At 46.1% G+C, this 144,179-nt stretch overlaps 4 protein-coding genes across 6 annotated transcripts; 3 read left to right on the forward strand and 1 right to left on the reverse strand.

The window, feature by feature from the left end:
• The first annotated feature begins 2,339 nt into the window (after positions 1–2,339).
• LOC142572398 (putative chitinase 10) lies at positions 2,340–66,506 on the forward strand. Its single transcript, XM_075681486.1, has 17 exons — positions 2,340–2,447; positions 5,960–6,067; positions 8,237–8,527; positions 9,204–9,457; positions 33,352–33,452; positions 38,467–38,584; positions 48,142–48,336; positions 49,417–49,539; positions 50,858–51,013; positions 52,254–52,488; positions 57,495–57,754; positions 58,415–58,515; positions 60,459–60,576; positions 60,865–61,059; positions 63,099–63,221; positions 64,401–64,565; positions 66,359–66,506. The coding sequence occupies exons 2-17, from the start codon at positions 5,965–5,967 to the stop codon at positions 66,362–66,364; spliced, it is 2,544 nt and encodes an 847-aa protein (XP_075537601.1). The 5' UTR covers positions 2,340–2,447; positions 5,960–5,964; the 3' UTR covers positions 66,365–66,506.
• Positions 26,465–29,924, forward strand: LOC142572396 (uncharacterized). Its single transcript, XM_075681485.1, has one exon. The coding sequence runs from the start codon at positions 26,483–26,485 to the stop codon at positions 27,626–27,628; it is 1,146 nt and encodes a 381-aa protein (XP_075537600.1). The 5' UTR covers positions 26,465–26,482; the 3' UTR covers positions 27,629–29,924.
• A 2,916-nt stretch (positions 66,507–69,422) lies between the features above and the next one.
• Positions 69,423–100,071, forward strand: LOC142570910 (endochitinase-like). The gene is made up of 9 exons (XM_075679209.1): positions 69,423–69,663; positions 79,234–79,448; positions 82,534–82,818; positions 83,198–83,451; positions 88,880–88,983; positions 95,149–95,266; positions 96,287–96,481; positions 98,615–98,737; positions 99,738–100,071. Exons 2-9 carry the CDS (start codon positions 79,238–79,240, stop codon positions 99,882–99,884), a joined length of 1,437 nt encoding a protein of 478 aa, XP_075535324.1. The 5' UTR covers positions 69,423–69,663; positions 79,234–79,237; the 3' UTR covers positions 99,885–100,071.
• Positions 100,072–110,520: 10,449 nt separating this feature from the next.
• On the reverse strand, positions 110,521–142,481 carry LOC142572401 (ornithine decarboxylase-like). Of its 3 annotated transcripts, none has more exons than XM_075681492.1 (12): positions 142,281–142,481; positions 141,331–141,409; positions 140,819–140,982; positions 138,969–139,058; positions 138,151–138,250; positions 132,523–132,599; positions 130,213–130,379; positions 128,643–128,777; positions 128,139–128,304; positions 127,320–127,473; positions 117,763–117,866; positions 110,521–110,979 (listed from the first exon to the last, which is right to left on the reverse strand). In XM_075681492.1, exons 3-12 carry the CDS (start codon positions 140,930–140,932, stop codon positions 110,608–110,610), a joined length of 1,479 nt encoding a protein of 492 aa, XP_075537607.1. In that variant the 5' UTR covers positions 140,933–140,982; positions 141,331–141,409; positions 142,281–142,481; the 3' UTR covers positions 110,521–110,607. The 3 variants fall into 3 exon arrangements, with proteins under 3 accessions (XP_075537607.1, XP_075537606.1, XP_075537608.1); XM_075681491.1 differs by having other exon boundaries at positions 141,331–141,434; XM_075681493.1 differs by lacking the exon at positions 141,331–141,409.
• Positions 142,482–144,179: the final 1,698 nt, after the last annotated feature.

Raw genomic sequence — 144,179 nt, forward strand, 5'->3', positions numbered from 1 at the left:
TTGGATAGCACTGGTGTGCTGTATCGCAAGTAACCTAGGAAGAGCGTCCTGTATAGTTGAAGCATAGATGCCACGGATGTGCCCCACGTTTTACCGGCAAGAAACCTTAATATATGGGAGATAGAAGTAAGCCTCTTCTTCAAGTATGTTATGTGGGAGCTCCATGAAAGGTCTCTGTCTATAATAACGCCTAGGAATCGGTGAGTTTTTGCGTAGGAAATTGGTTGGTGGTCAATAGAAATGGGGTACCAGGTCATGGGCTTGTGGGTAAAGGCGACTAAGGCGCACTTCTCGGTCGAAATGCTGAGGCCTTGCGCACGCAGGTACGATGATGTTAGGGTCACTGCTTTTTGGAGTCGTGCACGCACCTGGAGACGTGTAACTGCCGAGGCCGATATGCATATGTCGTCAGCATATATGGAAAGGTTTACTGTATGTGGTAGAACGTCGGCAAGGCCAAGGATTGCAAGGTTGAACAAAGTGGGGCTAAGAACCCCGCCCTGAGGGACGCCACGGTTAGTGTAATGGTCAGCAGTTCGGCCATCTGCACTGTGCACAAAGAAGGATCTTTTGAATAGATAGCTCCGAATCCACCGAAACATGCGTCCACCAATTCCATTATTTTCCAGGGCATCAAGGATGGCTTCATGCGTTACATTATCATAGGCGCTTTTCACGTCGAGGAATAGTGCAACCGATATACGCTTGTGGTGTTTTTCTTGTTGTACAGACGTGACTAGGTCGATGACGTTGTCAATAGAGGAACGGCCTCTTCTAAAACCAGCCATGGCATCGGGGTATACGTTGTGGCGCTCAAGATACCACTCTAGGCGGGTGAGAATCATTCTTTCCATGACCTTCCCAACACAGCTGGACAGCGCAATGGGTCGGTAGTATGCTAGGTCAAGTGGCGACTTTCCAGGCTTCAGGAGTGGTATCAAGCGGCTGGACTTCCACCGCTCAGGAATGACCAGGCGAGTCCAGTGCCCACGAGGTAGTTTTCCACGCATTGGGTGGCCTGCTGTAGACGTTGCTCGATCACTCCGTCGCTGCCCATTGTCGTCCAGATCGTAATATCATCCGCGTATAGCGTGTGATGCAGTCCTTCGATTTGAAGCAATCGGTCGGGTAACGCCAGCAGGACGAGGTTGAAGATCATCATCCCTGCGGTGTGCCCGAGCTCCCTATGTTCATTTGATCTGACTCTAGTTGTCCCACTCGCAATGCGAGCGGTTCTTCACGTGATGAAGTCTCGGACGTAGTTGTACGTTCGCAGTCCGAGATTTAGCTTGTCTATTTGTCGCAATATGGCATCATGGCGAACGTTATCGAAGTCGCTCTTCAAGTCCAGCCCGAGGATGGCTCTCGTCGAGCGCCTCGGATTGTCTATGATTTGATGTTTTAGTTGCAGAAGGGCGTCTTGCATGGAGAGATGTCTTCTGAACCCAATCATGGTGTGTGGAAATAATTCGTTGTCTTCTAGGTAATCCGTGAGCCTATTGAGAAACGCGTGCTCCATCATCTTGCTTACGCAGGACGTGAGGGAGATGGGGCGCAGGTTCTCCAGCCGCAATTTCTTGCCGGGTTTCGGTATCAGCATGATCTTTGCTTCTTTCCATTGCTGGAGTAGCTTGCCGCGCGCCCAACACTCGTTAATGTATTTTGTGAGTTTCCCGATCGAACCGTTATCGAGATTACGTAGTGTCCTCTTTGATATTCGATCGGGGCCAGGGTCCCACTTCGTGTTGAGTTTGACGAGGACCGGCTTGATTTCGGAAACAGAAAATTTCACGTCTAGGGTGGCGTTGCTTTCTACCGAGTAGTCCGGATATATTTGCGGTGGCGTTTGAAATATGTAAAGGCGTTCAGCATGCCTGTAGGAATTGTTGTTCCGTTCCCCCGTAACCGTGTATGATTTTATATATGCCTTGCATGTGTGTGGTGTTGATGTTGGCGGGTCAATCAGGTGTCGGAGTATCTGCCACGTACAACGCGTGGTGAGTTGACCATCCATCTCCGCGCATTTCTCTTCCCATTGTTTTTGTTGCAGTTTAAACGGGTGCTTTTCTATTTCTTTGTTGAGCTGCGCTATCCGTTTACGCAATCTCCTTTGTTGTTTCCATCGCTGGTGCAGGTGGGTTTTGGCTTCCCACGTGTACAGCAATCGGCAGTCCATTGTCTCGAGCCCAGCTGTCGACGGGATCGTTAGCTTCACGCGCTCGATATCCCACCGTAGTTGGTCGGTTCATTGTTCTGTGTCTTTGATATCTTCCACTTGTTGTTTGTCACGATGTTTGCGTAACTGATTCCAGTTTTTGATCTTCATTTGACGACCAGCATTGTGCTCCTGCGTGCCGTCTTCTGCTTCTATGGAAATAATGTAGTTATCGCTTCCCAAGTCTTGCATGGTGTTTGTCCAAGTGACTTTGCATGTGTTGCACGTAAAAGTAAGGTCCAGCGTCGTGTAAGTGCTGACGCTGTTGCCCTGCCTTGTTGGTGCCGCGGGGTCGGTGACCAGCTCGAGTCTGGCGTATTGCGCTGTTGCCCATAGATGCGTGCCTTTGGGGTGATCGCGCTTGCAACCGCACGCCGTGTGCACCGCGTTAAAGTCGCCCCCACTAATGAACAGCTGTTGCCCCTGGGCGATGTCGATTGCCTGTTTGACGAGGACCTGGAAGCGGTGCTAGCGGCATCTGCGACTGCTGTAGACGTTGAATATGAAGATGCTTCGGCGTGTCTTGCGTGGTGGAATTAGTTCTGCGAGGACGTTTTCAATGTCTCCGATTTTGGGGTCGTGTTCGATAGTTGTGTGCGCTTGCTTGACCAACGTGGTGACGCTTGGTTTCTCTGCCTTGCCTGTTATAGACAGGTACCCCGCGAGTTTGGCGGGACCGTTCGTTTCTTGCAGTGTGATGACGTTTTGGTGTTCGGGGATCGCTTTCAGGTATTGTTGTAAGTGCGCTCGTTTGTTTCGGTAACTTATGCAGTTCCACTGCTATATCGGTTGATGTTGTTTCGATGGGTGTCGGGCATGTTTATATGTTACATGTGTTGCGCCGCTTCCCTATGCGACGGTACGATCGTGCTGTTCGCGGCTTCTAATCTGGACAGTCTGAGGCGAACGCTTTCCAAGCTCCGCTTGATGGTACGCGTGATGGACGCGATGATGGTTTCCTCGAGATCGCTTAAGCGATTCTCGAGTGCATCTATTCGTATGTCGCTTATTGCTGCGCACGTGCGCTTGGGTCGTGTTGCCTCTGTAAGGGTGGGAGTGGGTCTCCGTTTAATATCGGGGAATTCAACCTCGTCGTCCTCTTTGGTTTCCTCTTCTGTTCCCTGCGTGGCCTGTGTGGCCTGTGTGGGAGTGGGTCTGCGTTTAGTGTCAGGGCATACGACCTCCTCTATGGGTTCTTCTTGAGTTTCCTGCATAGCCTCTGTATGGGTACCGTTTTCCCGGCATGCTGAAGTTGTTGTATGAGGTCGTCTATGGCGCGAATCTTTGTCTGCATGTGTTATTCTATTTGCTTTTGCAGCGCTTGTATCTCCCGTGTTAATTTTGTTATCTCAGTCTCTGTTTTAGCAGGTGTATTGTCGCCAGCCTTCGCGGTTGGTGCTCGTTTTCCCGTGACCGCATCTGCCCGGTTCACCTTCTCGGTGGTCTCGGTGTCTCTCGTTAGGGTCCTTCTGGGGGTGCGGCTGCGAGACCGGCATTGCTGCTGCTGCTGCCGGGGCTCTGGGGTGTGGCTCCGGGACCGAGAGCGGCCTCGGCTGCGGGTCCGGGATCTCGAGCGGGGCTTGCAGGCGGGGCTCGTGGATTTGGGGGCCGCCTCTGCCTCCTCGGTATCCCTATGTCGTTCCCATTGCCTCTTTGTCACGACCTAGGGTGTCTTGTATCTTGCGCGGCAGTTGCGATCCGCCGTCATGTATGTTCCTCCGCACAACTTGCAACCGGGGGAGCACTGGGGGTCGGGGCCTAAGGACGTCACAACCATGGCACACTTTATTCTGAGGATTGGTGCATACGTCCATGTGGTGACCGAGTCTCCCGCAGCAGTGACACATGTCGATTTGCGTGCAATGCAAGGCGCAGCGAAGGAGGGCACCGCCGTACCTGACGTAAGACTGCACTCGCGTTCTTTCAAAGGCCACTATGACCGTCTTGGTATTACTGCGCCGTTTGGGTGCCAGGTCATGAGGGTTGCGTGCGTGAACGATGCTGGTGTGAATGGACTTGGCGTCTTCCTCCAACGGATTCCCCTGATGATTCCCTTCACCGTGTAGTCGAGGGCCTTCTCGTAGGCACTGACCTTGTGGCGACGATCACCGATGGTGATGGCTTCTAATTGTCTGTACTTAGCGGCGTGAGTAGCGTGGGGTGTGTAGCGTGGGGTCCTTCGCTGCCTGTTAGGTAGTATATTACTTAAGAAGGTTCGAAGCAGTCGAGCCAATTTATTGCTTAATGCCACTGAGTCACTATAAATGTCATGTACGCTCTACGAGGTTAATGATGTCAGTTTATTAGGTAGAGCACTTGGTTTAGCGTCGCGATGCAAACATTGCAAAGCAACCGCCCAAAGGCGACTTGAACGAAAGACGACAATCGACTTGTCCGAGTGGTAAATTGTACCAATGAAAAGGGCAGGGGTAAAATGAAGCAGAAGAAGAAATGGCTTAGCTGACGGCGGTCACGTCAACGTTACATTGTTGAACCAGGTGCGAGAAGATCGAATTTCAAATTCTGCAACATCGTCCAGCCTTACTTGAGGCACTTCTCAAGAAGTTTATGTGTGCGAAATCCTCATTGCGAGGAAAAGACACAGAAATATGTAGCAAAAAGTAAGAGTAGAGAGGAGAGGGGCTTGCTGTGATCGCTTAAGCTTCCAGAGCAATTCAGCTGCTTCTGATAAATGATGTACATAAGAGAGGGCAGTATGAACAACGGCATATAAAAATAATGAAACGGGAAAGAAAATCTGGAGGACACTTAGGCTTCGCCTTTCCAAGTGAAACGCGATAGCATTCAAAGATCTCTGACTACTTCTTACGCTTCGCGGCAACTGCAGCTTAAGTAACCATAATATTTACCGGGAAACACTGGCGGCGAAGGCTATGCACGAAGGCGAGCTTTCTGGTAGAAACACAGCCTTTTGCGTGGGCCGCGCATGCGCGGGGGCGTGCGCCATCTGGATGGTGTTGCAAGGAACCGGCCACGTCGCTTTTTTAATTGTACAAACGCTGGAAAGGGGGTCTTGTTTGAGGTTCCGCCTAACAGAATTATTTTTTTTTCATATATTCAAATTACAATCTGACCTCAGCATATCTGTAGGTTGTGTGTGATTGGTGCTTTACCATTTTCCTGAAGCATTTCATTTTGAGAGATTCAATTAGTTCTGTAACGTCTCTGTGTTACATGGAGGGCCTATGTGGTTGGGTATGCATGGTTCGGAATGAGTTTTCGCTCACAAGACCACGAAGAAGACGACACGGAGCCCCTAACCACCTCAACGCTTTCGCATTAACAAAGAAGTTCACACCTTTTGATGGCAATGGCTGCTCCTTGTCACAAATAAGACCGTTTTTACAAGACTTGCGCTCGTCATCAGAATTTGTACTCCCACGAAAGTTGACAGTTATGGAGCGCTCGTTTCATTTTGCTACGCTAACAGAGAAACGTGCACAAAGTCAAACGCCAGTACTCCATCTTTTCTTTGCCATTGTGAAACTGCGCGCTTAGTTGTTTCTTGCCCGGAAGTTCTATTTTTTCGGTGATTGCAGAATGATATATGCTTTTAGTGTACCCGTCGCACCCTCAATCTTTTAACATTCACGCTGAATAAGACAGCACAATAAGCTCTTCTGGAATCGCAACCGCTTCGATAACGCGTAACTTGTTCAAGATAATTGCGCATGTGGTTCCGCTAAAATATCCTCAGTAAACTGCTGCATTTCCCACTTGCAGGTGACATGTGGTCGCTGGCGCTGGTATGGTCTGCGCTGGTGGCAGCAGCAGCATTCGCTGTTCCCAACATGAGAATTTATGTGGAGGCTACCCGAACGACTTGGAAAGGTATAGCCGTTACATGGTCAGGAAAATCGCAAGAAATTTTGCGCTTTGTGCCATTAAGTCGTAATAAGGTTGCTGACGTCACTGAATTTTCAGCGTACATTCGGGAATCAGGCGCGAGGAGATAGACGCACGTAGAGAAGGATTGACAGGATGACACACTTGTATTTTCTGCCTTTCTAGTCCATTGTCTTTCCACCCCATGCGTATTTCCGTGCCCCTGACATCAGGATTACGTGAACAATTTCAGACCGTAATTTTGCGCATGTGGGCTTGCATATGGCCAGTAAGCGTCTACAGAAGTTGCCGGCCATAGTTATTTTTTAATCTTTGAGTAAAGGTATAACCACTAACAAGACCTACCGCTTGTGCTCAGTGCGTAACGACGGTGTTCTGATACTGAGCACAATGTCGCCGATCATCTGCGGATGCAGAGGACGTATTTCTGTAGGGGTAAAATTCAAACAGGCTCAGGTACTTATAAATGTGTGCACGTTAAAGAGAACCGCATATTGTCAATATTAATCCGGAGATCTCCACTACGGCTTACCTCACAACCAAATCTGCTGTTTCGGAATTGTAAATTCCAGAAGCTTAATTCCTTACGATTACTAAAAATTAATTAATAGCTTTGGCCGCAAGCTGTCAAAATCTGCGAGGTCAAGTGGTGTCCGTACAGGAATCTCAGCGGGGCGTTGACATCGGTGTCTCGTACTCCCGTTTACTGACACATATCAAGTGACTGGTCATGGCAGTGAAGATAGCCTACATATATAACATTACGGAAACGTAACCTAGTAGCCTAGCCCAGCTTGATTAATTTTGTCATCCTCTTACGCAAGTATAAATTAAAGGTTAGTTGACACTCAGCATATTTGGCCTTGTGGTTAGAAAATGGAAATTGTACGGAGCTCAAGCTAAGGCCCTCTGCGCTATAAAAGGTGCGTTAAATGTTCGCGAAAGGTTCGTTAAAAGTGCATCACAGTTCCCCAGTGGCAATTTCGGAGCATTAATTGTAAAAAGAGGCGCTTTCTAGGTTGCTGGTCTGGAGAAACAATCGCAGCCCGTCGAGGGAAGGAAGGAAAAAGTGGAGAAGGAAAGGCAGGGAGGTTAACCAGTTTAGCTCAGCCGGTTTGATACCCTACACATGGGAGCGGTATGGGTGGGATGGAAGATGGGAAGGAGAGAGAGAGAGAGCACATAGCACAGCACACACATCGTCAGTTACAGTACGTCACTCATGCGTGGTACGTGACATCACTGTCACAGCCGCTTGTCCAAGCCCGTCTCTTTCAAAAGCCGAAGTAGTCCCTTGGTTGCCTTCAGCTGCCATGCCTTCTGTCGGCGATATGTGAAAATCGTTTCAACTGGCAATGGTCTATTGTGACGGTGCCACGGAACGGACGCTAGGGACTGCCTCTGAACATTATATTCATATTCACATGGCCCCGACGGCGTCCTATGAGCTACAGGAAGAACATTGCTGCTTATCGCGACGTCAACGTCCGGAGGAGTCGACGAGCGACAGGCTCTGGCAGCGCTAGCATGGCAGACGCCGTTAGTAACGTCCGTTCCGTGTTTAAACGCCGCGAAGGAAGTCATTGCTCCTTGCGCATTTGTAGCAACAGGATATCTACTCTAAGGAACGGGATGACAGAATTTATGAGAAGGTTATGGGCTTTTGGAACAGTTTCGAGCTGTTGGATCGAATTTACCCGGAATATAGCAGTATAGGAGTGTAACGCGGATGGAATTGTTATTCTGCGAGCTTCTTAAAGTATGCCATGTTTATTTATATATTTCCTTGAGGGCATAAGTTGTGTGTTGGAAATTTGTGCAGCGCGTTTAGAAACACACAATTATTGTTGTTGCCATGAAGTTCTCTCTTACTTTATATGCCTTGCTTGGCTACGCCACTACTCGTGCGTGAACCAGCATGGCAGCGCTCAATTGCACCTTCAATGAACGATGCCTACACGTCTGTTACGTTAAGAGAAACAACCGGCGGATTGTGCTCTCGGAAAGAAAAGTGCAGACTCTTTCCATGTCAGCGCTGTGCACGATTGTTTCAAGGTACTTCGCCTCTTTCCAGTGTAACAAAAATTCTCTTTCCATAATTGGAAATAAGCTCCAGTGCATTGTATATATCGGGACTCTCTTCCTTCCCGCCAGGTGGCGCAGGTGAGCTTCGGAATATGACGGCTTATGAGGATTACTACCACAGGAATAGGGAGTTCTACCTTGACATTTATGATGACGACAAGCGCCAAGCACGCTCTAAGCAACGTGCGCCTCTGGTGTGCTTCGTGCGGTACGACGGCTTCATGAATTCGGGCGTGATGCGCTTCGATCTCCACGGCATTCCCGTCAAGAAGTGCACTCACGTCGTCTACTCTTACCTGGAGACGGACAACAGGACCGGAGAGTTCCTGTATCGCAAAATGGGCCCGCTTTCTCAGGCAGGTGCGCCACTTTCCGGCGTGGTCTTTAGGTATGCGATTTTGGAGACACTTAGTAACCCGAAGGCGGTAGCTGTCGCATCATCAATTGTGCGCAAAGTTCGTGTGTTTGTGTGCGTTCAACATCATCTGTGTACATGTGAGAAATCGTTTGGGCTAAATTGTATTTCGGTTGCTTATCGACCTAAATATTGCATGTATGGGATCGCCCTCCCCTCCCCCTAAATTTCTGTGTACCTGGATGCCACCTGTACAGCCTCCTCCCCTACTGCCCGCCCGGTTTCCGGTCACATGCTTCTGCCCCCCCCCCCCTCTCTCAAAAAAAGAAAGAAAGCATGCCTGGCTACACAACTGGGCGTATGACTAGAACGTTGAGGCTCGATTCTCATTAAAAAAATATGTAAGCTCCAGCCGTTTCTCCAATGTGGCTCAGTCCGCAGATAGCCCGGGGGAATGAAGTGAAACGTTTGGAAGGAGTCGAGTATAGTAAAGAAATTACACCGGATCTAATGGACAGTTTTCAGCCGAGTCTCGGGTAGATTTCGGACATTGCCAATCAAGCCACTAAGAATTCCAAGAGGTGCAAGACCGACCTCATAAACATTTGGTGGTTTTATATAGTGTATAATTTGCTATTCGCATGCATTTGCGGATAACATTGTTTTTTTTTCTGCTTGCAGATATAGAGAAAGATGTAGCCTTACTAAAGAGACGTCAGCCAAAGCTTAAGGTTCTCTACAGCTACGGTGGTGGAGCACACACGAATAGCATGCTCAACCGACTGAGCACGAAAAACGACGAGGAAAAGTTCTTCAGGACACTCGATTCACTTGTAGAGCCCGGAAAATTTGACGGCGTGAACTTGCACTTGGAAGGACCGGGACCACCAATATGCAACAAAGAGAGCTTCAACAAGATTCTCAACTTTATCAAGGTGACCGATGCACCCGGCTTTTCCGTTTTCCCCCACGAAATCCTCAAGGGCGCAAAACGCGAAAACATTGTCGTTACCTGTTTGTCCGCAGCGGCAACGCCGAGTGATCAATACTTACGGCATACTCCTAGCGCGTTGCGGAAGCGGTGGTAATTTCTCGAGAAGTGCTGAAAACAATGGCGAATCGGTTGTGCTCAAGGGCACTTTAAAGCGAAACACCGTATTAGTTTAGACCACGGTGGTAGTTCAGACTAATGAGGTAGCCTTTCAATACTGTATTTCATTAAGTTCGCGACGATAGGATTTTGAAGGTTTAGACGTTCAACTCTTTCTTTCTTTAAATTTCGGGCCAAAACGTCAGGCGCCTTTACGTCAGTGGAACGTCATGAATTTCAATATCTTTTCTTGTATTACGCACTCTCTGGAAGAATATAAGTTCTAGAAACTTGTAAGGTTCAGTCTCTGGCTCCTTGGGAATACAGTGCTGTACAGGTTTATAGGTGAAAAAAATTGATTAGTCATGACCAGGCACCGTAAAAATTCCTGACGTCAAGGCGAGCTGGGGCGAGAACTTGAAAGCGCCATCAAAACCCATCTTTCGTTATTACTAAATTCACGGCTTACGAAGCCTATTGTCAAGGATAGTGTGGCTTTTAAGGTATTGCAGTAGAGTAACTTACTAACACGGCTGAAATATTTTTTTCTGTCTATCGTCTCTTTAATGCGATGTTTGTTTCCGTTTAACTCACTCAAAGAAAACAAGAACAGGAGATAAACCAGAGCACAATGGCATTGTATAAGCTGATTTTCCAACACGGCGTGTCTGCAAGCCCGAAATATTTAATGAGTAGGCGTGGGTACTGATAAGTATAACGGTCGCAATTAATTTCAAGGCAAAGTTCTACCGTACGTCACACACTTAGTTTTCTTTTACGTTTTCAGTGACGTGTGAACGAATAACACGAATTCAAGGGAAACCTTTAATTCATTGAAATTGCTTTGTTGAAGATATTTTTCTACATATTAAGAAAACAAAAGAAAGTACAACTGTTTTATATACGTGCTTGCGCAACGAAAACGCAGTAATACCAAAAGAAAAAAAACGCGAAATTACGGTCAGAAAAAGAAAAGAAATAGGGGAGCACAAGTGCTGCCTAGTTTGTTGGTAAGACGCACAGACGTACTTGTAAGGTGAACTGACATAAAATTTTCGACTTGTAGCTCTTTTTTCATTGACTGGGTGTACAAATATCTGAATGCCAGAAAAAGTGCTGGCATACATCATAGCTTGCTTACTACCTTACTATCATACTTGCTTTTCGCAATCACTTATTGTTTACGTACGAAGATGGTGTGCGTGTCGTGAAGCCCGTTATGGAATCGCAATCCATTGAGTGGCTACGTTCCTTGCTGTTTCTACGAGAACTGCAGCTGTCACGCGCATACGTAGTCAAAAGAAATGTGCGCGACACTCTTTGTATCCTGCTTTTTTTATATGAGAAACTCCATCGTAGCTATAGTCGTAGTGCTCACGCTATCAGAAAATCTGGCTCTACGTAATGGCGTCACGGTAATGTGGATGGCACCGGGCCAGCTTTCCGACACGAACTTTCGTATGAATTCATTGTATCTTTAAGCGTTTTCCAACCTTAATACTTACTACTAGGTGGCGAGCACGGTTGTGACCCAAACATGGCGTCATTGAAGCGCTTTCCGTACCGTGACCGCTTCCGGCGCATGCCGCTCTCTATAGCATGGTCCTCGAGGTTACCTTCTGTTACCCAGAACCAGCAATCGCTGGGGCATGAATTTGGACACCACTTATCGTCATACTGCTAGTCTAGAAACACGTGGTAGATCTTTACCAAGTTTAAAATTACGTGCCCGTATTCCTTTAATGTGCGATGGAGAGATTACCATTGTCATGCACCTAATTTTCTGCGGTAGATGATAAGGATAAAAAGAAAAAGAAGAAAAAGATAGAACTAGAACAAAGTAGCGATAACAATTAAGAAAAGATCAGTGACGACTTAGCGGTAAATGCGATAGAAATGCGGTAGGATTACGTGGCCCCTCTTTGAAGCTTCGAATGCACTGTTTAGACCGCTTTCATCACATTGAAAAATATTGTTCAGGAGCTCTCTAGACACACGCACACGCACACGCACACACACGCACGCACGCACGCACGCACGCACACACACACACACGCACGCACGCACGCACGCACGCACACACGCACGCACACACGCACGCACACACGCACGCACACACGCACGCACACACGTACGCACACACGCACACACGCACGCACGCACATACACACACACGCACACACATGAACACATGAACACACGAACACACGAACACACATTTGAGAGACGATGAGGCACAGTACAATGAGGGACGCGCAGCAAATTTCCACCGAGAGCGTTTCCCGTAGCTTCTTTTTTCATCGTCAGCTGGAAGATGGGCGAACTCACTTTTCATGAATAATTGTTTCTATAGTCTTTTCGGTACCGTAGTACCCAATTGGCCACTGTGGAAGTGGTTAGGTGCATTAAAGCTGCAAGCGTTCGTGAAAATTCCTACCAATTCGGCCTAGGCCGTTGTTTCGCCACAGTCGAGAAATGCCTACCGTCAAATACCTCTCGATTACTGTGAATTGACACAAAAATAGAGGATGCAGAGTCAACAGGCCGATGCGCGACACGATGTTAGATATTTATCCATGTCTTTTGGCCAATCAAAAATTATGTTTAGGACAAGAATCGCAAGGAGATGGTTAATTTCTTCATTTACAGGGAGACGCTGACTTTAGGATCTAACCGCGGAATACAAACGAAAAATGGTATTTTCACATTCATAATTCAAAAGTTATGTTCCTGAGATGGCTTCGAGTTCAAGGAGGATAGACGGTTCCGTGCGCTCGATAACAGCAACGAGCATGCAGCCCCAAGGCACTGCAGGTCACGCGCCTTATCCGTCCATAACATGAAACAAAAACTGTGTTGTTTCATTTATTTATCTGTTTATTTTTTATTTATTTAAAATACTGATTTAACATGCCTGATGGCGTTACGGAGAGGAGTGGTGAATCATTATACAATGCTAGATATAGCAGTCTGAAAGGATGAATAAACCGGATTGCTGGTGACCGAGGCAAGGAGGTGGTTCCGTTCGGATGCTGTCTTGGGCAGAAAAGAATTGAAGAAAAGGTTTGTGCGGCAACTTGGCAATTGTATATTGACGTTGTGGTCGATTTGCGCTGAAATATAAGGGGGTGATATAAAAAGGCCATTTTTAAATTTTCGGTTAGTATAGCAGATATTATGAAAGAGTTATAACCGGGCGAGTTTCCTTATTGATGATAGATCTGGCAGATGAAGGCTAGTTTTGATGGCGGATATACTGGCACTGCTGGAATAATTGCATACAATGAAACGTGCAGAGCGGCTCCGAATGGCTTCAAGTAAGTATGTTAGTTGTGCTGTAGCGGGATCCCACATTCATGAAGCATACTCTAGTTGAGACCTTATTAATATTTTATATAATGTACGGTTTATGGAAGAGGGCGCGCGAAAAAAATTGCGACGTAAAAAACCTAGTGTTCGATTGGCAGAGTTTGTCACGTATTGTGAGTTTGCCATGACAGATTGTTAGTAATGTTAACACCTAAATATTTATTGGAAGTGACAGAGTACAAAATAGAGTTAATTTTGTATGAGGATGTAGAAACAGCACTACTGCGCGAAAATTTCATCATTTTACATTTGTTGACGATTAATTTCATTAACTACTAGTTACATCACGAAGAATTGGTGTTAAGGTCAGATTGAAGTAAAAATGAATCACCTTGGTTAGTTATTTCACGACAAATAACACAGTCATCAACATAATAACGGATGTTAGACGTCAATTTCTCCGACAGATTGTTAATGTAAATAAGAAATAAAAGAGGTCCAAGGAGTGAGCCTTGTGGCACATCAGAAGTTACGAAACAGGTTGGTGAAACGGAATTGTTAGCAGATACGAATTGAGTTCGTTTGTCGAGAAAGTATTCAATCCACTTAAGTAAATAGGGGTCAACATTAAGTTTGCTTAACTTCAGAAGAAGGAGACGATGGCATACTGTGTCAAAGGCTTTTTCAAAGTGTAAAAAGATACAATCAATGCAAGAACATCGGTCTAGAGATGAGAACAGGTGATAAGTAAACATAACTAGTTCTGTCTCACATGAAAAACATTTTTTGGAAACCATGCTGATATTTACTAAAAAAGTTGTTACATTCAAGGAAAAGCACGATATTAGAGAAAAGGATCTGTTCCAGAAGTTTCGCGGGAATGCTGGTTAACGAGATGGTTCTGTAGTTGATAGCGCATGAAGGGTTACCTTGGTTTGGAATAGGCACCACCTTCCCCGCCTTCCAGACATGTTACAGCACACCGCATTCTAAGGACTGCTTGAAAAGGGTAAATAAAATAATGTATGAGTGGGTTACAGTGCATTTTAAAAACTGAGCAGTTATTTCATCAGGGCCAGGTGCAGATACCTTTAAATTCTTTATGAGGTTTGTTATTCCAACCCAGTCAATGATTATGGGATCCATCATGGGAAACAAGGGGGCAATTAAATACGGGTGATGAAAAAGACTGACCTTCAGAAAACGAAGATATAAATACGTTATGCAGAGCAACACAGCACATATCAGATGGTATGACGTTCCCCGTTTCATCAAATAGTGGGATATCTTGTTTCGGTTTACCGCTAACCCCTTCCCAAAATTTACAAGGTTTATTTCGAAGCAGAGAAGGAAGAGTGCTTGAAAAGAAATTGCGCTTGGCCGCTTCAAGTCCACGCTTGTAATCAGAGACGCAATTTTGATAAGCTGCCCAGCGCTTAGCCTTATCACTTGATGCTGCTTTTCTGTAAATCCTTTTTTTCTTGTTTTGAGATGGCTAAGCAGCGGAGAGAACCAAGGAGAGCGAAACTTGGAATGAATTTTGCACTGAGGCACATATTTCTCGATAAGCGAAAAAATTCTTGTTTTATAAAATTTCCATTTCTCTTCTACGCTATTATATGCGTAGAAGCGCAGGAACGGTTCGCAAGAAGATTGCATTTCGACGTCAATAGCGGCGCTATTCGCTCTAGCATAATGTCGTATGAATTTGCTGTGCTATGGCACTCGCTCGAAGGGAAAGTTGCAAAGAAAGTGAAAGCTACAATGGTCGCTTAGCCCAGGCAAATATGTAAATGGTGAAAACAGATCTGGAATTGAAGTAAGGACGAAATCTACCACTTTTGAGGAGGTGGTAGTAAGTCGCGCAGGTTTTTTTACTAATTGGGTTAAATTGAAATCGTGACAGAGATTAACAAAATTAGAGCTTTCATAAGTATGCGTACAAATAAAGCCATGGTTGCTATCCCACAAAATATCTGGGAAATTAAAATGACCTAAAACTAGAAGGGGAGAATTTGGGTATCCTACAGGATTCAAAGCGTCATATAAAGAAACACAGAACGTCGAACAAGATTGAGGTACACGGTAACAGGCACAAATAATTACTTCGTGACGTCCGAAACGAACGCATGCGCACGCAATTTCCAGTGGCAGACTGGAATAACTTGACAAAAATGACGCGTTGATACTGGAATAAGCACACCACCACCTGTTCTTCCACTTCGATCAGATCTGAAGAATTTATAATCATTGTGACAGTATAAAATTTCATTGTCAGCGATTTTACTTGAAAGTCAAGTTTCTGTCAGTACAACTACATCTGCGGCAATATAATCAAGGATAGAAGACAAATCATCTCGTTTGTGAATGACACTTCTAATGTTTGTAAAGACAAAAGATATGTTGCCCGCGGTAGACACCCCCTCTTGGAAGACTTATGCTATCTCTTTGCCGGATTATCCTGCCATGACGTAGAAGCAATCGACGAAAGCGGAGAACTATCTGCAATCTGGGCAATTTCGTACACAGTATTGGTTAGCGAGGAGTACATGAAGCATTTTTTTATTGATGGACATCCTATTGTGTCGCAAGGAAAAAGGCTATCCGCTTGCCTTGCCATACTCGGCAAGTTTCTTTTGGCAATTGCGGGTTGCTTTGCAAAAGTCTGCAGAAATGCTTGCACCTGATACTTTAAGTTTGCCCTTATTAGAAAATATAGCATCTTTTGTTTTAAAGCTTGTAAATTTTACAATTATTCGTCGACATTTAGCAGCTACGTATGCTCCTAATCTATGGGCTCGAGATATACTGTCACATCGTAACTGAATACCTAAGCTACTGCATCCAAGAGCTTCAACTTTTTCTTCCGATTGAGCCCGGGATTCACTGGACGAGTTAGGAAGACCGCAAAAAATTTGGTTCTCCCTACGTGTGCGGTCTTCAAAATCGTCTAGCCTGCTCTGAAGTTCAGCACTTTCTTCACGAACTGTGTCCGCAACTATTTGTCGCAGGCCATTAGCTTGGCACTCATTTAAATTGTTTACGCAGTCCTCTACGATGGAAAGTCTAGCGTTAATACCAGACACAGTTTATTCTAGGGCGATTTGACTTTCTTTCACGTCGTCAAGCATTATCTTCAGTTCATAATGACCCTAGTCAACATGTGAAACAATAGTTTTAACAACTGCTAACTCCGGCGGTAAATTCAGGTCATCAGGTCCAGGGTTTTCTTCTATGTCCCCACACGATATTAGTAGTTTGATAACATTGAAACAATCAGAAGTAATGGTGTAAAAAAACACCGGGGCATAGTAGGAGCAGCAGAAATACATTGTTCGATTTTTTACAATAATAAGAAGGAGCTTCACCAACCTGCACCAAGAAAAGGAACGGGTTTATGGCCGGCTGCATCCCTGCTGCTCCAACATGCCCACTGGAAGGTTGAGCAAGGTAAATATACCAGGTAGCGAAGCTTCCATAGGAGCCCATACGTTCAAAACATGGCGGTCCATCGGTGGTTCACGGGGCTTAGCGCCATCTGTATGTGGAGGGAGCACTGCCGGTGGAAAAAAATTAATGCGACGCCATATACGTTAAAAACAGAAGTGACGTTATTTTGTTTTTGAAGGCGCGAAATTTGTTTTGTTGGCCTGACTTTATAGCTATATATTCATACGGCCCACCAATCGTCTTGATGGGCGTTTCGAGCTTTCAGCGCGGAAAGCGATGCAGGAAAAGGACAGCCGAACGGTTGTCGAAATCTGCGCAGAACATGCTTTCTTTGGAGGCCAACGAAAGCTTTAGGTGTAGAGGGCTGATCATATCGTCGGATGCCAAGCTCGTCGCCCAGCGCAGTCGCACAAAAACAAAGTACACAATTATCTTTCTGAGCACGAGGTCGCGGGATCGCATCCCGGCCACGGCGGTCGTATTTCGATGGGGGCGAAATGCGAAAACCCCCATGTGCTTATATTTAGGTGCACGTTAAGAAACCCCCAGATGGTCGAAGTTTCTGCTGTCCCCCACTACGGTGTGCCTCATAATCAGAAAGTGGTTTTGGCACGTAAAACCCCATAATTTTTTTTTACTACACAAGTATCTGACGGTCGTACCTCGCTACTTTTGACTGAATAGGTTAAGAAGCGATGAAGCTACCCGCGTCACCAAATTCAGACAAACTTCGACATGCAGAAAAGCACGACGTTTGAGGGAGGCGTATTTCCACAGGTGAACTTTACGAGTGCGCCTTTCTGCACGTTTCAAGAGGGCATTGCAGTGCGAGCGATAGCGGCGTCAACGCCCTCTGTAATGATAGGCACTGAAAAGAAATGTATTTGTTAATAATAATCAAATTAAGTAAATTGTATTTTCATAATTCGTCACGAATATATAAGGTTCACCAGGAATTTTATTTTCATTGAATGAATTTAACTGCGTCCCGCTTTAATTAAAAAACGCTTTTTTCTTTTACAATGTTTGTTCCCTCCAAACATAGTTGCGCTTCAATCGCGGCTCCCATAACCACCCTTGCTGATGTCGGTGAGAATTAGTACTGAACCGCTTTTCGCCCGAAGCTTCGCGGCCCATTTGGATTGACCTTGGTTCAGCTAACAGCTGGCGTTTTCTATAGTTGGACGATAGTGAACTGACAATAGTGAAGCATCAATATGAGGAAGCAGAACTCGTGCGTAGATGAACATTTCCGGTATCGCGCATCGAGCATTAGACGCCAAAGCAGGACACTGGGTGTCTGACAATGCATCAGATATGTATGACGGCCTTCCACTTGAGTGAAGTTGGTCCGGCGAAGCAGTTGCGCAGTGCAAAGCTGAAAGCGCCGCAACGAGTCGGCTAGTCACCGTCTGGCATTTGTCCGGGCAGCTGGTCGATCCTGATGCGAGTGCAACGAACTGCACCAAGAAACGGAACGGGTTTATGGCCGGCTGAATCCCTGCTGCTCCAACATGCCCACTAGGTTGTTTACAGGTTGTTTTGATACACGATAAGTGTCTTTTTACGTTTTCGGATAACTTAAAGGTGGTTAATGTCTCCCAACTAATAGTTCTTTTTCGTGTAACTTTTCGTATCTCTTTTTGCCAGCTTACGCCAAACTCCACTTGTAAAACTTTGGATATGATAGGGGTAAAGGGGTCGATAATCTGCAGGCTTCTGTTTTACTGCCCTCCTGCTACTCACCATAGCTACTGACGCCCGTTAAACTTGGCGGGCTACGTCAGTGGGCAAAGTCAGAAGGTGTCCAGAGCCTGTATTTGCAAACAATGATCTATGAGACGCGCCTAACGTGCCAAGTGCCTGAAGCGCTGCCTTGCGCGAGATTATTCTGCCTTTGCAGGCACGCGTCCATGCTCTAAAAAAATAAGAAAAAGAAAGCGTCCGTAATCTATTTGTCAAACCATCAGACTTCTATGCTGGTAGACCAAAGTTTGAAAGCGAACACTGTAGATTCCTATTTACTTAAATATTTTTTTCTAGTAGCATTTAGAGCCACCTAATGTTTCAAGTTTGATATGAATGGCCAAAGACTGACAAAGGAGAAGCGCCGAAAAAAGCTATCGCTGTAAAAAGCTGTCGAGCAAACCCAAATCAGGTACCGGAATGAGCTCTACAAGAATGAGGCAAGGGCTGTGTTGTACAAAAATTCAGCTCCCTTCCATTCTGTGAAAGAAGGATGACCAGGGAAGCTGTGTAGGAGGACCATATAATGGCGAACTGCATCTCCTCCGGGGGTCGGTCCTGCATTGCACTATCTTCGGGATCGGCAGACGTATGGGGAGCGCTCAACGCCTGCTTCACCGCCGCGGATCGGCCTGGCATTGTACTATCTAGTTGTCGGTCGACGTCCCCGGAACTGAGCCAGGCTGTCCAGTCAGTCTCGCTGCTGACGGGGGGATGAGAGAACGGGAGCGAGGTGCATCCCCACATTATTTGTGTGAGTGTTCCTGTTTCTGAACAGGGCCTACATTTGTCGCTTTCCTTGCCCCCTGTGATTTTGTTAATGTATTTTGGGTGTGGGTATGTGTTTGTCTGAAATCGCCGAAACGCGACCGCTTGCGTTTTGTCGAGTTGCTTGGCCGGTGGAGGGAGCGCACGACGCCTCAAGCGATACCGATGGGCTATTTCATCATAAGTCTCGCAGGGTTCCTCGTGTCTCTCCTCCTCATTCACGCCGTCCGCGTCCGCGGACGAGGCTCGGCGCGCGAGATCTCGAGCCAAATTGTGAGCCGACGCGTTGCCGGGCACAGCCGCGTGAGCGGGGGTCCACACGAGGGTTTTCAAGCCGCTTAGGGGGCGTTATGTGAGGACATGGTACGCCTGTTTGGAGAGAGAGAGAAAAACATTTATTCGGACCATCGAGGTGGTTGCTCTTGAGGTCGAGTGGGTGGTGTCCTCATTCCAGGACTCCACTGGCCATGGCTGCTCGACGTACTTGCTGGACGAGAGCTTCTTGTCCCGCCAGGGTATCGCCGGTCAGCTGTACCTCCCACCGCTCAAATGACGTGCTAGGAGTCTTTAAGTGTTGAGGTTTGCCCTCGCACCCCCACGAGATGTGAAAAAGTGTAGGGCGTGTGTCGCCGCACCAGGGGCAGATGCCGCGATATGTATGTGGGAACATTTTACTGTATCTGTGTAGGTTTGGAAATGTGTTAGTCTGTATAAGTCGGAGAGCTACGGCATCTTCAGTGCTGAGCTTTTTGTGAGGCGGAGGATAAATCCTGCGGTTGAGTCGCTGGATCTCGAGTCGGTCGCAGTAATTGGATGGTAGGGGCATGAAGGTAAAGGGTGGGGATTGATGAGACGATTGGGCTTGCCCCGCTCGGTTGATTAGCGCTCGAGCTAGGGCGTTCGCCCTTTCGTTCCCCTCCAGACCCGCGTGACCCGGCATCCACGTGATTTGATGGTATTCTTGCAGCCTCGGGCCTAGAATCTGAGCCGCCAGCAGCGGTGTTCGTCCGTTCGTAAAGTTACGGCAGGCCTGTTGCGAGTCGGTAACGACATGGACTTCCCTGCCTACCCTGTCTTCTTGCTTTATTACCAGCGCCGCGGCTATGGTCTCAGCCGCAGCTGGGGTCTCTGCCCTTACGGAGGCCGCGAGGGTCAAGGAGTTGTCGCTCCCGTTCACGGCGGCTACCGCGAAGAGGCCCCTACAGGGTACGCCGCCACGTCCACGTACGTTACGTACGGGTCACCCTTGAATTGTCGGCGCTGTCTGTCGACGCGAGCCTTGCGTCGTCCTTCATGGAGTTCATGACTCATGTGCTTCGGTATCGGGTTCGCCTTGATCTTGCCTGTGACCTCTGGCGGGAGTGATCGTTGCCCATCGAGGGCACGGAGCTCCGTTGCCGTTCCGGTCCGGTGGAGGATGGCTCTGCCCGCCGCCGTGTTCTGTAGTCTGGCCTTTTGCGAAGCCATAACCGCGTCCGACAGCTCAGCGAAGGTGTTGTGGATCCCGAGGGCCGCTAACTTCTCGTTTGAGGTGGTGACAGGGAGACCCAGGGCCGTTTTGTACGCGCCTCTGATGATGGCATCGACTTGCTCTTGGTCGCGTTTGTTTAGCGAGTGATAGTGATACGGCATGCTATACGTTATTCTGCTGATCACCAGAGCCTGGACGAGGCGAATCGTGTCCTCTTCTCGCATGCCCTCTCACCGACGAAATTGCCGATGGCCTGCTTGCTGTCGCTGATGACGGTATTCGTTTCCGCATGCATGGCCATGGCATTCGCGGTTTCCTCCGCTTCCACCATTCAGCCAGCCGTGATTGTTGTATGTTCCATCAATCCTCCGTTGTGATCCGCTACCACCGCGGTCATGAAGTCGCCGCGAGGGTGTCTGGCTGCGTCTGTGTAGACCACTCCATCTTGCGAGCCGTAGCGTCGCCAAATGACTTCACTACGGGCCTGCCGACGGCCCTAATGGAACTCGGGGTCCATGTTGCGGGGTAGAGGTGGGGCATAAATATGCCCCTGACCTTTCGCGGAATCGTCATGTACTCTGTAACCTCGGGGATAGCCTCGAGACTGAGCTAACAGGTGACACAAAAGCAGCCCTTCCCGAAGGCCGCAGTACCGAGGGTCGTTCTGCACTTCAAGCGGCGGCGCTTTGCGAAATGAGGCTCACCGAACTATTTAAGGCCGTCATAAAGGCATCATATTATATATATATATATATATATATATATATATATATATGCCGCCATTGGAATATGAACCTGGCAACGTTTAACGCTAGAACGTTATCTAGTGAGGCGAGTCTAGCAGTGCTATTGGAGGAATTCGAGGGAAGTAAATGGAATATAATAGGGCTCAGTGAAGTTAGGAGGCCAAAATAAGCACATACAGTGCTAAAAAGCGGGCACGTCCTGTGCTACCGGGGCTTAGTGGAGAGACGAGAACTAGGGGTCGGATTCCTGACTAATAAGGATATAGCTGGTAACATACAGGAATTCTATAGCATTAACGAGAGGGTGGCAGGTCTTGTTGTGAAACTTAAGAAGAGGCACAAAATGAAGGTCGTACAGGTCTACGCCCCTACACCCAGTCATGCTGACCAGGAAGTCGAAAGCTTCTGTGAAGACGTGGAATCGGCGATGGGTAAAGTCAAAACAAAATACACTATACTGGTGGGCGACTTCAACGCGAAGGTAGGCAAAAGCAGGCTGGAGACAAGGCAGTGGGGGAATATGGCATAGGCACTAGGAATAGCAGGGGAAAGTTATTAGTAGAGTTTGCGGAACAATATAATATGCGGATAATGAATACCTTCTTCCGCAAGCGGGATAGCCGAAAGTGGACGTGGATGAGCTCGAACGGCGAGACTAGAAATGAAATAGACTTCATACTCTGTGCTAACCCTGGCATCATAGAAGATATGGACGTGCTCAGCAAGGTGCGCTGCAGTGACCATAGGATGGTAAGAACTCGAATTAGCCTAGACCTGAGGAGGGAACGGAAGAAACTGGTACATAAGAAGCCGATCAACGAGTTAGCGGTAAGAGGGAAAATAGAGGAATTCCAGATCAAGCTACAGAACAGGTATTCGGCTTTAACTCAGGAAGAGGACCTTAGTGTTGAAGCAATGAACGACAATCTTGTGGGCATCATTAAGGAGTGTACAATAGAAGTCGCTGGTAACTCCGTTAGACAGGATACCAGTAGGCTATCGCAGGAGACGAAAGATCTGATCAAGAAACGCCAATGTATGAAAGCCTCTAACCCTACAGCTAGAATAGAACTGGCAGAACTTTCGAAGTTGATCAACAAGCGTAAGACAGCTGACATAAGAAAGTACAATATGGATAGAATTAAACATGCTCTCAGGAACGGAGGAAGCCTAAAAGCAGTGAAGAAGAAACTAGGAATTGGCAAGAATCAGATGTACGCGTTAAGAGACAAAGCCGGCAATATCATTACTAATATGGATGAGATTGTTCAAGTGGCTGAGGAGTTCTATAGAGATTTATACAGTACCAGTGGTACCAACGACGATAGTGAAAGAGAGCATATTCTAGAGGAATTCGAAATTCCACAGGTAACGCCGGAAGAAGTAAAAAAGCCTTGGGAGCTATGCAAAGAGGGAAGGGAGCTGGGGAGGATCAGGTAACAGCAGATTTGTTGAAGGATGGTGGGCAGATTGTTCTAGAGAAACTGGCCACCCTGTATATGCAATGCCTCATGGCTTCGAGCGTACCGGAATCTTGGAAAAACGCTAGCATAATCCTAATCCATAAGAAAGAGGACGCCAAAGACTTGAAAAATTATAGACCAATCAGCTTACTGTCCGTTGCCTACAAAGTATTTACTAAGGTAATTGCAAATAGAATCAGGAACACCTTAGACTTCCGTCAACCAAAGGACCAGGCAGGATTCCGTAAAGGCTACTCAACAATCGACCATATTCACACTATCAATCAGGTGATAGAAAAATGTGCGGAATATAACCAACCTTTATATATAGCTTTCATTAATTACGGGAAAGCGTTTGGTTTAGTCGAAACCTCAGCAGTCATGGAGACATTGCGCAATCAGGGTGTAGAGGAGCCGTATGTAAAAATACTGAAAGATATCTATAGCGACTCCACAGCCACCGTAGTCCTCCATAAAGAAAGCAAGAAAATCCCAATAAAGAAAGGCGTCAGGCAGGGGGATACGATCTCTCCTATGCTATTCACAGCGTGTTTACAGGAGGTATTCAGAGACCTGGATGGGGAAGAAGTGGGGATAAGAGTTAATGGAGAATACCTTAATAACTTGCGATTCGCTGATGATATTGCCTTGCTTAGTAACTCAGGGGACCAACTGCAATGCATGCTCACTGACCTGGAGAGGCAAAGCCGAAGGGTGGGTCTAAATATTAATGTGCAGAAAACTAAAGTAATGTTTAACAGTCTCGGAAGAGAACAGCAGTTCACGATAGGTAGCGATACACTGGAAGTGGTAAGGGAATACATCTACTTAGGACAGGTAGTGACTGCGGATCCAGATCATGAGACTGAAACATGCAGAAGAATAAGAATGGGCTGGGGTGCGTTTAGCAGGCATTCTCAGTTCATGAACAGCAGGTTGCCATTATCCCTCAAGAGAAAAGTTTATAACAGCTGTGTCTTACCAGTACTCGCGTACGGGGCAGAAACCTGGAGGCTTACGAAAAGGGTTCTACTTAAATTGAGGACGACGCAAGGGGCTATGGAAAGGAGAATGATAGGTGTAACCTTAAGGGATAAGAAAAGAGCCGATTGGGTGAGGGTACAAACGCGAGTTAATGATATCTTAGTTGAAATCAAGAAAAAGAAATGGGCATGGGCAGGACACGTAATGAGGAGGGAAGATAACCTGTGGTCATTAAGAGTTACGGAATGGATTCCAAGGAAAGGGAAGCGTAGCAGAGGGCGGCAGTAAGTTAGGTGGGCGGATGAAATCAAGAAGTTTGCAGGGACAACATGGCCACAATTAGTACATGACCGGGGTAGTTGGAGAAGTATGGGAGAGGCCTTTGCCCTGCAGTGGGCGCAACCAGGCTGATCATATATATATTGTCACGTGGTGGTGACGTTGAAGAACACAGTAGCAATACTGTGAAAGACAAAACTAACTTGTATTGGGCGAACTTGTGCCCACAAAGATAGGCTACAGTTATAGCACAACGATAGCGGCGAACACGATCGGCGATCGTTGAAAATCTGATGAGCGGGTCAACGCGTCGGCTTTTACACATCAGTCGTCGAATGTTCCAGAGTAATCGCTGGGACTCGCGTGCCTTCCACAAAGATCTAGATTATTCGCGTCGCGCACACATGCAATCAGATTACACAAGGTTCGATCACAGGCAGCGGATGGGACCATCGATAACATCGCAGAAATTTGCGATACAAGCGTGATAACATTTGTTAGGCGGTGAAACGTATCGCCCGATAAAGACAAGTACACGTGCCAATATATATATATATATATATATATATATATATATATATATATATATATATATTGTATATATTGTATATTGTATATATTGTATATATTGTACTAAGTGAATTAAGGAACGGATAAGTTAATGGCACTGAAGGCGGATGAATAAACAACTTTCTGCAGGTGCGGAACGAATCCGCGTCTTCGGATTACGCGTGAGTTGTTCTAACCAATTTAGCTACCGCCGGCGCCGTTTGCCCATTCACTTTCTTGGATATTTATGTTTTACTACGAGAACTAATCTTGGGAGTGTTAGCCAGCGCCACCACTCACAAAACTTGGCAGTGGATGTGGAACATGCTTTCTGCCGCAGGCGTCACGAGTTCGGGATCGTTTTGGGTGAAGGCAACTTGTAAATAAACCCACACGTGCTACCTCAGGCATCACTGTTGCTGGATTCGAGATCCTCGGTATGTAATGAACGCGAAGAAAGGGGGTTAACCCAGGGACCCGATATATATATATATATATATATATATTAAAATACATAGCTCATTTTAAAATACATAGCAGATTTGATACCAGTGGAATTCGTATGATTTAATTATATTGATGTGTCTGATTTGCGACAAGTAGTAGCCGCTAACATTATAGAGTGGCTACATTTCTTTCTTTTACATTCATTAAAAAAGGCGAACATTAAAGAAACAAATACGGACAAAGTTAACAGTAGTTGGCCTCTACGTAATGCGAAGCATTGCGAGCGTTTTGGCGCGGCGCTCCATTACCGCTGCTGACGGGTATAAAAAAACAAGAAACAAGAAAATCCTTCCGTGGAGTAATGGTTCAGCATCGGGCTTTTGTGCTAAATGTGCCTTGTTCAAATGCGGTCGTGTGGCGATTTTATTTTTGTCTCCATATGTATGTAGGTATGTATGCACGCATGTATGTGTGTATGTTTATGTATGCATGTATGTATGCATTCATGCATGCGTACATGTATGCGTGTATTTGTTTGTGTGTGTGTCCATGGAACATTGCAGCTACAACTTGCTCCAGTGGCACACTATATTAAACTTTACTATATCCGGGATCGGTCCCCGAAAACGACGAGAGGAGCAACTATCGCAAAACAGCCTAGACTCGAAGAAGAACGCTTCGCATTAAACACAACCTCCGCTTGTCAAATGACACCTTGAATATTTTATAATTTCTAAAGAAAGTGAACTAGAATGATTGCGTGGAGCTTGTCAAGTAGAAAAATACTTATTTAAATCGCATAACGCACCCGTGTAAAGCCCATTCACAAGCTGAGGGGTCCGGCCACAAAAGGAGATTGTGAATTCCAAACGTCTTGGCTGCTACATGCGTTTGTTGACTAACTGGTGGGGGTGGGGGTGGGGAAATAGGGGTGGGTACTCTGCAGCATGCTCAGCTCTCTGGAAGCGAAAAATCTCGCTAGACTCCCCCGAGGCTCTCCTGTAACTGCTATACGTTATATCGAACAGAGACGAGTGTTCGACAATTTCGATTAGTCAATTTCCAAATCGAGTACGAATTTAGCAGTACAGATGGGGTGATGCATGTTTCAAGTGTTGAACGTTCGCACACTTCTACATCATATCCAGCTTTTCTGGACACGCACCAACTAGAGCCCCAAGCGGGCCCGGCACGAAATAGCGCGCTTTCAATGGAACGAGCGAGTTTTTCGCTAATAACAAAAGCTGCAGGTCGATTATTGAAAAAGGCAGCTGACAGACGTGTTCTGGAAGACAATCCACACGAGCCAAATGCAGTGATCCCGCTATGGCACGTAAGAAGTTTGTTCCCACAGCGGTTAAAGATTTAGCAATGGAAGCCTATGGAAACGACAAAAATTTGTACTCGATTTTCGAGGCAAGAACGATGCCTGTGATAAAACTACGGTGCCTATCGTGATACCCAGTCCAGCGGATGTAGTCCGGACACTCAGCTTTCGACTGATGCCTATCTCGACTCTCCACACATGGCATAACACTGTTCCCAAAAGTGATTTTTGTAACATTGTCGTGAAAAATCACGTCGTATCTATAAAAACACGAACAAACCGCTTGTCGAAGCCTCGGAAGCTTCCGGCCACGGTCGTGAAAGGACGCAGGATGGCTGGCTCTTCGCGAGCTGTGATAACGGCCGATTCTGGCCGCGGAACATCGTTTTTGGACGGCCTGAAAGATTACAGGATTGTACTGCCGCCGCTGCCAACCGGAGAAGGACTGAAAACAATGGTTGTTCTTCACTGCGACACCGCTGGAAGGCCTTACAGGATAGAAGATTTCCGCCAGCCGATGAAAGAAGCCGGCGTCATTGAACAGGTGGGCGGTATCGGAGCGTACCAGATGTCGCACGTCTGGTTAGTCAACTTCCGTAGTGAAGAAGCCAAGAAAAAGTTGCTCGACATCGGGCATATTGTTGTCAAAGGGAAGACTTGCGTTGTCTTTGACCCTGAAAGGCAGGAAGTGCGGCTGAAGGTGCATTGGTGTGCCTTCAACGTCAGCAACGAAACTCTGAGGCGGGCGTTCGCCGAGTACGGCGAAGTGAAAGAAGTTTCGAGCGATAGATGGAAGACCGGCGGGTTTGAAAACGCCGACTCGACTACTCGTGTTGTGCGGCTGGTTCTTCGAGAAGGTGCAAGCCTCGAGCGCATACCCCATCAGCTGCGTATCGGGAACGGTACAGTATTAGTCGTCGTGCCCGGGCGTGCGCCGATATGTCTCCGCTGCCGCAACACAGGCCACATTAGGCGGGACTGCAAGGTGCCCAAGTGCAGCGAGTGCCACGCTTTCGGGCATGAAGAGGCTGAATGCACGAAGTCATACGCCCGCGCCGCGACTCGAGGAACATTCGGCGATAATAGTGAGCTGCACATGGACGAGGATGAAGCTGAGCAAGCTGCCTCCAACCCAGTGGTCGAGAGCCCAACGGCCGCAGCGCTGAGCGATGAAAAGGAAGGCGCCATGCCAGGGACTCGTGAGTCAGCGCCCAGCACCCCCAAGTCGGCAACCACGAGCATGGATACCAATTCACCGCAAGATATTCCACGCCCTTCTGAAAAAAGCAACGAGGAACCCATGGAGTCTGACCCTGCGGCTGCGAAACGGCGCCACGACGATGTCAGTGCAATGAGCCAGGAGCAACGACTGCGTCTCCTAGAACGCCAGTGGGGCGTAGGCGAAGGGAAAAAGCAGCGTGTCACCAGCGGGCAACGATCGTCGTCGCTTCCTCGCGACGACAACCCGAAGACCTAATAATGGAGGGACGGCACTACACGGCGCGGCGTTGTGCGCATGAAGGTAAGCGCCGTACTGGCGGCCTGGTCTTGCTTAACGATGGCGGCATTTGAAAGACACCTCGTAGTAGCCACGCTTAATGTCAGGGGTCTTTCATCCAGGAGGAGGCAAAATCAGCTGCTGAGACTCGTGACTGAGCAGGAATTGGATATTGTAGCGATACAAGAGACCAAAATCGAGAGTCAAGACCAGACCGACAGAATGGTGCTCTCGTTCAGTAGTCGGTATGATGTTTGCGTGTCTCATGCCGTGGGTACCTCGGCAGGTTGCATGCTGTTGATTCGCGAGTCTCTGGGAGCGATTGTGGAAAGAGTTGAGACTTGCGTTTTCGGTCGATGGATTGTCTGTGACATCACACTTGCTGGTTTGGAATTGCGTATTATCTGTATTTACGCGCACACTAACACGGAAGAGAGGCGAAACCTTTTTGAGACAGTCGGCAACCATTGTGACACAGACCGTCTGCTTGTCTTACTTGGCGATTTCAACTGCGTAAGCATGGCACGCGACAAAACCAGTGCGACGCCCTACCGAGATGCGAGTACTGCCTGTTTAAGTGACATAATTGATCGCTGTCATCTAGAGGATGTTGGTGATTGTCTCGGATGTGGTTCTGGCGTTCGGTTTACCCATTTCCAAGGAACGAGTCACGCGCGTCTGGATCGGGCGTACGTATCTGTTGAACTGATACCGTACTGCGGCGAATACAGCGTACAACCAGTGCCGTTCAGTGACCATTGTCTTGTTGTCTTCCATGTAGGTAAAAGAAAAGGAACGAAAAGCAAATTTGTGTGGGAAAACTGGAAACTTAATGAGAAGCTTCTAAACGATGATATCTTCGTGGATCGCGTTACGTCGGCGATACACGAACTGCCAATGGCGGACAACGAACTTCTGGGAGCGAAGTGGGAAAGATTTAAGCAGGCAATGAAAATGATGGCAATTGAACGATCGTGCGCTATAAAGCAAAAGCAAAGGCTGCAGGAAAACACGCTGAGAGATGACCTAAAGTTTTTGATAATGCAAGAAGGAAAGCAGCCAGGCACTTGCACCGAAGAAATGCGCACCGTCAAGCAGAAACTAGAGGCAATAGATACGGAGCGATATCGAGGAGCGATCGTGAGGGCGAGGGCACAGCGGCTGATAGCGGGCGAAATGCCCACAAAACGTGCTTTCGGCTTGGAAAAAAGGCACGCCCGCAAGAATGACATACCAAAAATAGAGTGGAACGGTGTAATCTTCGTAGACAAAGGAAATATAGAAAGGGCCTTTTATGAATACTACAGCGGGCTCTTTGGTTACACCAAAGTAAGAACCGAAGACTTCAAGACCCGTTTCCTCTCTTTAATGCCGCGGCTTAGTGATGATACGAAAGAGCGGCTAGAACTGCCCATTTCAACAGAAGTGCGGAAAGCCATAGAAGACCTCAACCCGGGAAAGTCCCCAGGACCAGACGGGCTAGTAGCACCGCTTTATAAGGCATTCAAAGATGACTTAGCACCGGTTTTGGCTACACTGTTTAATGAGGCTTATGACAAGGATATGCTTCCTCCTTCATTTTTAACATCCCATACAATTTTAATACCAAAAAGCGAAGATGAAGCTAGACTGCGACAGGTTACCGCTTACCGACCCATATCCCTGACTAATGTAGACTACAAGATCTTCATGAAAATTCTGGCTAAAAGACTCCAAGCCGTGATGCAAGAATTAGTGGGACCACATCAGACCTGTGGTATCAAAGGTCGCACCATATATACCAACATACACACAGCCCGGTCCGTGCTCGAGTGTTGCGACGCTTTGCATGAAAGCATCGCAATGCTCCAGCTCGATCTAGAGAAAGCCTTCGACAGGGTGCCGCATGACCTCTTGTTCTCTGTTTTAGAGCACGTTAATGTCGGATCAGTCATCTGCCAAGGCGTAGCCATGGCGTACAGAGGATGCACGACGCGGTTGTTAGTAAATAAGGGGGTGGGAGCGCGCATCCAAGTGCAACGCTCTGTGCGTCAGGGTTGCCCCCTGTCACCATTGCTTTTTTGTTTGTATATTGAACCTTTTTGTTTGAGCGTTATTGAAAGCAACAGCGTTCATGGTTTTCGTTTGCATGCGGCGGAGGTCCGCATTCTCGCGTATGCTGATGACATTGCCGTATTCTGTGCTGACTACGAAAGCGTTCGTGTTGTGGTTCAAATTGTGAAAGACTTTTGTTCTGTGAGCGGGAGTGCTGTGAACTGGGCTAAGTGTTTGGGGTTCTGGCACAGCGACTGGCCCTTAACCCCAACGAATTTCGCAAACATGACTTGGACAGCAACCCCAGTAAAATATTTAGGAGTGCCGCTGGAGAATTATCGCGACAGTGAGCCATATTGGAAATGCCAAGTTGCTGAAATGCGTGAGAAGGCCGACAGGCTCAAAGGCTTCAGCTGGTCTATTTTCGCGCGTGCCACAATTTGTAACCTTTTTTTTGTAACCAAGCTGTGGTATGTCTTGCAAGCAATTCATTGTTCTCGCGTCAATGTGCAGAAGCTGCACCGTGTATTTGCGGTTTTTGTGTGGGGAAGCACTTGGGAGCGGACACGACGCACCAATCTGTTTCACCGCGTCCGCTCTGGAGGACTAGGTTTGGCCCATCTATATCTGCGCCAGTTGGTTAACCGATTTATGTTTTTTCGTGACACGAATGACCCCTTTTTGCGAACTGTGTGTCAGGTTAGGTTGGGCAGGGTTTTGCCAAATTTGGTTGTTAGTTCGGAGAGTATGCAAGGGAGCATTTTTGGCTTCCTTAAAGAGGTGTACATGGCATGTCGCGTCTTGCAAGTGCGATTTTCGTTTGAATATTTGTCAGTGGTGTCGCGAAAGAAACTTTATAAGGACCTGTGTGAGGTCTTTCTTCCGGTACCGTTGTACAGGTCGTTGTACTGTGCAGGTCCATGGCAGTCAGTTCTAAAACGTGTGAAAAGAATGACTGTACCAGGCGGAGTTAAAAGTTTCTTCTTTAAGCTCCATACGAACACTCTTGAAGTCAAGACGTATTTGGAAGCGAAGGGTTTCTTTGTGCCTTGGGGAAATCATTGTTTCATATGCCGGAAGCCGGAAACTATCGAACATGTTTTCTTAGATTGTTGGGAAGCCCTTTTCTTTTGGGACATTCTCCAACGCACGATTAAAAAAGACTTACCGGGGGATGCTTTCGGAATTAGATTTCTGCCCGTCGAGAGTGAAGACGGGGTTCCTTTTGACATGATTATGATATTGGGCCTGCACAGTATTTGGCGATCCAGGATGGCGGTCAGCCACGCAGACATTGATGCCAGGCCGATAAGACAGTATTTTTGTGAATCTGTTAGCAGAGCTATTGAAGGATACAAGATACAAGACCCAGTGCCTGAGTGGCTTCCAAGAATGGAAGCTTTGCTACACATGCGTGAATTTTAATCTCATCACGTAACCCCAAGTGAGGGTGACGTATTTTTAGCATACGTGTTGTGTTCTTCGCGCGGACTGATTTTGTAAACTGACGTGTTGAAGTCGGCAATAAAGAAAAAAAAAAAAAAGAAGCCGTGGCCGAGTGGTAGAATCGCGAGCACCTATAGTCCCGCGTCACGGTGGCCGCGGTTCAATTCCCGCTTCGCACTTCTTTTCTTTTTTAAGCCGCATAAGACCTAGCTTTTTAGTCTCCCACTAGATGGCAGAAACACAAAACCCAATATTTGCTTTCGGTTCTGGTTTTCCAGTGGTGCTCTTAAAATATGTTTTCTATTTTTCCTTCCTAAAACGTTGCAGTGTCGTGTTCACTTTTTAAGTCATCGGTTTTATGAAGGTTTTAATCATTGGACATCAAAACTACGAGCTTGCGCATGGCTTTGTGTTAGCAAAAAAAAAACTTTCGTGCTTCGTAGCGTGGAACCTGGGAGAACAAAATGGCTGTTCTTATTGCGTTCTTCTGGAAGATCCGTTTTCTTCGACTTTCGGCTGTCCCTGATGGCACACACTCCGAGCGAATCAGGTCCAGCTGGGCCACAATGCCACCTGGTGGCCAGTGCCATTCATATGCAACATTCGTGTGGAACAAAGGGTCCGCTAGGCTGAGCCGCTGCCCGAACGTTTTTTATTTCTAAAGATTCATCCAAATAACATATGCGCCAACTAGGAGATGTGCAGCGTCTGGATAAGTAGCTACTGTTAATATGTTCCCTACAGCCAAGTGGTATGAATCCGTAGGTGTGGCCGTAAAAAAATATTTGAATAAATGTCCCGCGCTGTGTCTGCCCCGGTCGCTCTACAGAAAAGCTAGCTTGGCTAGTCGTCAGCTTTTAGGATCAACATATGGCGTCCCTCGTTCAATGCATTTGCTTTTAATGCGCAGCATTCTTTGGCGAGTACACCAGCAATTTGGTAGCAAAATCGTGCAAAATTGTGTCTGTAACTCCAAAAAACTTGAGGCATTTCCCATATAAATACATAGGTCTTCATAAAAAGGGTTGGGGTGGCCAACCTGAAATTGGAAGTGGCATCAGCATAAATTTGGGCGTGACACAGGGATGGGCCAAGCTGAATTTGGTAGTGATATGGGAGTGGCCCAACCTAAATTTGGCGTGAAATAGTGGTGAGCGAAGTTGAATTTAAGGCTGATATGGGGGTGGCTCAACCTAAATTTGAGGTGATATAGGTGATATAGGGGCGGCTAGGGGGCCGCCACGCCGAGTAGTTGGAGTCGCGAACAGCTCTACGTTTCAAATTGCAGGCTAAATCTGCTGTCAGCGCGGCTCACTCGGCAGAAGTTGCGGAGGTCTTTTGGCTTAGCCTTACTGAGATTATTCCCTTTATAGGCACAATCGAGACGCCTTTAACCCAGCTGATCGACTTATATGCTAGAGCCCCTGGTAGCGCCTTGGAAACAGCAATATAAATTATTTACGCGAATCGCAGCGGAATAAGCTTCGCATGCGATATGAAGCACCTAGTATAATATGAAATGATCACATTTTTTTCGATGCAGGTCTAAAACGTGTTGTAGCTAAACTCAGAGACTGATACAATTTTGGGAGTAGATGGATCGTCGAAGTTTAATGCTTCCGTGATCAAACGTAACGTCCACTCTACAGGCTATACACGCAATATGAAAAGTCTTTTTTTTTTCATAGAGGACGTTGCAGATATAAATGCCTTTAAGATGAAATGTGGGGAACAATAAGCTTAAGCAATCCGCTACAGTCAATGTTTCACCCGCCGTGGTTGCTCAGTGGCTATGGTGTTGGGCTGCTGAGCACGAGGTCGCGGGATCGAATACCAGCAACGCGGCCGCATTTCTATGGGTGCGAAAAGACCCGGGTACTTAGATTTAGGTGCACGTTAAGGAACCCCAGGTGGTCGAAATTTGCGGAGTCCTCCACTACGGCGTGCCTCACAATCAGAAAGGGGTTTCGTCACGTAAATCCCCATGATTTAATTTTTTAACAGTCAATGTTTCCTGGAAATTGCTTGCTAAATATGAAAGAAAATTTTAGCATTGACTTGATGTATATAATGATGCATTTGTGAGATACGTGCGCTAGATTCATACGTAGTTCCGTGAAATTTAGAGGCTATAGTCCGTAACCTTACTGGATGTTATATTATACGGTTTGTAAGGTTTAAGAGTTTCACAGGGCACCAAATGTTCTTGTTTCTCTAAACAGAAAGTCCGGTTCAAGATTATGCACGTGGATGACCTCTTAACAATCCAGCTTCCCGCCTGCCGCCCCAAGTGTGACGCTATAGTAAAACGCGAACTTGCAAGGTAAGTTACCATGAACAAATTAGTCTTGGCTCGTTTGGAAAGGTGCAATAGTAATATAGCAATAATCTATGCTACACTTGAAATTACACAGACAAACATGGAGTATTCAGCTTGAGGCAGTATACAGTCATTAGTGTCGTAGATGTGTGGTGTACTTGGAAACCGACGCGTACTGTGTATGCTTTTTTATGGGCAATCTAATGAACACAGAAAAAATAGCATCCCATGTTTACATTGTCAGTAAATGAGAGAAATTTCTGAGTTAGGAGGTGTTTTTTTAATTATGCCATACGCCTTTCATGTGTTCCCGGTGTGTGTAATAAAAACGGCATTGTTTTACTGGTAACAGCCACTGTTGCCTCATTTTGGGATGTCGGAGGTTGGGGTCCATCTGTCTTTCTGTCTGTGTCAGTAAACACCTAGCTAAGCAAAGGAACGGAACAAACACTATAGCTGTAAGGAGCGACAGGAACTGGATGAGTTTCTCAGGTTAGCAGTATTTGAGTTGCAGGTTTGCTTACACCACCCGCACGACCACGCAATATCGCCGCATGTAAAAGATGACGACGTCTGCAGGCTTGTCTGAGACATTTTTTCCTATGTGATCCCGCCACTTCTTCATGTATTATGGGGTTCATTGAAACAGCGAACGCGCACACGGCTGTGCGTACACGAATCCAGGATCAACGGATCGACGGACAGAAAGGCGGACTCAAGGCGCACTGATGCGTTTCAAGATACTTTTGAATTGCAATGGCGACAGACGTACCCTTCACATCAAATGTGACTGCATACCAAGATCGGTCTTTTGAAAAAAAATTCCGCATTCATTACAAGACAAGCACGACGTTATGGCCATGTGTCCAAATTATTATGTAAAAGGAGAGTAAGAGAGCCAGTTCTTTATCTGTACTTCAGAGACAGTCTGTGGCAACCGCTGCTGTGATAGTAACGCGCTTGTTCGCATCTTCTTCACGATGTAGTGTTCACGGTGCCGCGCTGTACGCATGGAAAACACGATGGAGGTAGCGCTAGAACTGAAATAGTACTCCATTGTTGACCATGTCGTCTTAGCATATGTAGAATGCTTGGCGCGGCATCTGTGTACGGATGAGAGTATCTTACCCGTTTGAGACCACACGCTGGCTGCAGTGTCACGCATCGTTATGAAAAATAAACTGGAAGCGTCTGGCGCCGAAAGTGGAATCTATTTAGAACACCAACGTTGCATATCTGTAAATAAAGTTTAGTTTGGAATAAAAAGACGTACGTTACATTAGTGACCAGTCCCCCATAGTAGACATATGCCGTTATCAGTAAAGGAAAACCAAAGCACTTAAACCTTATTGGGTGCTAGGCTTGTAGTGCGCGCCGATGGACGCGCCACTGGTGGCGGCCTTGCGCAGTCCACTAGGGAAAGGAGCCAGCGGCGCGTCATAGTTTTCTGCTTCGTTGATCGCGCTTGTCTGTCGTATTCACGTTTTCAGAGCAAAATAAGCAACAACCTTCGCATGTGTGCAATGGCAAAGCTTCAAAGAATGCCGAATAATTGTTCCACAGTGGGGTGCTCCAATACCTGCAAAAACGGGCCGGCAATGCGGTTATAATCATTCCCCGCAAAGCCTCAGGAAGCAGCGGTAGCAATGGATCGCCCCGTTCAGCGGGAAATTTCTTCTCATCCTTTCCTTTGTCGTGTCGCTGTGTTTTCCACTCGATCATATTTAGACAGGTAAGCGACGAAGTTCGTCAGAAGTGCAGGATGCAGCTTAAAGGCATTGCGCTAAACTTCTGAATTCCGTTTGCCGCGTCTTTACCGCGTTGCGCTGGCTAGGTATACACGACAGCACGAGTGTATTGTGTTGTATGTTAAAGCTACTGAAGCCTGCAAGAACACAAATTATTTGTTTTATGCGGCGCGGTAGATCTTCGCACCAACTGTCGCGCCCTTCTTGTTTTTGCATCTATTTTATACGTGGCTTCGCGCATGTTGAACTGTTGCTAGTAGCTTCATGCATACTGTTGTTGATTTGTTTGGGGTGCGAGGTTTTTACACTGCCTCGTTTGTAAGGGGTCTAAATCACGTTGTGTCTTATCGGAATGGTGCCAAGCCAAAAGACAGCTTACCTGATTATTAAAACTGGGCTTAATCTGATGTGGGCACGATTTTTGGAGAGCCAATTCCATACAGAACACCGCTATTCCTCTCTTGATCGTCTTGGAGTGTGCAGAGTCAAAGTGCAGTAGCTCCTTCTTAGCCCGTGGTTAGTAGCCCCAGCAAACATGTCCTTTACATAACGTAGTTTTTACGTTTAAAAAGTGTAAAATTCAAACATCCGGAGGTTCATGGGTGAAAGGCAACCAACGTCCATGTTTGCTGAAAATAGATAAAACTTCACCTACTGTAGGGGGGTAAGGGAAGGCGGGCTGCTTTTTGAAAGCACTAAAAATCGTCAACATATCTAAACTTTCTTTAAAACCAACCCTCCATGGAACACCCGTTCTAGGGCGTTATCCCCTTGGCGAGAAAAATATCGCAGAGGATAGGAGCAACGCAAAACCTATGCAGATGCCATCGGGCTGCAAAAAGGGTTGCTCGTCAAATACAATAAAAGTAGAGTTCAAATAAGACTGCAATAAAGATAGAAAATTATTAATGGACAAACCGACGGTGTTCTGGAAAAATACGTCACCTTTATTTTCAATGCACTCTTTGACACGCATTAGCAGTTGATTCTGCGGAACAGAATAAAACAAACCTGCACGTCTACCGAAAAGCCAATACCTACATCATCATTTTCCCTCTAAAGCCGTACTACTGCGGCTGATTTTTTTACAACAAATGGGTTGTTCACAGCATACGTCACTAGTTTGTTTAGTAAAAAGTGGATAACACATTTCTGCCACGATTCGGAATTTAGGGCTTATGTGTCTTGGCTGTAAAAATCACCCTCAAGCTGTTCTCTCTGCTGTTAGATATGTCCCTGGCAAGCTTGCCGAGGGCCAATTGTTTACAAAACTCAACGAACTTGGTCTTAACACGCACTTCACTTTTCTTCACAGGAACAATGTTCTTATTAACGGCTGTCAAAGCTTTTTCATTGAAAATTTCCTCGTGTAAAGCGGCGAGCCCACCCTCTTTATTAGTTTGCGTAAGCATCAGGTTGTTCCTCTTAAAAAAATTGAACCTGATGCTTATGAAAGCTGATAGAGAGGGGCGTCTTATCTCGGAGAACAAGGCCTAAGTGTGTCTACCGAAAAGTGCGCATTGGTTGGCTTTACGCGCGAACAAATGTCATTCTATACCGCTTCAATCAAAGGTCAAGATGTGTCCTATGTTAAGGCGCATCACTTTCTGCGTGTCATAACTTACCATAACCTCTCGTGGAGCCCTCATTGCGTCTAGAAGTTAAATGCATTGCTCAGGTCTTTGAATTTCTCTGTTGGATCAATTGGCTTACACCATTCCAGTCTATGCTGCAGCTCTACAGCGTATTGCTCCTAGGACTCCGTTACAGTCTACCAGCTTCGTCAAATACTCGCAAGACCAACATCTGCGCTCTGGAGAGAATACAAGGTCAAGCCTTACGGAAGTGTTTAGGGATGCCTCGGTGCACCTCAACGCCAGCAACAATTGCCAGTCAGAGGCCACATGATCCAGACACATGTAGCTATCGACTCTCTCGGAGCGCACATTCGCCATCTGTCAAGGATCCCCGACCATCGCTTCGCTTCCCTGCTAGCCGAGAGACCTCAAGCGACCTTTACAAGAGTGATAAGCGCTCATCAAGAGTGCTTACCGTCGTCTTCACACTAGCGGCCAAGCCTTCATCTACCCTGTGGTGCCTGCGACAGCCTAAAATGAACTTTGCTATTCACGGAACTACAAAAGGCCAATCATCCGTTACCACCTCTGAAGCAACTGACGCTCCTATTACTGCACCAGACATATCATGATCGCATACATATGTATACCGCCGGTTCGAACTCACATTACCAGTACAACTGCTGCGTTCGTTGTTCCAGCTAAGCAGGTTACAGTTAAATGAAAAATGTCATACATGACTACACCTACGGCGGCAGAACTTGCAACCCTCCATGCCATTATGGCCTGCGACACCGAAGATCCAGCACAGAAAAAGGTCACATTTTGTGACTCTAAGGCAGCGCTTCACAATATCGATTCCACCTTACATCAAAGAACATAAGAGAAGATGATATGCGACATCAGGGAAGTGCACCACCAAGCTCTGGAAATAGGGCAGGAAATAATATTTCAGTGGATTTCTGCCCACTGTGGCGTCGTTGGCAACGACTTTGCTGGCTGCCGGGTTTGCCCTCTCAGACACTCAGACGCGTCCAATACCTTTGGCGAGGATGGACGCTGCCAGGGAACTTCGCCTCCTTGCGCGCAAAAAGTCACGAGCTTTCTCGAGTTCAAGTGCCTTCAATTGCTGATTGTATAAACTGGACCTTTTGCTGCGGCTACAACTACCATCTAGCCTTTCCTGCCGCAAAACAACCTTCCTGTGCCGTTTTGTGACTGGTGGTGGCGTTCATGAACGCTTACTCCTATCGTATGGGAATGACCGATAGCCCTGTGTGCGACTCCTGTAGGCCCGAGGAAACCATCAAGTGCCTATTCACTATCTGTCCTTGCCACGACGTGCAACACCTATCTCTCAGGACAACTTTTAGCCGGCTAGACTAGAGACCGTTCTCCGATTCAAAGCAACTCTGACCATGGCCACACCCGTCCCTGGCGCAAAAAGCGGCTCGTGCACTTGTACACTACTTGAAGTGTACCGGTTCAAGCGACCGCTTATAGTGTCCTTGTGCATGCATCCTCCTGCTTGCACTTAGTGCTCGCTCCCTCCCTTTTTTCCTCTTTCTATTCCCCTTTCTCTTACCCCCCCTGTAGGGTAACTAACCAGACCTCGCCGTCTTTGCTCTCCTTACTTTCTCTTCTCAAAACAGTATCGTTCTGCATTCATAAAAAAAGCGTTTCTTGGTGCAGGTACGTCGACTATATCTTCCTGATGACATTCGATTATAATCTGGATGAGCTTTCGACGACAAAGCTTACCAGTGGACTCAAATTGTTCGAAGGAACCCGTTTGGGTGCCATTGACACGGTAAGAAATCTTACCTTTAAAGTGTGCGTTATTATTTCAAGAAACGAAAGCAAACGTGAAAGTGTTCTTTTTGTTCTATTACCGAATGATCATTAACAAAAAGACACGTTCCGCCTACCTTTAAGACATATCTGTGCCAGTAACATTTTCCCAAACACTTGGGTAACAAGTTTTCGCAGAAAAACACTAAGGAGCAATATTGAGTAAGCGTATATTGCCCATTACACTTGTCGAAGCAAATAAGTTTTATTAATAGGGGATCGTTCTCACGTGATAGAAAGAAGTTATTAATAATAACACAGGTGCCGACGGCATGTCCAATTCCCGCAAGGCGTCATAGGTTGTGACGAAGCTTCGGCCGAGCATTGTCGATAACGTGTTAAGCGTAGAGAAAGTGCATCAGTAAATGAGCCAGAACATAACCCGACGGCAATTCTGCGTAAAAGGGAAGCGTAACATGCGGCAATAGCACGATATCAGTGACGTGACGTCAGACATGACATTATTGGCGTCATTGTTTTGATAGTGTTGCGACCGGGGGTCCGTAGATGTGGAACTTTCACGCACCATGATGGAGTAGATATCGCATACCTTGATCTGACATCCATGACGCTTTAAAACCCACATATATTTACTTTATTCAGATTGGCCCATGACAAAACGAAAAAGGCGTGGGATCAGCTCGAACGCGAGCTTCCGCTCTCGCGACAAAGTGATCTTCTGGTCATAAATCCATTCTGTTCTTGCATTGATGTCAGCTTCCTCGAATCCGATGTTAAAGACATAGATGGCGCCATATTCGGCCAATAAGACGTTAGCCAGAAAAGTTGTCATTTTTGGCCAAGCGAGTGAGTGAGTGAGTGAAACTTTATTCGGTCCACAATAGACGCGAGTAAACTGAACGTCACCTGGCTAAGCGTACTCGGGGACCATCAGGTCAAGCCTGACGGCCCTCTCGCGGGCACTCTGGACTACCAGGATTTGAGAGGTCTGGTCCTGGCCTTAATAAGCTTCATCGTTTCCTCTTGGGTGAAATGGGGACCGGCAGAGGCGCAGCCCCAAAGGACATGCTCGAAGTCCGAATTGTAGTGGTCGCCATATATCAGCTGACCAGTGCTGCCCTCTGGGCAGGAGCTATGGGGCGCGTGAATAATAAAACACTTAGCGTTTGGTACTGAAAGGGTGGGCTTGTTGTCTCGCATGCTCCACTCCTTCGTGGCCTGCCAGCGTGGCTTGACAGGAACGCCACGTGACATGGTGTCAGAAGTGGGGTCCGTTTGAAAAACTTCTAAATCTCTCAATGGCCGTCTCTGAATGGCCGTCAACGATAGGATGCCCCTCGAATAAAGTGCCCAATCGACTCAGTGGCTAGGCCTCGCTCTTCAGCCACCGGACCCGTTTGATTTCTCTAACCCCGCAAGTTGGTCCTCGTGGAAATCTCGCTTCGAAGATTATGTCGCTGCTTCCGGACTACAGAAAGCTTCTCAAGACGTCTAAGTAAGTGCGCTACTTTACTGCGTGGGCCCAAACGCTCGTCCACTCCTGGACGCCCTTTCACTCGACGCGGACTCATTAGCGTCCTACGACGCAGTTGTCAAACGCTTTAACGAGCACTGTGAACCCTGCTAATGAAATCTACGAGTCCTCCCGCTTTCATAATCGCCTCCAACTACCTGGCGAAAGCGTCGACACGTTTCACGCCGAACACTGCCAGTTAGTAAAACGATGCAACTACCCGTCATCGGCGGTGGAAGAATGCTTGGCTCGCGGCAGGTTCGTTGTCGGCTGGCGGGATGCGTCTCTCAGACCTGTGCCGCTCCCCGAAGCTCTCTCTCAAAGGAGCTTGGACGCAAGCTCGTCAGTCCGAGGACGCTGATAAGGAACGCTCATTCGCTCAGGCTATTTCGCAAGCCACGGTCAAAATTGATGCCGCAAAAGCTCGAAAGTTCACTTCGCGACAGCGTCTGGACGCCAAAACAGCTTGCTGAATGGAGGAGATGTCGGAACACTGCCACCGCGAAGCTGCGGTTTCTCCCTTCTGCGGTGGCGCGTTTCACAAACGTCCAGGGTGCCCAACAAAAAACTCCGTCTGCAATTTTTGCGGCAAGAAAGGTCATTTCGCTGAAATTTGTCCTTCCAAAAAGTCGAAGCACGCCGAACTCGGTGCCATCGAGCTGTATGCTCTGGAGTCACCTGCCAAAGCCAAGTTCGTGGATGTCACAGTCGACAAATACAGAACTAAATTAAATGTAGATTCAGGAGCTGAGGTTTTTCTGCAATCCCAAATAACTTGCCTGGAGTCCCGGCCAAGCTCAACAACGTTGATGCAGCCTTGACAGGACGCGGAGGACAACCTCTCCATATACAGGGCTCGTATCTGGCACGTCTAGTTTGGCAAGGGAAGACAAGCTCTCAGCGTCTTTACGTCATTGAATGTATTTCTGTAACATTACTGGGTCTACCGGCTATCCAAGCCCTTGAGGTCGCCAGATACCTTCGTGCCGTGAACACTCCTGAGCCAATGCTTCATGCCGAACTGTTCCGTGGCCTCGGCACATTTAGAGATGAGTAGACAATTTGTTTGAACCAAGACGCTGTATCATTCTCACTCAGTGCCCCTCGACGATTACCTATCCCGCTGCGTGAAATCCTTCGGCAAGAACTGGAGAAATTAAAGGCGACGGTGTCATTCGTCGTATCGATAAAGCAACTCCGTGATGTGGTGGTTTGGTAGTGGTAACTATGAAGAATGGAAAGTATCGTCTGTGTGTTGACCTCACTAGAGCGTCACATTCTACCTACAGTTCAACAAGTCCTTGGTCTTCTCGGCGATGCAGCTGTTTTTTCGAAGCTGGATGCGACTGCAGGCTTTCACTAAGTCAAGTTGTCGGCGGATTCTCAAGAACTGACAACTTTCATCACACATTTCGGTCGCTATTGTTTCTACCTACTGCCCTTCGGTATCGCGTCTGCCCCGGAGTATGTTCAAAAACAAATGGCACGGATTCTCGAAGGTCAGGACGGTGTCGTTAATATGATTGATGACGTTCTTGTCATTGGACGTACCAAGCAGGAACATGATGGAAGGCTTCAACTGTCGACTTGAAGCCTTGAAGAGTGTCGACATGCAAGAGTCGACTCCTCTTGTATCTGTTGGTATCCCTTTAAACGAAGAGCAGTGTTGCTGGTCTCTGAAGTCTCATTTATAGGCGTCATTGTCTCAGCACAAGGCATCCAGCCAGATCTTGGCAAGACTGAAGCAGTCCATGCAATGGCACCTCCCACAGACCTTCCTGGTGTCAGACGTCGACTTGGAATGGTAAATCATCTTGTCAGGTTTATACAATATGTCTCGGAAACTATTGCACCGATATGCACTCTTCTAAATAAGAATACTAGTTGTGCATGGCAGCATGAACAGAAAGCAGCTTTCGCAAAAATCAAGGAACTTCTGATGTCCGACCTCTGCTTGGCCAAGTATCACCCATTTTAAGCCACAACAGTCTCGGCTGATGCCAGTTCCTTTGGACTTGAAGCAGTCCTGTTGCAATAACAACCATGTGGTGAACGCAGGCTAGTAGCCTTTGCCTCAAGGTCAGTCACCACCACAGAACAAAGGTATAGCCAAACAGAAAAGGAGGCCTTGGCTGCAGCGTATGCCATCCAGAGGTTTGACGAGTTCGTCAGATACATCACCTTCACTGTAGAAACTGATCCCCCACCTTCCTCTTGTGTCATTGTTTGGCAAGATACAACTTGATGTGCTTCCTCCGAGGGTGCAAAGACTCACGCTAAAGACAATGCCCTATCAGTTCCAGGTGATGTACGTACCAGGAAAATTGTAGGCTACGGCTCTGCAAACTCTGCAAACTGGGGGGCACCGGACCGTCCGTGGCCGCCAGGTACTTGTCTATGAGCTGCTCCGTGACCGCCTCATCTGGAGTCGAGTCGGTGGCCAAATGGACAGCTTTCGCCAAAGCTCCCTTCTGATTGGACTTGGTGTTGCCATCGTGCAGTAGGTGCCTGAGGAGACCCCAGCTTTTACCGTTCTTGAGCTGGCCCTGCACCGAGTCGCACAGCTCGTCCCATTGCTGCTTGTATAGCACCTTGCAATGAGCCCCTATCATCTTTTTATATCGGAAATTTTCTTGCGTAGTCTTCTGCTATGGCGCTGAGTCTTCCATCTCGCGAGCAGTGCCTGCTTGGCTTCCAATAGATGCGCGAGCCTACTGTCCGTCCTGTCCACCTCCAGATCGGTTGTCACCTCCTTGGTGGCTCTAGTCGCATCCTTCTTTATCTCGTCGCACCAAGAGTCTAGGCCCGTATCCTTGATAAGGCGTGCTAGGAGCGGTTGGCTCGGAACAAGTCCCAGTCAGTGGACTTAAAGGTACTCATCTTGTTACGGACCGCTTCGATGATGGTATGATCACCTCCGAGGTTCATGGCTGTGTTGGTCCACTTGACGTTTTCCAGGTTCTTGATAAACATGATATCCGGAGTCGTATCTCGGCGCACCGAGCTCCCTCTCCTGGTTGGAAGGTCTTTATCGGTTACCAGTGTAAGATCTTCATCCGTTGCCGTGTGCCATATGCCACTATAACACCACTACCCTTATTCGTAGTGGTGTGATAGCCCGACGCTTGATGTTGGGCATTGAAATCCCCCATCATGACTAAAGGTTAACAGCAGGCAAGATGCACGGCCCTCTTGAGAATACCACCAGCACTGGCTCTGTGAACTCTGGGTCTGCAGTAAACATTGAGTATGATGATACTGTTGCTTCTTAAGCGCCGCATAGGGGGGTCGACAAGGAGTTCGGCCTCGACGTACTCGACTCCATTGCCCGTGGGACCGGGGTCTCGCTGAATACACGTGAGCATTTTACTGCCAAGAGTAGCGACCCCCTCCCTCCTTCAGTGGAAGCCACCGTTAGGAAACCGGGGACCTTGATAGGTGATGATGTGATATCATTTCTTGTAAGGCGATTACTTGGGGTTTGTCGCTTACACTTTGTAGGTATTGTCGCAGGGTCACCCGTTTGCTGACGAACCCTGCGCAATTCAACTGCCGCATTGTTATGGCGTTAGTTCCGGTATCCATCTTTGGGCTTGGGGATGGATTGCGAAAGTGCCGCATTCAGAATGGCACTACGTCGGTGGGGCAATGACGATGTGCATGTTTGGTACCTGTGCTGTAGATGTGCTTGGCAAAAATCTGTGGCTGGTCCCCTCCAGCCTAAGTATCGTCGCGGTCAGGGCGACCAGGCCCAGCTGAGGGGACGTGATCATTCCTTGTACGTGTGAGAGACCTGTCTGTATGCTGGGGATGGCGTTTTTGAACTAAGACAGGAGTTCTACCGCCTCGTCTTCCCTGGAGTGATCCAGGGCGCGAAGCTTCACTGCAACAGTATCGGGGGGGGGGACGCTCCGCCTTCTCCGAGGCCGTCGAGCGTGCGGCAGGCTGAGGAGCTGGCGGTGTGGGCGGCAATCTTCGTATTTCGGCCATTTCTGCGGCTAGCTGACTCATCTCCTGCTTGAGCTGAGTGTTTTCTTTCCTAAGACTATCATTGGCACGCCTAAGCTCTTCGAGCTTCTTCGTGAGACGCGGGTCTGAGAGTCTTAGTAGTTGGACGCCTGCGTTTGATTGCCACTGGCCCTATCGCCCCACGTTAGAGAGGAATTGCCTTTACTGCCGGTGGGAGTTTCGGATCGTGGCCTTTCGGACGAGTCGCTCCTGGTGCGGGACTTGGAGTGGCCTCTGGGGCTGGGGCGCTCTGCCTCAAGATCGCGATGTGATTCGCGATCTTGAGGCAGAGCGACTTCTGGAGCCCCGTCGGCTTGTAGGATGGCCTTTCGAGCGCAAGCGCCTTCTGCTCCTGAGGGTGGGGCTCGATGAGGCTTGCGGATCAGAGGATGGAACGATCGAGGGCGTGGGGAGCTGTTCTTGCTGCCTGGCACACTCGAAGCGTTGTCGGCGAACGATGTATGGCGTCTTGGATCTATGCGCACATTCTTTGCCGGCGGTAAGGGGCGGACCACCGTAGGTCTTGCATTTTGCGGTGCGTTGGTGCTGCTCATCGGGGTTCGGCAGGGCGCGTCCCCGACAGATGACGTCGCTCGTTGTTGGACAGACATCGGCGCGATGCCGCCCGAGTCTTCCTCAGGTGTGGCATACGTCCACTTGCTTTCGATATAGGGAACATTTCATCAGGAGCGTTCCGTACCTGACAAAATTCGGTAGCCGGTGGCCATCACAGGCGATGATGACGGTCGCTGTCTGAGCGATTCTCTTGGCTGCTAGTGCAAGAGGGTTGTTCTGGTTAGTGATTTTGCCATCCACCGTGGCTGGGTCGTCTTGTAACGGTATGCTGCGTATGAGCCCGTTGCACGTGGAGTGCGGGGCTGTCTCGGACGTGCAGAGTTCGTAGATCTTGCCTGAGATGCTTATTTGCTTGATGCGGGCATATCGGTCTGCCTTCTCCAGTCTAGGAGTGCTGGCCACCATGATATTTTGCTGTATGTTCGGGCACAGAGTGTCTAGTGAGAGCTTGTCCTGGCTGATGCCGGAGCTCAACGTCAACTACCGCAACCACTCCAGTTTTTTGAAATATTCTGCCCACCTCTTGGACTAATAACTATCTTCGTGTCTTCTTTGGGAAGAACCGGCATTCGGCGTGCCCTAATAATCTTGGACTTAAGCGCTGCGTCACTAGGCTTGTTGCTACGGGGAGCCGAAGGCGTTTCCATGGCGTTCGGGTTAGCTTCCCGCGATTTGCCGCCAGATCTTCTAGCGCCCACAGTTTGTCATCCCTGGTCTTGAGTAACTTCCTCCTGGAGAATATTTTCTCCCTCTACTTGATATTCCATCATGGTAGCGGACTAGTGGCACTGAGCCGCTCCGTAGGCCAAGGCGTGGTCTCCGAAGCGCTCGTTAGACGCCGCCGAAGGAAGCACAGTAATGTCCGTAAAATGACGAGAAGTCACTCACTGTGACAAAAAAGGGTATGCACGTGGTCCTTACAGCTTCACGGAAAAGATGTGCACAAAAAACATTAACACGCGACGGTTAAACGCTAGAAAAGCTGGGAAAATGCGGGAACTGAAGCGAGCGCTTCTTGACTCGCCGCCTTCTTCCTCCTTTTTGGCCAATCCAAAAGTTTGTAGTACCCTGTCTCCGAGGAGAGAAGTTTAGCGACAAGCAAACGCAACGTCACTGAGCAGGAACGTGGAAAGGTACACACACAGCGCACATATGACCCACCCACATTGTCTCATCAATGACAGGGAAAGAGGCGAAAGGTAAAACCAGTTTGCCAGAAGGTACGTCAGTTCCCTAAATTCCCAAACACGCCTTGGCTTTGTCCAATGGGTTGGCACAGAGCAGCAGACATGGTGTCGGCAATTAGCTGGTTCTGGCGAGGATGTTTCCTCGAGCTCCCTGCACTGGTGGAACGCTCCCATTTTAAAGGAACACTAAAGGCAAATACTAAGTCGACGTGGACTGTTTATATACCATTCCAGAAGCCCCGAAATGCTTGTTTAGTGACAAGAAGAGACTAAGTTTACGAGAAAATTGTATCTGAAGGGTCTGAATACCTTTTGCGAACTTCAAATCTCCCGCCACACCACCGGGGCAGTGGTGACGTTGCATACGCCATTATCGACCTTTGCGGCCGTCGGTTAGTAAAACGGCGCCCGACAGATGGCAGCACCGAGCCAAGGCAGCGGCGGATCCGCCGCTGCAGCTGCTTTTTGTCAAGTGGCGTAGACCGTTCGGACATCCCGCGACATCACATGGAACTTGAATTCCCTGCTACTTGCAGTTTGGGCGAGTTTCGCGACCCAGCAAAACTAGCGCAGCACTACGCGATCAGGAAAGTACTGAAACGCGAAAACGTGGGCGGAGCAGAGTCGAGTGAAAACGAAACCTTTCGACCGCCCGCGCCGTTGTCAACGGTAATTTCAATGAGTTCTTTCTCCTGAGCATGAAATGGAACTGGAGAAGAAGCATTTTATTTCATCTTATAATACAATACGAGGATGTTTTTTTTGCAACGACTAATTGAGTACTAGTGACATAATTTAACTGAGGAGTGCTTTCGTCATCGGGCTAGTGCTGGAATGTCCCGGGGGAGTCTCTAATCATGCCCTGCATTCACCTCGTTTTCTCGATTATTAAAGCTTTGTTCGCTATAATATTGACGACTTAGAGATTGTCGAGCAGTAATCTATCACTGTAGTTTGAGTTTGTATTTGCCTTTAGTATCCCTTTAACATATACTTCTTTAAGAAATTTCTCGCAACACGGCTGGGAAACATCTCGTTGTCGCTTTCTCGGAACGAACTGTGTTCACTCTGGCTCAGCTAAAATTCCGTTGCCATCGATGTCACAATGACACCGGCATCGACGCTACGGCTATACGACAAACGTAACGGAGGGTGTCCCACAAAGGGGCTGCGAATCCGAGCCCCGTGACGCCCATCAGCAGCTGGTGCCGTGGGACCGACGCACGATCACAACAACAGGACACCAAAGTCAACAAATGTTGTCTTCCAGGTTTGTAACCAGCCGTATTAGCATTGAGAACAGAGAAAGACAGTTCCGAAAGAATGCTGTCATGATTTCCGGCTTCTTCTCACTGTCTCTAAAAAGCACGTTAGGCAGGAGACACTAGTTTTTCAATACACTTGCGTTGCGCCCACATTTTGAGTTGGCCGGTAAGTGTTTTAATGCGCGATCTGCTTTAGGATTATGCGAGCAAAAATAAGTGAAAGATATAGGCGTACATTTCCCTAAACACGAATGATAGAGCGGCAGCATATACCCGGTATTCACGATAACAACAGTGAATATTAGGTTATATAGTGCGCCATAAGAAGTGCAAACTATAACATTGAGGCTGAATGTGAACGTTACTTGCAGGGATAGAAGAATTTTAAAGACTGTATTCATGAAGTGCCCAGCTTCATCCTTGCATCACATGAGTCTATTCTTGCTGGTGCAAAATTTGCAACGCCGGAGCTTTCCTGCAGCTCTTTTGCTGATGCTTGAGGGATGAGGGCCGAAACCGAAAGTGCTTCAAGCAACCGGAGAGCTCCACAAATCTAACTGCGATAATAGAATAGCTTGTCAAAAGCATAACAGCTCTGATTAGAATGTTATGCGTGGCGAGCTTATAGCCTGATTGTTGGATATTCTTGACAAAAACAGAGAGTTAGGCAAGGAAAGAAAGGGGGATAGGTTAACTAGACTTTGTCTAATTTTATTACAATACGTGCGGGGAGGGTAATGAGGAAGTGAAAAAATATTTTATTTTCATAAACAACACTTGTAAGTATAGGACCTAGCTAGTAACGCATAAAAAATAATAATGCAGGATCCTGGCAATCATTCAAACTTATTTGTTCCTCCGTTTTCTCCTCAGCACGTGAAGCTCGCTTTCTGTGTTTTATTGGTTTAGGAAGCCACTGAAACGGTAATGAAGAACAGTATTTTTGTATCGGGTGAAGGTGCCCAAACGTGGCTATGCTTTTACACAGCGTGCTTTGTGCTCACAGGTGACTTGCCTGAAACAATGGGTCGACGCTGGGGTTCCGAAATACAAGATGGTGCCGGGTATTGCCACGTACAGCCGTACGTTTACACTCGACGATCCTTACAGCTACGGCGTCGGCGCCAAACTCGCGGAAAACCATCCACTCGGCTACGGCGCAAACTTCACTATGACAGACGGTTACATGAACTACGTGGAGGTAGGTCCTGTCTTCAGAGTACACAGGGTTGCAGATAACAAACCCCATTTTTCTTCAGCGAGCTTGCTTATATAGTGTACGCCACAGGCATATTCATCATCATTGCACCTACCAGCAATATGCTTTGTACTCAAAAGTCGATTGAAGAATTCTTCGGTAACTTGCTCCGTACACCACACTTAGACAAAAGGACCTATGGGGTATCGTCAACTCCCGCTCGTATTCTCTCAACCTTAAGATTTCGACGGGGGCGAAGCTCAGGAACGCTCGTGTACTTAGAGATCTAGGTGCACGTTAAAGAATAGCAGGATGGTAAAATTTAATCCGGAGTCCCTTACTGCCACGTGCCTCATAATCAAATTATGGGTTTGTCTGTAATGTCCCGTAATTTAATGAAACTTTAACACTTATGTCACCATGGGTTGACCTGTGTGAGGCAGTAACAGTACTAACCTTCTCGCAGGCTGTGAACAATGGCGCACAGAGACGTCTCCAGCAATCAGGTCTGGCTGTGTATTCTGTGTGATACGTAGACAAACGTAAACGGTGCACACAAGGTAACGTTTAACAGCAACTCACCCCTCCCTCGCAGGGCTAAACACTGAAGAAATTAAACATTCACCGCCAAAATCACAGCCAATTTTCGTCAGTCAACGCCAACAGCACAGAAAGCTTCGTTCACGTCGATTTTAAGAGTGCATGGGATCCGTATAATGTTCTTCTGGAGACCATAGCTCCGCAGAAGGTAGAGGTAGAGAGAGAGGCACTGAAGAGAGCAAAGGCGGGGAGGTGAACCGGACACATGTCCAGTTTGCTCCGCGGGAGACGAACATAACACCAGAGATCCTCCACCGACCTATTAGCTCTCCTATTAAAGGATACCTTGGGCATGCCTTCACACGTACGTCTTACTTTAGGCTCTGAGGGTTCAGGGAGATTGGTCTCCCTTGGGGATCATGATGCTTTTTGGGGATGCCACTCTAAACAGTCGCATTGCAAGACTGCAATTACTAGTCTCAACCAACTGTATATCTCCAGCATGGTAACGGCTACAGAGTATTTTCATTTTATTTCATTCAGGCCTGTCGACGCTTGAAATACTACCAGTGGGAAGCAATATGGGTGGAGACGGCAGGTATGGCCTACCTGCACTACAAGGATCAGTGGATCAGCTACGAGGACGAGACTAGCGCAGCAGCGAAGGTGGGCTTCGAGTAGGGACACACTTACATACTCTTGCCTATTTTTGTACGAGAGGGATGAAATCGGCAATGGAAGCAGCGATATTGTTTGGTTGAAATAGGTAAGGAAAGCATGCATTGAAGTTCAGTGGCAGCCATCGGGCCCCGAGGCACTTGATTGTCAAGGCTTGCGCTGACCCTTCAAATGAGCGACATAGAAGGCGTGAGATGAAACTACGAGGTTCCATGCAACACTCGCTATGAAGCTGTCGCTGTAGATCACAGCGCAACAAAGTCATCGGCTGAGGCCATGGGGTGTTACCTTTTGCCATTACTATAGGGAATAAGTCACCAAACTCCTACTAATGAGTCGATTCAATCGCTCTCTCTCAGAAAAACAAAGGCAGGTAGCAGATACATTCTGTGTGAACCCTGTTGAGATTGAGAAGACCAGTGAGTAAATTTGGCTGAAGTTGTTGAGCGTCGGCATTCTAAAAAAAGAAAACATTTGCTACAGGTCAAGAGAAAACCACGGAGAGAGAGACAACACGGTCGATGTTGAACAAGTTGTGTGAACTGGCCCGGTGTAAAATAAATGTACTGTACGAGGATGCGACGTTGAACTAGTCGCACATCAGCGCCTGCGTTGTCTCGCTTTTAGAGATCCCGTAACAAACATGGTTCTTATTTTTCAGAAGTCCGACTGACTTTGAGTCTGCTGGCTCTTTTTGTTTGTGACTCTTAGTACGTAACTATAGTTGACTAGGAGTGGGCGTGAACATGAATCTGAATGAGCCTCAGCTAATATGATTTTGTGTGACCATAAATCAGTTCAAGTTCACATGATTGATATTGATTTTTACCTTGTGCATCTTCGAGTGTACCACTGCGTCCTACAGCACGCGCGCCCTCTTCCTCCCCCCCCCCCCACACGCACACGCCCACGCACGAGCACGCGCACGAGCACACGCACACACTAGGCGTGTGTTGTCACAGGTCCTTTTATGCCAGGTATTCTTGGTACACAGAAATTTGGGGGAGGCGGAGGTGCACGTTTCCAGTTTACACCCCCCCTCCCCCTTTCAACCCTCCCCCTTGCTAGGCCCCTGTGTACACACACGTATGGGAGGATCGCTTCAAACTTGGCATTGTTTCCATATGATCCTCATTTCTATGTCGCCTTTCTTCCTTCCCACAATTTAGGATAGCAAACTGGGAGCAATCCTCACTAATCTAATTATTTTTGTCCATTCCGGTCCAAGACTCTCCGTTCAGAGGAATTGCGATTGCACTGTTTACAGCTGCTAATTTACTGTCTCTCACTGTCGGTGCCACCGCAGGCCTTGTGGTTCCGGTCTCAAGGAATGGGTGGCGTATTCGTGTGGTCGCTGGACGCGGACGACTACTCGGGCGACTGTGTGGGCGAGCTCTTCCCCGTGGTGGACAGCGTGTGGAAAGCGTTCAACGGATACCGCCCGGTCACCGCCCAACCCCTCGTGCGTGACGAGTGAGAGATCTGAAATGCAAATTTTGAGTAGAAGGTCCCCGAAGGCTGTCAAAGTTCAAACAAAACAACACAAACAGGGTGCTTCAGAATCGAGATGCCTCTGTTCCACCTTTCTGATGCCGCGTGAGTGCTAAAGGAAAGCAGTGCCGAAATAAAGTTAAAGATAACGGCTAAAATTAGTGAACAACCAGACTAGTCTAATAATCATAGTGGAGCTTTGAAAGATTTGAAGACTTGGGCCTGTGTTAACAAAAACCTTTTACGCTAGAATTTTTCTTAAGAAAAAGATTCTGCGAATCCTGGCACTGGACAAAGTATTAGTGAAGGCGGCTGAAAAATAGAAAAAAAGCACGTTCGAAAGAGAAGCATCGCCAATTGGGCCCTGATACTTTGCTTCCCAGATTGCTGTAGTTTGAATGTTTAGTTTTGCTTTTAGAGCCGCTTTTTCCTTTATTCTATTTTTTGGGGGGTGGTCACTGGATTTGATAACATATATTTGTTTGAAAATATCCTGAACGAATATAGCCACACTTGTGAACAAACGCAATGTCAGAAGCACCTACTTACGTTCAGCCGGAGTCTATATTATGTAAGATGAATCAGCATGTAGCGGCCACATTCAACACAAAGTGTTTACTTTATTCCCAGAGGCGGAAGCCAACCAACACCACCATAAACTCAAAATATTTTCATTTGGTTTCGCTGCAACTTCGCTATCGCAGCCTTAGTGGTTTAGCCAAGACCTACATGTCCTGTGTACTTTATGTATGGGAAGGGTCGCAGGAAGGCATACAGAAAGAATGCTTCATCTTTCCGAGCTAATTGAATGTTTCTCTTTATTCGCCACAAAAGTGATGTTGGGGACGAAGACAATTATAGAGAGGAAGCTTTTATGCTACTTTGAAGCAGTCATGAAGCGCTATTTTGTCTAACTCCACGTATGACCTTCTTTCTCTAGAATATAGAATCCTATCGACAAAAAAGGAAGTTGTTCCATTTTGTAAACCTGGCGACTCATTGAGTAATGAAGAATACCCTTTCAGTTAACAGAAGCAATGATCATCGGCAGCTGATCATTGTATGATCAATGACAATCAAAGGACTGTAAAAGGACGCCTCTTCCTCTCTACAATCACTTTGTCTCTTTCTCTCTAAGATGTATTATCGCCACAAAAGTCTCGAGTTTCGTGTAGTTCGCTCAACACGAACGCGCTGCCATCCTGTTGCAGGCACTGATGAGGGGCAAGCAAGTCATGAGGGCGGCGGACCAAGCCGGCGGGCACCTTACGGCGCCCCTAGCGTGCTTCATGCGTGGCGAGGCGTTCGAACGAGTGGGCATTCGGCGCTTCAGCCTGAACACCCTGCCGCTCGGCATGTGCACGCACCTCATCTACTCCTACGTGGAGACAGACAACGACACGGGAGAGTTCATCTTCCGCCAGAGGGGCGCGACGGGAGAGAGGAGTACGCCGGCGCTGTGCACCTGTTTGCGCGCCTCGGGCCCTTAGCGTTTTATAAGGCTTTTATTTAAAGAAAGAACGACGCGCGTTTAGTGCATTTTACAGCGAAACTGTTATCGCGACTACACTCGCGAGCAACTTTCTGAGGCAATAAAGGGAAAGCTACGGGCTTGGTGCGTCTGCACGTGTGTTACTGCGCCAAGTATTCTGGCAGCGTTTGAACGACGCTTTTGGTTTATTGGTACAGGCACTGGGAGGATAGAAAAGCACAACAAAGAATAGAAACGAGATATAGGAAAGTAGAAAAATAAGCAAGATTGAGCACTCAGTGATCTGTTTTGTTTTATTTTGCTGTCCCAAATAAGATGTGTAAATACGCTCTACCCCAGCTTGACCTAACGCGGGTGAGGATGGGGGCCTTCTTTTCGGGAGCACTCTTAGTTGTGCACTGTGGAATATTTCAGTGTGAGCCACTTTGTCTCGGCAGCCTCAACACGCTTCATTGCCACAGAAAGTTGCCCGCCAATGTTGAAGTGCGTGGCTTAAAAAGCGCCTAGATGAAAATTGCCAAATCCTCGTATTTCGCCTTAGATGAGATGATATATGAAACACTTACAAAGCTTCCTCACCACCGTGGCATAAGAAAAGAGGGTAACAATTTTATATTTGCAAATAACAGGGGTCCATGTTATGGTTTACACTGACATGACACTCTTTGGCCATACCTGGCCCTTGCGCCACTAAACAACATACATTCATTCATTCATGCTATGGTTTACGCGTACGAATAGTTAGAAGTGGGTTGTTTTACTGCAGGTTCTAAAAAGTATTACGTATAGAAATGTTTCATTGGTTTATAAAGACATTTTACGAACCGTGCAGTAATGTTACTCAATGTATTGAAAGAAATTAACCTAAAGCAATATCGTTATCTTGAGGTAAGAGGGGTATCATACGTGTCATTAATTGGCAAAGTTAAGTTGCAGCCTTTGAAAAAAAAAAAGGTTATGCGATTGTTTTCTAATTAATTATATGGCCTTTATCACCTATGTTTTCTAGTGTCCCTTGAGAACATTACGTCACATCGAGTCACATCGAGGACCGTAGTAAGTTTTCCTGAAGTCATCAGTGACTGAAGATAAGGACAAGGTGTGGGTAATAAGTAGGCGAACTTACATGTGGATAGGTGAATTGCGACCTTTGCAGTGAATTACATAAACAAGAACTCGTGATCGCGTTATATGTAGGCTAGTGTTACGAAAAGTACAGAATCTAGTCTGCTGTCCCGAAAGATGCCTGCCACGAAGATTAAATTTGGTGAAAATATAGGGAGTATCATGGCGCGTAAACATGCGAAGGTTTGTGTTTGTTCTTCCACTACCGCCTTTCCACCAAACACAAACTTTGTTTGTGTTTGGTGGAAATAAGACAAATTGGTATGGATAATGTGTAGGCAAAGCCTTGTAACTTATATTTACCGACGAGATCAACCCTTACCAAAATTTTTAGTAATATTGAATAAAGCGCCTCTAGACAAATGTTACTAGAACCTATCGTCACTAGTTGAATTGACCGTCTTTATACACCGTAACAACTTCCTAGGAACATCCTGCGACTATCGGCCACCGACATTGAATTGGAAAAATAGACATAAAATGTCGGTTAAATTCTTATCGACTGCTTATTATCTTATGTTGGTAGAACGTGTCAACTGCGAAGCGACTATTCATTAACCACCTTTATACATCTTAAAACCTCCTAGTAACATCCTGTCAACTATTGGCAACGAATATATATTGCAAGTTTATTAAAGAAGTATACCCCGACGATTACGATACTCTCTAATGCGAAATTCGAGCGCAGTTCTATACGTGTCTTCATTTCGCGATATATTAGCTGGCGTAGACAATCTGCCTCGCGCGGCACATTGGAAACGCAGCGAAGTGTGGCGCGACTGCATCGCTAATCGGGAGGTAGCGATAGGCGACGTGGTAGGCGCGATTCACAGCAGCCACCGCAGACAGACCTCCTCTCACGCAGCGCGTTGTTTCCATACAGACTACACGCGCTACTCTGGCGTCGTCTCATAGCCATCGTCGCCGCAACGCCCGTCTTGCAATTTTCTTCTCACGCTTTCTCCATACCCTTCTTTTCCACTTTCCACCGCATGGTTCCCGGCACCCTCCTCCTTCGCTTTCCTCCTCGTGCTCTCTTCTCTATCACAGTTTTTCATCACTCGCTGCGCTCCGCGTTTGCTTTAATACTTCACTGTGCTCGTTCGCTCGGTTATGAAGGACGACGCCGCCGCTCCCTGCGGGAACAGCCTCCTAAGAGCTTCGCTCTAAAAGTGCGAGGTAGTGTAATTAAAGCAAGTGCAGATAACAAGTTTATTGTATATATATTAATTGCAGTTTTTCTTAAAGTTTGGTATGAAGGCTATAAACAAGGATAAGATGCCTCAGAAAAGCTGGCCAACTTATCGATAGGAGGCTATTTCGTTTCGATATCGAAAAGGTGGTCAGTGTTTCTTATGCACCTGATCCCTGTTTATAACTTTTATACCACAGTGTGCTACTGCCTCTGTCAGCCCCCTCGTTTATTTTCTTTTCGTTAAAGAATTTTTTTATAAAGCGGCCAGAAACTTTATACGGCCGTTATCCGCTGTGTTTCCCATTGTCTGAGAACTCTACATCTCACCGGTTTCGTAGTTGTTGAAAGTTGGAGTAACATTATGTCTAACTCCTTCAGGCGGGAATTATAAAGGACTGTCTATAAGGATGTCAACTTTGCACAACTTGATTCCACATCACTCGACACTCCACTGCAAGAAAGACAATGTGGTAGGATGGCGCCTTGTGCTGAGTCATCATAATTAGAGAGTAATTATTATATAACTATTGCGCAGACGATATTGCTTCGTTCTTGTACAAAAATTTGATCACTGACTTGAAGCACATGCACCATTTCAAAGCTGATTGCATGCATTACGCACAAAATGTATTTTTTAAATATTGTTGCCGATACGCCGCGCATACAGTCAAATATTGCAGTACCTCCAGCGAAGTGGTCGTCTGTAGCAATACCGATATCACTGGAAGTGAATTGAAGGCACGTTGAGCATGTAAGCGGTTCCATTCGCCAGAAGCTGCATGTCTGCTGCTATTTCTTGGCCACCAATCGCCAGAACCGGCAAGAACTAGTCGCGTCCGCAAATGTGCACATGGCGCCTGAAAGGGCAAATGTCTTGATGTACTTTCACGTTTCTGCATTAGTTACGAGCTTTACAAATAATCACTGAATCCTCGATTACTTCCTTTCTTCGAACGGTATACGAGGCATCCGCGGTGTTTTCGGCTAACTAAACGAGTCATCTTGTCTATATTTCATAGAAGTAGGGAGATGGTTAAACTGAAGTGATTACCGATTGAGGTAGCAGATAAGCATGACAAAGTTCTGTGCCCTAGAATCACGGCACATCCAGAAACTCATCAGATGAGCTGCTATAGCAGCGCAGTTGGTTGCAGCTATGCACGTTACGGTCGTCTGCAGGCTGAAATGGCAGTTCGTCCCGTCTTCTGAATCTACACGCATGGGCGAGGTGCAGGCAAAGATCAAAGTGTGTGTTTCCGTTACCAAGCAAAATTTCTCTGTCGTTTTTGTGGGGAACTATAAGCCACTATAGCTGCGATCAAGTTTCGCGAAAATGGGGGCAGCATTACGGCGGATGTGCATGTGAAAGTAAATGCGCGCAATTAAGGTACGACTTTGGATAGAAATTACTTAGGCAAGTGCTTCCAAGCGTTATACACGCGCAATGTTGCGAATGGATGAGTCATATACGGTCAGCGTTGTAAAGCATCTCGGTTAGTTGCAAGCAACTGAAATTTCTTACGCAACTGCTTGAAAGAAACCACTTCCCTAAAAATTGGGCTGTGGTTCTGCTACGTCACACAAGTTCGCTGCCTTATTTTTTTATCCTAGGACGCATCATTATGATATTTTTTAAAGGATAATTTCGGTGCCCTGTCTATAGGAGATATATAGGAGGTTTAACAGGTGGGTTTGTAGACTGTAATTACGCAACCGCTTATTGGTTTTCATAGACATGCAGACTCAGCATGTCCTGTCGCACCAATTCATTATGGTATTCCATACGGAGGATACTAATGAGAAATCTTGCAATAGTGCCTGGATAGTGTTGCTATGACTGAGCAACACCTGAATTGGGCAGCACCTGAATCGGTCTAAACACCGTCTTTCAGACTTCCACCAACCTTGAGCATACAATTGTTACACAAAGAGATAAGCTTCAAGTACATAGTGACACTCTCACACAAAACAGAAATATCTGCTCTTCTTGGGGTAGTATTTTCACACACCACAGGTGAAAAGGTATGGTTGAAATGCAAATTACGCAATTATTTTACTCCACCTCGGATGGCATGGTCTCGTTCTCTTTTCTCTAACGTTAACAGGTAAGCCCAATATGGCAGAAGTCATGTGCTTTCCCAAGCGAAAATACAAAGAGACGAGCGTAATTATGAGTGAAGTGCGTCTCGTGTGCAGTAAATCTTTAAATAAGGAAGAAACAACAACAACATCTATGCAGGCGTATTGGCGTTGTAGAAAAGGGGGAAAACGCAGGAGAGTTAAACTTTGATGTGCCACAGAGGATAATTTACACAATCGCTTACTGGTTTTCATAGACATGCTTTGTGTTACTCGGAGGTAGCTCAAAACTCTTCCACTACCGCCTTAAGTAATTTAGACCATAATATGTGACCGAGACCTTTTACGATCTGTCGGCGACGGCTTGCCGCTATGCTCGCCTTAAGGCATAAATCACACTAAGCCCACATTAGATTTCCAATATAATGTGCACCAAGCCTTGAATCGTGGGAAATGTCCTCGCTGATCAGAGTGAATTCTCTAATTTGCCATATTGCTGTGAAAAGACAGCTGAACTGCTTTCAGGATACCCCCCCCCCCCTTTTTTTTGTTACAATGCAGACATACTGCGCGACATGGGCATGCTGAGGCACAAAACGAGTGCGACCGAAGTGAGGACTTTGGTCAGCTACGGAGGCGGCGCGCACCTACAGAGCCTGCTGAAGCGGATACGCGAACCACAAAAGATGTGGCACTTCCTCCACAGGATGAAACACTGGCTCGTGGTGTTCGGCTTGGACGGAATCAACTTTCACCTGGAAGGACCGGGTCCTCCACTTTGCAAGTGGAGCGACATCGTTGCCATTTGCAAGTTCATTAGGGTGACAACAAAAGAAATCTCATAAGCTTGGGAGGGAGCGTTGGCGTATATAGCAGTTTTGATAATGGGGGTATGTGATAGCAGCGTAAGAGTAGACGCCTACTTATGGCAGCAGGGGCAAAAAGGAGATAAATCTATATATGAGACAAGCATTTGGAGGGAGGCGCACTAAGTGTTTCTGCTTCACTCTACCAGACAGGGCAGGAGCGCAATAAACGGAGACAGGCGACAGTCTATATGTAGGTATAACAGAACCTTTCAATGCGCGAAAATAAACAAGCACGTTATAGATAACTAAATGTGATTCAATAGCAACGCGGGCATAAAAAGCGCGAAACTGAAATAGGGCAGCCAGCACCTGCCCGTACAATATGCAGCTTTACTAACAAAGGACAATACACGAAAAGTACTTGCAGTGCACCATTAGCCATGGGTGCCATAACCGTCCCCGCTGCGCGTCATAATACAGAGCGATAACCCGGGTTTCACTTTATGTGCAAGTTGCGAGAAAAATTTGTCATCGAAAAAAAAAGAACGATAGCAATGATCATGGCCACCGTATGCGCGCAGGAAACAACTTATAACATGCAGGAAATCTGGTATAGCGGATTACACATAGAATATTAGCTACAGCGTGCTTTGTTGTTGCCTTTTTGCCCAGCAACTTCGAAGCTTTCTTGGGGATGCGTATCTTATCACGCTCCAGCTTCCTGCGTGTCGTGACCCCAACTGCAGCCTCCTTCCGTACGAGAGAATAGCCAGGTAACCATTGAAACGCTCAGGTGATTTCATTGTTCTCGAAAGCTCTTGCGACCCATTCTTTCTTTTCTAATTTTCCACATTTCACTGTATGTTTGTGCCCCTTTCTCTTTCTGCTGCCAAAGGATAGAAGGCAATGGAGCACTTCAGTACCAATGTCTAAGCTTTAGTTTCTTTTAGCTGTTAATTTCTAGTTCTGTTCTGGATTCTGTTGCGCTGAGTTTTAAAACTGAAAGAATGAAAAAAAAAAAGAAACACGAGACGGAAGGACGAAGCGCAATTTGTGGAAGCCCGTGTTCTTTCGTTTTTTCAATGCTGAAACTCAGCGCAAGAAAATCACCAACAGACGCCAAGCGATGAACGGGGCTGTTCGTCGCTTTGCTAAAAAAAAAATCTTGCTCGTTCTTTTTGCGAAGGTGTACCCATGCATGTCAGCGGTGGTATTAGAGGAGCATTTTAATGGGTCCGGGCAAGTATACCGACGCAGGATTGCGAAACATTGAAGTGATCAGGTCAGCTGGCGAGATGGAAACAACAGATAGTTCTTCAAGTAATAAAATGAGCAATTTGTCATAGATACTACACGGTTTGTTCGTGTCGGTGCGAGCTATAAAAGACTTCACAACTTTGACGTAATGCGTCGCAGCGTAAACCATTCTTTTGTCTCACGAAGTGTTGGGGTAGTATTGACAAATCGTTTCTTTCGTAAGTGCTGTTCGCCATTAAACAAGCCACCTTCGCTAATAGAGAGTTTTAGCTCAGCGGGTTTACGTTTCGCTCCGCTCGCGGTCTTCACCGTTGCGCCAGCGGAGCGGCTCGCGAAAAAATAATTTTAGCCCGGCGGATCACTCATATGCTCGAGCGGAGAGAGCGGGGCGCTCTGCTTCCCCACCTAGTGGTCCGAATAGGAGTTACTGAGAAATGAATTTGAATTACGCTTGCTTTTATAATGCAAGAAATGTTGAATAAATATATATTACATGTTCTTAGTACATTATTTGTTAATAATATACTGAGTACTAATGTACGGGTCAGCGCCGCAGTCGCCGTCGTCGATGCAGAACTGCCGGCGTTCATGTTCGCGGCTGCCATCTTGCATTTCCCATACACGCCCGCGCGCGCTTACGCACGCTAGCGCGCTGCGTATACCCTCCGCTGGGGAGTGCTTTCCAGCGCGCGTAAACGCTGCTCCGTAAAACCGCTGGCCGCTTCAGCGTTGTGCGCATGCGCAGTCGTGTCTCCGCTCGCCCGCTCCGCTCCGCTGGCCGTAAACCCGCTGGGCTAAAACTCTCTAATGTTTGGGTGGCATTTGGTCTTACGAACAGCGTCAGCGTAAGAACATTTTTTTGCGAACACGGGTCTTGTTTCACAGAGGAGTCTCGTCAGAAACATTAGAAAAATTTGTCGCTTCTCGAGGCTTATTTTCCATCGATACATGGGAGACTGTGATACTTATATATTCAGGCATAATTCGGCGCTTATTTGCTAAACATAAAGCTATTGTTTGAAGAAAACAAACGAGAACGTGAAGACGCGCTTACCCTTGTCTCCGTAGTACATATGCCACATTGGTCTTCTAATCATTCATTAGCTATCCTGACAGCGTGTCCGTTCAAAGCCGAATGTAGATGATACATTAAGGTCCTGAAAGTAATAGCGTTCTCTCAGAAACTGCGAACTAGTACAATACGTCAAACGCCACATTTAAACAAATCCTGACAGAACATCGAAATACCGTGATGCCCTCAATTCTACCTGTGACTTACTGTACACTACTCAGCCTCTAAGGTGTGGCCGCTCTCATCGCTGTTGAAGCCTTGGGTTAAAAAATAAAAGAAATGTATGCAAAAGTTTAGCAGAAGTAGTGAGCTTGAGGTTAGTCGGCCGTTTATTAAACTTTTGGTTTGGTCTTTCAATTGGTCCCCGTAATGTTGTTGCACATGCAGTCAGGTGAACTACCTGTTCCTCATGACCTTCGACTACAAGCTGGATGAGCTGTCTAAGACGAAGATTACAAGTGGACTTTATTATTACGAAGGGAACCGGAGCACCAGCGTCGAGTCTGTAAGCTGCCGACATCATCACTTCTCGTGACGTCCTCATAGCGCACTATTAGACCCTCGTCCATTTGATGTGGTAGTAGTACGCTTGTGAAAAAAAAAAAGACTTTTTTTTCTTCGCACATATCAATGCCAAACTCGTGCCGTCGGGTCCTTCCGGGAGTCGCAGGCACACTACTCATGCAGCCTGAAAAAGAAAAGTTTATTAGTAACCGCATGATGCTCAAAGCAGTAACTGAACTCCGGCGGCAGTTTAAGTGGTTTATTTGTGGCGTCACTTCTACGAGTCCAGGAATCGTGCCTTGGCAGGTGGATAAACGCTGGGGTGCCGAAGCACAAGATAATTCCAGGTATCGCCACATACGGCCGCAGCTTCACGCTCCGTGACCCGGCCGACAACGGCGTCAGCGCTCCGCTTGATCCAGCGCACCCGCTCGGCTATGGTGCGAACTTCACGCAGACGGACGGATACATGAACTACGTCGAGGTAGGTCCTCGTGCTCCTAGCACGCGGTTGGCAGCGGAGTGTGGAATTACGAAAAATTAAAACGATGCTTCAGCTTTGCGTCCACTGGATTTCTCTCGCATCTATTGAGAGGTCTGAAGTGAACGAGATAGTCAAGTTATACACACGGCTCAACAAATGCGAGAATAATTGGAGTTCCCGAAGATTTGTGTAAACGTTGCAACAAATAACGTAAACTGCAAACTATAGGGCGGTCATTTTGCCTTCTATAGAGGGTGTCATAGATTATAGCGTACAAAACTGCGATATCCACTTTTAGTGCATAGCGTTGTAAACTTGGTACCTCGTTTTCTTAAGTTTACCAGCCGTCACAGATGCTGGCCAGAAAACAAACTACATGAATATACTGCACGTAAAGTGCACCATGAAGTTGACGTTGCTTATTGTGGGGTTATCATCGTTGAAGTTTACGCAAATTAAGTCAGGACACAATTCGGCTTTTGCGTTGATTGTATTGCAATTTGGCGCTTTCTTACCGGTAACCAATTACCTACAGAACCGAGCAGCTGTGGGATCCTCACTAGAGGGTCACCGCACATCCTTAATTTTTACGTCTTTTCTGGCTCTCCGAACACTCGCTCGGGGTAAGGGGCGCAATGTTGTCATTGCGTGCTTCAGAAACGCAATTCGGCATCAATTAAAAATGTGCCTTTATTGAACCTTAAGGAGCGCTTCTGCACTAATAAAGTAAAGTAGAAATGCCGTCTCACAGGTTATGACTGTATTGCGCGCAACTTCACATACATTGTGCCACTCCATCTTTCCTTATACCGTCTATCCGTGCGTCGGTAACGCTTGTGACGTGTAGTCAAGTAGGTTCCGTCTTTTAAGCTTCTTAGCCCTGCTGATCTCGGTTCTCCCTTTCAATCAAAGTTGCCTCTGCGAACACACCCGGACTTTTTTGACCGTGGCTGGGTTGCTGCAGTCTTGCGCAATAGGCAATACGCAGAGGATCATGAGCGTATTTACTACCCTATATGATGTCCCGGCTGCTGACCTTGTTGTTGACAAAATTACTCAGTGATAGAACGAATGATACCTAACTGTCCTCATTGCAACAAATGTATGTCATCCAGAGCACAATTCTTTTCATAAAAGCAAACCTATATTTACCTGCTTTCTTAGGATTTCGGGTTTGACCATCTGATTTGTCCGTCTTTAGCCGAGTAAAGGGCAGTTTACCGTTGAACTATATCAAGACTCGGCCCTCTCTAGTCGACGCGTCTAGCCTCGATAGAATGGCACAGCAAAGGGGGCCGATTCCGGAGATAGTATGACGCGTGGTCGCATGGATCACGTGGTGGGGGTCTCCGTGTCTTGCTGTCTTCACTGGCAGGCACGCAGTCGCTGTGGTGCAAGCTACGTTGTGCAGAATATAATCAATTGCGTGACATTCATTTAACTGCTTCACGAAAACATCGTTTCTGAATCCAACATGTCCGTTGGATCTGTATAATTTTCTCGTTAGTTCCACTCTATTGAAAAAAAAAACAAGAATGGCTTCCTATTGAATGTTTCTTTTTTTAATTGCACAATGCACGAGCCGAGAAAGTCACGCATGTGCACAAGTGCGTTGCAGGCTCCAGTGTCAGCATTACTGCGGTTAGAAGTTTACTTTTGTTTTAGACATGCACAAGGAGGCCCCTACAGAAGAAGATGAAACAAAGAGAGAAAAATAGCTAGTTAAGCGCTAGTTAAAAAAAAACTGACAGAAAGAAAGCTGAAGACAACATTTAACCAATGCTTATTCTGTTTTAGCTGTCACCGTATCACTAGCGTTTGTGGCTCTTTAATAGTGCTTTTGTTTTCATACTTCAGAGATAAATGAGAATGAAAGTTAGGTGACAGGAACATTTAAAGAGCGAAGCAAACAGGCACACAAATTTCTGGTTCCGGAATTACACTCGCACGTGCCTTACAAGGTGCCTTCGTGAAGCTCTCAGCTATGTTCATTATTAAAACCAGTGATTTGCGATTGCCTTTGTTGTTCACATTTTTAGACGTGTCGACGGGTGAACTACTTTCATTGGAAACGATACTGGATGAAGTATGCGGCGACGCCATACATCCACTACGAGAACCAGTGGGTCAGCTACGACGACAAGGACAGCGTCAAAGTGAAGGTAGAACCTGCACGCGTGCGCTTCAAAATTTCGCTGTTAAGAGAGTTTTACCTTTTTCAGTACTTGTAAGAGGAACATTAATTAGCTGAATTGTAGATGCGTGCCTGTTTATGTACTTCGAAATAGGAAGTTGCTATCTGCTATCTGGGAATGTTTATGCTGACTTGTTATGGGCGCAATTTTTTCACAGCCATTCTTGTTAACCGCACCTGACGATATCGACAGAGCCCCATCCTCCCCCCTACTCCTTTCTTTTTCATGGAACACATTTTACAGGTGTCATCATGGCCTTTTCACTTAATAATTTCTTCCTCCATATCTGTTTGTACAGAGGCATTCAAGGCGAAAATTTCCAGTATTTCTAAACAAAAAAACAGTCTGGTAGGATTGTGGTTGCCCTCCCCACCGATCATCGTCTCAGAAAGCAGTGAAGGCACTGTCGTGCTTTCTGAGAACGACTGGCTTGCGCGAGCGCCTTTGACTGCGTAGCGCCTGTATATGCCCGTGTTCACCTTCACTTCATTTCTTTGCCTTTCTGCCTCTCTCTCTCTCGCTTCTTTTTACTACCATTTTCCCTTCTCCCAGCGCAGGGTAGCCAACCATGCTCATAGCTTGTTAACACCCGTGCCTTCTTTTTAGCTCTCTCATTCATATAGTGTGCTCTCTCTCTGTGTGCTCTATATAGCTCTCTCACTCACTTGCGTCTCTGCACTTGGACATTATCCAACTGCAGAGACGCAAGAAAATTGTGCACAATTATCTCTTCAATTCGAATAAATTAATGACTTCGCAAAGAAGTACTTTAGGACACTGGTCTCGACTGTTGAAGGCATGTCTACACATCCGGAATCATCAAAACAGCAACAGCTTCTAGATATCCGTCCGCAAACCTGAAACAAAATGTACTGGCGTTGCTATTACTAATATTTGAGAAAGCTACCTTACGAACCTCGGGAGTAAATGGCGTGGCTCACCAATGCATTTAGTAACAAAGTTTGGGGACGGATGTAAAGAAACGAATGGTTCTGAAAGACCCAAAATGAAGCTTTTCGCTCCTTTAAAAGCTCCCGTCATCCACGCATTTAAGTCTAGTTGAGCTGAAGCACAAGTTATACTTTCGACGATAGGGTCTGCGATCGCATTGTCGTTATTGCATAATCTACGGCGGATTATCCGCAGGCCGAGTGGTTCTGGAAGCACTGGCTGGGTGGAATATTCGTGTGGTCTTTGGACGCGGACGACTACGGTGGAGATTGCGTGCAAGAGATCTACCCCATGGTTAGAGCGGCGTGGAAAGTCCTAAAGACGAATCAGCGTCTGCATATGCGTGGACACCCTGAACAGGTGCGCTGTGGTGTCCTTTCTGTTGGTTTCGCATCCTCGCGCTGCGAGTGTTGTTTTGACTTCCTCCGAGACAGTGGCTTTGAGCAGGTGCAGTTAGTTGCCTCGCGCTTCTGTGTGTGTGTGTTTCTCCACACTGTGCACGTGGTCTCGAGACAGGATGCTTGCTTTTCGGTCTTCCATATTTTCGCCTACGGAATCGGAGCAGCAGGACAATAGGGGGAGGTGGATATGGTAGCTGCTATTGAGACCTCTTTCAGATGAGATGCGCAAGGAAACATGTTTGCCGTAGTGCGCACAACTCGCTCTGGGACATCGCACGTACGCGCACTGCGCGTGCGGAAGTGCCGAATACAATATCTCTGCAGAATCTAACAGTACCAGCACAATACAGTGTATACGCTCAGACCTCAATAATTAAAAAGAATAACAATATGGGTGCAAGAACGCACCGAGTAATGTGCAAATTCCACGAAATATACGATATACCTACGCGCGCGACAGTAGCTATATATCAAAAGCAATGATAATAATCAATAACTATATTCGCACAACAAAACACGGAAATGGACAGGAACTAAAAGCCACGAAAGTGGCTTCAATGGGTTCCAAGGCCCAATAACTGGCAAGGCAAACGGTAGCAGAGCACGAGTATACCAGCACTCTAAAAAAATAATAAACTCTATCATCGTATATATTAGGTCACGATTGACAACTTATACACAGAGAACACAAACTATATGAAGTAAGTTTATACAGGCAAATAGGTACTTAAGTGTATCGATACTAAATGTTAATTATTACAAGAATAATAACTACTCTGCGAAATCATATTGATGGTATTAAGGAAATAATGATGTACTACAATGTCGCACTACACCCCACCAGTTTGCTACCTCCTGGAGATAGTGAAGTTTACGTTGCTTTTGAGGCAGTGGAAGAGTGTTAGTATTGCTTTCTTGTATATTTTATGTGCTACAGTCAATAATCTGTAAACTTTGCTTCCCGTGATTACTCCTCGTACGGGGTATTGTCCACCCCTCTGTACTTCATGTTGCAACACGCTTCTCCTTCGGTTTTTGCTAGCGATTGTAATCATAAATTCACAAACCTAGCTATTGCAGAGAAAATGATAATCGTTAAAGTGGACGTTATTCGAAAAGGATATCTATGAGTACAACATTGCGTTGATTAAATAAACTTTCTGTTCTGCAGTGTAAGCAGTGCCAGCAATAATTGTTATCTCTTTTTTCTGCAGTGTTAACAGACGTGTGGTGTTAGTCTTACATGTGGTACCCCAGACACGATGGAAATAGTTAATGCAGGTATGAAATATGGTGTGACAAACTGTAGGTTTTAATTCTGGTGGGAATTCAAATTGGCATTTGGGTAAGAAACCAATCGGACGAGATAAACTCCTTTTTAGATAGTAGACGTGTTGACTCCATCTCATGTGCGAATCGAAGACTATACTCATAACTTCAACGACAACATCAAATGCAGGCACCGCAATCGCCAGCGCCAGATCAGAACTGCAGCTGCAATTGCCAGCGCAAGCGCAATTTACCTTAATTGAAAAATGCATAATAAACATTTCAGCTTTGAATTACACACCGGTCATAAGTCCCGACCAGAAATACGTAATTCAGAAAATGTTTCGCATGCTATCTTGCTTCAGAGTAAAGGCCTTCCAGATGGAAAGCTTTGCTGTGTGACGTCCGAGTGATAAATCGAGAGGAAGGTTGGTAACATATCTAATTAGACTGTGATACCTAGAAATGGTGATCTTCTTTTAGGGTTGATGCCGCTATGGAGCCAAGGATGTTAGAAGAAATCACCGTCCAAGTTTCGAAGAACGGAGGCGCTGTGCCGGAAAACTCCGACCCATAGGAGGCCTTCCTCAACTGAATATTTGCCCGAAGAATAAACTGCAACGTTTTCCGCCAGCCCAATTATTGCCTCATTTGTGCGAGTGTAGCCGATAACTCAGGTGTTTGTCACGATCAAATCCCATGCAGCTATTATAAATTTAATACGACTTTGAAAGCGAAACTTTCTAGGGAAGCCCTCCCGAACTTTGCTGACCATGGCTGCTGCTGCTGTCTTCTCGAATGGCTCATACGCGAGACAGCATTCACATAGTGAATTGGCTTATGCATAGCCACCTCTGTACTGCGCACCCTGGGAGGCCATCCTCGCTCGTGCTGACCTCGAGGCCCAGATGGGCCTCCTGGATCAAGCTGGGTGGTTCGCGATGGCGACTGGAGTCTTGGAATAGGGACCCACTCTTCCACCATTTTTTTCCTCATCAATAAAATGTTTATTCCTCCTCCTCCTGCCGCACCCTTTTATCTATCCTCATCACCACTCCCCATAACCCTCTTCTCTTCCTCTTCCCTCCGAGCAGAGTAGCAGACTAGAGGATATTACCTCAGGTCAACCTCTCTGCATTTCCTCAATAAATTCTTGTTTGACAAGGCTGCTGACTCCCCAGGGGTCGTTGCAGAGTTGGCAACAAATGATGAACACATATACACAATATTCTCTTGAACAGAGAGCAGCCGTTATAAACAAAATAAAAACAAAATAAATTAAAGATGAAGCGTACAAAAGGCCTATCGGCTGGCAATCAGTTTTTGGAATTCTTTTTTAGTCTTCTGCTTCATCTACGTGTGAATCTAAGACGTTTTTCTCCATTATCGTATGTAGAAAGAAAGCATGCCTAAACACATTTATCATTAGGTTTATCGGCTCAAATGGGAACTGATGAAGTACTATGTCACCCTCCAGAAAAAGAACATAGGCTTTCTTACTGTTTAAATTGTCTTTAATAATTTTTAACATGAAGCTTGATCGTGCAATTCTATTCCTCTCGGAGGTGTGCTTTAAACCAATGTGTCAGAGGCTGGCTCTCTTACCAATGATATTAGTAAGTGAAACAACAAAGATTACTTAAATATCCTCAGTCCAACAATTCTAGAAGCCACCAGGCACACAATTCCTATAATTAAAGCGACGCTTTCTACGCCTTCTTTCCTTAAGTTTGATCGTTTTATCGGTCGGCGTCTTGCCTATTAAGGTGGGTACGTCCTGAAGATAGTGCATTAGTAAACTGCAACCCCATCTCGGAGATGGTGGGATGAAAAGTGGGCTGAACCCGCAGACATTACAACCCGTGGTCCCGCAGTCATGTGGGTCGCTTGGTGGTTTTTTGCGTATTCTTATTGATCGGGCAGATACGTAACTGTTATGCCAAAGGCGTGTCAGATGATGAACCTTGTTACAGCATTTCAATAACCCATTTCATTACCCTCTAAAAGAATGTTTCACTTCACATAAATTTCAACGCGTGCTTTGTATCTGCGTATACAGGGTGTTTCAGAGAACACATTCAAAATTTTTAGAGGTTGCCTGTGGCAGATAGTTCAATTCTAGTTCAAGAGGTGGTCTACTCGAAGCGGCTGACACTACTTGCGCAAAAATTCAAATGGAAAAGCGATTAACAAAAGTACTAATTTAAATTTTTTACTAATAACCTTATCACCCATATTGCAATTTACAAATTCTAGTCATGGAGTTCGCAAGGCGAATCTCATTAGAACGACTTCTCAGGACGACACCAGTTTCGAGATATTAATTCCCAAACTTTGCGGAGAAATGGATTGGCGTTCCAGTTACTTGTGTGCTTCAATGCATAAAACGGCGTTTTCTTAAGAAATTAACTGGAACCACCGATGTATTTCTCCGCAAAGTTCGGGAATTAAAATATCGAAACCGGTGCCATCCTGAGAACTCGTTCCAAGTGGATCCGGCTTGCGAACTCCACGGCTAGAATTTGTAAATTGCAATATGGGCCCTAAGGTAGTTAAAAACTCAATTAGATATTTTTGTTAGTTAGTCGATTATGCATTTCAAACTTTAGTGCGAGTAATGTCCGCCTATTCGAGCAAGCCAGCTCATGAATTAAATCAAATCAGTTTATTCGGACATGAACATGTCTACACAGGACATGTTCACGGAGTGACGCAAAAGGAGGACGCTAGTAGCATACTTCCCGACAAGGCCTCACCCCGGGTCACACATCAACTAGAATATCTGCCACACGCATACTTTAAAGATTTTTGAAAGTGTTCGCAGAAACACCCTGTATATGTACTTATACTACGAGAGTTGTCACATGCTTTTGCTCTCTTATATGGGTAGGGAGTTTTCTTATTCTTTAAATACGTGCTGCAGATACGAGCAAGTTGTGACGGCAAGTAACCTACGAGAGTAACGCTGTAACCTGGATACGTGGCGTTTGTCGCTCAATATTTATTTCGGCGCTAGATGTGTTGTGGCCGGGCTCCGCTCAACTACACGTCACTTTTCCCGGCTGCTGGCTTACACAAAATACACAAAGTCCGCGCCGCCCACCGGCCCATCCTTGTAGCTTTCTTGGAATCGCTGTCGCAGAACAGAAGGTGGGCGATCCTGTTGCCACGTATCCTTACACCTCAGGAAAAATAAATTGTCCAGTTGTTTCGTGGTGCGGACGCGCTCGCGACGGTGACGTCGAGCAACGTTACCTTCGAGTCGTGGCTCAACCCGAACAAGCGTTCCCGAAAGGCATTCTCCGAAGAGGACAGTGAAGAAGCAGTTTGAAACGCCTTTTCCACAAGTCCTTTAGAGTACGGGTACGCCGTGCTTGCAAGGGCACCTTTTAATAAAGAAGCGCAAACTGCCAGCTTTCCCAGAAACGTTGGCCACAAGCGACATTTACAACTCCTTAGAGAGGCTGAATTGTGTGTGTTCCGAAGCGAATGAAGAACACCCACTTCTTGTCTTTTCACCTACCTTCGACGCAGCTGCAGCAGTTGGTGCTGGCGCTGCTGCTTGTCTCAGGGGGAAGCCGTGTTGCGTGATCGCACCTTCAATAGCACTTCGTGGTTTCCAAATGCATTGGCTCTCCTTCTAGTAAGTTTGGACAACAGAGGCGAAGCCTTGGAGTCGCCGTTGTCCATATCACAACTCCCCCTCCACGCAGCCCGTAACCCACCACTCATTCAAATATTGGTTCACGGCAGCAGGAATCCAGCCGGAAGGAATTCGTTTCACAACTGTGAGTACCTGCGAAGCACCAAGAGATGTACAAAACTTACATTAAAGGGATTTCAGAAAATAAGGGAAAGAAAACCATGCTTCAAGTAAGCTTGTGGGTAATATGTTTTAGCACTATTTGCTTGTATACATTAAGTTTCTTCGAAAAGCCTCCATAAATAAAATTCCTTAGGTTTTGAAATATAATTGAATATTGTAACAACACAGCATGAATTATTAGACTGTTCCATGTGCTTAGTGTAATAATGGAATATCAAGATAAAGAAATGGAATGTTCTGCAACATTGTTACATGCATTTAGTCAAAAAGAACTACTACTACAACTCGCGAACTTGTTCCACAATGTAATCTGCGAACAACGTCTGTTTTTCTGTGCGTAATAATGTACAAGCTAGTAATATTTGATTAATCTATCTTCAGTAGTATTGGTTCTTACTCGTAGCATAAATCACGCATAAGAAACATTGGAAAATGGTGGTCTTGTGGGAGCTTTTCTGCAGTCAATTTTATTAGGATTATGATACGGATGGGGTTAGAAAACACTGTAGATATTGTCGTTTGCAGAATGTCGCTTAACACTTTTTCCGGACTCCTTTAACTACATATATTCAATGAGAGTTTCCAGTTTCCAATAAAACTGGGAACTCAAAATTTGTTGATTGTTGCTTTCTGGTAGTAATCGCCGTTATTCACGCATCTTGCCTTCGTTTTGACGTCAATTACGTGTAGTAAGCAAGCAAATATCCCATTACCTCCAGTACCTTACTTTCTTTAGTTATTTGGCAAGTTTTTTTAGTGTTTAATACCATATTCCTAACGTTAAACGAACAATCCACTTATTCTTCTGAAGAAGCGCTCAAGTTATTTGATCGTAAATGTGCATAACGGACTCTTGATCTCCACCAGGAAAGCTCTACATATATAGATTTTACATCTATACATTTTACATATATATATATATATATATATATATATATATATATATATATATATATATATATATATATATATATATATATATATATAAGAGATATGTTGGTCTTATTCACGAAGACGTTCCAGTACGAGGAAGCAGTTCGTAAAATCAAAAAAAGCCAGGCTCAACTCCTGTTGACACTTGTGATTGGCTCGTCAACCATGTGTGTGTGTATAAGAAGTGTGGTTTTAGAGGAATAAATATAAGTAGAAGTATTCAAGAGCACCTTGTTTGTGTATTAAGCTAGGTCTGCCTTAATGGGCCCGAATTCCAAAGCCCTGTATACTTGTCGAAATGCAGACGGCTACAAGACTCAGCGAACACACATAATCGCGACTAATTCCAGCGGTAACGCCTGTTGGGGTGGCCAAATCGATAGGTGCCAAGGCTGTCAAAACACTGGCTTGCCAGCGAGAAGGTGCGTTCTATGCCGCTTACCGAAGCGTGCGTCCGTGGCGTAATAGTTTATGCAGGTTGTCCCGCGTAACTTAAGCCAAACAAGAAAAATATGCAAATGTCACGTAGCTGGACAGAACCAATGTAATGTTGTTTGCCGTTGCTTCGAGATATTCAATTTCTTTTATTGCACCTAATTAGATAACTATTTTAAATAATTAATCAACTTCTCCAATATTATAATTAGATGAAAAGTATCAATTAGAAAATTGTAGAGTTACATGACAAACTACAGATACAGCTTTCTGTTGCTCTGTACGTGCTTCATAAAAATAGTTTTCCGAGCGTGAAAGAATCCCATGAATACACGCAAAATGCCTCGAGCGGCTAGCCGCATGGCCATTTTGCGTGTTTAGGAAAAATAAATGAATCATGTTCTAAAGTCTAATGCGTGACTGGCAAGAGAGAGAGATCAAGGACAGGAAAGGGGGTGAGGTCAACCAGACGAGCACCCGGTTTGCTACCCTACACTGGGGGTGAGGAAAAGGGCAAACAACACAATGTTCCAGTAGAGGTGTCTAAAGTTAGGGGAGTCGCTGACACACAAACTTCCGAACGAACCGTGGGTGTGCCAAAAATCCGCCGAAGCTGCTCCCTGAAAGACGACCAATCACGGAAGTCCCTCTCGTGATTCAGGAACCATGTCTTGGCTACTTGAGAGACGTAAAATCGTACATACTGGTCTCCTCGTCAGAAGTTGCTGTGTCCTTTCCTAGTCTGACTATGACTGGTTGTTGCTTGTCCAAAATGACGTCAATAATGTGGTCCCTTTATCACATATTCCATTCTTCTTCAATGACATGTTTTACATTGTTCTTTCACTTCTGTGGACTTGCTCGTGCTATGGCATCTGCAACATGCTCCTTCAGCTCTTGCATTTTGAATACGCGGTTCGCAGAAGCCACATAACGCTTCATGTCACTCCGCACCCTCTATATGGAGTTGAGCTGGCAGTGATATGATGGTAACCTTGAAACGAGGTGTCCAGCAGCAGCAGCAATAAAGTCTACATGGTATGTCTTGCCATCAACTTTTATAGCCTCAATAAGATTCAAAAACTCTGCCTTTACCACATCGTTTTTCCAAGAAAACCCATATTGTGAAATAGGCGCCTGCATTTCTTTTTTAAGGCTACTCATGCGGGGAACTTGTTCTTGCTGCACCGTGTAGTACAGCAAATTGTCCAGGACTATCACAATGTCCTAGAGAAGGCGTAGTAGTAGTGTTTCTTGGAACCACTTTTCATAGTGGAGCCAGTCCATCTCTCCGTGGTAACGCTCTGTGCCCTTTCTCGCTTGAAATTTTTCCCTGGCACTTTACGCAAAACCATTAGTGTTCCCGCAGTGCGTTGCAATCAATCGGACACCCTTACTACCTGGGCTCTGCAGAGAGAGAGAGAGAGAGAGAGAGAGAGAGAGAGAGAGAGAGGGAAAGAAAGAGAGAGATTTTGCAGGAAGACATCATCATCATCATCATCATCATCAGCATCATCATCATCAGCCTGGTTACGCCCACTGCAGGGCAAAGGCCTCTCCCATACTTCTCCAACAACCCCGGTCATGTACTAATTGTGGCCATGCCGTCCCTGCAAACTTCTTAATCTCATCCGCCCACCTAACTTTCTGCCGCCCCCTGCGACGCTTCCCTTCCCTTGGGATCCAGTCCGTAACCCTTAATGACCATCGGTTATCTTCCCTCCTCATTACATGTCCTGCCCATGCCCATTTCTTTTTCTTGATTTCAACTAAGATGTCATTAACTCGCGTTTGTTCCCTCACCCAATCTGCTCTTTTCTTATCCCTTAACGTTACACCTATCATTCTTCTTTCCATAGCTCGTTGTGTCGTCCTCAATTTGAGTAGAACCCTTTTAGTAAGCCTCCAGGTTTCTGCCCCGTAGGTGAGTACTGGTAAGACACAGCTATTATATACTTTTCTCTTGAGGGATAATGGCAACCTGCTGTTCATGATTTGGGAATGCCTGCCAAACGCACCCCAGCCCATTCTTATTCTTCTGATTATTTCCGTCTCATGATCCGGATCCGCCGTCACTACCTGCCCTAAGTAGATGTATTCCCTTACGACTTCCAGTGCCTCGCTGCCTATTGTAAATTGCTGTTCTCTCCCGAGACTGTTAAGCATTACTTTAGTTTTCTGCATATTAATTTTTAGACCCACTCTTCTGCTTTGCCTCTCCAGATCAGTGAGCATGCATTGCAATTGGTCCCCTGAGTTACTAAGCAAGGCAAAATCATAAGCGAATCGCAAGTTACTAAGGTATTCTCCATTAACTTTTATCCCCAATTCTTCCCAATCCAGGTCTCTGAATACCTCCTGTAAACATGCTGTGAATAGCATTGGAGATATCGTATCTCCCTGCCTGACGCCTTTCTTTATTGGGATTTTGTTGCTTGCTTTATGGAGGACTACCGTGGCTGTGGAGCCGCTATAGATATCTTCCAGTATTTTTACATATGGCTCATCTACACCCTGATTCCGTAATGCCTCCATGACTGCTGAGGTTTCGACTGAATCAAACGCTTTCTCGTAATCAATGAAAGCTATATATAAGGGTTGGTTATATTCTGCACATTTCTCTATCACTTGATTGATAGTGTGAATATGGTCTATTGCTGAGTAGCCTTTACGGAATCCTGCCTGGTCCTTTGGTTGACAGAAGTCTAAGGTGTTCCTGATTCTATTTGCAATTACCTTAGTAAATACTTTGTAGGCAACGGACAGTAAGCTGATCGGTCTATAATTTTTCAAGTCTTTGGCGTTTCCTTTCTTATGGATTAGGATTATGTTAGCGTTCTTCCAAGATTCCGGTACGCTCGAGGTCATGAGGCATTGCGTATACAGGGTGGCCAGTTTCTCTAGAACAATCTGTCCACCATCCTTCAACAAATCTGCTGTTACCTGATCCTCCCCAGCTGCCTTCCCCCTTTGCATATCTCCTAAGGCTTTCTTTACTTCTTCCGGCGTTACCTTCGGGATTTCGAATTCCTCTAGACTATTTTCTCTTCCATTATCGTCGTGGATGCCACTGGTACTGTATAAATCTCTATAGAACTCCTCAGCCACTTGAACTATCTCATCCATATTAGTAATGATATTGCCGGCTTTGTCTCTTAGCGCATACATCTCATTCTTGCCAATTCCTATTTCTTCTTCACTGTTTTTAGGCTTCCTCCGTTCCTGAGAGCATGTTCAATTCTATCCATATTATACTTCCTTATGTCAGCTGTCTTACGCTTGTTGATTAACTTCGAAAGTTCTGCAAGTTCTATTGTAGCTGTAGGGTTAGATGCTTTCATACATTGGCGTTTCTTGATCAGATGTTTCGTCTCCTGCGATAGTTTGCTGGAATCCTGCCTAACGGAGTTACCACCGACTTCCATTGCACACTCCTTAATGATGCCCACAAGATTGTCGTTTATTGCTTCAACACTAAGGTCCTCTTCCTGAGTTAAAGCTGAATACCTGTTCTGTAGCTTGATCTGGAATTCCTCTATTTTCCCTCTTACCGCTAACTCATTGATCGGATTCTTATGTACCAGTTTCTTCCGTTCCCTCCTCAGGTCTAGACTAATTCGAGTTCTTACCATCCTGTGGTCACTGCAGCGCACCTTGCCGAGCACGTCCACATCTTGTATGATGCCAGGTTTAGCGCAGAGTATGAAGTCTATTTCATTTCTAGTCTCGCCGTTCGGGCTCCTCCACGTCCACTTTCGGCTATCCCGCTTGCGGAAGAAGGTATTCATTATCCTCATATTATTCTGTTCCGCAAACTCTACTAATAACTCTCCCCTGCTATTCCTAGTGCCTATGCCATATTCACCCACTGCCTTGTCTCCAGCCTGCTTCTTGCCTACCTTGGCATTAAAGTCGCCCATTAGTATAGTGTATTTAGTTTTCACTCTGCCCATCGCCGATTCCACGTCTTCATAGAAGCTTTCGACTTCCTGGTCATCATGACTCGATGTAGGGGCGTAGACCTGTACAATCTTCATTTTGTACCTCTTATTAAGTTTCACAACAACACCCGCCACCCTCTCGTTCATGCTATAGAATTCCTGTATGTTACCAGCTATATTCTTATTAACCAGGAATCCGACTCCTAGTTCTCTTCTCTCCGCTAAGCCCCGGTAGCACAGGACGTGCCCGCTATTTAGCACTGTATATGCTTCTTTTGGCCTCCTAACTTCACTGAGCCCTATTATATCCCATTTACTGCCCTCTAATTCCTCCAATAGCACTGCTAGACTCGCCTGGCTAGATAACGTTCTAGCGTTAAACGTTGCCAGGTTCATATTTCAATGGCGGCCTGTCCGGAGCCAGTGATTCTTAGCACCCTCTGCTGCGTCGCAGGTCTGACCGCCGCCGTGGTCAGTTGCTTCGCAGCTGCTGGGGACTGAGGGCCGGGGTTTGATTGTTGTGTTCATAGGAGGTTGTGGCCAAGTACTGCACCAGGGTGGCCAATCCTGCTCTGGTGAGGGAGTGCGTTACCGGTTCTGGTCACCGGGATCAGGCCACACTCCAGGCCTGTTCGTGCAATTTTATCAACACGCGGATTTCTTTTTAAAATCCGGTGGAAAAATGCCGGCACCGGGATTCGAACCACGGACCTGTTGCACGCGAGGCGGGTGTTCTACCTCTACGCCACCACCGCAGGAAGACATCGCTGACATGCTACTCTGCGTGGGAAAGGGAATTGGGGAGAGAAAAAGAGAATGAGAGAGGTGCAAAAGAAGAATAAGGAAAAAAATTTGGTACCGAGTTTTCTGACTCATGGGCTGCGGCGTGCTATTTTAAAGTCCTTCGGTGTATGCACCGTCCTACAATGAGGTGACAGAATTCGCTGCGTGAAATGTGCATGAGGGTGACAGAGCAGAACTAAAGTGTCTAGAATTGGCCAATATTTTCTAAGTATGTGAATAAAAAGTTCATTGCACGCCTCTGTTCTGTGAGGCAGGATAAAGGGCCTGAGACACAGCCAAATGACAAAGGTCTCTGTGTAAGCGAATGCATGCAATGTTCACAGAACGCAGGCTCTTCGGCATACGCTCGACACTCGAACAGGATATGCTCTACGGTTTCAAATGATCCACAGTTTGGGCTCTGCAGGCCAACTGAGAGACCAATCCTCTTTGCTTCTTCAGCTGTTTTCCCCCTCTCGTCGACCCACACCTTATCTGTCCTTTGTCCTACGTTAACCCTCGTTTCGTGAAGGTATGAGAATGGGCACACGTTGACGCCGCAATTTTTCAATTTGCCGCCAGTTCTTGAGGCCAGCCACTTAATTATGTTAGTGTAGTCTCAATAAGAAGGGCGTTGCGGGACCGTTTCTTAAAAAGAAAAGCTGTCTTCATGAGCATGTGATGCATTGTTACCAGTGAAGTTAAAGGCATCGTTTCATGATCGTTTAAGTGAGAGGCAAGCTGTAGCACAGTGGGTATTTCGTTCCTCTTGAAATAGTCATGCCCTACTTGTCGCTGCACGGTCAAGTGGAAATCGTCGAGCTTTTTTTCCCCATTCGCGACATGGGCATAAGAGAATAGATATGTCAACATTCTTTAGCTAACTCCCGCACCCCCACCCCTTTGAATATGTTCTACTGGGTAGGTGCCCGAATAGAGAAGCACTACAACACTCAAGACGTGAAGGAGTCGGCTGCAGAAAATTGAAGACGTCGGCCACAGAGAAAGGAAAAAGTGGGCCTCAAAAACAGCTGAGTGCGGCGAAAGTATTAAAGCGACCAAATGGGGCCAGAACACTGATTGAATAGGGAGTGTTGATCTACGGAGATGTGCAAAAGTCGGCAACAGATAATTGAAGACGTCGGCTACAAGAACTGAAGAAGGAGTTGGGAACCGAAGTAGCTGTTCAGAAGCCTCAAGGGAAGAAAAATCAGTCTGCAGCGTGCATTATTGCGCTAAGGGCGTTTTGCTAAATAGAAGTGAAGAAAAAGTTTAGTGAAGTCATTTCAGTAAATATAAAAGAAAGCTACGCTTTTAAGCGATTCTCACATATGCGAGGGATGCGCCGATTTTGACTGCGAAGGATTTCTTTGCCTAATTTCTGGCATATAGGGGTAGGTAGCTAGCTAGGGAGGTAGGCTCATGTGTCTCCTTACTTTAATAAAAAGGAGAATTGGAGGACGCCTAAGCTTCGCCTTTAAGAGTGGAACGCGACAGCATTCAAAGATCCCTGACCACAATGTCCCTAACTGCTCCTCACGCTTGCCGGCAACTGTATCTTATGTAATGGTAATGTTTACCGGGAAACGCTGGCGCGGAACGCTATGCACGAAGCCGAGCTTTCGGGTAGAAACGCGGCTGCTAGCGTGGGCCGCGGTACGACGGAGGCGAGCACCAGCTGCAGGTTTCGCGAGGAACGAGGCGCGCCGCCTGGTTCCTTGCGCGCCGGCGCGCGGGCAGATCGCGGATGCCGCGGCCGGTCTATGAATGGTAGCAACGCTGGACAAAGGGTCTGTTTGACTTTCCGCGTAACATAATTATGTTTTTTCGTATATTCAAATTACAATATGAAGCTATCATGTCTGTAGGTTGTGTGTATGTCGTATTTCAGGATTTTTCTGATGTATTTTACTTTGCGAAATTTAATTAGTTCAGTAACCTCATTGCCCTACGAGGAGGGTCTGCGTGGTTTGGCATGCGTGGTTGGGTGTGCGTGGTTCGGGATGATTTTTGCCGAAACGATGGTCGCCAAGGTACGCCGACGCCGGATTTTCAGCGACACGGGGAGTTAAAATAATGTATGACCGGCGGTGGAAACGAACTTCTCCCATCGAGCACAAGCCCGGGTACTTTGACTATCAGGCTACGATCGCTTTTTTTTCGTTATTGCCTTTCTTGGGAGCCATTGGGCTCCCAAGAGTTAATTGACGCACAGCTACAATTCTGCCGATGTTTTCATTGAAGTATAACCTTGTCGGTTGCACATCCACGTCAACATTGGTCAGCGTTCTTGAACTGCCATCATAGATCGCGAGATGCTGTGAAGGCTCAAGAGCATAGTGAGCTCTCGATCGCATCTATACTTGTATCGTTAAAAAGCCAGCCAGCCTTTTGAAACGCTCAGCGCGTGCGCCTTGTGTCACTTCTACAGCCAACCTGTATATGGCTAGCCGATTCCTCCGTCCGTCCGTCCTTCTCTTGGTCACATGTACGCCGAAAGCTCCTCCGGTGTAACCCCATGTGCATGCGCGAAAAAGAAGAGAAAGAAAGGCGCGCGATTAGCCAACACCACCTAGATAGCACAAGGCCTGTTTACTCCGATCAGTGACGTCACGTTACCTGGTCCAAAATTTCCATTGACAAGGCTGGCGTGATGAAAGCGGTGACGTCAAAATCACAGTTGCTTACTCGGGGCATCCCCATTAGATTCTATGGCAGTCGGGCCAGGTAACATGGCGTCATGGATCGGAGTGAAAAGGCCTTGTAATATCTAGGTGACATTCGATTAGCTGCACCAGTAGTGACGTCGCTGCTCTCCGTCGCAACCGAGCGCCCGCGCGCGCGCTGCAGTTTGTATCCGGCTCCGAAATGGGTAGGCCACGTGTCCTGCATACTTCTCAGGAGCAGGCAGCTTTCGAGCCTGGGCAAAAGAATAGGCTGTGTAGCCGAGCGCGAACAGCCACGGCGGAGCGAGGATCCGGCAGTCTACCAAGCCGTTCTTTATTGAACCATCGGGATTAAACCAGTGATAAGCACCAGGCGCACGTTTCAACTGCGTTGGTTAACCATATGCACGGAGTGCTTGGGCGGCGACGTTTTTCGTCGTCTTTCTTTTTGAGAGCTGTGCGCGCTTTAGGTTAGGAAGTCCCACGCTACATATTAATTTGAAACGTCCCACATCATTTAAATTATGTTTAGTTGCCGAAGTTGACCTCTCGAAATATTAACTTAATTCCACGTTACTTCGCACCATCCGGGTATACGGCGCTATTGCTTTAACGCGTCAGACTTAGGCATCCGTCATCAGATGATCATTATGTCAAATTGGTAACATACATCCCTGTCGACTTGCAGGTATGGACTAACCAGTTGCGTTTTGCACGAGAGCCACTCACTTAGCCCTGGCGCATTAATGTTTGCCTGTTGCGCTTTCGCTGCAGCTAAATGGAAGCGTTACGTCTTTCGTGGCTGGCGATCGTCATGGCTGTAATCGTTGTGAACCTGGACAACGTGGCGGCGAGGCACGCGGGTGTAGAGCGCAGAGACGTGAGAGGCGCTGGTCGCGCAGGAAAGTGCAGGGACAGGCATAAGCATCGCCCTGACGACGGAAACAGGAAGAAAGGCGGGTCAAGCGGAACTGGTGGGTCGGGTGGTGGTAAGTATACGTCGTCCCCTGGCTATGCAACATATACTTGGAGGCTAAATGCAAGGAAGTTTCAGTTTCGTTAAATTTGTTATAATTTAACAAATACATGAATAGCGTCTACTACTGAGGCTACATCGACAAAGCTGCGGGGCTGTGTACTCTTGTGTTTACAAATGTGTACTCTTCTTATTAGCAGCCTTTAACTAGTACCTAAACCGACAACGCGCGCACCTGGTGGTTAGCAGATGATATGTCAAAAGCCCTGGCACGTTGCCTCAGAGATTATTTTGAGCGTTCCACAGGCGGTGCCCGATTGGGCACCGCAATCTCGGAGGCCATGCCGAGGAGTCACGCCTTCCGAGTCATGCGTTACTTCCGGCGAGCGGTAATGGCGGCGTTATTACTTTTAAAATCTATTTCGGGGTAAATAACGCCTTTGTGTTTATTTGAAAGTTTGCCATGCGGCCTAAAATGTTTGAAGGCTCAATTTATATCTATGTGAATAACAAATAATTTATTGTGCCAGCCTTTTCTGACATATCCACTTGCATATTAAAAGTAAAATTTACCATCGAGGCTGCGGATCTATATACACTTGATGAACATAGGCCTTTCATGTGGCCCAAATTTCATTGTGGTTGGCCAGGAAATGGAAGATTTACTCAAAGAGCTCGCATCTGAGTACAATTGGAAAGGAGAAACTGTTATGCCTTGCATTTAAAAGAGTAAGGTAAAATTTACTACCCATATGAAGGACACCTTAGAGTTAGGCCCATCACATATTAGAAAAATTAGAGAAAATGTTTGAATTAAAAAAAGAAGAAACTCGAGTCTCGAGTTTACAACTATGCGACTCAGCCCTAGAACGATCTCACAGTTTTGTAGACGGCACCTATTGAGACGTTGGAAGTGGACAGAAAAGACGGAGAGAGAATAAAAAAAAGAACCAGAGCCAGTTAGCCGGGAACGGATTCTTTTTTCTGGTTAATCAGAAAAAGTCTCGTTTTCTGCACTGCCACCGGGTAAAGGGATTTAAGGAGACGTGAAGGGAGAAAGACGAGTGTAGAAACGGAAAACGGAGCACGATATGTCACTTTCACAGCTTATCTCGAAGGCCACTAGTCCCATGGGACCGAACAGCGGTGTACTGCGGTTGCCTCTATAACGATCCCGACGTCCATTGTGAGCAATGTCCAAGGATATTTTGCTCTGACTGTGGCTGCACTGGACAGCCGGCCACCTACCGAGGCGTGCTAAATTTACATCATATACGGCGACCTGAGGTGTACTAGTAACTTGTGAGTAGGACTCTTGCAAAGCTCTTTTAAAACATGGGAACAATTTCACTGAAGCTGTGGACTCATATATTCAGTTTTTCCACTTAGCATGCTCTAACAGATTCAGTTTTACGGAATTGCAGGAGGCATCCGTTTATGATACTGCATTACGGATTTGTAAACTTTGCGCTTCAGTTTTCTTCAAAGTTGCTGATTCACTGCTATTGTGGAAAAGGCTTTGAGGCCCCAATTTCAATTCTGCTTACCGGAGTCTTTGTAACTTACCTTTTCCCTCTAACTGCAGCAAAAATGATCTGAATCTGTTGAGAATTTGTGTACTGCGAATATTTATTGCATTCCACATCTATTCGAATAGGGAAGCCTAAGTTTACCCCGAGTTAAACTGAAGGGGGAAGCTCAGAAGGAAGAATTTCGGTAAACTGCAGAAAAAAGAACTGCAATATGGTTGTTTGCGAGGCTTGTTGGTATGACGGCCTAATACAGCAGACAGGGTCAAAACAGGACAAAAGATTAAAAGGCGAAAACCGCAGTACGTATGTCATTAGTTTTCTTAATATTTTGTTCCGTTCTTTCCGCCGTTTGCCGTATCGCGTGCATCCGCAGCACTTTCCTATTGGGAGATCAGGCCATCATTTCTTTGGCTTCCGCTTGCGTCGATTGTATAGTCGACGAACAATAAAGAAAGGCCTCAGTTGAGCAGATACGACCTTTCACAGAAAAAAAAAAAGAAGAGTCGAATACATTTTTTATGCCTACTTGTTATACGTATGGAAGTGCCAAGGCCATCCATGACAGCTCAGTACTGTATACGCACGTCATATCAAATCTAGTGCTCACGGTTAAGCTTACCGCACGGCCTACACTACATACTGTATCGAAGAGGTCACATAGTTTACAATAAAGCGAGGTCTAAAATATAGTGCCTCTTTTGCATCTTGTTACTTATTGTTGTTTTTATTAATTTTTAGCTCTTTCCCGTGCTTCATTTCGTGATATTCTTACTGAGAATAGTACCGAATACAGTTACTGGCATATGACGCATTTCACATGCGAGAGCCATCTCAAAAAGGAAACTTAATAGATTTTCTATAATTGCAAGTCACCGTAAGCAAGAACGACGGCGGTAATTTGTCCTTCATGCACACATACAGTCGAGAAACGGGAGGAAAGCCACCGAGGTAGCTCAAATGCTAGTTCATCGAAGGCGTTACGTTGTCATTTCAGCTCTCGGCGGCGGCAAGCTGTCTTTTCTTTCACGTTCATTCCCCTTTTTCTTTTTATTTGATATTACAATAAAAAAGATCATTTCACTCTGTTTTTCTTGTCTTCATGGTAGCCAGGCTGCAATTACCATAGCGATTCCCTCCCATCCGGCGATAGCTAAATACTCTAAGGAATTCAAATAACCTCGTTCAATTAGAATTTGGAATATTAGAAGTCTTTCTTCTATAGTTATGTAATTTGACTGATTAACTGATGTGCCAGTAAATAAGACGATTCTCCCGATAATCATGCGACCACAAAAGGGTTGTTACGCTCACAAACACTGCAGGCCTCGCCTACTTGTGCATGTATTCCATAGATGTGCGCATATGTGTACGTTCTATCGTCGTGTGGCTTGCCCAAGGATCTTATTTACTTTCGTGCGCCAACTGGCCCAACAGCGTAATCTTCCTGATCGCTCGAGGCGCATGCGAAATTTGGATTGTTCGGACACTACCGCCATTATCAAAGCCCCCCCCCCCCCCCCCCCCCTTTTCCATCCCGCTCCCGTCATCTCTCTCCGTCCGTACTAGTCGGGGGCGCCGGAGAACCATGGCACATGGCGGACGACAGTAGTGAGGAGGAGGTGAAGCTCGAGCGTGACCGGAAATTCCGCGATAGGACCCGCTCCAGTGCGAAGCAAGCGCCTCTGGTGTGCTTCTTACGAGGGGACGGCTTCACGAACACCGGCGCCATGCGCTTCCCCCTGAGCACCATACCCAAGGACAAGTGCACGCACATCGTGTACTCTTACCTGGAAACCGACAACAAGACCGGAGACCTATTATTTCGTAAGAAGGGCCTGCACGAGGAAAAGGGTGAGTGAGCCATATTTGCGTTTTACTTAATTCGCACCTTCATTTTCCTGTTATTGCTTTTCTTTTCGCTTCCTCTTGTCTTTCAATCCCTTTAGTCCATTTTCCCATTATGGGGTAGCTAGCCAGATTTTACTCCATAAGCTGCCTGTATTTTTGGGTCATTATTATCTCTTTCAAAATGTTACTCTCACCCTCACTCGTACGTTCACTGATAGGTGAAGGCGCTTATCAGGTGGTAAATTTAAAACACATTTTATGACCGTACTTGTGCGTTCTCATTCTTCGGCATAATTTCTCTTATTAAAAAAGATAAATATAATGAAGCTGCACAGTAAGGAAAACCGAAGATTTCACTCGTTATGCTTTTTTCTTAATGCAGCTCTGCTGAGGAAGCTGGCCTCAATGAAAAGGAAAACGCGACATCTGAAGGTTCTTTACAGCTACGGCGGTGGGGCACACTGGAGCAGCTTGCTCAACCGATTGCGCTCGGACAAGGACATGGAGAAGCTGATCAAGGAACTCGACATGTTGCTAAGAGAAATGCGACTGGACGGCATCAACTTTCACCTCGAAGGACCCGGCCCTTCTAGCTGCAGCAAGAACGACGCTGACAGGGTCTTACAGTTCGTCAGGGTGATCACGGCGAAAGTCATCGCCTTTCTTGCTCGTTTAAGAGAGGCCGAAAGTTCCCAGCTAAACCGCAAGCGAACTTTTTAAAGCTTTAGTGCAAAAGCGGCGCCCTGTTGGGTGGTTTTGTGTCATCTGCCGTAGGTCGGTGGGTCGAGGGAAAATTGATTTTAAGCAAGTGGCATGTCACCTCTAGACGAACTGTATTTAATGCTGTAAAAATGGGTGCTACGGTGAGCGAACGACTTTTGCAGGAAGCGACGAGTCGCTAGCTGTGCAGCTTGGTACATAGTGTGAATGAGGGGGTATATACAAACGAATAACCCGAAGGATTCAACGCGAAAATTTACAGTTAACGTTTTTTTCTACTTAGCACGCTGTTTCTCAGTGATAGTGGCGCTCTGCAGCTGAGCGACACGTCGTGGGTTTCATTCCCAGCTACGGTGACCGCATAACGATTGGGGTGGGCTTAATAGAAAATGAAAAAGAGCAATTATGAGCAGACGTTGGTGATGTCTCGAGTATTGTATTCATTTAATGCGACAACCACGGGCTCTTCTTCTTATTATTATTATTATTACTTTTGAAAACATATATGCATGTATTGCCTGCTATGGTGATGCATGCACGCACGCCACCAGTCTAGCAGTCTTCGTGTTGCAGAAGAATCCGCACAAATTGCCACGCGAAAGTGCTGCGCAGTATAGTTCAGCGGTTTCCGCGTCCGTCTCTGTAAGGCCATCAGTTAGATACCCGGTGGTTACGTGAGATGTAGTGCCAACGGAAGATCGCGGAACGACAGATAAGACAATGACACGTCGTTTCTCTGTTGTGTTCTATACTCTATTTCTTGTGAATATATTGGACATGCTGGTGGATGCCTCCATGATCGTTTACGGCAAAATTGTAACAATGTTGATAAACTGGCGGCACCGTGGCACCATTTTCTCTTTCGTAGTCGTGCCCCGTCTGCTGTACGCCTCATGTAATGCAACACAAACTAGCCCATCAGTCTGTTCTTTCGAATTCCGGTGATTGCCTGAAATTAGGTTTTCCCCTGAGTGGAGCTGAGTTTGAGGAGGTGATCTGAGAATGACGACGTAACGAAAAGGGTGCACGGTCGGACTTTAGAGTTCTCACCGCAAGACGCTGCTGGAACGAGATTTGTGTTCGTGTTTATTAAACGCAGCTAGCCAAATCACGTGGGCTACTTCACTGAGGCCTCTCATAGCCTCAGTGGTGCTTTGTGACTTTAAATCGCGCGAAGAAACCAAGTTTACTACCAAAAAGAGGCGTTCGCGGAACCAGTAAAACCCGTGTGCAAAAGCCCTGTCAAGCTTTTAGTGACGTTGACAACTATCTCGACCAGGCACGATGTGCTGTCCGCGGACGCCCTCCCCAGGAATAAATTCCGTTGAAAGGCGATAGTGCAGCGCTTGCCGCTTGTTGACTGCTGATACGATTGACAGGAGCGAAGTGGCGGTGCAGTTTAAAGGAGAATCGATAAATCTATCTACACTAGCCGATATTTCCCTTAATTATGCCACCTGGCGGTGCCTGCTCAAAGTAGATTAAAGCTACTCATCTATTATGGTACAGAGGGAGAACAAGTACGCAGCTCAGTTCGCCGCTCCACATCGTGCTGGGGTTGTACGAGTGTGACCAAGAGCCACTAAAACGCGTGCAGTGAAGCGCGGCTTTTAGTACATGATGTGGTGGCGATTTCACACATGGAGTTGTGTTCTTTTCACATGCCGGCTGTCCGGGACAATGTGTCCAAGTTTGTGTGCCCTATAGCGCTCGGCAACGATGCGCTTTGATGGCTCTGTCATGCGGCAATTTTATCCTTTATATATGGCTAGGGTACCATAGAAGTTTCGTGTAGGCACAAAACGCTATTATCATCAATGGATCATACCCCCGTAAGCACTCACACCCGCGTAAGCAAGCAAAAAATACGGCTCACAGTCCCGTAAGGGTTATCGCTAGTCACTTTGCATGGATTAGTTGCAGTGACACCACCCCTGCGATCGTTGTGGGGGATTTGAGTGTAGATATGTCGGGGACGAAAATGGAGTGGTTTACGTGTTTCGCGTTGCAGACATGTCGCTCGCGATGCCACGCCGATCCGGCCCAACGATCCGCCCAGCCGCGTACGTGCGTCGTTTTGACATTTTCAAAGAGTGTATCTGCAGTTGCGAGTACGCCGATCAGTGTATACCGTAACGACCATAAAGCCATTGTGACCATCGTTACTAAGTGACAATGAGTGATGCAATGAAGTATTTACCACAAGTTTGGTTACCACGATGTTTACAGCTCCACTGGTCATCCACCTTCGCAGGGCGGAAAGAACTTAACTTTTTTTTTTAGCTTTTTTAGCGCTCGGAATACGCAACTAGCGAAAGCCGTTAAACGAAATTTAACTTACCAGCCAGGTGTCAGAAAATGGCAAGGCAATGTTTGTTTAATATAAGGCAAGCACAGGAAAAAAATTGGGTAGGCTTAATCAGGGACGCCGCAGCAGCCTGGTACGTACAGGCAGACGTACAGCAGACGCTGTATGGGCATAGAGTGCAGAATTGACGTAACCAAACATACAAGGCACACGAGGTACCGCTTACATGACTAACTTATGTTACAGCTAGATGGCATGTTACGGTTTAAGTTGGCAATCGTGCTTTCTCACTCTTCGTAGTGGACCTGTTTGTATTGATGAGAGTGTTTGGCCTCTCGGACAAAAACATGGCCTCCCTACTGGTGGTGCCCGAGACTGCACCTTGACGCTCGAGCCTTCCGGGGTCGTAGATGGTAGTTTTTTCTCGCCCCATCTGCACCATACGTGTGGAACACTGGATGCCCATAGCACAGCAAGCGTGAAATTTCTGCAACGGAGTGCACAATTGCAGGCCTTACAGCTACTGAAAAGCACCAGTTGAGTTTGATAATAGACGCCTACTACAGCATAGCGAGCTCTCTCAAATGCGACCATTGCTACTGGGTTGCACAAACGTACTGCCGAACTACGCTTCTCTGAACGCCACGCGGGAGGCTATCTCCGAGTTGGTCACGTGCGCACGACAAGGGCGTCATCTTTGCACGCGACACATGAATGATCAATAATGACTTCTTTCCTCTGCACACCGATACAATATAAATCGCATGACATCAATTCACGCATTAAAAATCTTATGCGTTTAACTTACGAAACAGCTAGTTGAGGTTCTGCGATGTAATCTTGCAATCGTTCCCTCGTTCAATTCGTAGTGCGCCCGCCGTGGTCAAATATGGCGGGTGTGAATCGGAATCCTTCTGTCTTGCTGCCCGAGTTTATTCACGCCATTTAGGGACCCTGTGCGTCGAACGCGTGGGGGCTATAACCGCGACCACGCGTCTGGCAAAAGCTTTTCAAACTTGAACATGTTATAACGCCTGACGAGCACACGTTCGAGTTTGATGAATTATACCTACTATGACTGAGGTCTTTTGAACGCGGTCACTTCCGCTGCAATCGAGATGCGCACTGCCGAGCTATGCCGCTGTGAACGCCGAGGGGTAGGCTCCATTTCGCTCCAGTCGGGTCATGCGCGCGCAACAACGGCGCCATTTGTGCTCACGACACATGAATGATCAAATAATGGATTGTTTTCTCTACACAACGATACAAAAATATGACGCCTGGCCAATACGGTTGCAAAGGCATGAGCGCTAACGCTGTTACACGTTTTCATGACATGCGGTTTTAACAAGCGAACCCCTCTGACCGATTTTAAAGATGTTTTATGTCAAAAAAATGCTACAGCCTATTTGTTTATTTATTTACAATGGCTTACAAGCCCATTGAAGGGCACTGAGTAAGGGGTAACAGTTTCTGCAAAACAGAAAAAAAGTTAGCGCCCAGTAAAAAGGTAACAAAACAAAGGTTACACATAGTACGGTGGAACATCATTATACCATGTTCTCAAAGAGCCTATTCAGGTTATCACAAAACGTTTGGCGGTTTGACAAGGAACCAATGTGGTCCAGCAGACTGTTCCAATGTGCAATGGCGCGAGGCAGTGATGATGAGTTAAACGCCTGGGTTTGATCATATATCTGCATAAAACTGAGCGTGTTGTGAAGGCATTGTCACGTGCGCACGGGCGCATGAATCGGCAGACGGTGACATATATTGATGTAAATGTACCTGTGAAGCAGATAGAGAAGAGCGATCACGTGGCGAGTTTCTAATCACTGAAGTAAAATGTATTTTTTTTTAAATTCCGGTAATGGGCTAGAAAGATTAAAACTTCTTTCTGGACGAGTTGGAGCATACTTGACTTAAAGATTGCAACAGTGCAAACACATGCATTCACATAGTGACAAGGACGAGACACAAGCGCTTGTGTCTCGTCCTTGTCAGTTTGTGAATGCATGTTTGCGCTGTTACAATTGTTGAGTCGAGGCTAGAAAGATGGTCGCAGTTACGCGAGATGAATCTGGCTGTTCTGAGCAGCTTCCAACATGCTGAAGAGGTACTCTTGATATGGTGACCACGTGAAGGAAGCGAATTCTAGCTGCGGACAAACCTAGGTCAGGTATGCTAATTTCCTCCCATTAAATGGGGCGACGAAAGTTTCTATGCAGATAACCGAGAGAATTGCAAGCTTTAATAGAGATGGCTGCAACATCCGTAGCCCAGGAAAGATAAGATGTAAGGTGGGCGCCAATATATTTGTACAATGAAGAATTACAAGTTATGGTATTATGAATGCAATAGCGGAAACCGAGTTAGTGCGTTTACGACTAAAAAAAAGTTAACCTGCACTTATAGGTGGGAAGGAATGGTTGAAAACTTAAGCACTTGCTCTCATTTACACTGACTACATGCAGCAATTCAAGATTGTAATGTTTCCGCAACATTAAGTTGTTATACCAATTAACCTAGCTCTTGTGCGTTGCTGTAGCAAAAGGGAGTGGGACCCCCGTTTTCTTAGCTTCTTCTTTCCAGCCAGCAGCTGCTTTCATTGAAGTATAATAAACATGCTACTGAATGCTTCAGATTGCTGTTGCGATTGTAAACGTGCTCGTAGGCATCAGCTACTGCCTTTAAATGCACCTTGTAATGTCACACCAGGCTTTGAAGTCTACGGGGCGATCCGACCTGCTGCTGTGTACGAGGTCATGGCCGGGTGGAATTGCGCCCGCACCTAAATGAGGCTGAAGTACAAAGAAACACTCGTCTGCTTATATTTGGGTACATGTTAAAGAACCCCGTGTTTTCAAGATTAACACGAAACCCTTCAATGTGGTACCACCTCTATAGCAGGCCCAGTGTTGCTATGGGACGCTAAAACTCATGAAAAACCAGCGAGATAACGAGTGTGGAAGTTGTTCTGAATGTCATGTAATTATTTCACAAAACATAATGCCCGTCTTGGTTTTGTTCTGACAGAAATTCCGGCTGGAGGTAGCCGACCACGATGTCCTGCTGACGATGCAGCTTCCCGCCTGCCGCGATTCCAAGTGTGACCATGTGCAAAAGAGGGAACTGGCCCGGTAACTATAACAATTTAGGCTTCGGAATGCTTCCGCGTATGCAGTTTATTGTGAACCTCGCTGTTGATAATTTTCTAACGCGGCGCGACCGTTTTTCCCGCTGAGGTGGGCCGTAGGAGCCGGTGTAAACCAACTGCACAATTCATTGAACGTTGGGGGGCCAGTTCCTTAAGAAGGTCATACATGTTCGTTTTAGAGCTCGGGATAGCAGAAGCAGGGATTATCATTCTAAGCCCCTCTTACGGGTTGAAACAAAGCCTGAACTCGATCAGGAGTCAGCCATCGGTCCCCCCGGAAATTTATGTCTTTTCGCTGGACACGACGCTGGTCATTCAATTGCGGCTCGTTATGGAATGTTTTTTTATATTTAAAAGCAGAGTAGAAAAAACTAAATTTGAAAAGCGTGCATTGGTCATTTACAGCCATATTCCAGCCTAGCGGATAGGAAGCCTACACGCTGGATTGACTTGTGTGCACGCCTCCATATAGTCTGTTTTGTACAGGCTTGTTCTGTAGACGACAGGGTATCGTTGATAGACCTGCCAGCAAGACGCACACACCAAAGGAGGCTCACATAGTGAACGCGCCAAATCGAAAAAAAACGAAAGCTGGAAGCACGTGAACAGGCATCAAGTAGAAATTTAGGATCAAGTACGTGGTTGCTCAGTGTCTATAGGCTACTGAGTACGAGATCGCGGGACCAAATGCGAAAACACCCGTGTAAGGAACCCCAGGTGGTCGAAATTACCGGAGTCCTCCACTACGGCGTGCCTCATAATCAGAAAGTGGTTTTGGCCCGTTAAACCCCAGAATTTTTAGAACCGAAAGTGGTGTTATAGACAGTGCCACATTCTCTTTTTACGCCTAGGAGGGGAGAAATATTAGTTACCTATTATTTTAATGAGGGCAAGAAATTACAGATTTTCATCCAGCTACCTGTGTACCAGAACGCTACAGCGGTAACCTCACCGGAGCTTCATAAAAAGCTAAAAAAATGGCAGGTCCCAAGTACTGTAGGAATTGGTAGACGCGAAGCTTTTCTGATGTAGATCCTTGTGTTTAGGCCAAATCTGTAGACGTCATGTGATTTTACGTCATCGTATCTAGAATGTGCAGCTCTAGAAATGCCGTACCTACGTTAGTCAGATGCATGTGATGACACTACTCGTGATGAAACAATTAACGAGAATGAATTAGTTTCATTATGCAAAAAAGAAGTGAGGCGTGCAGACAGGACACACGAGTAGAGAAGTGGACAACACGAACGCTTATTTATTCACTAATTCACTTATTCACTTAATTCACTAATTCACTTAACACTTATTTATTCCTGAAGCGAAGTCAATGATCGTTACTGCTTAACTATCGAGCACATACATGCTCTAGACTGTTTCCATCGCTTTCTCAATACCGAGACACGGTTGGTCTCGCAGTCCAGTTAGCATTGTGCAAGTGTCTATATCTGCGGACAGACGTGAACCATAACGCTTGACGTTTAAGGTATCTACGTTCCTTGCAAAAGCAAGATCAGTTGCGTCTCCCAATAGAAACGTTGAGAGGTAGTAAACTACCGATGTGAACCCCACAAGCGACATATAAACCAGCGTCACCACCCGAGTGTTTCCTCTGCAACTACCTCCGCGCTAACGTCACGGCTGTTCTTTCTGCTTTCCCTCTTCATGCTCCGGTGATGTGGAAAAGACCCCGCTAAGTCTGCTCGGCGATAAACCGGAGAAAGAGTCAGTGATGTTAGGACCACATTGTACGTACACCCGAGCGGCTGTAATGTAATAACATTATAACAATCGAACACCCGTGGCCCAAGTTACCCGCCTGCCCTAATTTCAAATCTCGTTAGCGCTGGAAAGCCGCCGATTATTTTTTTATTGATATGAAAATAAAAGAAAGAGGTGTCACCCTTTAACGGTTGCAGATACTCCTCCTCGCTTAGTAGTAACAATAATAAAAATTTGAAAAATATTGTGAAAGCGAACCACGTCTTAGGGCCGAATATCTACGGCAGCGTCTTATACACACAAACATATAGAGATAAAAGAGAAGGACAGGTTGTACCACACTGAGTTTTTCATATACGCGTATGCTAAGTTAAAAAAAAAACATACACAGTGCCGCGGTGCATTCTGGGATTAGCAGCTGCACAGATTTTATTTAAGATTCTGTTGGCCATAAGGCCGTTACAGAGCGGGATTAAATTCATGACAAATACGAAACTGGGTGTTACAACAATAATAAGTTGTGAAACATACAAACTGGGTGTTACAGAAGTAAATTACATCGATTAGGCGTCAGTCATAGAAAACGGGTAGAATGCAAAATTTGAGCAGTAGTTAGGAAATACGAACTGGGTGTTACAACAGTAAATTATATCACTGAAGTGTCAGTCATAGAAAACAGACAGATTTTGTGCCATAATACTCCTGCATTTCGAAATTATATCAATAACGTGACATTGATAGAAAACAGACGAACTAATAATTTAAACACTAATATAACACATTGGCCATCACGTTTATAATTAATAAAAACACTCGAATTCATAAAACAGACGCTACGCGGTATATGTATGAGTTGACAAAAAATTATAGATATAAAGTGTGGAAGCAAAGAGAAATATTCAGTTTTGTAATGACGTCATTATGCATTTTACGAAGGTTTCAGCTGAGGTGAACTGCATAACCGGTGATGGCAGGGCGCTCCAGTCCCTAATAGTTAGAGGCAGGAATGGTTATGCATATGCGTCGATAAGTAGCTGTCGCACGACGAACACTGACCCATGTTTTTTCCTGAGAATTCGCTTTTTTGGGGAGCTAAGTAAGCTGCAATGTCGATGTTAAAATGCTGTTTAGAAAGCAAAAATAGGAATTTTAGCCTTCTGATTAGGCGCCGCTGGAATAGAGGTGGCAGTTGAAGCAGGTTTAAGATCTCTGTTACCGAGTCGGTGGGGGAATATTTGGACAAAATAAACTGTGCAGCCCTTCTTTGTACCCTTTCGTGTTCTTTTATAAGAACCACTTGGAACGGGTGTCATATAATACTTGCGTACTCTAACGATGGCCTCACATAGAAACGCGGTTAGTTTGACAGATGTAGGCGCAAGCTTCAACTTCCTGCGTAGAAACCAAAGTTTTTTACGGCTGCTCGTAATATCTGTGATATGCGTTTTCTAGCTTAGGTTCGTGGTTATAGTTATTCCTAGGTATTTGAGTGTATCAAGTATAGCGAGTGTACAGGAGTTCACAAAGTATTTGTGATCGAGGGTGTTCTTTGTTTTGTTGGATACCCTGAATACAAGTGTATTTTGTTCATGTATCTTCATTTTACAGTTTTCACACAACATTGCAATGGCAGCAATAACGTCACTCAGCGATTTTTTTTATCATTGATGTCGTAAGTTTTCCGGTAAAGTAGACAATCATCTGCGTACAAACTTACGGGAGTACCTCCACCAATAACGGAACTGATATTATTAATGTACGCCAAAAATAAAACAGGACCTAAGAAACAACCCTGCGGTATGCGTGAGCTGAGAGTTAGGGTGGTCGGTTTTATGCCATTCACTTCCACATACAGCGTTCTACCGGACATGTATGCGTGGATACATTCTACCAAATTGCAATTAATTCCAAATTGTGCCAAGTTACTGATTAATAGAGAGTGAACGACTACGTCAAAGGCTTTACAGAAGTCTAAACAAATCGCGTCAGGTTGTTTTCTGTTATTGAAAGCGCTAGAAAAGTCGTTCATGGCTTCCATCAGCGGCGTGGCGGTAAAGAGGCGTTGCCTAATCCCGTGTTAGTTTGGGAAAAAGGTTTTGTTATGGTTCAAAATAAGTATATATGAATTTGGATTTCGAGATAATATACTCAAGTAGCTTGCAGCAGACACAGGTCAAAGATATGGGGCGATAATTTTCAATTTGCTGCTTGTCACCTGATTTATGTGCTGGGATTACTTTTGTCACTAGCCAATCATCCGGAAGTTGCTTTTGAGCGATTGATGCAGTAAATATTATTTCCAAGTAGGGGGGGGGGGGGACTACCCATTCCGCATATCTTCGTAGAAAGGCGTTCGGTATTTTATCCGGGCCAACACGTTTTTTTTTCTTCGTCCATGTCTAAAATAACAGACAGAATTCCTTTGTACGTTACTGTTATGTCCGGCATTGGTGCGAAATGGTACTGATATCGAGGAATGGGCAATGAACCAACTTGATCTGAAGCAGCAAAAACTGACTGAAAATATGAATTAAATCATGGCGATATCACCGCGGGGTCAGTCACAAGCGCATTGTTTACGACTACGCTGCAAGATTTGCCGTCACTTCCCGATAAGTAGAGCCAAAAACGTCGCGGGGATGATTTCATGAAGTTTAGTAGGGTTTCTGCGGGATATTTATTTTTGGCTGCTGTTAGCATGTTTAGAAGTATCGCTGACATGCTGGATATTTTGTGACCATTTGTTTTCGTTTTCTGTCTTTCGCGATTTCACTTAAGGTGGATGGCCGCGCGGGTAACCGATGAGTTACGTTTGTGGGTCTTTTTGTCTGTAGCTGGCATGAAGCTGTCAATCCAATTGAAGACAATAGTTTTAAATTTAGCCCACATTACCTTGGCGTCAGACTCACTACAGAATCGATCTAAGGAGTATGAGAGATAACCAATTATACCAGTGTCATCGGCTTTCGAGAAATTAGGCACACACGATAAGCCGCGCTGAAGAAATAATGCACACACAGAGATACGAAAGTCAAAAGCAAGCTTCCTCACATATTAAAAAAAATATTATTCCACACATAATATACAATCGCATATAAATACAAATAATCCAAGCTGTTCTTGTTTACTCTGTGGTTACTTAGTATGCGGTGCGGCATCTAGTACTATTTAAGAATGTCTGTGTCTTCGCCAAAAAAAAAAAGAATTCTGCAGTGCCTTCAGTGCTTTAAGCTGTTTTCGATGCACAAGGTACCGGCGATTTTGCGAGTGAGAACGCTCGGTGAGGATCAGTTGAGCGTAGCCCTTGCTGTAGCTGGTGTCGATGCGTCGCGTGTCTGGGGCACTCGAAAAGCAGATGGTGACCGATGCCCTTGTCGTTATCCCAAGATCAAGCTGGAGATCTCGGTGGCTCGTTTTTTAAAGCATTTTCCACAATGCATACAAAGAGTCACCGATTGTTGTGATCGGTAAATATGACCCCCGGATTCGTCCTAGGCTAGCCTAGACTTCTGATCAGGTAACTGGGCACTGAAAAAATTTCGTTGTGTGGTCTCTGAAGGTCACTTTTGCAGCCACACAAGATAACATCGGTTAGTTGGGGTACAGACCAGGGCATATACCGGTAAATAGGTACGAGCGCTCCCGACCAATTGAGGAATCGTTATGGAACCTCAGCTTGATGTCCTCAGCGTGACAACGAAAAGGTTCAGTGCAAAACCGGAGGACGTCTGCCCATTTTTACGGCAGGTAATCCGCTGCAACACGTTTCGAAGACACGAGAATCTACAGGCGAAGCAGACAATAAAGAGAGAGTACACGACTATATCATCAACACACTGCCTGTATATTAGGACGCAAGCAGGCTAGTATAGCGAGGTTTCTGGTATCCTGGTGGTCTCTGTTTTGGGCTCACGGACAAGAACACCTTTTTTGTAGACTATACAATGTTCCTTTTTAAAAGAACTGATGTTGGTTTCCTCTTCTCTTGTTTTGCTAGAGCAGCTAGGAGATCAAATTTTGTTTACTGAAACCCTTTCACCTTACGGATTTCAGCAGAACGTTTATCGGTAGACTGGCAAACTGCGCTTCAAGGGCATGTTTGTAATCTGGTGTTGTTATTTTGACTTGTATGTGATAACGCTATTTTATTATAACTACGTTGTATATTGTTATATGATATATGTGGCAACTGTATGTTGTATGTACCACATATTCAAGAGCAAAGGACTAGTCGAAAAAAAAAAAGAAAAGGAGGCTACGGGCGCTTTGTTACAAAGTGAAGAAGTCTGAGCTTAACTCCTTGACGAGCATTACTACTTGTAATGCGAGCGGCACCTCGTAAACTTCCAATTCCTGCCTTTTCTACTTATGCAGCTCAGTCTTTCTACGTGTGATGATCGTCATCTCAGTGTTTCATGTCTTCATGCAGCTACATAGACTACTTTTTCCTGATGACGTTCGACTACAAGTTGGACGACCTGTCCAGGACAAGGATCACCAGCGGAGTTCTACAGTTCGAAAACGGGCGACGTACCCACATTGATACAGTACGTAGCGAAGAAGACGTTTGATTATGATACGAACCCTTTAGTTTCAGTAATATTGCAGCACAACCTGACAAGCATTGACCGCTGGCTCGAAGTATATTGTAACAAAAACAACTTACCCGTTCCTCTTTTGCACAATAAAAAATAAATGTCTGTATTTCACTTTCACCTATGTTAACAATAAGTCGTGCAAGACTCTGTGAGATGGCACAGACTCACAACGCGATGTTGACACTAATGTTGACACAAACTGCGCAACGCTTCGAATTTAGTGTGTACCAGCAAGGATAAAAAAGAAAAACAGGAAATAGCAATGAACCAGGGCATCTCCTTTAGTAAACTCCTCCCCTACTTCTCTTTATCCTTGCTCCTCCTTTTTACTCAAGCTTATAACTGAGGCCCTAGAAAAAGCCAGGAGGAAGGTACTTTGCAGAAAAGCGCGGAAACCATTGTGAAGAACGCGTCTCGTCCACTTGGCCTTGTGCGGAAATGTTCAATCATCTCTTCCAAGAAGATTAGAAAGTGATTCCAGCAACGATGCCTTCTTATGCGTCCACTGCGGAAGTGAAATTTTGGAAACTTTTATACGACGTCCCTCCTTAGCCTTATTGAGCCAAACGTCGTCAAAGGGAACTTGAAGTGGCCCTATGTCGTATGTCAATGAATCAATCGTAAAATCACTTTGCTGAAGAAGTGTACCTCAGACAAGGCACAAGCACAGAAAACGTCACAGAAAACGATATGAATGTGCAGTAAATTTGACTAGGCTATTTCTAAACGACAGGCGATACGTCTAGCGGGGCTCCATTTCCACAACTAAAAGATGGGGAGAGAGGTCATTGTAGACATCAAACCATGACACGGTTTAATTACCCTCGCGAACCCTATCGCTTTTCGGCATTTTCGCTTGCCTCTGTATGCCTCCGCGGCCACAAGTGGGTCGTTCTCTTCTCTCACAGTGGCACCGCCAAAATCACTTGGAAAAAACACAAGTCCTTGCCGCTGCATTTTCGTTCGCAGGAAGGCTGTGTGTATCACTGGACCCAAGCCGGTTTACAGAAGAGCCAGATAATACCGGGAATCCCCACCTACGGGCGCTCTTACACGCTTGACAACCCGAACAAGCACGGGCTCGACGAAAGCCTCAAGAAGTCCCACCCACTCGGTTATGGTGCAAACTTTACCAAGGTGGACGGATACATGAATTACATCGAGGTGAGCGCCAAGGGTGCTTTTTTTGCGTGATTAAATATTGAAGGCACGTTAGAGTGCGCACAATGTTGAAACTATACCCAACACTTTCGATATTACAAGTTACTGGGTAGTGCGTGTGTGTTTATTGCAATCTGGTCAACCAGTCTCCCATGCCTTCACAGATAAGGGAAGTATGACGTCTGCCACGGGATAAAATATGCGGGAGTGCGGGGAGAGCTACTGAGCTCACAGACAACAATACACAGTGCATCCGCAGTTTTAATTCGATATTTTTATTGATAGCAAATACATCTAGCATTTTAGCTGATTGTGACGATTGTACATTATTACACACTGTAGGTTTTGCGGTGTACATCGCTTTGCTCTTTTTTCTTGCCTAGTTTCTTTCTTTCTTTCTTTCTTTCTTTCTTTCTTTCTTTCTTTCTTTCTTTCTTTCTTTCTTTCTTCCTTTCTTTCTTTCTTTCTTTCTTTCTTTCTTTCTTTCTTTCTTTCTTTCTTTCTTTTGTAGTAGCTTGTATGAGCAACGCCAGAGCGTCAGAGGCCTCACATATCGCGGTAAATTGTAATGTTGTTATGGCCCCTAGCACGTGGTGGTGGTGATAAACTTTATTGAAAGGGGGAAGGGTAAAGGGGGACGTGGCGGAGGGATTGGGCTCAAGTAAGGCCCTGGGCCTACTTGGCCTTCTCCGCCCAGCCCACCATCTCAGGCTGTCGGTCGACGTCCCCGGAACTGAGCCAGGCTATCCAGTCAGTCTCACTGCTGACGGGGGATGAGAGAACGGGAGCGAGGTACATTCCCACATTATGTGTGTGAGTGTTCCTGTTTCTGAACAGAGCCTACATTGGTCGCTTTCCTTGCCCCCTGTGATTTAGTTTATGTACTTTGGGTGTGGGTATGTGTTTGTCTGAAGTCGCCGAAACGCGACCGCTTGCGCTTTGTCGAGTTGCTTGGCCGGTGGTGGGAGCGCGCGACGCCTCAAGCGATACCGATGGGCTATTTCATGATAAGTCTCACAGGGTTGCTCGTGTCTCTCCTCCTCCTCTCACGTCACCGCAAATTTATTCCCCTCATTGATGATTGGCTGATGAGGCTGTAACTCGAGGCGTTTGCCTGGGCACAGGCCGAGCACTTCTGTCGAATCAATTATAGCTATCAGCTCTAAACTGTTACCTAAACATACGTGAGACCAAGGTACACTGCTGGCGCAGAAATAAAAGAAAACCAAGGACGAAAGCAGCACTAAAAATGGAGTGGCATGGGAACACACTTGGTTTGCGTTAAAGAATTGACCGATGTTGAAACAAGGGATTGTGTTTTTACTCTGGAAATAGAAGAAATACGTTAGTTCTTTCCGGGTAAACGCTTGTACAGAGCAAAGCACAGATGCAAAGCTTCGGCGTAAACGCTGAGCTGCTGAAGAAGCACTAGTCCCGAGCGGCAAAATGTGACAAATTTCCACTACCGTTTTCAACTAGCGCTGTAGTTTCTCGGTGGGAACATAAATTAAAATTGCATAATGCCAGTTTTTCTACAGAAATTGAGTCTTGCAAATAGCTTTGCCACTTCTTGTAGTAGAGTTGTTCATCTGAAACGAAACTCTAGCGCCACCAGTCAACAAATCTAAATTTAGTTTTTAAATGAATCAAATTTTACCTGCGTTATTTTAGTGTCAGTACAGAAAAAGCGTTGTTGTATTCTCAGTTGTGCAGCATAATGTTTCTAGGCTAGAGCTTCCTTTGAATAAGGAGCCATTTTATATTATTATTTAGGCACATGTAAGGGTCAATATGGTCGGAGCACATAGGGAGCAGAAAAGCTTTTTCCTGTGGCCCCGAATTCTTTAACTTGGATGCTGTCCTCCACTGGTTGGATTTACGAATGTGCTCGCTCTGCCGCTGTTCTTCATAAAGGTAACGATATGTATTTTTAAGCTTTCTCATCATGATGAGCACGGTGTAATGTGGAAGACTGGGCGACGCGGAATTGTACGAGTATATATATATATACTCCTCGGCGTGGCTGAACCGGGCGACGGCTGCGTGTTTTAAACGCCCTGCACTGTGGCCGCAATGCGATGATCACGCGCTATTTAACCGCTGTATAATGTACTCAATGGTTAACTTGTTTTTCAGACATGCCGACGTGTCGTATACTTCCACTGGCCAAGACAATGGGTGAACTTCGCGGCGACTCCTTACATTCACTACCAGGACCAGTGGATCAGCTACGAGGACAGAGACAGCGTTAAGTACAAGGTATACAGACCCACCGTGAGAGGTGGCAACATTGCGCCGTAGGCTTAGCTGATGAAGAGGCCTTTTCGTTCAGCATGCGCCTCGTTTGCGGAAGGCGGATTGTACTTTAAGCTTCATTATCTATTTTAATAATTAGTCTACTCTCGTGAAATTAACAAAACAAGTTTTCAGAAATTATTTAATGACTCCGAACTGATTCACTGTTTTTCGTTAGTGTCCCTTCAACTGATATAGAAGTCCCCCGGCCAGGTACTCTGCTGCTTGTGGGTGTTCTCGTACCGAAAGGGGGCTCGAAGACGTGGTTATGGAAATCATTGAAAAGGCATCTTCGTATGTGAAGTTCTCTTCAACTGAAAAGGGATTAACTGCGAATTGTGTGCGTCTCCATTATATTGCTGATATTTAACGTCAATGTCCTCTTCCTGGCGTAACGTAATAGCGTAACGTAACCAACAGGGGCATAAGTACTTAATTGAGATACGTTTATACTGCCGCAGCGCAACAAAATTTTTCGAGAAACACAACTTTAATTTTTTTCTAAGTCAGTACACTGTCAAAAGGAAGAGCCACATGATGGCATTCAGCTTCAGAGAACGAGGTCACGTGTTCGATTTGTGGTCGGGAAGGCCGCATTTGAGGGACAGAGGAATTCAAAACATATGTGTGCTCTGATTTCGGTGAATTTTAACGCAGGCGATGCGTTTTTGTTACATGTCAGAACGTTTAACGCTTACTCTGCTTCAACGCAAGCACAATCTGCTCGTCAGGGGTATCAGTGCTCTCGAAAGCGCAGTTAAATTTTGGGACAAGCAGATACTTTTGCAAAGTGAGTCGCTCTCCCACCTTTTGTTCTTGTAAAGTACGAAATTATCCGAACAGTGATCTCTCTATCTCTGACGGGTCCTCACTTTCTATGTAGCTGTTTACAGTCGTTCAGCAGGTAATAATAATCGATGGTAATTATTTTTCTGTTTTTTTGCTGTGATTACACTCGTAACAGATAGAGTGGATGCGGAAGAACAAGCTCGGCGGAATCTTCTTGTGGTCGCTGGAGGCGGACGACTATGCAGGCAGCTGCGAGCAAAGAATACGCTACCCTCTGGTGGAGGCCGCACGAAAGGCACTGGAAGGTTACCGCCCTTCCTGAGTAAACAGTTTCGCCGCCGCTCGCTTTAGTCGTCATCAGTGAGTTTTTGTGCAGGCTATGCGTTCACTTCAGTGAAGCGATGACCATCGTCCAGCCGCCGTCAACTTGGACCCTCTTTACAGTGGCTCCTTAGTACAATGTTCTCCAAAATTTGTCGAATAAAGGAGAGTCGTGTGTTCTTAGCTTACCACAGTTATTGTGCGCCTCCTGTAACACGTATTACGCAGTAACATATAAACAACATAGGCTTGTAAAGGTCCATCTGGAACACGGTCAGTGCATTAATTTTTTTTCTTAACACTTTTTAAGGAGCCCGCACAACTGCTCAGCTGCCGAGCTACCTGTGTGTAAGGAACATAGTATCATTACTCGTTACGCAGGTGTATTTTTGGTCAGAAGGATTTGTTTGCCCTGTGACTCTGTTTGATTACCTTGAATTACCTGGGATCCACAATCATGTAGAAAACTTTTGTTTTATTGAAGTGATTGTTAGGAGAGGTTGGCGCCTTTATGGTGGCACCGGCTACTCCTTGTCACTTGGAAAACAAAACAAATTTGCGTAAAAAGGGAGAATAGCGACACAAAATGTAACACTCAGTAGAACACTTGATGAATAAAAAATATGCAGTCCAAGAGTACATGAGTCGCAAAGTTCTGTGCGTTAGTTCAATCCACGTAAGCATATATAAGGTCACATGTTTTGGACAGCCAAAACACACAACACATGTAATACCCTGCAAGTACAGAACAGAATTATACATATTGCATAAATGTTGCGATCACCACATAAAACAATTATGAACCACGAACAACGTTTATGTTACTCATTTAGCGTATTCGGATCATCTGGTGCTTAATATTTTCCCAAAATGTTGGTGTCCTCTAGAAACTTTTTCGGAGCAAGAAGTGCCCTTTCTTGAAGGCCCGCAGTTGGCCATGGGCCAAGTATCTTCTTAAGAGTGAATGGTCTTCTGTCTAACATAAACAAATTAGCTTGCAGTGCCGTTCTTTGTGTATCGTATTTCGTGCACTCGAAAAGAAGATGATGCACATCTTCGTCTGGATGGCCACAAGAACACTGCGGACTAGAGACACGTTTTATCCTGTACAAGAAGTGTTTCGTAAATGCAGTACCAAGACGCAGCCGGTGTACCAATGTTTCAAATTTTCTGTTGTCTCTTAGAGTTTCCGGCATTGATAAGGTTATACATGGGTCTATAGAGCATAACTCCGAGTTTTTAGTTGGCTGATTGAACCAGGTAGTTTTGCCGAGGAGGCAAGAAATATGTCTCAGGATCAGACGGACTTCACTATGCAATAGGGGAAAATTGGTTGTCTCTGCGTTTTCGTGCGCTCGATTCGCCGCTGCATCCACTGCGGTATTACCAGGAATATTGCAGTGCCCAGGTATCCACTGAAATGCACTTACGTGGTTCATTGCGCCTGGTTTTATAAGTTCTTTGAGCGTCTCATACAATAGCGAAGTGTTCAAAGAATTTTTCTAATTGCTCTGTAGTAATGTGAGAGCGGCTTGCGAATCGGTCAAGATAACCCATTTTTGCGAATGTTTTTCAGATGTCATGAAACGCAAAGCACACAGGATCGCAAATAGTTCTGCCATGCTGGAAGATGTATCCCGGGATAATATAAATGTTTGCTCTAGCGCTAAATGTGGAATGACGAATGTTGAAGTCGAGGAATTTTTATGACACGAACCATCTGTATAAAGGTGGATGTACTGGGGATATAATGAGTAAATTTGGAAGAGTGCCAGTTGCTGTGCGGCTACTATGAACATGTCTCTCTTAGATATAATCCCGTCAACCGATAATTCTATTTTAGGGCATGTTAACATCCAGGGAGGCTAACTAACATCCACTTTGCATAATTGAAATCTTGGTAATATTGTTTTATGTTCTCGAACAACATCATGAATTTTGCTTTTGTTTCTCTCGGTGAGCGCGAGCTTTAATGAATGCTTCTCGTGTTGGGTTACGGTGCGATAAATATGTCGGCATGTTTCAACCGTTCGTATGACTGGAAATGGGGCGTGAAGAGCTTCAGCAATTACTAAAGAACTCGAGGTAGCCTGTGGAACCCCAAGACACGCTCGTAGCCCCCTTGCTAGTAAACGTTAAAGACGTTTCTCAGAAGTTTGCGATAAACAATGGAGAATAGGTGCCGAGTAAGCGCTTTCTTGTTTTATGAGTGGGTTATGAACTTGTTGTAGCGACTCTATAATGCTTCCACGGGAATCATTATATTCACTGCCCCAGATGACGTTATGTGCGTTGAAGTCCCCACAAACCAGCACATGTGAGTTTGCGATGCCAAACACATTCACCTAGTAGTATATTGATATTTTGCCAGAACATTGTAGATAAAGACTGATCACTATTAAGCTTGTATTTCTAAAAGATATTTTGCATGCTACGAACTCCGGCATATTTAAATCGCTCGACTGAATTAAATAGGATGGCAGGTCTTTTCTCATGCATAACATCGCTCTGCTACTTCCAGCAATGCGCGATGATTTATATATAACATAGTTTGAAAGACGAAAGTCATCTCTTACGCCTGCCTCCTGTATACATAAAACAGGAAAGTTATGTTGAGCTAGTAGTTTGCGAAAATCAGCTGACTTATTTCGAAAGCTAATAGCATTCCACTGAAATATGAAAACATTGTTATAACGATTATTCATTGTAAGCCCGTAGCTGAGCTGTTCGTGGTTGTGGAAGCACTAACGATTCCATAGAAAGCAGTGCTTTTACCTCTGGGAGGTTGTTTGCGTGTGGAATGGCACTGAGAATTGCACACAGACCTGTGAATAGCCCGGGCAGGATCATCTGTGCCACGGGTAAAGACGCGTAATCACCAAACGAAGCTGAAGCTCCATGTGTGCTCGAAGCAGGTCGCTGAAGAGCTGACTGAGATGGTCGCTGGGATGACTGGTGTGGTTGAGGCGAATGTTGAGCTAGTCGCGCAGATGTTAGGCGAGGTTGCTGTGTTAATGGCAGAGGGCGTTGTTTAGAAGGTGGGCGAAGTTCACTGGAAGCCTGGGCAAGATGAGTAGTGTTCTCTGGAGGTGGATCGTGTCGCTCGCTGCCAGAACGTTGTTGACCTGAGTGCTTTAGAGCTGCAGAATAGTTCATATTGACCACTTGCTTTTTTTCTTTGTTGGCCGTTGGAGGCGCGCATCTTACAGCATCAAGGTTGGGTGGGGGGGCATTACGAGGAAGCAGCCTTCCGTATTTCAGCTCATGTCTGCGTAACCTTAAGGCAGTTCTGCTCTGAGGACACCCGGAGTAGAAAGCTGTATGGTTTCCTCCACAGTTGGCACACTTTGGCTGACACACAGATTTGCACTCTGAATGGTTGTGGTCTTCTGAGCATATCTTGCAGCGACGTTGACTGCAGCAGTTCTTCGATAAATGTCCAAATCTCTGGCAGCTGGTTGTAGCATCTCAGAGCAGGGCCATGATATTCGTCTACGGTATGACTCGGGAAACCTAAATGCACTCGTTGCGGCATTGGTTTGTCTTCTCTGAAATTGAGAATGACATTTCTCAGAGGGCGTGACTCTACAGCTCCGTCTTAGTGGCGATTGTAGCGTGCCTGACGACGGGCAGATGTCACGTCAAAGTCCTTGATGAAGTCAACCAGTTGTTCTTCTGTATACTCAACTGGCACATGGCGTATCTTGCCATCATTCTTGGTATAATATGCTGGAATGAATGGTTTGACTCCCAAATCAGTCACTTCGCTCATCGACAGTAGATGTCTTGCAGATGAGACTGAAGTAACGTTGACAGAGAAACTTCCATCTCTATTCACGCGGAATGACTGTACTTTTTCCTTTGCCGCGGAGACAATTTGCGACGAAGTGCTGTTTGGATTCAGAAGTTGCGTCCTTCCTGTGAGGGTCGAAAAACAACTGGAATTCCCTCAGGCCGCTTCTTTTTATACGTTACCAAGGAGAACGGCGTTTCATCGCAGTCTATGTCTTCATCTTCACTTAGATCATAGGTAGATGTTTTGTCGTCGTCAACCCGTGGTTTCTTGGCTTCACTTTCGCTTGTCTAAGCCATAATCACTGAAGGTGCGCTGGAAGGTAGGGCAGCGCTGAGAACTAGCGTCGCCGACTTGATGACATTAGGCACGTGTTGTGGCACTTCCGAGTGCGGCGCCGATTCGGCGGCACTCATGCGCCTAGGAACGCGCTGTCGGACAATATGGTTCATGCCGGTGTTCTTTGCTGCCTACCGCCGTGGTAGGCGTAGATGCGCTCGGAGGGACTTCTTCTTCGTCTTCCTCCTCTTCCTATGTAGAAAGCTATGTGGATCGTTAACTTTTGCTATCACGAAACATCAAGAGCTCTTTGGGAGTCGACAGCAGTTAGGCGTAGAAAAAGTGCGACATCCTAAAGGAAAGTGCAATAATAAACAAAAAGATAGCCGGCTTTACAGATTTACTGATATACAGTTGAAGAAAACGGCCCGGCCTTGCGTCTGAAACCAGCTTTCACCTATCCTTAAATGTTAAACGTTAAATTCGTAGGTGCTGACACATGAAATGTCTGGCCGACATCGCACCTAACCCATGCAGTTCATGGTTTGCACTAAGGTTCTTGGTGCTAGGCACAAGCATTGCAATTTGTCACAAATTCCTATTTCGTTGCCGTAGGTGGTGGCACCTAAATGATAGGTTGGCTATAGTAAATCATGTATTTTACGCGAAGCGTAAGTTCGACTCTAATAGTACGAGTGAAAAGCTTATCGCTGCAGGCTCTTAGTATAAACAAGTGCCAATTTATTTATACATAGAAGGAAAAGAAAAATTCATGTACTGCAGCTACCTTTATATTTGCCTCAAAACTATAGGCTCAGAATTGTAGTTAAAATGCTTCGACGAAATTGCGAATTGTGTCAAAACCACGTTGTAAAAGCCACTTGCTATTGCCGAATGACTGGTATAGAACAATGTTGCAATCCGGCCTAATCAACCTTAATTCGAAGAATCAGTTTACAATTAGTCAAATGTAACATTCCGTTTAATATGTTGGCAGAGGTACAAACACTATTATATTGCTCTTATCTGCAACGCCCATAGCCCATTTTTCTCAAAACTATAAAAACATGAAAGTTTTCACAATAACTTCAATGTTTCGAGTAGAGCAATATGACGCCAGAGTATGATATACGTAGAGCGAATTCTATGTCTAAATATACACTAGGATCTTCACCACAGTATCTTGGGGCTGGATCGCTTTTATAACGTGAGTGAATCGTTATGTTGCGATAATGGCAATTCCATACAATATTTTGGTTCAAGAACTCGTAGACCAAATTTAGATGCAGTTTGAGCACATTAAACAAGTGACCCTAGAAGAACAGTTTGGTTGACTTAAGGGAAAGAATTTTAAGACGTTCGCCATCAACGGAAAATAAAGAAGAGACTGAATGGTTAATGAAACCTTTTTTTTTTTACGCGTGTCGTCTATTTACGTGTGTCGTCATATTTCAGCAACCTGTGATATCTCCTAGGAAAAGAAGTAATGCAGTAATGACGGCCCGTGTCAGCATTTTAGAACGTATAACGATTTATTCCTATTCTGTCATCATGTGCATCTGGAATATCAAGACGAGTTAGAAGCGTGCTTTCGCCGACATGGACAGCTTTTTTTTTTCATTCGTGAAATTGTTTCTCTCGTGGTACCCATAAGACATAGGTCGTGTCCTCATCCAGGCCTTAGAGGGTGTTGCTCTCTGGATTTAAATTGCGGGTCTTGAAAAGCCGTTTTACTGGTTGAATGTGGCGGGAAGTATCTTGGGAGCCGGAAACACGTCAGAGATGTCCGGTTTTGGACGCCACCTGCTGCCATAGTGATGTTTTCGCTGAGGTAGGGAAAGTTATGTTTGTTTCAAGGTAGTTACGTTGCTGAGTTCTTAGTTCAGTGCATTCTTTCTCATTTTTTTCTATATATCCTCCAACTACTAATGTTTCGATTCTTTGCTTTCTGGACAGCGCCTAATGTCCTAATTGCATCGGATCCTTCGACAGCTCTCCATGACGGGTACATGTACATTATTGTGATATTCAATGAACTTTGAAGCCCAGTTGGGAAAGCATTCTTACGATGTAGGGTATTCCTTAGTTCCATTAGAAACCGCGCTGCAAGGTAAGCGCGCGCTCACGATCCTCCAATCTGCCTTTAATGTTATTTTCTTACACGAACCGCTGAAATAGTGTCTTATTGACAGGAACCATGTTGTCGCTATTAACATTTCTGCCTGATTACATGAGAACTACGTCTACTGCATACAGGAAAACAAGCTGATAGAAGATGTCAGCGTTCGCAAGGTTTCCCATTAGCTTTTTTATAGAATGACAGCGCAGGTGCTGCGTGCAAATTGCAGCGCAAGCGAGGGACAGTGCGTAGGCGTACGAGACACACCGAAATGGGGTCACGCGTTGCGATAAAAAAGTACTCATGAACAAGCGTTTCATCAACGGGGACGGCATGCCGAGGTCACTTGGCTCCTGTGAGTGATGCGCGCCCCCTAGAATGCAGCGCTTGCCGCATTGCTATGTGACATTTGGTGTTTACGAAGCTAACGGTGCAAGGCCACTGCTCTATTTTAATTGCATTTGTTTTTCTAGAATTTAGGCACTGATGTTAGCGATGCTTGGACAGGAACTGTAACGTCCCAAGAAGTCGGTTCAGGAATTTGTCGTAGCTGTATGCTGTTGCCATGCGTGCGGAAAAATGTGAGCTTTCATACTGAACCGGAAAGACCGCGAAACGATTGTAAGCGATTTGTCATCAATTTGGCAGAACAAGACTTGCCAAAAAAAAAAAGAAATTCTGGGATACGATTGATGGTGGCTACGCAGGAAACTTGGACAGCGTGAAATTTCTGCAGCATGAGTGCGCGGTAGCTAGCTCTGGCCCATACGTGTTATGGGCACCTTCAAGCAAGCAGCAAGTTTATGCGAGTGTATTTTCTTTTACTGCGCCATAGCTGTCCCGTCTTTCTGTACAATGCAGGACAGCGTCGCCCTGTCGCAAATATAGAACTCCCGTATGAAGTACGATTTATTTTCTGCACGACCTACTGCAGTCTAGCCTGCTACTTTGCACGGACGTGTTATGGCAAACCATCAGAATTCGGCTTAGAAGCCCTCACATTTGCGAAAACAATGTTATGCTCAATTATATGGCTTAATCTATTCGCTTAACTCACCACGTGAAAGTGAAATTAAGTCGTAGCGCAGTGGAGCTTCGCTGTTGTATTCTTATATCGGAAATGCGGGTACATGAATCCCGGTGAAGTGACTAGTGTAACTTGTATTCATTAAGATACCTGAGTTTTATTGCAATAGCAGTTATACGGGCACTCCAGGTGCATGTCCACCATCGTCGTCGCCATGATGTTCAGTACAAGTTGAAGTCCGGTAACATTGCGGCCGCGCGACGCATGCTGTGGGTGCGAATGCGAGCTGACAAGGATAGTGGCTCGATCACGCGCGCGCACGTGAGAAAGGCGGGGAGGAAGCGCGTCGTCTTGCATTTCTCCTAAGGCAGCAGGAAGAAGGAAGGCGATGTACTTTCGTGGCGGCTGCGAATACCATGGGCGAGAGAGGCCGCGCGGGCCCTACCTTGAAAGCCATCTGCGGTGGGCACCGTCTCTAGGCGCGCCAAGTGAATTCGTGTGCGCTCTGTTTTCGCTGCTTAGTTCGCGTTGAAGGGAGAGGCAGCACGAAGGTCAATTCACTCGCTGCTGCTTCCACTCGTTCACACGCCAGCGTTTTGACAGCGAGTGTCCGTGATCATCGAGAGAGATGAGTTCATGTTTGTCTGTACCATGCCTGTTAATGTAGTTAGTAATCAAATGTTTACAAGCCTTACGACCGATAAATCTATTATCCTTACTTCGTATAGCTGGTCAATAATTTCCTATTGCAATCAATGTTTAGCCTTTCGGGTGAAACTGCGGCATGTTTTTGGAGGCCTCAGTTTGCTGAGGCCTCCAAACTGGCTTACTGGCTTGCTTTTTTCATGAGTGCACAAAGTTGAAAATAATCGACTTGTTTCAGAATATGTATGAAAGAAGCCACAACTCACTGGACAGCATAACAAATGTTGCCTCCCCCTGTGGCCTCGTTTGTAAGTCAAAATCAGTACTGGATTCTTTTATCTGTTCTCAGAATAAAATGGGCATTTCAACGAAAAAAATTGGGTGACACTTAAGCTCCGTGTTTAAGTTTATGACGCGACTCGGTCAATGGCCCCAGTATGCTGGCTCCCCATGTGGAACGTCATTCGCGTACATGTACTTTGCGATTTACTTATTCATTAATTCCTTAATTTGTGTCTCCATTACCTCACAGATACTCATTAGCATACAGCGGTAAGGTATCTCATTATGCAAAAGGCCACCCGACATAGAAAAGCATGAGGGACACTTAAGCTCCACATTTAAGGGTATGACGTGACAGCGTTAAAGCTTCCCATCTGCCGGCTGATCCTCGCTAACGGATCCGCTCCTGATCCTTCATTTGCGCATCTTATATCGCACATGCCCATTACCATGCAGTCGCAAGCCACCACATTATGCAAGACGGCCCGATGTGGACATAAAAGCCCCACCTTAACCAAACCATGCAATCGGGACTGTGCTGCCTAGGGATAATGTGTCCGACTCGGGATGCAAAGGACCTGGAGGGCTCGATCCTCTTCATCTTCCCACCTCAAATTCGAAGCCCGAATTAGCAGATTCTACCAATATGGACAGGTCATTTGGTCTCGTGATGTCGCACAACCCTAGGGCCAATCAGGGCCCGGTCACGTCGGGCAGTGAACCGCAGTGACCGCTGTGTTCAGCAGCGCCAGCGGCCTCACCCAGGAGGCTGGCGCAGACATATAGTGATTTCAAGCCTACTAGACTTGAAATGCATCAGAAGGATGCCGGTATATCACAAATATTTGATAGCGCGTGTCGCTTAGATGTTTTAGTCCGTACGCCAATCGATCAGATAGCGAGCAGATTTACCATTTCATGCTGGTAATACAGGGACGCCTTTTCTCTTCGTTGAATTAAAACCGATATACGCAAAATAGCTCACAACACATACACACACCACGGCTGATAATGCGCGTCGTGCGTTCGCGCCCCCAAGAGATATTTCCACGTACAGTAGTTACCGATGCACCGAAAGGCTTCCCTGACGCCCTTATATGACCGGACACAGCGTAAATTTCGCAAAGTACGATCTAACACATATCGAAATCGTTCCGTAGCACGCGGCAGCAATACTTTCAAGCAGCGCCGCGCCGGATCGCACAAGCCAGAGAGGAGGAAAGGCTCGCCGCGCACCGTTTCCTCCTTGCCCGATAAAAAGGTCTATAGTAGTGGGGTTTCCTTGCCGTCTCACGTCACCTCCCCCTCTCTTATACGACAAGCGCTTCTTCTCCACCCTCTCCTTTTCCTCTCTACTGCGTCCTTTCCGGCGTCGCATGTTTCTGCAATGCTTCCGGGGGAAGTCAGGGATAATTGCAGCTGTCAAGCGGCTAATGTGGCGACGGCCAGAGAGCTCCAGAGGGCATTGCGGACATTCCACACGGTGGGCTGAAAACGAGTTTTTCCAGTCGCCTTTCCTCTCTTACTCGCGCCTGCAACCAACCTCCGACGCGGTGTACCCGAAAGTAGCAGCTGTGGGAAATTAGAAGAAACGGACAAAGACATCAGAAATCTTAACTTTAATATATATATATATATATACATATATATATATATATATATATATATATATATATATATATATAGCACTTCGGTAGTAACGCGCCAGACCAACGATCTGATTTTCAGGCACAGCGTAGTGCGGTTTTTCGGATAAACACTTTGACCACCTGGAGCTCTTCAGCGTGCAGGTAAATCTGAGCTGACCATTTTCGCCCTACACCAGTATTGAAATGTGGTTGCCTTGGCGGGGATCAAACACGCCTTTTCGAGCAAAGCAGCACAGCACCATGAAATACCAGAGCAACCTGCATGTGCCCCTTGCAGAGGCAGCTTGTGTCGCACTGCGATGAGACAGTCGGCGCTTTCACTGTAACTTACGGCACAAGGATACTTGTGCCATAATTGCATGTGATGTCCCCGTTCGTATATGCGCAGATGGTAGCGATGCTTGCAGAGAAACCGTCATGTTGTAAGGATGGCGGTTGGTAAAACTGTCGTCCTTAAAGACGTTGATGACAAGCCATCAACGCTAATCCATCCAGAGATGAGCCCATTCGCCACAGGACACACATTTAGGCATGGTTCTGGCTTCACTGTTTCCTTCACATGGTTGTAACCTACAAAACATTGAGCTATCGATTACATTTATTCTTCTCGCTTAGATGGCACAGTGCTTCCATGTGTATCGCTTTAAGCTATATCGGCCTGGTGCCGCAAGCAAGAGAGTGTCCCGCCCGATTCGCACGAAGTATTATGTGCTTGCGATAGAGAAAGACAGAGAGGGAAATGAAAACGAAGAACAAGTGGGTTAGAAAGCCTAAAGACCGTTTGGCTACACTGCTCACAGCCAGGCGTGGTGGTCCGTCTTTACACTTTACAATATGGCCATATGACAAAATGTGCTTTAATAGATACGTTTGAACAGCAACTACGCATACATGGAAGTCACTTCTTCTTGTACAGGTGCGCAGGTCGCTTCAGCAGGGAAGAGCCGCTGCTGGCGCCATTGAAGCGGCCTCATCGCAGCCCGCGGCTTCACATCGCCATTGCGCCAGGAGGCTTCTCTTGAGCGCACCCTCTGGCTGGCCGAAGCCGCTGCGCAGGGGAGAAGCATCCAGAATGCGACGAACGGCACTGGCGTTCTCGTGCGGTGCGATGTAATGCACTTTCGGAAACGGCAGGCCGTTGAAACCTGACGCCCTGCTTAGCGAGTACGCGCCAATGTTATCCATGAGCAGCCATTCGCCGACGTTCACCTGGAAGAGCGGCTTCCTTTCAATGCAGTCCACTGGGTTGCACGTGCCTCCCCACACCGTGGTCGGGACATCGCGCGGTCTCTCGAAGGGCTCCTGCGTGGGAAGAAAAAGAGAAACGCATTTAACAATATCGCTTTCTTTTTGTACAGCGAATCTCTATGCCCCTACCCTCCAAGGAAATTTTCGTGTCGTAAGCAACAACAAAAAAAAACTCCCCATATGTGGGCCGATCCCGGAGATAGTGCAATACCAGCCCAACCTGCGGCGGAGGTAAAGCAGGCGTTAAAGGGACACTAAAGGTTACCAGAAACTCAAGTTAAAGTGGTAGAGCAATGCTCTAGGACGTCTAAGGCGTCAATATAATCGCGAACAGAGCTTTAGTAACCGAGAAATTGAGGTAAATGCATGACACGATTTGAGACCCCCCAGCGACATTCCGGTACTAGCCCGATGACGAAAGGACTCCTCATAATTTGTGTTACTAATACTCAACTACTCATATTAAAAATATCATTTCATTCGATTTTAAGACGGAAAAAAATGCTACTTGTCTACGTCTATTCGATTCTAAGAAAAAATAACATTTTGACGTTACCCTTCAGTAATATGGGTGTTCGAAAGGTGTCGTTTTCGCTCGATTCGGCGCGCTCGACTCTGCGCCGCGCACGCTTTGGAGTTTCAGTAGTTTCGTTATCGCGTCGTGCTGTGAGGGTTCTGCTGGCTCGCGAAACTTTCATTTGGAACAAGCAGCGAGAATGCCACGTCCATGTGATGTCGTGGGAAGCCCTCGTTGCTTTCCCGCTCCGGAGAGCCGGTGTCGAGGCCACCGTCGTAGTACGCAACGACGCCGGCAGTGCGAGCCCTCAGCAGCAGGTCGCGCTCGTCGGTGCTCAAATCGCTGAAGTTGAGCCCACCATCGCGAGCCAATCTGTCGGTGTCAGGGTCCATTGCGACGAGCGTCGAAGTTAGCGTCATAGAATGAAGTACCAGATTATGGGCGTCTTGCGCTGGAGTTTGAGGTATAGTAGCGGCGCCTGGTGGCGGTGCGGGAAACGACATCTGGGTCGTGCCAGCTTGGGTCGTATTGAGCCCTGGCTGTGGCGAAGCACGTTTCTAGGCCGAGTTTTGCGTCGACCCGCACATTTTTATGCCCTGTTGCGAGTGCGAAAAGGCTCGTCGCTTCTCATAGACCACGCTGACCACGCTGCGAGCTCGCCGCAGCCTATAGTTTAACGAAAACGGACTCCCCGTGTGCCGTGGGACGTAATGTGGGACGTAATTCGTTTCTCCTTCCGCTAGCCACGATACTCCCGCTTTCGCTCTGCTGTCGGCTCTGTCTTTGCTCTGTTTCTGGCCGCGCGTTCGCGTTTTGCGCAGAAAAGCCGTAGCGCCGTCTGCGGACGCCGTTCTACTCACCGATGGCGCAACGTCACTATGAGACCATGATGTCAGTACTCCTCGATCGGAGGGCGGGCGATTTGAACTGCGCTAGAGGTACGCGGACGCTTCAGAACGCATTTTCTCTTAAAATAAGTCTCTCCTTGGCACGAAACAAGCGTTTCGAGGTTTCTGTGATGGTATTTCAACAGTCCACGTTGACTTAATAGTAACCTTTAGTGTCCCTTTAAGTACTCCCCATACGTGGGCCGATCCGGAAGACAGTGCAATACCTGCCCGTCCTACGGCGAAGGTGAAGCAGGCGTTAAGCTCTCCCCATACGTGGGCCGATCCCGAAGGTAGTGCATGCCGGGGCGACCCGCGGTGGAGGTGAAGTTCGTCATTAAAGGGCCCACACACACAGCTTCACTGGTCATCCTTCTTCACAGAGTGGAAGGGCACCGAGTTCTTTTGTTTCGTTTTTTTTTCTGTTTTAGTACTTCGAGCCATTGAGGCGCTTGGCTGCTCATGCATGTGCAATCATGTTGCGTATTTTGCTTCGCCATCGCATCTGTGAACGTTATATTAAGGCGACAGTGTTAAGGGCACCGCGGCGTAGGAAATGCAGTGTCGGCGTCGGGCGACGCCACCGGACGCCTCGGGAGAGAAACATCGTTCCGAATCATGCAGGCCCTCAGCGTGGCGCATAGGCGCTACCAAAGCATTGAAGGACTCTGGCGTTATGACGTGATTGAATTTCGCGAAGTAAAATGTGTCAGAAAAATCATAAAGTAAGACTCACACACAACCTACGAACATGATGTAAAGCGTCGAATTGTAATTTGATTATACGATGAAACATAATTCTGTTACGCGGCAACTGAAACACAAACCCCTTTTCCAGCTTTTTTGCCGTTCACAGAGCGGCGCGTCCCGCTCGGCTCCTTGCGACCGCCAGATAGCGCTCGCTTCCGCGCATGTTTACGTGCGCGGAACAAACAAAAGTAAACATGTCCGCAGTAGCAATTAGTAAGAGGCGATTGGAAGATTGGTGGAAGGAAAGTAGGGAAACGACAAAAAAACGGAGACGTACAAAAACACAGTTCGCAATACGGGATCAGAAAATTTGGTTGTGGAAGTTCACAGTTTTTTTCTTTTTTTTATTGTTTAACCTAGGTAGTACAATAGGCAGTATAATAGCAAGAGCTTGGTGGCGCAACCCACCTCCCCGTTCCAAAGGGGACGCTCCTAATATCCATCCATCCATCCATCCATCCATCCGCGGCGGCGACGGGCGGAGGCGAAGGAGGAGGAAAAAGAAAGACCGTCAAAGCTCGGCTTTGTGCAGAGCGTTCACCACCAGCGTTTTCAGGTAAACATTAGGGTTACATAAGCTGCAGTTGCCGGGAAGCGTGTAAAGCAGTCAGGGATCTTTGAACGCTTTCGGGTGTTCCACTCTTAAAGGCGTAGCTTAAACGGAAGCTTTAGCTCGGGCCCAACTCCGACGCGGCCTATTCTAATACATGTAAAAACGCAAAAACGTTTTTCTGAGATAACCCCTGGACCGATTTTAACGAAATTTGTTGCATTTGAGAGGGAAAGTGAAATTTTCATGACTGTTGGTCACGGAATTTCTATTTAGGTCCTGAATTTTGTTTAAAAGATTTTCAAAAATTCGAAAGTTTGAAAAAAATAGAAGCACGAAGTTTAAAAATTCATAACTCTGCATCAAGAGCAGATATCGCGGTTCTGTAAACGAGATCCATCAGATCATTGAAAGCGGACAAATTCGATACGTAATTTTATATCTTACGTGAATTTTTTACGTTGTTTACGCGGGTTCTGCAAAACCTATATTTCCATTTCATTATGTTTTTCGACATTCATGTGTAACCTATCAATTTTGTCCGCTTTATATGTACTATTAGATGCAGTTCACTGAATTGCATTATAAATTTTCGTTGCTGAGTTACAGCGTTGTAAACTTGATAGTTTCGTTTTTTGAAAATTTTCGATTTCTGACAATTTTTAACAAAAAATTGACAACCTAAATCAAAAATCCGAAACCAACAGTCACTAGATTTTAGGTTTTTTTTTAAATGCAACAAACCTCGTCAAATTTGGTGCAGTGGTTGCCGAGAAAAACGAATTCTGCTTTTACATGTATTTAGATAGGAGCACCCGAGCTAAAGCTTTCTCTTAAGCGTCCTCCAAGTTTTTTCACGCTCCAGGACCTCATGCTTAGACTGTCGGAGGAGGTCGGTAACCTTATTCACAGCAAACGAACCAAAGCAATCCTAGCTCTGTATTTAACCAAAACATTCGACAAAATCAAGCACGAGGCTATCACGGAAGCCCTTTCAAATCTAAGAGTAGGCGAGCGAGCCCACACCTACGTCAAAGCCTTCCTATCTGCTAGGACGGCGGAAATAGACTTCGGGTCACTCACATCCGACCCTTTCACACTGGGAAGCAGAGGAACGCCGCAAGGATCGGTACTCTCACCCCTCCTTTTCAATGTCGCGCTCATATCCATGGCACAGCTGCTCGAAGGAATACCAAACCTATCGCATTCCCTATACGCAGACGGCATTACACTCCGGGTAACCAAAGGGAACGACGGAGAGATCAAGCACCTACTGCAAACTGGAGCAGACGTAGTCTCGGAACGCGCCAGAAGGATCGGATTATCGTGCTCCCCGCAAAAATCTGAACTTCTCGTCATGAGATACAATCCACGAGGCCATACAAAAACCTCAGTCCCTATAGAAGTATACGTGGATGGCACCCTAGTTCCCGAGGTCCGAACGATCCGGATACTAGGTATGCACTTACAAAGAAACGGCAAAAACACAATGACTATCAACAAACTTACGGCATGCGTGAACCAAACCAACCGTTTGATCCGACGCATCGCCAACAAACACTTTGGGATGAAGGAAGTGGATCTTAGGTGTCTAATCCAGGCTTCCGTGCTCAGCCGTTTCGTGTACTCCCTCCCATATCTCAACCTGTATAAAGCCGAGAAGGAAAAGGTAAACTGCCTCACAAGACAAACCTACAAGGCGGCGCTCCACCTGCAGAGATACACATCCACCGAGAGACTCCTGAAAACGGGCGTCCACAACACGCTGGACGAACTAGTTGAACCACACAGAACAGCCCAATACGAAAGATTAACCAAGACACCTGCGGGAAGACACATCCCAAGGAAATTAAGCATGCCGTACGAGAGCACTCAAACAAACGTCGGGCCCATACCCAGAGACATCTTCAATTGCCTCAGGGTTGACCCAATCCCAAAGAACATGCACTCGGAGTATCACAGCAAACGGAGACAGGCCCGGGCCAAAGCACTCCAGAAACACTACGCAAACCACGAGGAGGCGGTCTACGTAGACGTAGCCGAACTCGGAGAACGCGACGCTTTCTCCGCAGGGGTAGTAGGAAACGACCTCAAACCAATCACCGCGGTTACCATTTTTGGAAGGCACGCGGAAGAAGCGGAAGAAGCCGCTATAGCAATAGCTATCACAAATACCGCAGCCAAAATAATTTTCTGCGACTCCAAGACGGCAGTGCGTAATTTTGCCAAAGGCAGAACCCACGAACCGGCGCTACAAATTCTAAAGAAAGTACATTTCACGCCCCGCCAGATCAAAATCATCTGGATCTCTGCGCACTCGTCCCATCCCGGGAACGAAGCGGCTCACAATTTCGCCCGAGGACTCGTCAACCGGGCAGTGACCCAACCGATCCTGCGAGGAGCAAAAGAGCGCATGGTAACCTACAACGAAATTACGCAATACTATAGAAAAGAAAGACTCGAATACCCACCCCCTGACAATTCCTTAACCAAAAACCAGCAGGCGACGTGGAGGCAACTCCAAACACACACCCTCCCCAACCCCTACAAACTATCCATAGTCTACCCAGGAATACACTCCCCCGAATGTACGCTATGCGAGGCCGACAAAGCCGATTTAGCACACATCTTGCACGGATGTCCTGAGCTCAAACCTAGAGCCGAATGGCAGCTATCCAACCCAGAGCAGTGGGAGGCAGCGGTGACCAGCTCGGAACCCGCGGTTCAACTGCAGGCCGTGACCTGGGCTTTAGAAGTCGCCGTAAGACACGGTCTGACGGCCACCTCACGAAGCCATCATGACTTCCCACATCTAATCTCATAAATCCTTTTCTGTTGACGAATTAAAGTTTTTACCACCACCACCACCTCACGCTCCAGCGACATAACTGTGGTCGATGCTCGGTTTGAAAGTTTGAGGCATAATAGAAGATATGCTGAGGCAAGAGAATAGCCCTGAACTTGCACAAAAAGCTAAGGTACGAAAAAAAGGTGGAGGAAAGTGTTTCACGGCCTTTCTATGCTCTCCGCAGACGCTAAATAGGCCCATGCTGCGTATTGTGAGTGGCACATTGTTAGCATTGAATTCTTTTGAACTTGAGCTTGCGGTAAATGCATATTTGTTAAGGGGAGGGTTTGGTCAATGTGCCGTCGATATGTGAAGTGACTCTCGTCGTAGTGCCTATACGTTAATCCTGACACATCATGGCCATTCTGTTTTGCCTTCACCCTAATGAAGTCGTAGTTTTGGTGGGCGAGAATTGCGTCGACAATTGCGTCGACGCAATTGTCGTCGACGTATATAGCGACAATTGCGTCGCTATAAACTGATTGAACACACGTAAACAAGCTTTATTTTAATGCTATAGCAATGTTGTTTACATTACAGGCGAATTTTTGTTGGTGTCGACGTCGCCGTGATTTTGCGTATAATGTCCAATTGCGATAACATTGCGGCTGTGCACCGATGGCTGCGAGGCTGAGGCGAGAATCATGGTGGCTCGATCTGGCGCGCGCAAGGGAGGAAGGCGAGGAGTAAATGCGCTGTCTTACGTTGCGTTAAAGGCCGCAGAGAGGGGGGGGGGGCGTTCAACGCCGGTGACGGCAGCGTATGGTGCGGCTGGACGCGGCCGCGTGGGCCTTATCTTGAATGCGGTCTGTGATGGGTACAAAGTCTATGGGCGCCGAGGGTTCATGGCTTCGTGTGCACTATGTTCTCGCCGCTTACTTCGGGTTGAAGCGAGAGGCAGCAAGAAGGGCAATTCGCTCGCTGCTGCTGCCGCTCTTCGTCACCCCAGCGTTTTGACAGCGAGTGCCCGCGGTCATCGAGTCAGATGTGTTCATGTTTCACTGTATGCGCGTGGCACCATGCTTGTTAATCTAGCTAACGGATGTTTACAAGTTTATACCGCCGATAAAACTACTATCCTTACTTCGTATAAGTGTTTAATTATTTGCTATCGCAAGTGATGCTTTGTTTCTCGGTTGAATTTGCGACATTTTCATAGGTATCAACTCATCCTGTACAATGATATCATTGCAGGGCTTCTTGTGATGAGACACATCAAGTTCGAATGGTAGCCTGAAGGGACAGAGTGCCCATGCAGGCTGACAGAGTGGAACGGGGTGCGCACCTGCAATGGCCAGATTTTCACGTCCAAATAGTCATAAAGGTTTCGTGATATGCAGTTGTCCCGGGATTCGTTGATAAACACGACCTGGTGAGTTTGGCTCTTTCCTGCGCAAGAAAAAAAGAAAATATGTACACACCTATAAGAAGCAACCGATTTTCTTTCCATTACACGTACATATACAAGAGGCATGGAGAATGTCGTATGATAAGGAAGACAAATTGTTTCAATCGACATGACCACCGCCATCCCTAATGCGACAGCATCACTACAATTAATTATACTGTTACCATGTAGCGCAGCCTCCACCACGACCAAAACGCCAGCAGCGTTGCGACCTTCATCGCAACCGTATTTCGTGCCATTATTCGTACACCTACGGAGGTAGTAAACGAGAAGAAAGGGGGTTAACCGAGGGGCCCGACTTTTATCAGTCATATCATAAGAAGCCAACAAACACTGACACCAAGGACAACATAGGGGGGATTACTTGTGCTTAATAAATGAAATAAAGAAATCATAAATTAATGGAAAAAGGAAAATGGAAGAAGAAGAAGAAGCCCCTAAGAGCGGCCGCTGCTTTTTCGGTGAGATATTATTTTCTGTTTTCTTCGAAGAATCATTGCTGTGTTGAGACTTCACTGTTGTCCAGGGAGAACAGACATCCCGTGGGATTGCTGTGCGCTAAAGATCACGCACAATATCGTGTGATTTGGCTGCGCTGCGCAGCGCATCTACGCCTACCACGGCGGTAGGCAGCAAAGAACACCGGCACGAGCCATATGTCCGACAGCGCGTTCCTAGGCGCATGAGTGCCGCAGAATCGGCGCCGCACTCGGAAGTGCCACAACAAGCGCCCAATGTCATCAAGCCGGCAACGCTAGTTTTCAACGCCGCCCTACCTTCCAGCGCACCGTCAGTGAATATGGCAGAGACAAGCGACAGTGAAGCCAAGAAACCACGGCTTGACGACGACAAAACATCTACCTATGATCTAAGTGAAGATGAAGACATAGACTGCGATGAAACGCCGTTCTCCTTGGTAACGTATAAAAAGAAGCTGCCTGAGGGAATTCCAGTTGTTTTTCGACCCTCACAGGAAGGACGCAACTTCTGGCAAGTGAATCCAAACCGAGCTGCGTCGGAAGTTGTCTCCGCGGCAAAAGAAAAAGTGCAGTCTTTCCACGTGAATTGAGATGGAAGTTTCTCTGTCAACATTACTTCAATCTCATCTGCAAGACATCTACTGTTGATGAGCAAAGTGGCTGGTTTGGAACTCAAGCCATTCATTCCGGTGTCTTATACCAAGAATGCTGGCAAGATACGCCATGTGCTAGTTGAGTATACGGAAGAACAACTGGTTGACTTCCTGGAGGATTTTGGAGTGACATCAGCCCGTCGTCAGGCGCGCTACAATCGCCAAGAAGACGGAGCGGTAGAATCACGCCCTCTGAGAACCATCATCCGCCATTTCAGAGAAGACAAACCAATGCCGCAACGAGTGCATTTAGGTTTCACGAGTCACCCCGTAGAAGAATATCACGGCCGTGTTCTAAGATGCTACAACTGACAGAGACTTGGTCATCTATCGAAGAACTGCCGCAGTCAGCACCGCTGCAAGATATGCTCTGAAGACCAGAACCATTTAGACTGCAAGTCTGTGTGTCAACTAAAGTGTGCCAACTGTGGTGGAAACCATACAGCTTCCTACTCCGGGTGCCCTAAGAGCAGAGCTGCCTCACGGTTACGCAGACATGAGGTAAAATACGGAAGGCTGCCTCCTCGTAATGCGCCCCCACCCAACCTTGATGCTGTAAGATGCGCGCCTCCAACTGCTAGCAAAGAAAAAGTGCAAGGGGTCCATATGAGCGATTCTGCAGCTCTGAAACACTCAGGGCGGCAACGTTCTGACAGCGAGCGGCATTATCCCCCTCCAGAGAATGCTACTCATCTTGCCCAGGCTTCGAGTGAAATTCGCCGCCCTTCTCAGCAACCCCCTCAGCCATTGACACAGCAACCTCATCTAACGTCTGAGCGACTGCCTCAGCATTCGCCTCAACCACGCCAGTCATCCCAGCGACCATCTCAGTCAACTCTTCAGCGACCTGCTTCGAGCACGCATGGAGCTTCAGCGTCGTTTGGTGATTACGCGCCTTAACCTGTTGCAGAGATGATCCTGCCCATGCTATTCACAGCTCTGCGTGCAATTCTAAGTGCCATTCCACAAGCAAACAATCTATCAGAGGTAAAAGCACTGCTTTCTATGGAATCGTTCGTGCTTCCACAACCACCAACAGCTCCATAGCAGGCTTACAATGAATAATTGTTACAACAATGTTTTCGTATTTCAGTGGAATGCTAATACCCTTCGAAATAAGTCAGCTGATTTTCGTAAACTACTAGCTCAACATAACTTGCCTGTTTTATGTATACAGGAGGCAGGCGTACGAGATGACTTTCGTCTTTCGAACTATGTTATATATAAATCATCGCGCATCGCTGGAAGTAGCAGAGCGATGTTATGCGTGAGAAAGGACCTGCCGTCCTATTTAATACAGTCGAGCGATTTAAATATACCGGAGTTCGTAGCACGCAAGATATGTTTTAGAAATACAAGCGTCACAGTGATCAGGCTTTACCTACAATGTGCTAGCAAAATATCAGTTGACTGTTTGGTGAATGTGTTTGGTATCGCAAACTCACATGTGCTGGTTTGTGGGGATTTCAACGCACATAACGTCATCTGGGGCAGTGAATATAACAATTTCCGCGGAAGCATCATAGAGTCTGCGGCAGAAAAAAATAATCTGATCGTGTTAAATGACAGCTCTCCAACGTTCTTGTGGAACTTTCGTTACTCAAGCTGTATAGATGTTACGCTCTGCTCACAAGACCTTCTTGATGACGTTGAATGGTCAACGGACATAGAAACGCACGGTAGTGATCATTTTCCGATCCTGGTCAAACATCGCCACATACGGAGTGAGGGTACCCGGTGCTACTCAAAATATTCTAATTGGAAAGTTTTCGTCACAATTTAAGTAACTCATTGGTAGAAAATCCGAGCTTTCAAAGTTTTGCAAGTATATTGTGTGAGTCTTACGAGATCTGCACAAAACAAGTCACTGTTCCAAATGAATACGCTGCAGTCGAGGGGGAATATGAATGTCTAAGAGGAATTAGAAGACGCGCAGAACGGGCTTACCGCCGCAGTGGAAAGCTGGACGACTACAAGATGGCACAGAAAGTTCGGTCAACTTCGCGCAGACGCTTACAAAAATTAGGTACGAGAGGGTGGCGAGAATACTGCGTGTCGTTGTCTCCGTTTACTCCAGTTCCCTGAATATGGTCAGTTGTCCGATCTTTTAGTGGTCCAGTTACCGAGAGCCATCCCTTCCGAGCCCTTGCCGTAGCTCGAAGCACTCCGGAAACATCTGTTGCTGACGGATTCTGTCAACTTATATCCAGACCAGGAATTCCGTTTACTTGCCTACAATTTAAAAGGTTGACAACACTAGCTGAACAGAAAGTTCGTGCGTGCTTTATGTCTCAACATCCTCAACTTGACTTTGAGTTTAGTCTAAATGAGTAGAAATGTGCTCTTTCGTCATGCCGTACAAAGACAACCGCAGGCCCAGATGGTGTCACGTATATGACGTTAAAGAACCTAGGTCCAATAGGAAGAATAGCTCTTTTGGAGATATTTAATGATATCTGGATAAGAGAGACTCTTCCTGATTCATGGAAATTTGCCCGGGTGATTCCAGTTCTAAAACCAGGAAAGACTCCCCTTTGTCTTGACTCCTACCGACCCCTGAGTCTCACAAGCTGTTTTTTCAAACTAATGGAGAAGATGATAGACCGTCGACTGCAGTGGTGGTGTGAACACACAAATGTGTTTTCCAATTACACGACCGATTTTCGACAAAATCGGTGTACAATGGATTCAGTATTAGACATTGTCACATGCGTCGAACATGAACGTAGTTGCGGAAATGTGACAGTAGCAGTATTTTTAGACATTCAAAGAGCATTCGACACTGTATGTTACATACACATCATTGCTGGTATGTAAGAGCTTGGCCTACATGGTCGAGCACTGCGATGGGTATCAAATTTCTTAAAAGACAAAAATATTTATGGAAACAGTCGAAGGAGAGAGTAATTATCACAGCATCACGCAGGGCGTTCCGCAGGGCAGTGTTCTCAGTCCGTTTTTATTAAACTGTGTCATGGCAGCCGTGCCACTGAAACTCCCGTCTGGTCTACAGTATTCGCTGTACGCAGATGACATCTGCATCTGGACCTCTGGATCTCATATACAAGACATTCAAACAACGCTGCAAGAGGGTCTCGATAATATCGACACCGTCTTAAAAGAAAGAGGCATGAGTTTTCATACGCAAAGACAGCCGTACTAGCTTTCACTAGACGACAGCTGAATAATTTCCGACTTACGCTTAATGGGCAAACTTTGACGTTTGTGAAAGAGCATTAATTCCTTGGAGTTATTCTTGACTGCCAGCTAACATGGGCTTCACACATCCGCGCAATTGAAAAGCAGACCACTGCAGTAATAAACGTACTTCGGCGACTCGCTGGCACAACGCAGGAGGGATCAGTCTCTTCACTATTACAGGTTCCATAACGCACTCATAAAACAAAAAAATTGCTTACTCGGCGCCTATTCTCCATGGTTTATCGCAAACTTCTGAGGAACGTCTTCAACGTTTACTGGCAAGAGGGCTGCGACTGTGTCTTGGGGTTCCGCAGGCTACCTCCAGTTCTTTAGTAATTTCTGAAGCTCGTCACCCACCACTTCCAGTAATACGAGCGGTTGAAACATGCCGACATATTTATCGTATCTTAACCCAACACGAGAAGCATCCATTAAACCTTGCGCTTACCGAAAGTAACAGAATCAAAATTCACGATGTTGTTCGAGAACATAAAGCATTATTACTCAGATTTGAATTATTCAAAGTGGATGTTTGTTACTCTCCCTGGATGTTAACATGTCCTCAAATAGAATTATCGGTTGAAGGGATTATATCTACGAGAGACATGTTCATAGTAGCCGCACAACAACTGACACTCTTCCAAATTTACTCCTTATATACCCAGTACATTCACGTTTATACAGATGGTTCGTGTCATAAAAATTCCTCGACTTCAGCATTCGTCATCCCACATTTAGCGCTAGAGCAAACGTTTAAATTATCCCGAGAGACATCTTCCACCATGACAGAACTTTTTGCAATCCTGCGTGCATTGCGTTTCATAACATTATAAAAACATTCGCAAAAATGGATTATATTTAGCGATTCGCAAGCCGCTCTCACATGACTACAGAACAATAAGAAAAATTATTTGAACACTTCGCTATTATATGAGACACTCAAAGAACTTACAAAAGCAAGCGCAGTGAACCACGTAATTGCATTCCAGTGGATACCTGGGCACTGCAATATTCCTGGTAATACTGCAGCGGACGCAGCTGCGAATCGAGCGCACAATAGCGGGGAGACAACCAATCTTCCTCTATTGTGTAATGAAGTCCGTCTGCTCCTGAGACAAATTTCTTGTCGCCTCAGCAAAACTACCTGGTTTGATCAGCAAACTAAACAAGTGCCTCGCGAGGTTGTCACAGCCGTGGGGGAAGCAGAGGCTAAGCGCCGCCGCCGAGAAGACCCTGCCGTTCGCGCCGCCGAAGCGGAGGCTCATTGCCGCCGTCGAGAGCAACCAGCAGTAAGCGAGGCTGAAGCAGAAGCTCATCGCCGCCGCCGAGAAGACCCTGCAGTTCGCGCCGCCGAAGCGGAGGCTTATCGCCGCCGTCGAGAGCAACCAGCAGTAAGCGGAAGCGGAGGGGGGCGGCGTGTACACCCAGCGGCAAACGATGGGGGCAGAAGCGCGCGCAGCAAGCGGACAACACGATAAAGGGAGGAGGGAAGAGATAGCAGCGACTGACTGATGCCTTTGACTGATACTCTTTCTGCATGGCGGCGACGGTGTTCTATGCAGTCACGTTATCTTGACTCTCTAGCGGCGTCAGCGGCATCCAGCGGTATCAGTCGGTCGCTGCTAGCGCTGGGGGGATGAAAGGGGGGCGGAGCTGGTTACGAGGCCGACGACGACGCCGACGACGACGACGACGCGAAACCCAGGAACGGACGCCAAAGAGCTGCGCTCTAAAACTCGGAGTTATACTTTATAGACGCATGTATAAAGTTATCAATGCCGGAAAATCTAGAAAATTTGAAACATTGGTACACCGTTTGCGTCTTGTTACTGCATTTACAAAGCACTTCTTGTACAGGATAAAACGTGTCTCTAGTCCGCAGTGTTCTTGTGGCCATCCAGACGAAGATGTGAATCATCTTCTTCTCGAGTGCACGAAATACGATACACAAAGAACAGCAGTGCAAGCTAATTTGTTTATGTTAGACAGAAGACCATTCACTCTCAAGAAGATACTTGGCCCATGGCCAACTGCAGGCCTTCAAAAAAGGGCACTTCTTGCTCCGAAAAAGTTTCTAGAGGACACCAACATTTTGGGAAAATATTAAGCATCAGATGATCCGAATACGCTAAATGAGTAACACAAGCGTTGTCTGTGGTTCATAATTGGTTGATGTGGTGATCGCAACTTTTACGCAATATGTATAATTCTGTTTTCTACTTGCTGTGCATTACATGTGTTGTGTGTTTTGGCTGTACAAAATACCTGACTCTATATATGCGTACGTGGACTGAACTAATGCACAGAACTTTGCGAGAGATGTACTGTTGGACTGTATATTTTTTTATTCATCCAGTGTTCTACTGAGTGCCATATCTCGTGTCGCTATTCTCCCTTTTTACGCAAATTTGTTTCCTTTGCCAAGGGACAAGGAGTAGCCGGTGCCACCATGAAGGCGCCAACCTCTCCTAATATTCACTTCAATTAAAGAAAAATGAAAAATAAAGTGGATGAAAAAACAACTTGCCGCAGGTGGGAACCGAAACCACAGCCTTCGCATTTCGCGTGCGATGCTCTGCCAATTGAGCTACTACGGTGCCGTTTTCCCATCCACTTTCTTGGGTATTTATGTGTTCTAGTAGAACCCTGGGAGTGTTAGCCAGCGCCACCACTCACAGACCTTGGCGGTGGACGTGGATCGCACGCGAAATGCGAAAGTTGTGGGTTCGGTTCCCACCTGCGGGACGTTGTTTTTTCATCCACTTTAATTTCCATTAATTTGTTGTTTCTTTATTTCATTTATTAAGCAAAAGTAATTCCCCCTATGTTGTCCTTGGTGTCAGTGTTTATTGGCTTCTTTTGATATGACTAAGAAAAATCGGGCCCCTCGGTTAACCCCCTTTCTTCTCGTTTATTACATAACGAGGGTCTCGAATCTGGCAACATTGATGCCTTCAGGTAGCATATGTGGGTTTATTGACCAGTTGCCTTCACCCAAAAACATCACGTTCTCGTGACGCCTGCGGCAAAAAGGACGTTCCACGTCCGCCGCCAAGGTCTGTGAGTGGTGGCGCTGGCTAACAATCCCAGGGTTCTGCTGGGACACATATATACCCAAGAAAGCGAACGAAAAAACGGTTCTGTAGCAGCTCAATTGGTAGAGCATCCCACACGAAATGCGAAGGTCGTGGGTTCGGTTCCCACCTGCGGCGAGTTGCCTTTTCATCCACTTCATGTTCCATTAATTTATCGTTTCTTTACTTCATTTATTAAGCACAAGTTATTCCCCCTATGTTGACCTTGGTGTCAGTGTTTGTTAGCTTCTTACCTACGGAGGTAGGCAATATATGGACGTACGATAATAACAACCAACGAATTAGCCTTCGTGCACCATTTCAAAGGAAAACCTGAAGCCGAGTTAGACGAATAGAACATTCGTCTAGAATTCTATCATCCGTTTCTGCCTGCCAATAATTGAGTTTGTTGCCCATATGGCCACCGAAGGTGCCTCTTTGTTTCCCGTTCTCTGTGAATCAGCCAGTGTTGACGACACAACAGAAGTTCGGAATACGTGGCGGCACTCTTTCTTTTTCAATTTCAAAATTTTTTCTAGCTTATAAAAGCGCTGTTCTCGCAGCGGATGCCAAATTCGTAACTACCGAACACTAGTCTTCACAGTTAGCTCAACTTAAGATTTGTCTTTAGTGTTCATTTAAAAAGGTAGAACAAATCTAGAAAGCACACGCATGAAAGGGGAAATTTAGCCATGTTCAGTGTATCTGGGCTCAGAGTTGTTGATTAGTTCGCCCTTACTTTCCAATCTCCTAGCCTCCTGGTTAACTCAGATGGTACAGCGACCGCCCCGGAAAGGCGTTGGTCCCGGGTTTCATTCTCTGACCAGGAAGAGTTTTTTATTCAACTACGGAGCTTTCTTTCTGAGAAACGTGGGCTGGTTTTTATGCGGTTTCGAGATGCAGTCGGGAGGATGACAATTTTTTCCTTTCATATGGGTTTCCTCTACCTCGCGACTTCGGAACCAATTTGCCTGCAGTAACATCGTGTAGAGGGCTAGTCAGTTCGTCTTTAGAATTCAGATGAAACAATGCGATTAAACAAAGACCCACAGAGAAACAAACACCACAGAGCAGGCACAGATTTCATATGGCAAAACACATGCTTGTGGTCTCCAAACGTGAGATGAAAATTATCGAAAAGTCTTATCTGTCGTATAGATGCACGAATTCTGTAAAGTGAGAAGTGTTCGCTCTTTTTCTCTCCTGAATACTCTCATGGCAATTTTATCTTTAATGTTCTATGAAACACGCGTTTTGTAACGCTTATATTACATGAACTCGAAATATTGCGTATGCAACAATCTAATCTTTACAACTTCCGTAATTAAATTCGTAATACGCAGCAGCTGAGCAGCCTCTATAATTTGCCCGAACGACGCTGATCGAATTTAAGAATATCTCTATACGTGAAATGCAGCTGTTGAACATAGAGCTCACAGTCTGTGCTTGTCATAAGCTCGCAAACACTGACCGGAGCTCGCGGCCCAAATGTGAGCTTTCTTCTACAGTGGAATCCACCATTAGTATGGATATGAAAGGATGTTTGATTCTTAGTTCAGTTTTCAAAACAACGTTAGACTTTACATCAGGGAGCGAAATTTTCTTTTAATCTGTTGAAGTTCATGCGGCGTACACCCTCCGTCCTACCTGCCTAAGCTCGGTAGTTGTTCCCTCCAGGGTGAAATCACGACGCTTGTTGGACCATGTTGGCTGGAAAAAACTTTCTCCTAAGTCTGCGGTGCCAGCTGTGCAAAACACCGCAATTTAGGCCACGCTACCTATCGTTTCTCTAGACAACTGGCTTTGAAACTAAACTACATGATGTCACCTACTGCACCAACCCTTTCCGTTGCGCGAAGCCAGACGCAAGTAATGGCGGCCTGCCTGCCAATGCATAGGTCTCTATTAGGCGGCTCAACCTAAGCAGAGTGCCCCGGTCACGCACTGCAGACATGTATAACCGTGGTTCTGCAAGGCTTGCAAGACGTTTCCGAATGCCTAAAGTTGTCAGTGGGATATATACTTACCATCTGTCACGATCTCGCGGCGCTTCTTTCCTATTACCTGGACGACGAGTGCGTAGGCGGACGTAATGAAGAACTGTCCAGGCTCGGAAATGAGCTGCACCCCGCTGGACTCTGGGAAGTGGAAATCGGTCGCCAAACGTATGGCTTCGCATACCTGCGATACAAACAAAGATTTAGGTTTCGGTAATTTAGACTGCCGAATGTTATACGACCACAGCAAGGATCGTAAATGCGATAGAGTATACTTCAGAAAATGTTTTAGAAATTCTAGGTCACATTGCTCAAAACATGTGAATCCATCGAAGAAAACAGCGATAAAAACATGGACGAAGAAGGAAGACACGTTCGACCTGTCTTGTTCCTTTATCGTCCGTGTTCTTACTGCTGCTTTCTTCGATGGAAAAATATCTGATTTCGCGACTTGGGTATTTACGTCATACCGAATGCCAGTTTCAATAAGATCAGCGTTGCTTATACATGAGTCTTAGTGTTGCTAGTGTTTGTTCAATCGAAATCAATCAGCATGTATTGAGAAATGACTTATGCACTTATAGCATGGGCTTGAGTCGTTCCAGTCTCTTTTATATCTTCCCTCCCTGCGTTACAGGGCCACCAGCGATAAGCTGAAACTTCATTTCACTTTATCCAGTTTTAATAATAACTTCTAATGTCGCCATTATGTCGCAAAAGGCTCCTCGCATCTATTTTTCTTGAAACATAGTAGCTTCTATAACCGTTGCGACCGACGATTCTGAACAATGATCAATACGGTGTACGCTTAAATGAAACATGTTACGGAGAATCAGCGCGCCTCCTTACCTCAAGAAATTTGTCACGTATTCTCAAACCTCCAGGAAAGCCGCCACCAACGTCCAGCACACTCATCTCATTCCCCATGTTCGACGCCAGGTCAAAGATAGCTTTTGCTCGCTCGATTGTGCGGGTAAAGATTACCGGGTCCTGGTATGCACAGCCAACGTGAAATCTACGTATAAGAACAAAATTAGTGGCGTTGGAATTTATTTCAGCAGAAAACACGCGGCGACGTGTAAGTCGATGCAGGTGGGTCAAATTTATTCATAGCAGGATAAGCACGAGAAAAAAAAGACGCAATAGTAGCTTCAATGAAAGGCTAGCTTGATAATGGTATGAAAGAACTTATTTTTTTTAGAATTAAAGTAAATATTCTCTATGGTCAATAACTTGAAACTAATGTCTACCTGGGCCTGTGGCCAATTCCAGATTACTTTTGTAATCTTTATGAGCTTGAGTTTCACATAATTTGCACAAGAGGAGGTGAATGTACACGAAAAAGCTACATACGATAGGCCGACAACATTGGTCCCGTTGTTTCTAGCTTCTCGAAGAATCTTTTTGGCCTCGTTGAAAGAACATCCAAATTTGGAGTTGAATGAATGCTGAGAACCCGTCTCATCGGCCTCTATTCGAAGTAGTAACCTGCAGGTATAACAAACAGATGCATTGTTGAGAGCATAGGCACTTCTATGGGGTTGAGAGTGTGTAGTCACAATATTTAATTTGAAGAATCGTTGAGGCGACCGCTTTCGAAGCGGGGTTAAACTGTAGCACTGCCTTCACTGCTCTGGAATCGAGTACTGTTTGGTATTATAGACCTACACTTACGCGAATCCATTGGCTGCCATTGGTGCGCATAGGAATAATAATAAAGAACGGCTTCGAGGGCTTAGGTTGACGAATTACTCTGTTTTAATAATTCTGTTGATTTTGCAACGTTCGCATGACAGTTATTAAACGTCACAAGCAATGAAATGGTCAAAGCAATTGTGATCACGCTGGTACATTAAGTTGAACCAATGATATCGCTCTTAAACCTATCACAAAAAAAACGTCACTGCAGCACACGAAAGTATTTTTCTCTTACTGAAGAAGACAGGGACACCTTTATAAGTGTGTTTTGAGGAATATGGACCCGTATTCACGCACACACACGCACACACACAAAAGATGACAGAAGAAAGGAAAGAAAAACAGGCTAGAATTGTTCGTAAGAGATAACTCCAGTCAATCCTGGTGCTGGACGTACTATTAGCGAAGGTGGCTTGCCAGCGACATGGAGCACTTAGGGACGAGAAGCTATGTTCTTTAAGCCTCTGGTCTCTTCGCCGGCTTTCTGAAGATTTCTGACAGGCCTATCGATGGCGGATAGCGATTATTGCGTGAACATGAAAAGATATACTGCTTTCTTTAGGTTACTCAGCGCTAATGGTAAAGGTCGATGAGAGACTATTTCAATAGCGATTTAAGATTGAAGATTGAGCAAGTTGGTACGGATTCATGTTTCGGTTCGTGCAGCGCTCACGAAGACCGGAGGCAAGGAGGAGAAATGAAGTGGACATGCCTTCGTGGGTACGAGCCATGTTTTGAGGCAACAACAAGAACATGTGCTGTCCAGCCCCTCTATTTCTGTTTGTCCTCGTCTTTGTGAGCTCTGCACGATGAAATAGCGAAGTTTGCTGCCAAAATGTTGCCACATAACCTGTTTCTGCTATCGTAGAAATTCAAAACCAAGTAGATATGGCGCCCCACCAAAAAGACGTTCTTCTACATATGATTTAAGCGGCGGTCCACATGAAAGTCCACATGAAAGAACAGTCGCTCACGTGATATGTCGAAGGACGACTTCTTGGCGGGGCGCCATATCTACTTGGTTTTCCGTTTCCACGGTAACAGAGAGAGCGTATGTCACAACGTTTGTGGCGGCAAACTTCGCTATTGGATCGTGCAGCGCTGACAAAGTCAAGGACAAACAGAAAAAAAAATGAGCTGGGTCATGTGGACTTCATTCCCCATTAACCTGACCGAATGGACGCGGTAAAGATATTGAGATTATATGGTGTTGTCGTTTCTGTACCTTGCACCTTTGTCCTCGATCTTAGCCAGCTCTTCTACGGAATCGAAAGTCATGAGCGTGACGCCATGTTGCTGAGCGAACTTAAGGTCTGAGGAGCCCTTTACAGTATTGGCGTATACGATGTGATCCGGAGAAACGCCCATATTTAGTACAGCGCTCAGCTCGCCCTGAAAAATGAAAGAAAAACCAGGTGAACGATTCTACAGCAACTAGCATGATAACGTTGTCTTTCGAAGCAAAGCGCTTCTGCCATGTCCCCATTCAAAACGGCATGTGCAGAACAAGAAATTATAACTACAATTTCGCCCCAACGATTACAATATAATATAAATGTTGGAAGACACAGCACCGTTCATAGGAAATGGCATCTAGCTTGCCCTCTATATGATGACGCACCAGCAAACGGCACTTTTTAATCTGCAACATATGGAAGACCAAGAATTCGAACCTCACTTACTGCAAAAATTTAGTAGTCCTACGCTCAAAACTAGCACAATCGTGCGAACGTGAAGCTTTAATTGTGAAGGAAATTTAAGCATTAAATAAATTGGGAGTTTCTACGTGCCGAAGCCACGGTCTGACGCCGTATTGGGGGCTCCGGATTAAGTGTGTCCACGCTGGGCTCATTAACTTGCACGGAAATGTAGGTACGCGGGTGTTTTTTGCCTTCTGGCCGCATCGACATTCTGCCGCCGCGGCCGGAATCGCACCCGCGACCACGAGCTATGTAGCGTAACTCCATAGCCACTGAATCATACTGTGGCGGGTGCTAACGAAGGTAAAAAAGCGAGCGCACATTCTGTACAACACTGAGCTATATAACACGTCTACCTTGGTGGAAAGACCAGTACCGCAGACTATACTACTTCATAGCAAATAGACCCGAACGCAAGCGAAGAAAAAAAGAAAGAAAAACAAGAAAAGAACGAAGAAATCACGCAGAAACTCCACTAAGAGTTGTCTAAGTATGCGTCAGCCCATTGTGCCATTTGCTCATCTCAGCACAGCTCGGCGTTATGAAACTCGATCCGGCGAGCTGAAACGACAGCGCTGCGGTGACAGGAGCTGGTGCGGAAGGCGCCGCAAGGAGCAATGATGACGTGGCGACGCCAGGTGCGCTGATGACTTTCCGATCATTGTAATCGTTATCGCTCTTTAGCGGCTTATCCATCCGTGTCGAATAACCGTCATGCACCTGCGAGAATGATCATGCGAGAATGATCGGCTCCATCTAGGTATGATCTCAACGTGGAAGCCCAGGATTTGAAACAGTAGGTTAAATAACAATGGAATATAGAGTAGTCGATAATATTTAAGGGAGATTTGAAATTGAGTTCTTGTCCTAAGAAACGCAGAGCACGCGGAGGCTAACTTTGAGGAGATATCATTAATATGTGATTTCCAGTTCGGACCGTAGGCCAATGTAACCCTTACGCATTCGGTCGAGTCCATCTGCTCCAGGCCACTATTATCAATGCGAATTCGTAAGATACTTGTGTGGATACATTTACGTGCAGAACGAAACACTGTGTAGATTGGTTAGGAAGTGTTTAGTGCTAGTTTGTTAGATTTAACCAGTTTGTGAAGCGCTGTAGCTCATTTCTTACTGTAAAACTTGGTTCCTCGAACGTCTTACATCGAAATATAAGAGCCGTGTCGTCAGCATGAATCACAGTTGTAGCTGTATTTGAAAATAGCGGTAAATCATTGATGTACAGAGAAAGTAAAACAGGCCTGAGAACCGACCCTTGTGGTACTCCTGCTAAAACTGTTAGGTATCGGGATGAAAAATCGCTCATATGACCTCAGCAATAAATTTTCTCTGCGGATTTCATGCTCTCTAAGGGTTTTGCCTTTGCGAAGTGCAGTTCTCAGGCACCACACATTAGTGCTCTTACTTCTAACGCCTATGCGTAGTGAAGCCTGTCCTGCTCACGGGGAGTCGGAGTCCTTTGTACGTCGCGGCTCACTCATATCTAGCGCCATTGTGCAGCACGCTTGCGGCCTAAAGTCCAAGGTCAGATTAAGGAATCAGACAGAAGAGTGGCATGATGCATACAGTATTATTCATTCCCTTGACTAAAAGTTGTCATTAATGAATTCATGTTATGTGCTCAGTCCTGAAGGTAACCATACTAGTTTCTCTAGATACATTGCATGTCGCCTGATATAATCGCTTTAACATAATAAGGCATTTTCAACCTACGCGCAATAAAAAAGAACAAATTACTAGTTCGCCATAGAAAACGTAGGATCGTGTGATGCGAACGCATCACCTCAGGAAGGGTGACTTCAAGTGGCATTCCTTACCTTATTGGAACAGTCGAAGTTGACACCGTGCCGATTGAGAACGTCAAGAACAATTGGATCTCGACATGCTTTCATGGCTGGGAAAAAGTAGAGACAAAAAGGCGGAAGTGAGAGGCGCTTGTGGCGTTTTGTTGTGAACACAGAAAACCAAGAAAACTAGGAGCAACTGGAAAATACTTTGCAATCTTTCAGAAGGAAGGATGACTATGACATATAAATCAATGTTCATCAGAGTTTCTAATTTGCGTCTTTGCTACACATTTAAATCGAAGTTATGTTGCAAACACTCACCCCCCCTCCCCCGCGCCTCCCATGCTGACCGTGGCTGCCGCCTACTGCTGCTGTCTCGTCGAATAGCTGACTTGAAGAAGAAGATGATGATGATTAATTGACATTCGCTCTGAAACAAGGCGGGGACAAGTAGTCAAGTAGACTGCTTGAACTACTCAGGTATGTACAGATGCTTTTCATTCCAGAGTACTTATATACAACCATTTTATTTTTTCTCTTTCTCAAAACTTCTATTTACCTTTTACCACTACCTATGCCTGTAACGGATCCGGTCGTATCAGTGTCTTCCCTGCTTTCTTCCCACCAATACTCTAAACGATTCTTGCTTATCGCGACTGCTGACCAGTAGATGCTTCCGTCCACTTTCAATGCAAGCATTTCTGGAAGGTGTACGTTACCTGCGGGTCTCTCTGAGCGAATCCCTTCGCATTTCTTTAGGTTTTCCTGAGTTGTCTCCGGATTTTTGCTGCAGCCTACGCATGCCTCATCGTGTTGCATATATTAGCTCCGGTGTGTTTTTGTCCTTAGACAACCAGATTCAGTCTCAAATATCAAGACATTTCTCTTCGCGTTATCGTACAGATTTTTCCTTCTAATTTCTTTCTTTTCATTCTTGTAAATCTCCACAGTCATCTTTTGCTTCCAATATTTGTATCCAATTCAGTGTCTCTGTTTCTCTCACTTTCTTTTTGATCACTTCTAGTGATTTACACTCTCAATTACCCTGCACTTGGTTGCCAACTTTCTTGACGTCGTCTTCCATTCTCTGTCCACTCATTTTAGGTACAGATACTTGTGCGCTTTAGCCATCAATTTATTTTGGCCCATGTTCCTGAGTCTTTCTTCAAAACTAACATTGCTCTGCACTTCTCTGACTTCAAACGAGGCCAAGAACATGTCCCCCTGCATTGCCTCATTTGTGATTTTGCCGTAGGCTCACCAAGCCAACTGACCTACTGATCTTTGGTTAAATTCCAACGCCGTCAAGATATCCGATTATAGGCACAAATCGACATTTGCAAACGCTAGCGCTTGCACCATTACCCCTTTACAGATTCCACGAGCCAATATTTATTGTGGCCCCCGAAATACTCTATGTTTAATTATTCCTGCATTCAGCTTCCGCCCTCTTTCTTTTTCAGATTTTCTTGGTGGGTGCTTGAGTTAGTGTTTCCTTCTTCGAGGTATACGCCGAGGTATTCATATTGCTTGAATACGGGTATGACTTGCAGTTGAATTGACGCCACGTAATGACTCGTCTTTTCATTAAAAATCACAATTACAGATATGTCTGTGCTATATTAACGCCTAGATTTGTCAGTATCCATCGGGTCTCGCTATTTGCATTGTTTTCAACACTCAACTAGCCTCGAACCACGAGAAGCTTGAGCTCTGACCAGACGTACGCTTGACAGCGCTCGCTCGCTCCTGGCCCCTCCTGGCTTGACAATGCCTTGACAAACATCGCTTCGCAGTGCGCCATTGAGAGCGCTTCTAAATCCGCAGTTTTGGGTGTGGCTACTATCCGCCGGTCAAGCTGGTGCAGGACAAAGTCAGTGCGCACCACGTTGCATGGTCAGACTGAGGCACATGGGCGGGAGCGCGAACTCCAGCCCAGTTGTGCGCATAGTTAGCCACCACACTCGTACGTAGTCGTGTCTGCAGCACGGGGAACAACGAGGCGGAGCGTTGGAGCTGGGAAATCAACGCTCCAGGGAAGATTACTTTTCAATCGCTGTTTGAACGGATATAACCACTCCATGGTGTTCAGCTGTCTATATGTCGGGATCTCCTTAAACGTGCCCCCTAGCTAGCGCAGGTACCAAGCAAAGCAGAGGCCAGAGTCGAACTACGAAACTGGAATGACGATGGAGCGACCATGACGGCATCACGAACGCATGCATATAGCCATCGGCCTGAGTGAATCTACAACTTTGTCCATTGGTTCGGCATAAGTTCTTATCAAGGTAATAATGTGATGCCGTGCATGCATGCAATCAATTTATGTCATTCTTCTGATTCATGCCATCACATTCATGGGAATCGTGTCATGATTTGACATATGGATATTCCAACCGATACATTCATGCGAATCATTTTATGACATGCATGGCATGACATGTCATTAACGTCCCACATGCATCTCATGATGCGCCAATCTAGAATAAAGCCAGTTAAAATGCATATCATGTCATTCAATACAGTGAGGCATTTTCTTTTGACATTCATGTTAGCATGCATGGCATATTATCAATGTAATGACATGATTAACATTCATGTGACCTCCATTTTCTAGCAATTTATGCATCAGGATATTCATGACATGAATGAAATGACGACGTGCATGCCAAGACGAGATTATCATGAATGACATAAATAACATGACCTGATGGCGTTGTGGCGTTTCTTTAACTGGATACCTATCAGGATATATGTGGAGAGACATGTGCGTGACATCACAAGAATGACATGCTCATGCATGCCTTGTCATTAATGTCATGTCATGACGTAAATTCACGCAATTTATGGTATTAATGTCAGGCATGACATTAATAGGATGATATTTTTTTATTGCCAGGTTATGCACACATGTCATGTCATTCATAGCCAGATACATATCGAGTTAAAGAAATGATTGCAACGGCATCATGCAATTCTCACTATTTATATTACGAAATACGTGCCATGACAAACATGTGACGTCATTTAATGTGATGACAAGGCATGCATATGTCCGGTCATTCATGTCATGACGTATATGAAATGGCATGAAATCCATGTCATTCGTGTCATGTCAGCCACGGCAGGTCACGCATGCATGTCATTTATATCCTGATACATACTGAGCTGAAGAAACGACACTCAGATGAAGAAACTACCACGAAAGCATCACGACGTAGCTAGGCTAGGTACATAGATACACTCAAAGCAACTGCAGTTCGCAAATATTGCTTCGTCTTAAAAACAACTTCCTAAGCATAAAGCAACTGCTATTCCGACTAGGGTCGCCCATAGTATGAGGCTGTCAGATCAATTTGACGCATCAAGAATATCAAAACTAGTACAGAAACACCATCGCATCAACATACCTGCTTGCACACTCATACAAGCAAGGTTACATGGAGGTCGCTTAGACGCAGTTCATATTAAATGCTCATTCAACCGAAGTACCTGCGGCCTGCATGTGACCACCGAATTGCCAGAGCTAACTTGCGCTATAACAATCAACATCGCAAGTTGCTCAACAATCAGGTACGTACTGACGCCAGCTTCAAGTTATCCTGCAAAAGAACAATTTTCTGTGCTCATCAATCAAAAAGTGCATATACTACGGTAATAAGTACTGTTCTAACTGCATTTGATTCTGCCTACGGTGTGATGACGCTGACTGTGAACGGTGCTGATAACACTGATCCACGGATGACCGCAGGAATCTCACATGCTGCATATTTGCACTGGCTGGGGGCATTGCGCTTTATTTGTGACGTCGTTACATGTGGGTCCAAAATATTTTAGAAAGACTAATGACACTCTTATTTAATGAATAATGCGCGCGAATTCAGATATGAAGCGCTTTGCTGCCTTTTCAGGCCACAGTACAGGTGGAGCCACAAAATACTGTTTTGCTAGTAAGTTTGAGCGCACCAACCTATGTAAAATGGAGGCCGAGCTTCGCACAAGCTGGCGGCACGAAGCAGTGACAGTGATAGATTACAGGATTCAAGAGAAGCGCCGCTTTAAATCTTTTCTTTTTTTATCTCTTTCACGTCGCGACTCGAGAAACACCGTTGAAAAAATGATGCACCATACCCAGCCGTTGCTTCTTTTTCTTTCTTTATTCTTATTTTGAGTGCAGCTGTTGTCTTCTGCTCGCTTTTTCTGATGTTTCTTTTGGTCTTTCCAGATAACTCGGTAAATATAATGACGCATGGTTTTAACAATTCCTAGGTACCACGAGATACTGCGGCAGTAACATTCTGCGGCATAAAATGACACGGTACTTTACCCGCCGTGGTTGCTTAGTGGCTATGGCGAGGGGCTGCTGAGCACGAGGCCGCGAGATTTTTCGAAAAGAAAAAAGAGAGAAAGAAAGATGAGAAGCCGTGGTGCAGTCAGTTAGGCGTGCGACTGGCCGCTAGAGGCACTTTGCGCTTATTCGCGGGCTTCTTTCGCGCTCGGAAAAATGCTTTTATGTAGCAGGTATTGAGCAACAGAAAGCTGTATGGATAGTTTTTCATGCCGCTCTACAATTTTCTCGTTGACACTTTTCATCTAATCAATATATTTGAGAGCTTGAATAATTAAGCATAAATATCTAATTAGGCGGAATGAAAATAAACTAGTTGATCTCCAAGCGACGGCAAATAACATTACCTTTGTTCCGTCCAGCTACGTGGCATTTCCATATATTTAAACTCTGGCTAAACTTAGCTGGGCCACCCTGTCCCAGAATTTTTCGCATTACGCCCCGATCGAAATGCAGCCATGGACCGTGGCCAGGACTGAACCCGCTCCCTCGAGCTTAGCAGTGGAACGCCATATCCACTGCGGTAAAGGAGCGGGTTGCTCCTCCTCCACGCCGCACCACCACCGTCCTTCTCGCGGGAGGAAGCAGTGGCATTACGCCAGTTACAAACCGCAACTTTTCCAAATCTTGTCTCTCTCAATAAATTCTACCCACACTGTTATGCAGATCGTTGCCCTGGCTGTGGCAGCTCGCCCACAATCTTCCACGTCACCATTGAGTGCACTGCAAACCTGTTTCCTCCCTTGCCAACTCTCCTTTACCCCCTACGCAACAAAGAGCTGTGGGACGATGCTCTCCACGACGGACCTCCCGAGGTCCTCCGAGCTGTGATACAACGGGCTCGAAACATCGTCGGAATCATCTTAGGGACCCTGGACTGAGGGTTCCTCCCACACTGCTATCGCCATTCAAATATTATTAATAAAGATGTTTTACTCTCTCTCTCCTCTCCTAATCACTTTTCAAATTACCCGTTTGTTACACGAGCTTTTTAAGGTTATCCAACAGGCTAGTTGGTTTGACATGATTACTTAAACAGTGAGCACAGTTTTTGAGTTTTCTGCGACTGGCGCGTCACTGTCTCGTGCTTACTGCTGCTCAACAACTGTGGTATCCTTAAGGGAGCTATTTGACGCTTTTTTGAGGGGAGCTTCTCCTGCATTTCCTTTTTGGCGCAGAGTGTACAGTTTTGCTGTCGACAATGGCACACTAAACCGTTACTGCCTAAATCGGGAACTATTTGTGTTTTGCATACGCAGCACATGAAAGTTACGCAGAAGCATTGTTCATTTATTATTGAAAATTCTCACCGTAGAAAGGCATGATTCTGGGAAGATACTGCCGCCAGATGTCAACCTTCTTGGCAATGTCCCGCACGTCACAGACGAAGAATGCTTCATCATCTGCACGCTGTGAAATATAAACATTTTTGGTTGGACGCGCCGTCAGTCGCTTGGGCAGCGGTAGCTAGGATTTATAGATAAACAAAGGGGCTAATCGGCGGAGCATAGTAATAACTCAGAGCCTTCTTTTTCCGAATGAAAAAAGTAAAAGAACTGCACGGATGACAGAGTGATTAAGTGGTAGTAATTTAATGCGTGCATCAGCCAGTGCACGTGTGCATAGCTCAGAAAAATTGAAGCCCGGACAAAAGGCTGTAGAAAAGGAACTTTGAATACATCAGGTATTTTGAAAACGAGGTTGGCCTTGCTGGCTTCACAGGCGTTGTCGCCCCCCCCCCTCCTACACAAATGTGTGGGAGGGGGGGGGGCATTTGTGTCAAACAAATGCCGCAGATCTGATATCAGGCAGCAAACACAGTCATGCTGCAGAACGTACCGAAAGCAATGCAGTGCGCAACGAATTAACAGAGGATGTATTAAAAAAGCAGTGACGTGCGCCTAACATGATGTGTCTAAGAATCTGTGTTATATTTCCACAAAGCAAAGTACTGCGTGAAGCTTACTTGTGCATATTCCATTCGTCCTAATAGTATTGCTCTTATGATAATGGTGGTTTTAGCACGTAAAACTCCAGGATTCAATTCTTGCGCTGAAATCGAGCCAATATGTTTTCTTTGTTCGACAACTTGTGGTTTTTACCCTCCCTCCAAGCAACGAACACATACCCGTTTCGCAAGAATTTGTCTTGCCACATCGTGCGTTGATCCTTGATTGAAGACGTATGTTCCGTCGTCCGTTACGTAAGGGGCTTGCGACTGGTGGAAGTAAAAAAAAAAAAAGAAGAGCGCAGACACAATGAAGCAATAGTAATTTTCAGGGTTTTTTCCGTTGTGTTTTTGACCTGCGTAGAGCGTCAACACCATCAGAAAGGTGGTGCCCAGTGAGAAAAAAGCTGCTACTTTCACTTGTGCCGAGGCTCCGAAAAGTATTATTTTCAGCTATAGCAAGTAGATGCTGCAAAGCAATGCAGTATTCACACAGCGCATTGGCAAGGCGGGTCCATATCGCTAAGCGTGAGCACATCTGGTTCGGCGGCAGAAAGTGTGTTGTGCAGGAAGAAAAGTGAGAAGCCACAAATTGTTTGAAAAATGATCTGAAGCGAAAACTTCTTAGCCTCTTTCTGCGGTTTCGAGGTATCTATAACCCAACCTCCGTCGAATTCGCAGATACACATCGACGTCAAAACGTCTCGCTCCCTTGTAACTCATGCAAATGATGATTCCGATGATTGGCTTAGAGCCAGGTTCACTCAGTATAGAAGCCCGGTGTTCTCACCACTAGGCCGTGGAAGCGCGCCTAAATAGGCGGAATAAAAAACCCTTGCGATTTTTCTCTAGTGCGATTTCCTTTTGAGACGCTCAGCTCGGTATAGCCCGCGCCGCTCGGCAATAGTTTATTCACAAACGGCGAGCGTACGCGTCTTCTAGCAAGCGATGAAGAAAGAAATCACGGGACGGGTGCGTCGCCGAAATTCAACGCACACCTCTCGTCATACTGTGGCCCCGTAGCGCGTTTCTGCAAGGCAAAGCACATCGCTTCTTGTGATTCAACACGTTTTAATGTCGAATAAAGCTCCCGCTTGCTCTGAAATATCCATCGTGGGCTAAGGCTATTCGCTGCGCGTCTCTCATCTTAGTGCGCCTCGCTCATCTTACTGCGACACAATAGCGCCACAGTATTGCAATCTGTAAATAGAGACGCCCGCACTGCACATACCATGGTACGGTACGATGAACTTTATTCCCTGCACATACCATGTGCCGTGTTTTAATGCACCGCTGTCCAAAACTATAAGAAAACTTCGCTCACATAGACAGACATCAGGGGTCTGTTTTGCATAATTGTTTTCGCAATTATTTTAAAAACCATACGCTCTGCCTATGTTTCCGAGCTCGGGGAAGAACCTGCTGCTAAAAAATCGTATGACTACACTTCCCCTCCCCCCCCACCCCACACACACACAACAAGAATGGCTTCTATTAACAGAGAAACATATACCGCGTAGAAGAAGGCTGAAAGCCTTTCTGGTCAAGCAGCTAGATATTATGAAGTCAGAATAAATAATGATGTATGCTATAGTGGAAAGGAGACCGCTATTAGTTTACTATAGACACTGTATAAGTAAGAAACGCATGAAAAAAAATCAAAGCAGGAACTCTAAAGGATTCATACAGTAACGCGCATAAAGAAGCCTAGCACTGTCGTGTGCAAGAGTAAGTGACCGTTTGCTAAGAAATATATTGTCGCCATGACCTAGAAAAATTATGGTCACTGTGCCTCAACTCGATGTCTAGGCCGAGGACCCCGCTGTAATCAATGTAATAGTGCAGTGTAATAGTAACAGTGCAGTGACGCAGGACGCAAGCATAGCTCGTAAAGCGAACGGGTGGAGGTTGCGTTACTATTGTGCATCGGTGCACATAACGCTTTACACGAAAGACCAGCGTTTATTGATGAAAGTGACAATGATAACGTCCCACAAAATTTACACGTACGAACGGGGAAGCTGTCTTACCGCATTCTGTGACATCAAGTGGTGCTGAGAAGGTGCAGATGTGCGAGCATTTGCCGCCGTCCATGATCCGACCTTCAGTTTAGGTCGCCGTAGCAGAACCCGGCTCATCAGCATTTAGATTATTTGGGTGTAGCCGATAATTGAACCACGAGAAACGAATTCTCCTGAAAAAAAGGTATTTAAGGAAGGTCCACTTCTTTGTCATAGGATACCGAGGAGGCTTAGCATTTCTAGTTTCCAAACGCTTCTCCTCATAAGCGGCGAATGTTGCTCGCAAAAATAGGTCTGCTCGCTTTCAGTGGTGCCCGCTATACGTACCACTACACTTGACAACTTAGGCTACTGCGCATATGCGCACTTGTGACATTTCAAAGCGGGCACAGTGGGCTACACGTAAGGCACTTAAAACACCGAGTTTTTTTCTATTCTTTCGTACAATCGCGTTTAGTCTGGCAGAGCCGAACGGTGCATTATAATTGGGAGAAGTGCGACAACCATTCCAATTCACTTACTCTGCGTGCGCCAACCACGGAAACAGTTGCAGACTTGGGCGACCCGGACTCGTTTTCCCCCGAATGCCGTGGTGACTGACTGGCGAAAGTCGACGTTATAAGGACTGATGGAGCCCGCGACGAACGCTCAACCACAGGCGTCGAAATCGTATGAGAGCAACATTAGAAGTCAATGCATTTAACACGTCATGCACAGTGACAGACGTTGGTATAAATTGACATTTCTTCTTCTTTAATTTCCTCCATAATTTCGTCTACTTCGGGTGGCCTTTTGTACCCTTTACACAAATCGAGCACGAGAAAAGAAATTGAAAAAAAAACCACTTGCGGCGTTACCCCATGCATGCCGCTGGTGAGCACTTTATTGCTGCATACTACGACTGAATATTGACTGCAGCGACATTTCTGACAGAGGTAATTGTACGATCAATACGTGACAGATGTTTTAACCAATGAAAGTGGACAGCTTTCAACTTGTTCAGCTTTAAGATGATCAAAGTTTCAATAACTTAATGCTCAACCGCTTCCTTTCACATAACACGGGGTGGTCAAAGTGCGAAATACGAAAGGGTACGCCTTCCAAAGTGTTGCTTTTAACGCGGATAAATTTGTGTCATACACTCTCTCAATGGTTAAACGGCGCCAAAGAAAGAGACCACTGAGAAGATTTTGTTACTACTGTTTCCACTCTTTAATGGCATGTATTCTGTCGGCAGCATATTCGCGTCTCCTGGGGCTTGTCCATCCGCTCATGAAACAGTATAGCGCAGAAAAAGTAGGAATCACATTTGCAAGGTGACTAAATTATTTTATTTGACTTTCATTTCACTTGGAAAGCGTGACTGTTATTCTAGTAACAGTTTGTGAAGTGTTGAAAATTAGGAGCAGCTAACTAATGTTTCCGTCCTAGTGGCACCAGCTGCAAAATTCGCACAGAAAATGGTACTCACGACAGCGTAGCCCACTGTTTCGCACCTCAACCTTTTAGTGCAAGCCGTGAAGAAGACAAGCGCCCACGACAGCATTTATTCCAGCTTTTCGAGCTGGGGCAGTCATTCCAAAAAGAAAGGGGCAATAATTCATAAAGAGACAAAAATTTGTCGCGCACAAAACAACAGACGCTAATATAAAACTAAGAGGGAGATGGCAACGAGGAGAGAAGCCAAGTAATAGTGCTGGGTCACAAACTCAGGTCTCGTCGGAAGAGAGAGGCGGTTGTGAACAAGCGATCGGCGGGGGGGGGGGGGGGGGGGGGCTTTGGGGCGAGAATGAACGCTGCAGATGGCACCAGCTGCTGTGCACGGGGTGTAATTTTTCCGAAGCATGGCAGTAGAGTGTGTCGTACCGAAGCGCTCATCTGCAGAAGGGCGCTGTCGGTGAACCCAGTATAGAGGTGTAGCCTGAACCAAAAGCTCTTTCTACTCGGCTTTTGTTAAGTAGCAGTGGTGATATACAACTTTACTAAACCCGTAAGTGGTTAAGGGAGTGGGTGGAGGATGCTGGTCCTGCTTCTGAACGTTCGCCTGTAGTAGAAAGCAGTGCGAGTCCTCAATGTGGAGACGGGAGTTTATTAGTTGAAGTCACCAGGTTTACGCTAGCGAGTGAAGCCGAATTGAAGGGCTATTAACCAACCCGAAAGAGATAGAAGAAGACATGTGCGCCCTGAGCCACAGCATCAGGCAGGAAGACTATCGAGAGCAAATACACCTCAAAAGGAAACGTGGAGTGCGTGTGTGTTACAAAGCACGACTTTCAGTGCTTGAGAACATGGCACTCCTTCAAAGTCCTTCAGCACAAGGCTGTCACCAGAATTTTGGGTTGAGGGGTGTCTACAGCCATTGAACGTGCACATGTTCTTCGGACATCGAGAACACCGAGCCACTGCTAAGTACCCCCCTCCCCCACATCCCATTTCCCTTTTCAATAAGCGCATCCGACCCCTTGCTGTTTCCGGACCTGTCATTGCCGTCGCCCACTCTGGAACGAAATATTTACGCTAACGACAGTTGTTTCCGTTTTACCAACTTTCTTTCAGCACGTGCGCTTCCGCTGCATTTGGAAAGTAGGTGCGCAGACAAAATGATTCTGCCGACAGTGACATTAAAAACGGACCCAGACCACAGCGCTGAAGTTTGCATAGCTGACCGTTAATCTGAAAGCCATACACGTTAGAAGCTGTCGCGGCAGCGTCTGCACGGTCTGTCATGATCGTTTGGTGGGTATCTCACCCGATAAGACACGGCAGGCTTATGATTTAAGCGCGGTTTCGGTCAACCAAATAGTTCGCAGCAGGAAGCAGTAACCCCCACTGCAAAAGTCCCCTAGCAGGGAAGACGCTGTCGCATGGAGACAAGTACATACAAGGTCGTACCCTAACCTTAACGTGCTAAGTAAAACGCATCCCACACTAAAAAAAGGATAAATGCCCGTGGTGACATGAGAAGCCTACATTATGCCACATAACATGGCCATGTCAACAAACTTATGTAGTCCCAGTCATATCACACTAAGTGCGGAACAATGGGAGGAACTGTTGTACGGCGACCGCTGTGAAGACCAGCTAGGTTTAGTGCAGCGTGCACGACGGACAGCAGGAGCCAGTGGAGCCCTGGACTGGGGAAAGCCGACAATTGCAATAGAGGACGGACGAAGCAGCGGGTGAAGACCACTAGTGAAGAGACAAGCAGGAAGACTTCCCTAAGGAACCCGCCCCAGTCGCAGGAGAACAAAATTACTAGAGCTCAATAGAGTTTTCGCTCACTCACTCATTCACTCACCTGAGCGCATCTCCGTTTTGCGTAATAAAAAGTTAAATGACGATGCAACGTCTGCACATAAAGCGTTGTACC

This window comes from Dermacentor variabilis, chromosome 2, assembly GCF_050947875.1.
Source record: "Dermacentor variabilis isolate Ectoservices chromosome 2, ASM5094787v1, whole genome shotgun sequence".
In the NCBI taxonomy this organism is placed as follows: Eukaryota; Metazoa; Arthropoda; class Arachnida; order Ixodida; family Ixodidae; genus Dermacentor; species Dermacentor variabilis.

Excerpts from the sequence above, each read along its gene's own strand:
- LOC142572398 (XM_075681486.1), top strand. The coding sequence starts at position 5,965 with ATGTGGTCGCTGGCGCTGGTATGGTCTGCGCTGGTGGCAGCAGCAGCA. Across the intron at positions 9,458-33,351 it reads AGATTCTCAACTTTATCAAG|AAAGTCCGGTTCAAGATTAT; the intron begins GTGACCGATGCA and ends TTCTCTAAACAG. Across the intron at positions 33,453-38,466 it reads GTAAAACGCGAACTTGCAAG|GTACGTCGACTATATCTTCC; the intron begins GTAAGTTACCAT and ends TTCTTGGTGCAG.
- LOC142570910 (XM_075679209.1), top strand. The coding sequence starts at position 79,238 with ATGGAAGCGTTACGTCTTTCGTGGCTGGCGATCGTCATGGCTGTAATC. Across the intron at positions 79,449-82,533 it reads AACTGGTGGGTCGGGTGGTG|TCGGGGGCGCCGGAGAACCA; the intron begins GTAAGTATACGT and ends CGTCCGTACTAG. Across the intron at positions 95,267-96,286 it reads GACGTACCCACATTGATACA|GAAGGCTGTGTGTATCACTG; the intron begins GTACGTAGCGAA and ends TTTCGTTCGCAG.
- LOC142572401 (XM_075681493.1), bottom strand. The coding sequence starts at position 140,932 with ATGCTGATGAGCCGGGTTCTGCTACGGCGACCTAAACTGAAGGTCGGA. Across the intron at positions 138,251-138,968 it reads GACAAATTCTTGCGAAACGG|CGTGCAGATGATGAAGCATT; the intron begins GTATGTGTTCGT and ends TATATTTCACAG. Across the intron at positions 132,600-138,150 it reads CAGAATCATGCCTTTCTACG|CCATGAAAGCATGTCGAGAT; the intron begins GTGAGAATTTTC and ends ACTTTTTCCCAG.
- LOC142572396 (XM_075681485.1), top strand. The coding sequence starts at position 26,483 with ATGGCTGGCTCTTCGCGAGCTGTGATAACGGCCGATTCTGGCCGCGGA.